Source organism: Leopardus geoffroyi, chromosome C2, assembly GCF_018350155.1.
Source record: "Leopardus geoffroyi isolate Oge1 chromosome C2, O.geoffroyi_Oge1_pat1.0, whole genome shotgun sequence".
Taxonomy (NCBI): domain Eukaryota; kingdom Metazoa; phylum Chordata; class Mammalia; order Carnivora; family Felidae; genus Leopardus; species Leopardus geoffroyi.
The window spans coordinates 97,949,733-98,093,911 of NC_059333.1; the positions used below are offsets into that span (position 1 = coordinate 97,949,733).

Here is a 144,179-nt window from a genome sequence, read left to right on the forward strand (position 1 = left end):
GGGTGGCTCAGTCAGTTAAGCATCCAACTCTTGACTTGGGCCCAGGTCATGATCTCCCAGTTTGTGAGTTCGAGCCCCACATAGGGGTCTGCTCTGACAGCATGGAGCCTGCTTAGGAGCATGTCTCCCTCTCTCTCTGCCCCTCCCCTGCTTGCTCTCTATCTCTCTCTCAAAATAAAAATAAATAACTTAATAAACTTTAAAATTCAAAGCTTATTTCCTGACACTAAGATATCAGTTCTCTGGCAAGCCAATTGCTTTTCAATGAGATGTATCAAAGTCTTGGGGAGTTGTCAGAATGCAAGAAGGATCCCCCCAACTTCAAATAACTTAATAGCAAACATAGGGCTCAGTTTCAGAGAAGGAGGAAAGGAAGAATCAGAGAGTAAAAAGAAAAAGAACAAAAACAAACAACAAAAAGAAAATCTGACATTATTAGGAGCCTTGCATTATCTTAAAAAGGAGGAGAAAGGAAAGAAAAAGAGGTTCAAAACAATCGTTACTGAATCCTTACTATGTGCCGAGCGCTTCAAATAACCCTTCTCCTCTCACATTTCTCAACTGAGAAGTGAGGTTCATGACGCCTTCTGTGGAGAGTATTACGGGATGTTTACAACTCGAATATGCTCGAAGCACTTGGCACATAGTAAGGATTCAGTAGTGATTGTTTTGAACCTCTTTTTTTCTTTTCCTTTTGTTTGTTTTTGCTATTTTTTTTTTCTTTTTACTCCCCGATTCTTCCTTTCCTCCTTCTCTGAAACTGAGCCAGGACCCAGGTTCGACAGAGCTGGGGTGTGGATCTCCTACCAGTGTATGTTCTAGGACTCTCGTTAGTCCTATCTCCCGAGAAAAACTTCTACAGAACCTCCAGGTCTGAGCTTTCTCAAGTTGAAATCAAGTTTAAGGTCATATAATAAATAACAAGCCAGCACAAAGTGAAGTAGTAATGAATATATAAAACAGCTGAAATTGTGCCAGAGACACATTCCAGCTTTTAACAGTTTTCATTGAAAGAGTAAATCCTAGGACGCAAACAAGTTAGTCGGGCTCATTACCGGTCCTGCAAGCGTGATTCCAGCCAGGTGCTGTATGGTATGAGCCGCCCTTCTTTTGTTTTAAGGTATATTTGGAGAAGAATGTCTGCCCTGGTTGGTGACACAGAGTACGAAATTCACCAAAAGCGTGAGTTCTGCCCCTGGCTTCTTCCTGGACTAAAACTGAGGTTGCTTGTGTTGCCAGCACTGCTCTGATTAGTGTAAATTCCATCGGGCCTCTGAGCTCTTGTTAAGTGAAGGACGTTAACCCGGTGGGAGAAATGAATCCAGGGGCTTGAAAGAAGGTTGATTTAATATTCAGGGTTTAGTTTACCTAAACCTAAAGTCCAACCTATTTGCTTACTCATGTATAAGCAAAACAGAATAGAAACCCTGGCCTGTTGGTTTAATCTCTATCGTGTTATGCCACAAGATCCTTTTCATATCCCAATTTATCTACATTCACTGATTACTTACTTTCAATGCTGAACCTAACCTCTTGGTTTGGCTAAAATGAAAAAAGAAATTACCCCTAGTTAAAATTGTTTTTTTAATTTTGGCTTCAGGTGTAGAATTCAGTGTACTGGCTTCAGGTGTACTATTGGCTTCAGGTGTCGAATTCAGTGATTCATCACTTACATAAAACACCCAGTGCTCATCACAAGGGCCTTCCGTAGTAGCCGTCACCCATCTAGCCCATTACCATCCACCTCCCTCCATCAACACTCAGTTTGTTCTCTATCATTAAGAGTCTCTTGTGGTTTGTTTCCCTCTCCTCTTTTTCCCCACCTTCCCGTGTGTTCATCGGTTTTGTTTCTTAAATTCCACATATGAGTAAAATCGTATGGCATTTGTCTTTCTCTGATTGACTTACTTCACTTAGCATAATGCATTCTAGCTCCATCCATGTCATTGCAAATGGCAAGATTTCATTCTTTTTTGATGGCTGGGTAATATTCCATTGTATATAGATATACGGCATCTTTTGGGGCTCTCTCCATAGCTTGCTATTGTTGAACCCCGAGTTAAAATTTTTAGGGAGTTTATTTTTCACACTTAGAAAAGGCCAATGATCTCTTATTCAGTTATAAGCTCCTGTGTTAGAAGAAAGAAGGTCACCAATAATGATACTGTTAAGGGGGATCAAATAACTTGACAATGTTTCATCATTTTAAGTTTTCCTAAACAGAAAACTATTCAACCCTTTTTATTTTACCTCTAGTGCTTTTCATAGAATATATGAATAAAATTAGTTTGTCAGGAATTTTCAAAATGCTGTAAAGATGTACTTGAAATGGAAAGTAACTACAAATTCCAGGTGTTTTTTTTTTTTTTTTAAACACAGCCTAGGGGGGCGCCTGGGTGGCGCAGTCGGTTAAGCGTCCGACTTCAGCCAGGTCACGATCTCGCGGTCCGTGAGTTCGAGCCCCGCGTCGGGCTCTGGGCTGATGGCTCAGAGCCTGGAGCCTGTTCCCGATTCTGTGTCTCCCTCTCTCTCTGCCCCTCCCCCGTTCATGCTCTGTCTCTCTCTGTCCCAAAAATAAATAAACGTTGGAAAAAAAAATTAAAAAAAAAAATAAATAAACACAGCCTAGGAATAAGGTATTCTGATAAAAAGAGGATTTTGTCTACATTGTATATAGATTAAAATTTCAAAGAATTAGAATTTTCTGAACACTGAAGTGACTTGGAAAATATATTCTTTCTTTGATAAATCAGAAGGTATTCTAAAATCTTCTACATTTCCAGGGTCACCATAGCAAACATGAATTAACACAATTTAACTTTTTTTTTTTTTTCAACGTTTATTTATTTTTGGGACAGAGAGAGACAGAGCATGAACGGGGGAGGGGCAGAGAGAGAGGGAGACACAGAATCCGAAGCAGGCTCCAGGCTCTGAGCCATCAGCCCAGAGCCTGACGCGGAGCTCGAACTCACGGACCGCCAGATCGTGACCTGGCTGAAGTCGGACGCTTAACCGACTGCGCCACCCAGGCGCCCCAACACAATTTAACTTATTAATGGCAAAACACAATGTCATTATTAACAGACATGCCAGGGGGCGCCTGGGTGGCTCAGGCAGTTAAGCGTCCAACTTCGGCTCTGGTCGTGATCTCAGTTCATGGGTTCGAGCCCTGTGCTGGGCTCTGTACTAACAGCTCAGAGCCTGGAGCCTGCTTCAGATTCTCTCTCTCTCTCTCTCTCTCTCTCTCTTTCTTTCTCTCTCTCTCCACCCTCCCCCACTCATGGTGTCTCTCTCTCTCAAAAATAAATAAATATTATTTAAATTTTTTTTTTTAAAAAAGAGACATGCCAGGTTAATACAGTGACCAAATAAACCTTTTTTTGACTGTAATATATAATGTTTTGAAATATATTTCCACTGTTTGTATTTTCATTTAAGTCTATTGTTGAAAAATAACTATTTTAGTGGTTATGAACCTCCACATTCTACAGCTACTCAAATCTAAATGCATAGGATTTTTTTTGCCCCTCTATATGGTCATTACAAAAGTGGATTTGGCATGACCAATATTGCCTCATTGAAATCTCAGGTGCCATTAAGAGCCCAAGAAGTGCAGCGGGTTTTTTTGTTGTGTTTTTTTTTTAACGTTTTTTTTTTTTATTTATTTTTTAGACAGAGAGAGACAGAGCGTGAATGGGGGAGGGTCAGAGAGAGAGGGAGACACAGAATCCGAAACAGGCTCCAGGCTCCCAGCTGTCAGCACAGAGCCCGACGTGGGGCTCGAACTCACGGACCGCGAGATCGTGACCTGAGTCGAAGTCGGACGCTTAACCGACTGAGCCATCCAGACGCCCCAGAAGTGCAGCGTTTTAAATACAAAAAGCAAATCTGAGAATTTAATGCTTTCTCATAAATTGATTTTCAATCTAAGTACAGGAAACTTCCCAGTCCATCTAAAATTTGTAAAGAATTAACCAATTGTTCTCTATAAATTGGAATCAAAAAACAGATAAATTTTTAAAACTACTTGAAGTCAGGGCTCCGGGGTGGCTCAGTCAGTTAAGCGTCTGACTCTTGGTTTTGGCTCAGGTCACGAGCTCATGGTTTTGTGGGTTCGGGCCCTTGTCCGGCTCTGCGCTGGCAGTGTAGAACCTGCTTGGGATTGTCTCTCTCCTCGCTCTCTACCTTTCCCCCACTTGTGCTATCCCTGTCTCTCTCAAAATAAATAAATAAACTTTAGGCAACAACAACAAAAAACTATTTGAGGTCATTATGAGTCTTGAGAGAAATGTGTTCTTGCAATATTACAAAAGGAAGCTTAGCTTTCTCATTTAGAGGATTTGGAGGATTTATCAAGTAATTAATATTGATATATTGGCTGTAAAATGCAGCTATTTTGTAAGTGGACTGCATTAATGCAATTGGTAGCATTTCTTAAATGCATGAAACATCCACCAGACTTTAAAGCAGAAATGTTGACTGGAACATGTGCATTCATTATGTTCATAATAAACACGGGCATATTCTCAACATTTCAGTCAGAGAGAGAGCCCTAAAATGTTAAATTCCTTTGTAGTAAAAAAGTAGTTGGATAGGAAACTGATTTGAGGGTGGAGAATAATAAGGACAATACGCACATAAAATGGATCAAAGGGAAATACTCTTTTAAAAAAAACACAGCTTTTGTTTTCAGTCAGTGGAGCCTGAAACTCTTAATCTCAGGGTTCTGAGTTTGAGCCTCACATTTGGGTTTAGAGATTACTTAAACACACACACACACACACACACACACACACACACACACACACACACCTTTTTAATTATAGAACAGTGATGACAAAAATCAGAATTGCTACAGAATCCTGGAAGAACCTCATGAAACGAGTTATCTGGGAAGTAGTTTTATATAACTGTGCTCTCAGCAAGGCTTCGTAATTTAATGTGTACTAATAATAGTTTAATTATCCCCATTGTCATGTAAGCTACATATTTCTACCTTGGCTTCCCGAAGCCCACCTTCAAAATACATTTTTGTTAAAATATGTGTATAATTTCAAAAACATCTCCCAAGAGTATAATAATGTTTATACAGTCAACTTGAAAAGATGTATTAGTTAACCAAAAGTTAAAAACAAAACATATGAATATTACCATTTTTTTCCTTTTTGCTCTTTGTTTTATTTTTGAATAGGTAATTCATTTACATACCATGAAATTCAGAAGCTAATAGTATTTTACAAACTTCTATATATTATTGGGAGACATGACTATGCCCCAAGCACGTCCTAAAAATAGCAAACCTCCATTAGTATCATGTCATGTCTCTTCCACATCCTGTTATAATAATATTTCAGCCCTCTGCATATGTACTTTGGGATTTTGAGGTTATAGCCTTAACCAATATGCAGAATGTCATTACGACACGCGTTACAAACTCTAGCATTTAAATTTATATTTATGGACTTATACATTCTCTCTTCTAATGTACCATCCCTTCTAGGCACCAGAGTGACTACTAAAACAGGTTGTTTCTCGTCTCATATGGAGACCATGAACAAGGGGTGTAATATGAATAGGTAGGTAGTGATTTACTGAGAAAGGTGTGATAATACTGGGGAACATGACCAGTTTTAAAATTCTTATGCTAAAATAAGTATGCCTGTAAAATATTATAACCAAAAACCATACTACGAAGAGACAAATTAAAGGCAAATTTAGAAAGCACTAAATCTAACATATAGTCTAAACCCACCCTGTTACAGATGAGGAGATTTAGGCTCAGACAAATTAAGCAGCTTGCTCTATCTCAGAGAGCTAAATGAATTAAAGATCTGAGATGAGAACCTGGTCTCTGGACTCGGCAATCCTCATCTCATTTTGCTGTCAGAAGTACTTCCTTTCATGCACGTTGCCTTTGAACGGCCTATAAAGATGGTATATGTTCAAATTATGAATGGGGGGTTCCCTTATATCTTTGTGGGAATAAATAAATACATAGGTTTATGAGGGGATTAAATTCATGGATGACATAATAACTTCAAAAAGAAGTTAGAGGTATTTGCAGGCCACCATAAAAATTTCCACCAGTTACCCCCCCCCCACTCTGTTAAAATTGAATTCTCTTGAGTGATATCCACACCTTAGAGTCCACTCAGGGTTGACTGTCCTTCAAGACTGACCAGCCCCAGCCCCTGTCCTCTGTGACACTGCCTTGTCTTGGCCATCTGTTCTGACCCTTTTCTCGATCTCACTCCCTCTCTGCTTCTATTTTTATAGCCCTTCTCTAAAAGGCCCTCTGTAACTCACTGACACTTCCCTTTCATTATGATCTATCCATGTGTACTATATTTTTCTCTGCCAATCCTTCTTAAATTTCCATCTCCTGCTCTTTTGTTGACCTTCACCCTGGTTTATATTTCCAATGGCTCATGGATAATCACCATTTGTGTGTCCTGCACATACCTCAAATCCAACTTGTTTAATAATGAGTTTTTCTCCCCTAAAAAAAAAGATCTCCTGACTTCCTTGTTTCTCCTAATAAATCAGGTTCAAAAGCTTGGAGTCCTCTTTGATTCTTTATCTGTATTTCCAACACACATTTCAATCCTAAACTTTGTAAACCTCCATAAGTTATCTCACAGTCCTCTTTTCTCTCCCACCCCCGTTTCTTATCATCTAATACTACGAATATCATATAAAACTCTGTAGTTTTTCTCTTCCACTTTCTACCCCCCAATCCTGATTAGTAGACCCACTCACGTTACCTCCAGATGAGTCTTTGTGTAGGGTACTTTAAATAGCTTGACATTCTTTTACTCAAACCTTTCAACTTCCCTCACTCTACATGCAAAGTATTTAATGTGGTGTTTAAGGCCATACACAGCCCAGTTGTTTCATCCTCCACGTAACCTTTGAGCTCTAAGGCCTGCCCCACCCCACACATCTAATACCCAAGAGCAGTGAACGTACAAGATACTTAGTCCTAAGCCACTTACTTTATCTGACCCATCCCAGCTGATTTACTCTGGCCTGCTGTGGTGCTTGTAGCACTCGCCCTTGCAATTAAACTTCCCTAGAACTGGTATTCTTTGCCATTCTTCGGTCTTTCAACTCTTCAACCATCTCTCCTCAAGCCTCTCACCTTGGCTCCTACGTTTAGTCACACAAGATAAACATTCTTCTTTATCCTGGAGCAGTAAACTTAGCCACTGTATGGTCACATTCTTTCTCTCCTATCTACTATTGGGTTTTCTCTGTCTACTCACAAACTACATAACAACTGCTTCTGACCATGAGCTCTCACTCCTGGACGTGTAAGCAAGGCAATGTCCCATATGTTGGCTCAAGCATCTCTATTTTTGGTTTTAGTTAACCCACGCTGGGGATGTCTTCCCTAACTTTGTTCATTGAGCACATATTTTTTTCACTACAGTGCTCATCAAACTTACCTGAGCATTACCCATAAAGAAAACTTCCTTTGAAATTCTGTAGCAGTTATCGAGCAGAAATATGATAGCATCACAACTATAAACCACATATGTAATTTAAAAATTATAGTAGCCACATTGTAAAAGTAAAAACAAATGGATGAAATGAATTTTAGATTTTATTTTACTTGACATATCCAAAATATTTTAGAGTTACAGCATATCCCAGTTCAGACTAGCCACATTTCAAATACTCAATAGCAACACGTGACTAGAGGCCACCATAATGAGTAGAAGAGGTTTATCACATTTGTTGATTTGTTCAGTATTTGGCATTTGCTGGTTTGAAAAGTTAATTATCTTTCAAGATTTCATAACTAGATTGTCAGTTCCTAATGTATGGGAATAGCCACTACTCGAAGGGTTGAATACAAGAATAAGTACTCAGGGGCACAAACAATCTGACAGAAAACAAGCATCAGGCACAGAGGTTATTATAATACATCATTATCAGGGTTAAAATAGAAATGGAAGAACAAAGCTGGGTTGGCTCCACAGTTCTCCATACCTCTCCTATATCTCTCAGACCTGCCCCGATTAAGTTGCAACCAAGGAGGAAAGTAAGGTACTAGCCAAATAATTCTAAAGTTATTAATAATTATAAATATGATAAGGAGAAGAGCATAAGAGAACTCATGACTGGGAAACACTCACTTAGCTTGCAAATGAAATTTAAAATGAGAGCTGAAGAGAGGCACCTGGCTGGTTGAGTCAGTAGAGCATGTGATTCTTGATCTCAGGGTTGTAAGTCCGAGCCCTAAATTGGGTATACAGATCATTTAAAAATAAATCTTTAGGGGCGCCTGGGTGGCGCAGTCGGTTAAGCGTCCGACTTCAGCCAGGTCACGATCTCGCGGTCCGGGAGTTCGAGCCCCGCGTCGGGCTCTGGGCTGATGGCTCAGAGCCTGGAGCCTGTTTCCGATTCTGTGTCTCCCTCTCTCTCTGCCCCTCCCCCGTTCATGCTCTGTCTCTCTCTGTCCCCAAAAAAATAAATAAACGTTGAAAAAAAATTTTTTTAAATAAATAAATAAATAAATAAATCTTTAAAAATAAATAAATAAATAAATAAATAAATAAATACCTGAAGGGAATGTAGGACAAGAGGAAAAAGGGGAGAAAAGAGTGTTCTAGGTAAAAAGAACACCTTGTAGAAAGGCCTTCCATCAGAAATAAATTGAGAAGGTACTCGGAGAAGCTCCCTAGGTACCTAAGACCTGAGCGTGTCCCCTGCCCAATACACGGGGCTTCATTTAGAACCTGAAGAAGTAGAAAGCAGTGAAAATGTACTCTGTGTCTATCAGGGAATTCCTGAGAATGACCAAAAAGTTAGGGACTAAGGTTTGACAAAACATACGGGTCCTATCTGAATGAGGTTTCCGGAAGTTTTATATTCTTTCGAATTTCACAATCTTTGGGAGATGACAGAGGTAAAAGCTTCTTCATTCTCTCCCTAAAAATAGGGTTTTATGAGCTGACGTCTGAGGGAGAGTGAGGTCGGTCCCACTTGATTCATGTGTGAGAAGCCAGAGGTGCTATAACATCATCTTCAATCATAAACCATTCTTTGATTAATTATCTTCGTGTTAGGATTAAAAAAAAAAAACAAAAAACCCTGAAGGACAGCTAGTTCTATATCTCAGAAATCCACCTACTCAAAATAAACAGGAAGCCTAAGAATAGAACAAAAGACACATAAAGCAGCTATATCAAAGTCCTAGGTTTTCCAAACTTCTGATTGATTAAACGTGATAGAAGAAGTCATGGCAATATTGCTACAGTTATCTATTTTTAGTCCGTGTCTCCTATGCTCTCCCAAATCAATGGAAAAATCTCTGACAGCTACAGAGTGGGATCACAAGGAAAAGTAGTTTCTAGTTTTTTCCTGCTTCTAATTACGCAGACACACTTTGGAATTTTTTTCTCCACAATTTAAATATTGGTCGTTGCCCTGTTACTTAGCCAACATTGCATGATTTTCATTGAGTGTGGCTGTATTTGGGAGGGAAAGGGCACCAACTTTGTGAAGCAAACATCATACCAGTATGGCTCAAGGCTTGCTAGTTATTTTTCTGGCTGATTGAAGAATTCTACAAATGCTGGAAAGTGAATTGTAATGGAATCAAAGTTCCCAGTAAAATGCTCTGTTTACAGTGCCAAATCAATAGGATGCAGTAAATGAATACTGTTTCCCAAAGCAATGAATCAATGGAATAGTTTGAAGTTATGTATTTAATTCCTTGTTCAGTTGTATTGTGAGTTTATCAAAAGATTGCATAATCACTCAATTAGCCTACTATTCTGGGTCCAGAACTCCTGGGACACTCTCCAACACATTTTTCTCTCCCATCAAGATAGTTTATTACGATTAAGTTATGTAACCTCACAGCTTAAGTAATTACTGAAGCAAATGTCTTCTTCAGGGAATTTTAAATCTAGCAATATTTAACTTAAAAAAAAAAAGCTTTCTTTTTTACAAAGACTATAGTCCAGCAGTGGCCACAAATCCAACAGAGTTAACAATAACAATAGTGGCAAACATGTTGCACGTGATTCAAAACTGCTACTCAAGGGGCGCCTGGGTGGCTCAGTCGGTTAAGCATCGGACTTCGGCTCAGGTCATGATCTCACGGTCTGTGAGTTCGAGCCCCGCGTCAGGCTCTGTGCTGACAGCTCAGAGCCTGGAGGCTGTTTCAGATTCTGTGTCTCCCTCTCTCTCTGCCCCTCCCCTGTTCACACTCTGTCTCTCTCTGTCTCAAAAATAAATAAACGTTAAAAAAAATTAAAACAAAAAAAAAACAAAAAAAAAACTGCTACTCAAAAGCCTTTCTCTCCTTCTTCGTTACCAATAAGATTCTATTTTTTTGTTTTTGTTTGTTTGTTTGTTTGTTTGTTTGTTTGTTTTTGGCTTGAAAATGAGCCTAAACACACACAACTTCTTAGACTCTCTTACATCAGGGGGGTGAGCAGATTGTAGACAATGGAATATAGGCTATTGTTTTCCTTAGTGTTTGAAAGGAAGGAAGGAAGGAAGGAAGGAAGGAAGGAAGGAAGGAAGGAAGGAAGGAAGGAAGAAAGAAAGAAAGAAAGAAAGAAAGAAAGAAAGAAAGAAAGAAAGAAAGAAGGAAAGAAAGAAGGAAAGAAAGAAGGAAAGAAAGACTTTCCATTCTTGTCTGGAGTTCTGAAGCGGCAGCTGGTTGTGAAGCAGCCATTTTGCAACATTGAGATGAAAACTTCCTTTTGCAGAAGGTGGAGCAAGAAACAAGTTAATCTGCATCCTGGATGATTCCTTTTGAGTAACTGCCCATCCTTCTCCCAGATTTCTTATTGTGTGAGAAAAAGAAACCCCTTTGTGTTCAAAGGAGAGTGGTCAAGATTTGTGACGTGACCGAAAGAGATCCTAACTGATGAACCACCCTATGAGTCCAGGGCTGCTGTGCCACACAAGCCCAGGGAGCATCATTTACTTTGTGTCCTGTACAACCGCGTGGCCCAACAGCTGTCAGATGTTAAGGACCCCTGAGGATCCAAAAATTAGTGAAATATGGATTCTGCCTATCAGGAGCTTACAACCTAATGAAACAAATTTGTAAACAGACAGTTACCATGTAACATTATCAGTGAAGTTAGGGTTTCATAAAGGGTGTACCCTAGAATAGCACTTAGAATAGTTAAAAAAAATAGTCTGCTGTCATATATCATATAGGTTTGGAAAACTTACTCTATCCTCAGACGCACTCTGGCATATTAAAGTCTCCAAGGAGCCTTATAACAAGAAGGCTAGTAACACTCTTGACCCATGGTTTCTTAAAACTAATAATTAAACCCTTTCACCCTAGGCAGTACCTCTTAATATCCTTCAGACTAGTGTTCAAAAAACACACTTGAGGAAATGCTGTACTAAATGATTTAGTAAAGTTATAACCTTAGTACTATGGCAGGTATTACCTGTGGAAATAATTCAGCGATAATTAAATTAATTATGTATTAGTCTCCTTTTTAAAAAGCCATCTGTGTGGATTGAATTAGGTCCCCCTAAAAGATACGCTGATGTTCTAATAATAAAATAATTCAGCCATACTTAAATTATTTATGCATTAATCTCTTTTTTAAAAAAACATCTATGTAGATTGAATTAGGTCCCCCTAAAAGATATTTTCATGTCCTAATAATAAAACCCATGTGTGTGCCCTCGTTTGGAAACAGGATCTTTGCAGATATAATTAAGATATAAATTAAGATGAGATCATATTAGGTTAGGGTGAACTCTAAGCCCAGTTACTAGTGTCCTTATAAGAAGAACAAAGGAGGGGCGCCTGGGTGGCTCAGTGGGTTGGGCAACTTTGGCTCAGGTCATGATCTTACAGTTCATGAGTTCGAGCCCCACATCTGCTCACTGCTGTCAGCACAGAACCCACTTCAGATCCTCTGTCCCCCTCTCTCTGAACCTCCTCCACTCATATTCTCTCTCTCTCTCTCTCTCTCTCTCTCTCACTCTCTCAAAAATAAATAAACACTTAAAAAAGAAAAAGAAGCACAAAGGATACATAGAAGCAAAAAGCCATGTGAAGACAGAGGTAGAGACTGGAGGGCCGCAGCTGCAAAGGAAGCAATGCCAAGAATTCCCCGGGGCCCCCAGAAGCTAGGAGAAACCAACCCATAGAGCAGATTCTTCCCTGAGCCTCGGAGAGTCAACCCTGCTGACACGTTGATTTTTGATTTATGGACTCCAGAACTCTGAGAGAAAAAAAATTCTGTTGTTTTAAGCCTAGTTTGTGGTAGTTTATTACCTCAATCCAAGGAAACTAATACACCATCACACTTCCTATTTGGCTTCTGTCAGTTCTCTTTGTACTTGAAATTTTTCTTGGTACTTTGTCCTCAGCCTAGCAGCTGTGGGATGGAAAGGAAGGGTCGAAGTCCAGAAGAACTTAAGCCCTGGCTCAGCCTATTTTTAACCCTTTATTTTAGGCAAGTTACTCAGATGTTCGGAGCCCCAGTTCTCTCAAAAGGATAGAAACTTGTATTCATTCATCAATTCATCTATCCTTTGATGAGGACTGATTGACCAATAACTGTGTGCCAAGCACTGTGCAGGGCACATAGATAGATACTGCATATGCAGTTACTAAATCCCGCGAAGGAAAAGCAAGTGTTAAGAGAGGACACAGCTGACCACACCAGCTACTGCTGGAGGTGGTGGTGACGATTATATGAGAAGTATGTGAATATGCCTTAAGATCTGCACCTCACAATACAAACATTTATTATTATAAATAGGATCAGATGGATTAATGAGAATGAATGACCCTGTTGCCCCTGGTCCAAATGACAAATATTAGGTAAAAATAAATAAATAACATCTGTTAGTGGGGTTTCAGAGGACAGGCAGGAGGAACAGTTAAAGGATCATGGGAGGGAATAGGAGACCACAAGAGATTTATAAATGTATTCAACACTCATTCTGAAGCAGACCTGATCATGCTCCTCACAGAGTTTAGCCAAAACTCACCTATCGTGTATTGTAATTACATGAGATGGCTGATAATTGTTCCTTTTTTTTTTTTCTCCAAAGGCAGTAAAATGGACGTTCTTGCTGCCTCATCAACTGGTTCATTTAAGAAATAATATCCGTATATCAGTAATAGGAAGGTAAAGTAACTATTGGTGTTACATTGACAAAATGTATAATAGAACAAGAGAATGAATTGTCTTCAACATCACTAGAGCCATGCAGCTGAGTAGTTGAAAGTTCAAGCCACTGGTACCTGTATGATGAAGGTGTAAAAAATCCTCCTCAGTAAACCTGTCAGGGGTCATCATCTGATTTCTTCAGAACCACTTAGCCGTTTGAAAGACCCCTTCCTTGACATTCAGAAGATTTAGTTTGTCCAGTCTCATGCAATAAGCAGCTAAGAGTTCTCCATGCAAGGATAAGTAATTTCCCATTGAAACTTTATGAAGTGACATATAGAGCCCTCTTCCCTTCAGAAAGCAATCATGCACTATATATTAAACTACTCTATATTGAAATTCCCAGCACAAAGGTTTATTCCCTGAATAGAATATACTGGAGAGCAGAATCAGAGAGACTCATCTTGGGATGCATGCATCTAGCAACTCAGTCTCCTGGCCCAATTCAGACTTGTCAGTTTCATGAGTCAATAACGCATGCCCTCACTTTTTCTTCCCAAAGTGAAAAAAGAAGACACAGGAATAAATATAGAAATAATTATAATATGTGTTTGTATAAATAAATACACAAAAGCATACAGTCTTGCCTATTTAAAAAAAAAGGTTTTGGGGTTGCTTTCAAAAATATTGTTTATAGGAAAAGAATTCTGTTATTATAGGACTTATATTAAATCTTATAAGTTTTATTAAGTACATTAAATTTTTAATATCACATATTAAAGTTTTAACATCACAACTAACATTTCTCATGATATACATTTTATTACAAAAAAAAAAAACCTTAAATTGGATTTCTTAAGTCCATTCAGATTCAAAGAAAAGTAATTATAGCTCCAAACCTTGCCAGCAGTAATTCAAAATAAACTACCTAATCAGCAAAAGGAGATGTATTTTGTGGACTCTGAGGGAATTCTGGCAAACAAGGTTCATATGTTTAATGAACATCCAAAAATTGTGAGGAATATATACTGGCATGAATAATATTTGAGTTATAATTATGCCTGCCTAGGCCATGTCGGTTATATTCATTAAGTGTCCTAAGATCATCCATACTCTGAAGCTTTTCTGCTGTCCTATCCTGATCTCTAGATCCTTTTCTAGACCTCTCATAGGGTTGACTGGTCCATCTGAAAGTAAAGTGGGTTAATATGGTTTGAATATGGGAAAGATATGATTGAAGAATGAAGGACAACTTGAGGGCCAATACATTCTACTCAGAGATAGAAGGTGTATGTAGGAGAATATGGACATTTAGAGAAATCATGAGGAATTGATCTCAACAGGATCTAGAAAGATCTAGACACACACACACACACACACACCATTCAGCTAAGAAAAGGTGTAAATATAATATCCAATTATTTGTTCCAAACCTTTAATGTCAATGATAAAATGTTGGTGTTGAAAAAGAAGATTATCTACTGCATTTTTTTTCATATTTTACAGTCATCTTAGTCATTTGGGGATGCTATAAAAAAACTGCCAGAAATGGAGTGGCTTAAACAACAAATATATTTTAGTTCTAGAAGCTGGGAAATCCAAGATCAAGGTGCTGGCAGATTCCTTTCTGGTGAGAGCTCACACCTGGTTTGCAGACAGCCACCTTCTGTGTCCTCACATGGCAGAGAGAGAGGGTCTTCGTGTCTCTTCCTCTTTTAAGGGTACCAGTGCTATCAGAGTAGGGCCCCCACTCCTATGACCTCATTTATCCTCCTCACAGGCTCTATCTACACATACAGTCAGGGCTTCAACATATGAAATTTTGTGGACACACACATTCAGTGCATAACAGTAGGTGTGTAACTAAGGACAGGAGAGGCAAAACTGCTTATTCAAGATTATCGAGTGCACAAAGTCTGTTGGAGATGGGCAAACCAAAACCTGAAAAGCCCTTGGTTAGGACAGGAAGCTGGACGCGGGTGAGCTTGGAGACAAAACTGACCTGAGAATACTGGGCTCCCGGAGAAAATCTTCCCCTCCCTTCCTTTCCTCTGCTTGTGGCCCAGGTGCCCATCACCCTGCACATTGCCAGTCACTTCCTTCCACTCCACAGTGCTCTTACTGATCACCCAAGGGTTTGTGTTTGCTTTTTCACTGGAAACCAGCATATCAACTAACAGCAAATCCCAGCAATTCTTCACTCATCTGTGTATATCCAACAATTATGAAGACATGCTCATTTTATTTATTTGGTTACATGATGAGAACAGAGACTTTTCATTTACTTTTTTTCCTCCTCTTGTGTATTAAAATTCCACACTCTTGGGACACCTGGGTGGCTCAGTTGGTAAGCAACCGACTCTTGATTTCAGCTCAGGTCAGGATCTCATGGTTCATGAGATCAAGACCCAAGTTGAGCTCTGTGCTCACAGCTTGGAGTCTGCTTGGGATTCTCCCTCTCTCTCTTTCTCTCTCTCTCTCTCTCTCTCTCTGCCCCTTCCCTGGTCACTCTCTCTCTCTCTCTTTCTCTCTCTCTCTCAAAATAAATAAACTTAAAAGGAAAAATATTGTTAAAATTCCACATTTCTCAAGGGGAAATGTATAATGAACAAACTAAAGTTTTGATTTAAATGCCACCGTGAAGCTTTTTTCTATCCACCACCCATCATTGTTGTTGCTGTCGTTGTTTTTAAGCAAGTAATTTTTGAGCTTAATATCATCAATATAATAAAATAAAGGCACAGGGCTGGCATGTGTTGTGGCTCCCTGGTCTACGAAGTGTCTTATCTTCTTTTTCTCCTGAGGCTCGGGCTTTGAAGAGAACAAAGTAGTTCTGGAGTTTCTCTTCCTTCCCCAGAGTCATTATTATCTGAAGAGCAAAGAAAATAAAGCCGAATGTTGCTTCACCACAGCCCTTCTCAATCTTTCATGCTTGTTTCATCTTGTGGTAGTGGTGGCATTGTTCCAGGCCGTGGGGAAAATAGGCTCTTACACGGAGTGCTTAAGCAAAGAGTAATTTGTTAATACTAACACAGAGGAGTCCATAGGAACTAAAAGAAATAAACAAAAGGAAGAAGCCCTTTAGGCATGCTCGCAACAATAAAGCTACTATATCCCCTGTAAGCGCTGCCCAAAGAAACATTCTCTCACAGGCCCCCTTGTCTATAAAATTTCACACCTTCTACTGCTTTTTCTCACAGTCCCAGTTTATTCCCCAGGTAAACTAGCCTGTCTCTGGTCAGTCACAACAGAAGATGAGAATCAGAAGTATATGATATGTCATTTGCTAACCTGAAATCAAATATAATTACTCCCTGCAGATTATCAAATGTGAAACTGGCTTTGATTTTCAACTTGCCATAAAAATTCAGTATGGAGGGGCGCCTGGGTGGCTCAGTCGGTTGAGCGTCCGACTTCGGCTCAGGTCATGATCTCACAGCTCCCGAGTTTGAGCCCCGCATCAGGCTCTATGCTGAAAGCTCAGAGCCTGGAGCCTGCTTCGGATTCTGTGTCTCCCTCTCTGTCTGCTCCTCCCCTGCTCACACTCCGTCTCTGTCTCTCTCAAAAATAAATAAACATTAAAAAAAAATTATTTAAAAAAATTCAGTGTGGAAATACCTATCTGGCAATCACCTATCTGGTGATTTGTCTCTGGTCACTCACCCAGGAGCTATTTTTTTCCTCAGGTATCAGACTATTACTCTTTTCACCCCAATTTTTTTTATTTTTACACATTGTAAGCGGAAATCTTTCTAAAATGCATCACAAGTTTTCACGCCTCTACCAGTAGGGTAAACAACGCGTAATTTAATTCGTTACGAAGCTCAAGATTTTTAAAGTGCATCCTGGTCTTTGAGATTAGAACATTTCTTTGCCAAAGAGCAACATGGCCTCTCCTGAGTGAGCTTTGGCAAGCCAGGCAGCTGCTAGGTAGAAAGGACGCCTGAGTCAAAGGCCAGTGGTCATCACCCACTTGGCGTCAGGACCTTCATCTGGGACCCTGACGTGACTGTTCTCAGAAGTTCTGGGAAGGAGTCCTACTTAACTCCTCCAGAGCAAAGACTTGGCACGCAAGTGCAGCTACACCCAGAATTACAGATGGGGCGATCTCGTGATTCTGTGGGAAGTTTCCTTCTTTACTTGGCTTGTGCTGCATGGTATGTCATTTTCTGCCCACAACTTGGTGAAAGAGAACTTTTCTGAGCTCCTCTCTAAGCATGTGTGTGCGGTGAAGAGCAAGCCTTTGCACTGTAACTGGATAAAGGACAAAGGAATAAGATTATCTATTCCCCAAAAGTACTTTGAATAATACAACCCAAAGAATGCTCTCTACCTTCAAGTCTATGGCTGTTCAAAGTAAATGGAATCACGGCCACCCTTAAGTCAAGTGGATAATAAAGGCTTCTAAGCATGGTTTAAAGTACTAAAAATAATTCAAACTCATCATAGTAGTGATTGCTCTGTAATTTGGGCAAAGAGTTAATCTTTGAGGAATATGGATACTATAAATAATTAAAATATCTTTAAGAGAGATACTAATTAAATCCTTTCACATACTTGGCTATAATTTGCTAGAAATATGTTTTGTTGATATATGTTGGCAATGGTATTTAAGAAAGCATTATGAACAAAAAGAGATTTACAGAGTTTATAATTCATCCCATCCAACCGTCCTTTCCCAACGTCCTGCATTATAGACTAACTTCACTTTTCCTGTTGGAATACTAGGTGTATTTTCCAATCCTCTGATCCTGTTCAAAATCCTGTCATGGCTCCCCTTCTCCTAATGAAGCTCATATTCATTGCTTTAGCATTTTTAAGTGTATCCACTCTTTGGCCCCAATTTGTCTTTCCAATTAAGTTTCTAATCTTCACTATACAAACCTATACTCTCATATTATTAGACATTTCATCATTCCTTAAGCAAGCCTTGCACTGATCTTGGACCATTTCTAATGTCATCTTCTCTGTGAAGCTTCTGTGATCCCTCCAAATAAGAGACTGGCCCTTTATCTGAACTTCTGTAGTCTTTTGTACTTCCCATGTGGCATCCATCACATACAGCGTTGTATTGTTATCTGTATCTATCTTATCTCTCTGACTGTATTTAAACCACCTTAAAGGCAGAATATGAGTTCTCATAGGACTATCATTCATAATATCGAACATGGTGCATTACATATACAAAATGCAAACTAATCAAGTGATATCACATATGTATGAATCAAGTCTCTTTCAGTGGCAAAATAACGGAAACCTAATTCACACTGGCTTAGTTTCTAAAAGGAGAATGTATTGATTCATATATATGGCCAATCCCAGAATGCAGCTGACTTCAAGTATAAAAGGATTGAGGGGCTCAAAGAATGTCATTACAGTTATCTCTCTTCAACATTCTGCTTTTTCTGTATCTCTTTGTTTTCATTTTTCAAGGAGGTATTTTCCACAAGGCTTTCAAGAAGGCATGTACAACCTCAGGTCACATACCCCAGGGAAGAGAACTATTGGCTTTTCCTTGATTTCAGAAAGTTACACCAGATATAAAATGAAAGCATAGTTTCCTAATGGAACTCAAAGACAAATGATAACAAAGTGTACTGGATGGTAAAAACTACAAAATTAAACTAAAAAGTATAAATCAACTTGCTAAAAATCTTAAAGATTAACATAAGGGTTAGCCTTACCATTTTTAAATTTCAGTGAAAATATCAAATCAACAAGCATATATTATACAACTATGTATTGTGCTCAAGTAATTCAAATGATACAGAAGCCAAACTTTCAACCACTGAGTAAATGTAGTCAAGTTGGTAGTTTAAAAAAAAAAAAATTGATGCATGACAAATAAATGAATATAAGACATGATATTAACTAAGTGTTAAAAACTGTAGCAGAGATGACAACTTTAATAATAACTCAGGAAAGACAGGATGATTGTGGAATAGGGTGATCTATGAAGGTTTTATAGAGGTTGCAAAAACTGTTTTGTTTAATGAAAGATAGATTGTTTTTGAATTGTTGGAAGAAGGTGGGAAGAAATTAGGGTGAAAAGAAAATGAGATGGTCCAGAGGTAGGCTTTCTATTTGTAGACACATAATTGTAGACAACAGCTCACATATAATGAAGAATTCATGTTGAGAATAAGGTGAATGGTCACAGTGAAGTTAACTTAAAGGAGATTTTGAATACTGGGTCTAGGAGTTTGAATTCGATCTGGTTCTAATTTCCCTATATGTAGGTTTGAAGAAGAATTGAGAAGTCATGGTAAGATTGGAGTTTAGACATTGGAATAGTGTTTCTACTGTGAAATAGGGGTCAGCGCTTCCATTTATGTAGGTTGTGAGCTGCACAGCCCTAGTGGGCACCAATCATATTGCAGTCTCATGAGGTTGTGCAGTGCACAACCCTTATAACAATTTATGACTGTTAAAAAGAAACCTGTAGGCCCAAGGTGATTCTTGCCCCCAGGACAGCAAACTGGGACTTATTTGCAATTTCAACACTTCCAGGAATAGAATTTTAAGCCAATTTGGAATTCTCTGGTCAGCACCAATGAGGTAATCTATCATATGGACCCTCTCTGTCCCCCAATGGAAGATGAGGTAGTCCACCTAATAAATCCTTCTGCCCTTCTCTGTAAGTGAAGGTGACCTTGCCTGGAATAATCCTTTCTTTCCCTTTGCTAATGACTTCTTGCCCCACCCTCCTTCCTATAAAAACCTTCCATTTTGTACAATTCCTTGGAGCTCTCCTACTTGCTAGATGGAATGCTGCCTGATTCATGAATCAATTAATAAGGTCAATTAGCTCTTCAAATTTATTCAGTTGATTTTTTTTTTAAAACAGTGGCCCATCTGGATGACTTTCAAGAAACAAAAAACACAGCAATTTGACATTGGTGGAATACAGATAGGTGTTAGGTAGAATTTGAAGAGAAGGTTGAAGAGAAAAGTAGAGACTAGATTATGGAAGGCCTCAAATTCCAGGCTAAGAAATAGGGACTTTATTCTAAAATGGGGGGGGGGGGTGGGGTGGGGAGGGGTGCAGCACCTGGGTGGCACAGTTGGTTAAGCATCTGACTCTAGGTTTCAGTTGAGTTCATGATCTCGCAGTTTGTAAGTTCAAGCCCTGCGTCAGGTTCCACTCTGACAGTGCAGAACCTGCTTGGGATTCTCTCTCTCCCTTTCTCTCTGCCGCTCCCTGCTCATTCTTTCTCTCTCTCTCTCTCTCTCTCTCTCTCTCTCTCTCTCTCAATAAATAAATAAATAAATAAATAAACTTAATAAAAAAAGAAAGAAAGACAGAAAGAGGGATTTTATGAATCTCTTATGAAAGAAATATGTGCCCTGGAACCTATTATGATTATTTAGGTAGAAAATAAAGGACAAAAATTACATTTCTTTTGAATCACTCCCAACAACCTTACTGCTGGCAGTTGCATGGAGTTTTATAGTAATTTCAAATATATGACTCCACTTGGATGTAGATTTTTCTTGAAATAGTGAAACGATGTCCTAAGCTTATATAAAAAAATCACATCTAAAATATAGAAATTACCCATGATAGAGTACAATTTAATACCCATGGTGGAGCCAAACAACAACCGTCTCTATGTTTATTTGTGCCAGAAAAGAATGAATGAGCAGTGTCAAAATCAGACTTGTCATGTGTTCAGGATCCCATTCTTTTCTGGAGGCCATTCTTCTTCAGGAATTCTGTTCTCTATTTGTCCTCTTCCATTACTGAATTTCCCTGCAGCATTTTAGGAAAATATTCTTTAACCGTCCTGGGTCATCTCCTCACTTTCCATCAATCCAAACTGCTAGTAGAGTTAGTATACATTTCATGTCTGTCTCCTTGGCCCTAAGTCACTTCTCAGTCCGTCCCACCTCTGCAGTTTTTCTCCCTGAAGATAACACAAACCTCTTATCTGTTACTTCTATTGGGAAATTTTCAGTATTTATCATATTTGACCTCTCTACAGTGGATGATAGTTTTCCTTTCCTTCATTCTTGAAACTCCTGCTGTGAGTTCCTGGTCTCATTGTGTCCGAAATATTTTGCCTCTGAGCTCTTGACTTGCTCCTGTCTTTTCATGTTAATAATCCTCCAGCGTCCCTTTCCATCCTTCATACTCTACCCTGTCTCATTACACACATTTTCTCTGGGTGATTTAATTCCCTCCTTCTAAAGCTTATATACTGATATCTGTTAGTTCTCTATCTCCAGTCCAGATCCAAAGCCATATATTTACAATTGGATGTTCCCCAGATGATTCACAAAACATGCCCAGCAGTGAATTCTTACCAGGACCTCAAGTCCATTCTTCCTTCCATATTCTCTTCAGAATTTATGGAACCACCATTCATGCAAGGAACTATGCTAGAAAACAGAGAGCTGTCCTTGATTCTTTTCTTCTCCTTCGTCCACCATGTGATAGTTAATTTTATGTGTCAACATGATAGGGCTACAGGGTACACAGATATTTGATTAAACATTATTTCTGGCTGTGTCTGTGAGGGTGTTTCTGGATGAGATTAACATTTAAATTGGTAAGATTAATAAAAGATTTCCCTCCCTGTATCCAATCCATGAAAGCCCTGAATAGAATAAAAGGCTGATCAAGAAAGAATTCTTACCCTTTGCCTTAAGGTCTTCAAGCTAAGAAAGACATCAGTCTTCTGCCTTTGGACTCAAACTCCGGCTGGGACTTACATCAGCTGCTCTCCTGGGGCTCAGGCCTTTGGATTCAGATTGGAAATTTACCATCAGCCCCTCTGGGTCTCCAGTTTGCCAACTGCAGATCTTGAAATTCTCAGCCTCCCTAATCACATGAGACAATTCTTTACAGTACATCTCTTTCTAAAGAAAAATCAACACATATCCTTTTGGTTCTGTTTCTCTGGAGAACCCTGACTAATACAGATCTTGTTAGCAAGAGTGGATCTAGAAGACCACAATTTTAAGGATGACTTTTCTGAATTGGTTCTGTGGTTTCCGGAATTGGCTCTCTAATCTCATTACATTGTAAAATAGGAATGAGTCTATTTCCAGTAGTGAAGAGAGCAGTGAGAGACCATGGCAAGATCTGACAGCAGAGATATGCAAAATACCCTCCTTAGATATTCTAATCAGGCAAGGAGCTTGATGACCACATATATAATGCTTTCGGACATTTTTGGAAATCTAATGAATATAATGAGGTTTTTTGTTTGCTCCTAACGTTGCTGGACAAAGTGGTAAAAGGAAAGGATAAGCTCAGGGATGTGACTTCTCAGTTCAAGTGCCACATAAATGAACTAAACATTTTTGTGTGTGCCCTAAAAGAGACTGTTAGCCTCCTGTAGCCTCAGGGCTGAGATTGTGGAAAATCAAACACAGAATTTCACCCTGTATTTAGCTGAATTACAACACAAGTTGAACTCTTCAGGGTGTCTACTGTTAAAGTGAGGGCATTGATTGGGAAAGAATAGAATCTTGTAATTTGGAATGGGGACCTGCAGGGAGACCCTGATGAGTCTGGGAATGTTGAGCCTCTAAATTCTGATTAGTCTTCTTTCCCAGTTGAAATAGCCTCCTCATTCCCAACGGTATTGGCCTCTCTAATTCCCCCTTACTCCTAATTGGAGAACATTAACTCTGCATTGCCTGAGGAAACTATAATGCTGCGCAATACAAAGCTGATTCTCTTTGTAACCCACCTCTCCTACGCTCTTTGATTCTAGACCTATCACTAGACCCAAATTCCGAAGACCTCTAAGGGTGAGACACAAAATGTGATCTATGAGGAGGTGTGCCACACTCCAAAAGAACGATACGAGTTTTCAAATTTATGCAGACTAAAATCTGGAAAATATGTATGGGAATGGATACTGAGGCTATGAGATAATGATGGAAGAAGGAAAGTTGGATCAGGTCAATATTATTAATATGGGCTTACTGAGCAGAGATTCTCGATTTAACATTGTAGCTCGGGGAGTTGGAAAGGGTTCTCACGGTTTGTTAAGTTGATTGAATGAAACATGGACCAAAGTGTGGCCCACTGTGAGCAAACTAGGAACACTAGATTTGCTTTGCTTTAATGTAGAGGAAGAGATTCAAAGGCTTAGGAAGTTTGGAATGTAGATTTATCAAATTAGTGGATTTGGCAGTTAAGACTTACTCACCCACACTGAGAGCACAGGTGATGCACTGGGAGACGTACCAGAGTCCACAAAACACCTTTCTCCACTACTCTGAGGGAAAAAGAAAAAAAAAAAAAAAGTGAGTAGAGCCCTAGCATCCTCAAAGAGTCTGTAATCACTCCTTTCTGTAGGCCAGTCCCTATAGTGGGGACTACAGTCACTGAATCAGGAAACCTAAATGCAATGAGAATAATTGGATCCTAGGGTAGCAATGGCCACGTGGTAGCACTCAACCACCAATGGCAAGGTGGACATGGCTGCCATAATGGATAGCAGTTAAACTGCAGTCAGAATAGTCTGACTTGCACAAAACTGTGGCATTGGTTGGTTGATCATGGTGTTCCAAAAAATGAGATAGATAGGAAGTCTGATAAATTTTTACTTAATCTATCACAACAGAAGAACTTTAGATCAAGTGGACAAAAGTCTGACCTGAGTCGTAAAAATAGAGTCATGGCTTCTCAACCGATTCCTAGACTTGAATCCATTTTTAGACCCAGAACAACTAGAATTGAGAAGACACTGAGTCCCCTTGAGACAGGGCCCCCATACACTGCCAAAAATTTATACTGTTTATCTTTCTCCAAGCCTTCACCAAAAGGATCTATAACCTTTTACCAGGGTGACTGATCATTGAGGAAAGAATCCCTTTAGTGACTACTAGGCACTGGCTCTGAACTGACACTAATTCTAGAAGACCTGAAATATCACTGTGATCTACCAGTCAGAGGAGGGGCTTATGGAGGTCAGGTAGTTTGGGGATCTTAGCTCAGGTCCTTCTTACAGTGGCTGGTGGGTCCTTGACCCATCCTGTGGCTATTTTCCCAGTTCTGGAATACGTAATTGGAAGAGATACAATCAGCAGCAGGAGGAATCCCCAAATTGGCTCCTTGACCTATGGAATGTGGGCTATTGTGGTGGGAAAGGCCTCGCGGGGGCTTCTAGAACTGCCTCTAACTAGGAAAACTATGTAACCAATGCAATATCGCATTCATGAATGTGCTGCCGAGATTTATGCCAATATCAAGGACTTAAGGATGCAGGGGTGGCCATTCCTATGCCATCCCTATTCAACTCACCTATTTGGCCTGTGCTGAAGATAGATAGATCTTGAAGCGTAGCGGTTGATTTTGTAAGCCTTAACCAGGTGGTGACTAGCTACAGCTGCTCCACCCACTATGGTTTCATCGCTTGAACAAATCAACACGTTCCCTGACATCAGATGTGGCGCTATTGATTTGGCAAATGCTTTTTCTCAATGCCTGTTAGTAAAGACCACCGGAAGCTACCCATCAGGAACAGGATGTTATGTGACCCACCGAGCCAGGAAGGTAACATGCACGGGAGCACTCCACCAACAAATAGACGCGGTATATATGGCTTAAATTTACTGAGACTCATTTATGTCTCAAAATGTGGTCCCTCTTGGTAAATGGTCCACAGGTACTTAAAAAAAATGTGATTCTGTTGTTGAGTGGAATGTTCGATACATGTCAATTAGGTCTTGTTGGTTGATAATGTTGTTCAGGTCTTTTATATCCTTATAGATTTTCTGGCTGCTGCTTTTACCAAGTACTGGGAGAAAAGAGTAGAAGCCTCCAAATGTAGTTGTGGATTTGTCTATTTCTCCTTGTCCTATTAGTTTTTGCTTCATATATTTAGAAGGTCCACTATAGGCACATAATCATTAAGGATTACTAGGTCCTGTGGATAACATGATAACATGACCCCTTTATGAAGTGATTGTCAGTACTCCTGATAATATAATTTTTTTCTCTAAAATCTTCCTCTAAAATTTTTTTGAAAATAAAACAAAATCTACATTCTCTATTATTGATATAGCCACTCCCTCTTTATTTTGATGAGTGTTCTCATGTTCTATTTTTTCCCCTTTTTGGAGTTTTAGTACTTTTTATTTTGAAGTAATTTTAGACTAACAAAACAATTGTAAAAATAGTTCTTGTATACCCTTTACTAACTTCCCCTAACACAAAATGTCTCTTCAGTGTCCCGGGTCATCTTCTGTTAGGAAGATGGCCGCACTCCACCTGGGCTCCTCCTTCCATGTGTGCAACAGCATTCTTGCCAAACAGTAGTTAGAGCAGTCGTTAGGTTTACATCTTTGTTTCCTCGCTCTCTAGGATTACTCTTGCTTGATGTCTTATGTCTGAACCATTGTGTTCTGACAGGTTCTTATGTCTGAACCACATATTTTGTTCAAGTTTTTAGTTATTTCAGGCTATGGTGTAAATCTGGACCCCTTATATACTATTTTGAACCTTGCTTTTTTTGTGTGTATTTTTTTCCTCATTTAGTGTTCATCATATCATGGGGTATTCTTTACAAATACCAGTTTAGCAGATATGTCAGTGCCCCACTCATATTTGCTAGGATATCTTTGCCATTTTCTGGCACCCAGGCTTCTAGTGTGCTGTCACTCCTGTAACCAGCACCTGGGACTCAGGATGCTGTGGCCATTTTGCTGTTTGTACACAGAGGACAGGGAAATTCCTGGTATTTTATGCCCCTCCACCAAACCCTTAATGATTCCATGGAGCAGGAATATAAATAATGCCAGCTCCCTTGCTCCTTATGGGAACAATTCTGAGGTATGATCTATGCTTTTTCCAGAGCTCTTCTGAATGAGCAAAAGTTACTTTGGGACTGCTCATTTGGCATTCTCCCTGCTATATTGATTTTTCACGGGAATTCTGCCTAATAACCTTCTTCCACACAAAAACCTTTTTCAGTGTCCCTTTCTGAGGATCCCAAGCTAAACAACTAGTTTTACTGTCTGGTTAATATTTCTTTCAGGGATTCTGGATCCAATCCCAACATGGGGGTGTGTTCCTCCCCACTCACAACACCAAGCAATTCTTGAACACCAGCAGTGTGTCTGAGAATTCAACTCAATTCTGATCCTATCTACCTGGAGATAACATCAGATTTCATAGGTTGAGGGCTGAGTCCTACAAGACTGCACGCCCCACCCCAACATCTTCAGACAACTAATCTCAAGCCTCAGGTTGTTACCTGTGCTTCTGAACAACGGGTTACAGATTGGAGGTTCCTCCCCAAATTAAATTAATTTGCTAGAGTGGCTCACAGAACTCAGGGAAACACTTACATTTACCAGTTTATTAAAGGATATGATAAAGGATACAAATCAGCAACTAGATGAAAAGGGCAAGGTGGGGAGCTTCTATGCCCTCTCCAGGCATGCCATTGTTCCCAAAGTTCTACCAGTTCACCAACCAGGAAGTTCTGTGATATAAAGGACTAAAAAATTGTCTTCTTAGGTTTTTCTGGAGGCTTCATTACATAGTCATAATTGCCTAAATCATTGCCCATTGGCTGATTCAGCATCCAGCCTCTCCCCCTAAGGTTGGGAGAAGGGACTGAGAGTGTGTGTGTGTGTGTATGTATATATATATATATATATATATATTTTTTTTTTTTTTTTTTTTTTTTTTTTTACGAGAGAGAGTGTGAATGGGGCAGGGGCAGAGAAAAGGGGACAGAGGATCTGAAGTAGGATTTGTTCTGACAGCAGAGAGCCCAACATGGGGCTCAAACTCACAACTGTGAGATTATGACCCAATCCAAAGGCAGACACTTAACCGACTGAGCCACCCAGGCACCATGGGAGGGAGAGTTTCAATCTTTTAATCACATGTTTGGTCCTCCTGGCAACCAGCCCCTAGCCCAGGGTGGGGTCCAAAAGTTACCTTCATTCATAACAGGACACCCATTTCACCTTTAGTGCTCTGAAGCATTTTAGAAACTGTGGATGGAGACTAAATATACCTGAGAAATATATTTTGGTCCTCTGAATGACCAAATGTATATTTCTTATAAATCATTATATTGTAATATTCTATTCTTTATATGCCATTTATATTGTAATTTATTTAACTATTTTCTTTTTTTTTTTTTTTTTTCAACGTTTATTTATTTTTGGGACAGAGAGAGACAGAGTATGAACGGGGGAGGGGCAGAGAGAGAGAGAGACACAGAATCGGAAACAGGCTCCAGGCTCTGAGCCATCAGCCCAGAGCCTGACGCGGGGCTCAAACTCACGGACCGCGAGATCGTGACCTGGCTGAAGTCGGACGCTTAACCGACTGCGCCACCCAGGCGCCCCTATTTAACTATTTTCAATAGTCCAGCATTTAGGTAGGTTGTTTCTACTTTTTTTCTTCACAATTATTAATTTTATGATAATGATCTTTGCATGCAAAAATGTTTTCTTGAGTTTTAGACTACTTCCTATGAATAGATTCCTAGAAGAGAAATTACTGAATCAAAAGACATGAATATTTTATGGTGCCTGATCCAAATTGCCAATTTGCCTTCCAGAAAATGTATGTCAATTCATAGTTCCCTTTGCAGCATATCTTTGCTTAAAATATTTTTGAGCAAATGAAGCCAATCTTAATGTTAACCTTAAAAAATACTTGCTATTTTTAGTAGTTATGAGATTATTAGTATTGTTTTCACTTCTCTGATTACTGAGATTGACTAATTTCTCACATATTTACTGGTTGCCTACCTGTTTATGAACTGCTTAGGAACCACTTATGAACTATTATATGTTTATGAACTTTGCAATTTTTTCTTAGTGTTTTTAACTACATGCATAGTCATATAAAGTTGTTAGATCTGTGTAATTCATGCAATCTATTTAATCTATGCAAATATTCTCTGTATGTGTTTGCTTTCAAATTGTTGTTTGAGATGTGACAATTTTGAGTTTTAAGTAATCTAATGTATTTATTTCTTTTCATTTCTGATTTATTCTAAGACTTCCCTACTTAGAAAGTTGCATTTCAAATTTTGAAAAAAAATTTTAATGTTTCTTTATTTTTGAGAGAGAGAGAAAGAGAGAGAGGGAGTGGAAGAGGGGCAGAGAGAGAGGGAGACACAAAATCTGAAGTGGGATCCAGGCTCTGAGCTGTCAGCACAGAGCCTGATGCGGGGTTCAAACTCATGAGCCATGAGATCATGACCAGAGCCAAAGTCAGACACCCAACGAACTGAGCAATCCAGGTGCCCTGAAAGTTGCATTACATTTAAAATCAGATACATTTTATTTACATTTTCCCCCCAGAATTTTTTCTTCCTTTTCTTTCTCTTTAACTTGTAAATTCCCATTATTTATTTTGATCTTCAGCAGAGAACAAAAGTAGTTTCCATTGTGTGCTAAGTTTATTCACTCACTCACAAATGTATTCAGTATTTACCAAGGTACTAAGTGCAGTGCTAGACATGGTTGGTAAAGGCAAATGTTGAGAGGGACACTGAAGTCACATCTGAAGTTGATGTAGGCTGGCTGGGCCCATGGACCCAGAGGGGTCCCAGAACCCACAGGGGGTCCCACAGCACCAGCCAAGAGGGTCCTTGGTTTCGCACAGTATAGAAATTCAATGTGAGCAGAGAGGAAGTGAGAGCAGAGTTTATTTAAGATACAGAGAATGTGTAGATACTGATAGAGCATCTGGGAGCTTCAGAAAGGAAAGAAGAGCGAGTCTTGTTTTTGCTGGGGATTTGGGGGTTTTATTGAGGATGTGGTCCAGCGCACAGTGTCTTCCTAAGCATCCAGGAACAAAGACCAGTGTTAGGTGCTCCCTATAAGTCACTTATGCCCTGGAACCAAGAATCTTGATGACTTAGTGGTCTTGGAAAACATTCTTGGCAACCCCACCTAATCACTCCTAAGATGTTATCTATTATGTCGGAAGACTCTTAAAAAAATCATTAAATCCTTGACCTTCACATAGAGGACAGACACTGTTTTATAAGGCACATGTAAGGTAGAAGTGTAGGTCCTTGCAAGAATAGAAGCAGGATAAGGAGCAAAAAAAAAAGTAGTTTTCCATGGGGTCTCTTTAGTTTCCCTGTCTCAAAGTCACTCGGTAAGACAGTTCACTTAATTCATTACTGAGAGAGAGGGAGGACATGTGTGAAGTGGCCACCCAGGGCTGGGTATTTTTCCCTCCTTTTTCATTCCTTATAGAAAAACAGATCTTATGATCAGAGATACGTTCAACAATGTTAAAACCAACAAATGCGTGGAAAGCGTCATTATCCTGGAGAATTGATTTTCATCAGTTATTGAAAATATCCACTTTTTTCCCCTCTTCATCTAATGACTTAAAAAGTAGCAATATAAAACATATTATTTTTTTCTATAAGTATTTTAACATGATTGCAATAATATTATCTATACAATTTGACATTCTCTCTTTTGCATTTAATTGATATGAAATGTTTGGATATGCCATAAACTACTTAGTAAACATGTCTACCTGTTATACATAAAAGGTTTTAAACAGGCCAATTACTCTTTTCAAAGCAGAGTTCAGTTTTCTTCTTAAATAAATAGATATTATTTTATAGACTCTCTATTTGGGATATTATCGTACAAACATGCCCATTTTGGGGGGTGTGCACATTTAATCAAAGTGAATTAATATAAGCACATACCACCTCGGGACTTCAAACAAATTTCTTTTTCAATTAGTCAGGCAATCTTTCCAGTTTTCCTCCTCTTAGTAACTCCTAAGATCATTCATTCCATAATTTATTGAGCCTCTAAAATGGAAAATGAACTGTAATAGGGCACTGCTTTAAGAAATAACGTTCCATACATTCCAATGTATTTAATGTAGCCCTTCAAATCTTTAACCTATCCCTCTCTACTAGCTCCTTTCCAGAAATTCCTGTGTATGCTAATCCAACAACAAAAGCCCTCACAGCAAACTTTCTTTCAATCTCATGATTTCCTCAAGCTCCATCCAATCTCTCTTCCTTTGCAGCCAAACTATCAAAAGTAAAGTTCACCCTACCACTCCTCTTCTTACTTATCTTTCACCCATTTATTACCCATCCTACTATAATCTTCCGCTCCACCCGAATCAGTTCCATCTATGGCCTTGTTGTAGGTTTTATCTCAACTTCCTCTCCATAGCTCTATCAACAACACTTAAAGTTCTCAGTAACTTTGGCTTCCATGTTACTTCTCTCATATACGTTTTCTTTTCTTTTCTTTTCTTTTCTTTTCTTTTCTTTTCTTTTCTTTTCTTTTCTTTTCCTTTCTTCTCTTCTCTCTTCTCTTTTCTTTTCTTTTCTTTTCATGTTTATTTATTTTTGAGAGAGACAGAGGACAAGCAGGGGAGGGGCAAAGAGAGAAGGAGACACAGAATCTGAATCAGGCTCTAGGCTCTGAGCTGTCAGCACAGAGCCTGACATGAGGCTCGAACCCCCAGACCGTGAGATCATGAGACCTGAGCCGAAGTCGAAGTGGAACGCTCAACTGACTGAGTCACCCAGGTGCCCCATCTCACATACGTTTTCTTGATTACCAATTTCTCCTTTTACCTCACTAGTCATTTCAATGTATAGTAGAAACCCTGAACTCTACTTAACCAGCTCCCTGGATGAGGGGAGGCCTTCCCCTCTGTCAGTCAGTCTCTCCCTGCACACCTCAGGGCTGAAGACTCCTGACACTTAAACCAGTCTCTACTTGATCTGTGTCTGCCTACTGAACTGAATGCCTCGTAGAGACTAACAGTTTGTTCTAGAAGCTGTTTATGCCATTGCACTTGTTATTTTAATTATGTAATGTAATCAACTATTATGTAAACTAATAAAATATAGAGTGGGGGAAAAAAAGGGGGTTGTTTTTATAAAAATTAAGACGAGTGATTTGGAAAAGCTCCATAATGGCTGGTACCTTGAAGAAAACTTGCAGTCAAGTTAGGTGAAAAACAAAACCAAGAAAAAACTCCTTCCAGTCTAGGCATATTTACATGGAATGACCCTACCATGCAAGTATGTTTAAGGTCTTACACCACACAACAAAGCTGAAACTGGAATCTGAATGATTGTCTACAGCTTAAGAGACTAAGCTGAGCTCCAACCAAAAACAGATACTGTTTTTGCAAAGCAAAGCAGAATGCCTCGCATCAAAAGAGAATGAAAGCAAAGTAACATTTATATGTTTTAAGGTCTCTATGCAACACTTCACTTTTTCCCATCTTGAAGTAACTCTACTGATTAACCTATCCCATTGCCTGGTGTTACAGGCCTCCTTCTCTAGAAATTTCACGATTACATCATGAGGTCTCTTGTTCTCTTTCTCTGCTCTCTCCTTGAGTAATTTAGTTTCCAACCAGAGCTTTAATTTAGCCCTTAGTTTTTAAAAAATGTAAATGTTTATTTATTTATTTTGAGAGAAAGCTTGAGTATGAGCAGGGGAGGGGCAGAGAGAGAGAGAGAGAGAGAGAGAGAGAGAGAGAGAATCCCAAGCATGGTCTGTGCTGTCAGCACAGAGCCCCATGCATCTCAGGAACCATGAGATCATGATCTGAGCTGAAATCAAGAGTTAGACACTTGGGACACCTGAGTGGCTCAGTTGGTTAAGTGTCTGACTCTTAATTTTAGCTCAGGTCATGATCTCACGGCGTGTAAATTTGAGCCCCTGCCTTGCGCTCTGTGCTGACAGCAAGGAGCCTGCTTGGGATTCTCTCTCCCTCTCTTTCTGCCCCTACCCTGCTGGCTCTTTCTCTCTCTCTCAAAATAAATAAATAAACATTAAAAAAAAAAAAAAAAAAGAGTCAAATGCTTAACTGACTGAGCCGTCCAGGTGCCCCTAATTTAGCCTTTAAATAAACAAGTACCATCTGGTGAACATGGGCCCTGCTTTGGGTAAACATGAGCCCCACTTCTCCCTCTCTCTCTCTCCCTCCCTCCTTCCCTCCCTGTGCCCTTCCTGGTAAAACAAACAAACAAACAAGTACCAAATCTGCAAGCCCTTCACAGAAAGAGTCCACATTCTCCACCTTCCACTTCCCTCCCTGTACTGTGCCATGTATGCTATAACTACCTAAGAAAATTGTTGAGATATAAATAAAGCATAATGAAAACATTAGTCCATAAATAATAACCCAAGAATGAGAATCTGGCTTGAATAAGTGTGCAAGGAAATTCCTTTGTTTTAAGGTCATAATTTTCCTCTTAACTATTAAAGGAAAGAAGTTCAATTAATAATTATGATTGAAAATTATCATTTTATTTATTTAAAAAATTAAATGTTTATTTATTTTTGAGACAGACAGCACAAGCAGGGGAGGGGCAGAGAGAGAGGGAGACACAGAATCCGAAGCAGACTCCAGGCTCTGAGCTGTCAGCACAGAGCCTGACTTGGGGCTCAAATTCCCGAACTGTGAGATCCTGATCTGAGCCGAAGTCGCCTGCTTAACCAGCTGAGCCACCCAGGTGCCCTGGAAAATTGTCATTTTAAAGTGGGTAGCTGATGTTATTTATTTATTTTTTTTATCAACTGTAGTTTTCCAGAAATGTACAAATTTAGGTCAACAATGACAAGTAACACTACAACATTCAATTTTATCTAAATGAAAGCCACAGTTTTTCTTCTGTCTTGAATCCTGTGGGCTCATTTTCTCTGAAGCTAGGCAGGGCAGATATGATTGTCCCTTGCATTTTACAGATGAGAGAATTAAGGTCCTAACAGTTACTGACTTACTGTTGATCTCACAGGTAGTTTGTAACCTAAATGGGATTTGTATCCTGGAAGTAGGCATCTTGAGTCACCTTTTGAATGTTCCCAAGTCCCTTTACAATTGGACAGGAGAATCAGGAAATAAGTGGGGAAAAATGAAACTCTTCTGTCCATAATTATGACTCATCTGCTCACCAGCCTAAGATTATGTCATTGGAGTTCAGTCCTTTGTTTAACATATTTTCTCACAAAATTCTTGAGAGGAATAAGAAGTTAATAATTCATCCTTTAACATCTTCCTATTAATCGATATACCCAAGTTGCTTCCCTTTAATTAAGTGGTTACTTGAAGGACAGTGATAGGCATTTTGAGAAAGATTGTTTTAGATTATTGTCCTTTGTCTTCAAGAAGGGAAGGACAATGTATATGCATGTGGGTGGGAGTGAAGGGCATAGTCATAGACAAGGATCTGGGAAATGAAAAGGGATGACTAGGATGTTGGATGCCAGGATTTGAAGAGTTGCACCAGAGAACAGAATGAGAAGGAGCAGAGTGAGGAAAGACATGTGTTTTTATTTCACAGTTTTAATGTGAGAACTTAATGCTGAGGTAACTCAACTCTTAGAATTTTTTTTTTGAAAGTTTGTTCTACTTTATTTCTAAGTAAAACCATTGATAGTCCCTTTGTTTTGACTCAAAGTATTCCCAAAACTAGAGCATAAAAAATATGGACTAGATTATGATTTCCTTTAGGAACGGTTCCGAAATTGTCAAATTTCTGACCCAGGACTTAGCATCGGATACATCATAAATATGATCAGCCACGTCCCATGATAATTAAAAAATACATACCTATCATATAACATTAAAATTTAAATACTGATTCTGTAAGATGGTCATGGATAAACCAAGTATGTCTTTAATATAAAGGAATCCAATAAACTATCCATTTTGGGGGAACATTAAAAATGTCATGTTTCATTGGCCACTGACCTTCCCATGGTCTGTTTGTCTGAAGTCTCTGGGTTACTAAAGACAGACAGCTAGTGAAAAGCTTCTTGAAGAAGCCAATGAAGATTTGGGAAATTTGCTTCACTTGATTCTCACGTATGGTCCTTTTCCGTTTCTTCTAACATTCTATGAAATGAAACTTTTTTTAAAAGTAATATGCTAGCTATAATACACGTTAAGCAACAAATACAAAATAATTTCTTGTGCCACCTTAAAATTTGGAAGAGTTTATGGTATGCTAGATTGTCCTGTTTTAGAGGGATGTTAAAGGCATTTGAAATGATTTTTCTTGTTTCTTTAGTCTAGCTACACACCTTGTGGCAAGGAGGGCCTCCTAAAGAACTTTCTCCATTATCAAAGTAATCCATGTTCGAAAGGCATTTATTATTGGTGCTACAAGTAAGGTTTCTCGTATTGAAAATCATTTTATGGACAAGGGCTGACTTCCCCCTTCACTCTCCTCTAACTCCTTAAATAGTTCAAAGCTACTAAGGTGGCAGCTTAGAGACAGAGCAAAGCAAGGCGCCAAGACCATTGATTAGGGTTCAATTGTTTTATCATGCTTTTAGCTACAGGCTTACTTCATACTCTCTTAATCTGCTAACAATTACCAACAGGTCATTAGCAAAATTTTATGGAAAGGAGTTTCAAAACATCTCTTACAGAATCCTCAAAACAAAACAAAACAAGACAAAACAAAACAGAATAGCTTGAATGTGGCTTCCTTTACCCCTTAAAAAGAAAGTATAGGAAAGACTGTGTCTTAATTAGGTGCTAGCAAAAGGTGAAGTGGCAAAAAGGAAGAGTGCAGTTTCCTATAGATGATAAAGGATAGTTGATTTCAGAAATATTTACATGAAAAGGTTACAGCTGTGATTTATTAACACTGAAACGCCATTTAAAGTTTTGGTTTTTTATGGATATAATTGACATATAACACATTAGTTTCAGGTGTATGAAATAGTGATTCAATGTAAATATTTATTGCAAAATCATCACCAGAATAATTCTGGTTAATATCCATCACCACACATAGTCACAAAATTGTTTAAAAATTTATTTAACATTCATCACCTTTTCTTAGGCATTGATGCCTCTTGCCAATTAAAAAAAAAAAAAAACTATTGAATTCAATTTGTAGTAAAGAGATTTAATCAAAAAATTTCACAGACAATGGAGGCTATTTACTTGGGACTGATCATATAAATTTACAAATTATACACTGGCTGTATCCCTCAACTGTATTTTTCTTGCCTTCCCCTATTTTGAAAATAAACAAATTTTATTAATTTAGTAACACTGGAAAGAATGCTAAGGCTCCCAGATGTTACCTTAGCCTTTCTCAAATGCAAGACTTTGAATCTCTTAAGTTAATTACTTCCTGCCTTAGAAATAAAATATTAAGTTGACAAAATACCTCAGGAGATATAATTTTTAAATTACAAATGTTCAATATATGGCATATAGAAATATCATATAATACTATTTTAAACATGATAAATAAAAATAAAACAGAACTAACAACAGACCTCACAAGACCAGCAAAAATAGCTCATCTATTACAAGTTCTACCCAAAGGCAATGTTATGTAAATTCAATTTATAGGCCCTGGATAGCTTCCCCAATGTTGGCCTCTCAAAAGCTTTATACTGATATTTTTAAGAAACTAGCAGCATACTTCACCTTGGAAAAGTAATTTTATAAAGACACTGCCATTAGTGATTTTATGTACTTCCATATACCCTTTCTGAATTTGAAATAATGGAGAAGTTCAGGTAATAATTTTTGTTCTCTTTCAAATTTTATGACTAAAATATTGAGTTGTGTTTTATGGCCTACATTTATTATATTCTGTAGAGTCTGTCAGCAGCTTTAGGCAAAGAATACCTTTCGAGTCTGGAATCAGATGCAAAAGAATCAGAGGTTGAAAATGAGAAATCATGTATTCCAGAAGCATAAGAATTTTCCAGAGAGTCTGAAATTCAACTAAATACTGCATATTGTGTAATATATGAATAATAATTTTCCAATCCTCTGTCCAATCTTTCTTTCTTTCTTTCTTTCTTTCTTTCTTTCTTTCTTTCTTTCTTTCTTTTCTTTCTTTCTTTCTTTTTCTTAGGATAATTTTCTCTTCAAGAATGGGCCAGGCATTATTGCTATAAAATGTCATTTCCTCCAGAGCAGTTTTGGTAGGTTTTTTGGAGGAAGAGTAAACTCCTGGAATTATCCAGTCTCATTTTCTAAGAGTAAAGCTGAAAGAAATTTAAACAGTGGTAGATTAAATAACAAGTCTGTATTTTACACAACAGAACAAAATTTTGAAACTTCCTTAAATCGTTTTCTTTTTAAACTAGGTTCTCATTTTATTTTATTTTTTTACTTTTTTTTTTTTTTTTCAACTTTTATTTATTTTTGGGACAGAGAGAGACAGAGCATGAACGGGGGAAGGGCAGAGAGAGAGGGAGACACAGAATTCGAAACAGGCTCCAGGCTCTGAGCCATCAGCCCAGAGCCTGACGCAGGGCTCGAACTCATGGACCGCGAGATTGTGACTGGCTGAAGTCGGACGCTTAACCGACTGCGCCACCCAGGCGCCCCTTTTTTTACTTTTTTTTAACGTTTATTTATTTTTGAGACAGAGACAGAGCATGAACAGGGGAGGGTCAGAGAGAGAGGGAGACACAGAATTCGAAACAGGCTCCAGGCTCTGAGCTGTCAGCACAGAGCCCGACGCGGAGCTCGAACTCACGACCGAAATATCATGACCTGAGTGAAGTCGGACGCTTAACCGACTGAGCCACACAGGCCCCCCAAGGTTCTCATTTTAATGGACCAAATACAATCTGTTAATATCACTTGTTTAAAGAGAATGAGACCTGGGGAAACTGGGTGGCTCAGTCTGTTAAGCGTGGGACTCTTGATTTCTGGTCAGTGTAGGGTCATGATCTCATGGTTCCTGGGATTGAGCCTCTCCAGGCTCCGTGCTGACAGTGCGGAGCCTGCTTGGGATTCTCTCTCTCCTTCTGCCCCTCTCCCCATCTTGTGCTCTCTTTCTCTCTCTCAAAATTAATAAATAAACATTAAAAAAAAAAAAAAAAGAATGAGAACTTGACTTCTACAAAAGAAAGTGATAAAAAGAGCAGGATTCTAACCTGGATCTAATTCTGCTGAACTCCTAACTCTCTGCATGTCCTAGGTCCTACAGCCATCTGTCACTTTAGTTTTTAATTTTAAAATTTTATTTAAATATAAATTAGTTAACAGACAGTGTAGTATTGGTTTCAGGAGTAGAACTCAGTGATTCATCACTTACAACACCCAGTGCTCATTCCAACCAATGTCCTTTTTAATGCCCTTCTTAATCCCCCCACCCAACACGCCTCCTCCAGGAACCCTGTTTGTTCTCTATATTTAAGAGTCTCTTAATGGCTTGCTTCCCTCTGTTTTTATCGTATTTTTCCTTCCCTTCCCCTTTGTTCGTCTGTTTTGTTTCTTAAATTCCACATATGAGTGAAATCATATGATACTTCACTTTCTCTGACAGCTCTCAGTCACTTTAATAAACTTTGGTTTCTTCACCAAAATGTGAGGCTAACCCTTAATCTGGGTGTGGTAAGTGAGATAATAAATGAAAGTATTTTTGAAAAACATATTGTTCTATTGTAAGTTATTATTGATTAGGGGAAAACACATGCCAGGCAAACTTAGTTTTCTTGGTAGTAGAAGTGTCATAGGCTAACTAGGTAGTAATTGAGGCTTATTTTATGGTTTTAGCATTCTCTAGTCTCAGAGTCTACCCCAAAATGTTCACCACCAGGGACTGTCTTTACGTTTAATTTGGCCAAGCACAGCTACCTTCATTTTGAGCACTCACTGGCTACTATTGATGGTGATAACTAAAATCTGGTTAGAATATCATAAAAATCATGCAGAACAAAACAAGTTCCATGACACGACTGAGACATTTGAGAAATACTTTACTTTCTTAGAAGTCAGGTCAAGAGCAAAAACAAAATTATCAACCTCAATTTTTTTCCCTCTCAAGTACATAGAAAGAACAAAAGCAGTGTTCTCTTTGAATTAGATTTCTTTTTTGAAGAGGTTTGTGGTTAAGTTTGTTTTACTCTGTTTTGCATAGGGAACCTTTGTTGGCCTTTAAAGTGTAATTTACCGATGTAACTGATGTATTTCTGCCACCGATCAAACAAATACATGTGACGAAACGTCTGCATACTTATTTCAGCCTCTGAGATTTATCTTGAAGTTACTCTGTTTGGAAGCTGGGGGAAAATACGAGGTCACTTCTTTCCCCTCTGCCAAAGGCAAGCTCATTTCCCCAATCCACACGGACAGTTGAGCAGTAAGCAGCGCGTTAGCGTACGTGAGTCCCCCAGACCGTGTCTTGCCATCAGCGGGCACACACGCATTCACCCTAGCCCCCGGGTTGGGGCCAGAGTCCATCCGCAAGGCTTCTCCAGTTCGGCTACGCAGATTATGCTGACGGTGTAGCTATCCCGGGTGTCTGCCGCATCTGCCCACTGGCTAGAGAAAGAAAGAACGGGTATTCGGTCGAGCGTAAGCAGCCGCTTTCACCCACTGCCCCCCTAACATGCACTGTACTCCTCTCCCCACGTGCGTTCCCACACACACACACTCACCTGCACTCACACACGTGCGCACCGTACCTCGCCCAGCCGCAAGCCGGGACACGTCGCCCGCGCACCCCACCTCCCGGGCCCTGGCTCCGCGGCCTCTCCCCATCCACCCGCACTCCACGTGGGCGCACCCCGGCGCCAGGCGGCAGCTCTGCCCACGGAGCCCCTCGCCGGCCCCCGGGGTGGGAGGGAAGGCGCGGCCCCGGGGTCGGACGGACAAAGCGGGCGTCCAATCGAGCCCCGCACTGCCTCCCCGAAGGGAGGGAGCGGAGGCTCGGACGGGCCCAATGAGCGGGGAGCCCGAGTGGGACTTCCTCCCGGAATCCCGTTGGCCAGAATAGCGGGGCCGTGGGTGACACGTAAGTTGGGTGGGAGGTGGCGGCGGCCGAGGTTGGGCAGCCCGGTCAGTGACACCGGCCCGCCGTCCCTCCAAACCCAGAGGGGCCAGCCGGCCCCCGCCCATCCACCGACTCCGGCGGGCCGCGCGCGGAGGCGCCGCCTGGAGCCGCGTCCTTTTGTTGGGCGCGTACCCCCTCCTTTTGGTGGCAACAAAGTCGCGCAGCGGGAGCCGCCGCGAGGGGGCGGGGAGCGGCCGGGGCGGGACTCCGAGCGCCGCCGGGGGCAGCCGAGCCAAAAAGTGGGGAGGAGGAAAAAAGGCAGGCGGCGTCTGGGGACCGGCGCGGGCACGGTCCGCTCGGAAGTATGCGGAGGGCCCCTCGCCGGGCCCGGGCACTCGCGGAGAGCCAGCCTCGCAAAAGTTTGGCGGCCGCTGCCCAGGCGACGTCGATGGCTGCGCGCCCCACGGCGCGCGGGGGCTGAGCGGGCGCCACTTCCCCTCGGGCCCCGCTTTTGTGTCTCGCGTCTCCTCCTCATGCTGCGTCCGGCCACCTCCTGCGGCGGCCGCTGCTGAGACGCTCGCTCCCGCAGAGGGGAGGAAGGGACGGCGGCGGCGGGGGCGGCCGCGGCGCGGGGTCCAGGCGGGACTATGGGAAACGGGATGTGCTCCCGAAAGCAAAAGCGGATTTTCCAGACGCTGCTGCTGCTGACCGTGGTGTTCGGCTTTCTCTACGGCGCGATGCTCTACTACGAGCTGCAGACGCAGCTGCGGAAAGCCGAGGCGGTGGCGCTCAAGTACCAGCAGCACCAGGAGTCCCTTTCTGCCCAGTTGCAAGGTACGGTTAACGGGACGCGCGCGGCCGGTGGCTAACTTCGCCCCGCGCCTCCCGCCCCGGCTGGAAAAGTGGCTTTGGGGAAACGTTGGCCCTGCGGGTGCCACCGCTGACCATCACGGACCTCAGAGTTGAGCCCTGCAGGGCCGCCCGGGTCCTCAAAGTGTCAAGGGAGATGACATCCCCATCCTCCCGCTTCCTCCGGCGGTTACGTTTGAAATTGGTCGCTCAGAGGCTGGTCCCGCTGGGCGTTGGATGGGCCGGCGCACACTGAGCGCTTTACCCCAGTCCTTGTCAGTGGCCCAGCTGGAGTCCGGGCAGACCGACCAATAGCCCTTCCTCCGTGTTTGCCAGCCCATCCCGGAGAGGCACGGTCCTGGTTTGTGGGTATTTGCTTTGCAGTTGCCCTTGTCAGTAGTCTAAGAGATGGAGTTTGGCGGTGATTTCCCAAACCATGTTGTTTTTTTCAAGGGAAATTTAGCCATGACCTAGCAGCCCAAACTAAAGGCCCAGTAGAATGGAACCTGGTGGTTTCTATTAATTTAATAGGGTGACTTTAGAGATGTTGGAGGTATTGGAAAAGTCCACACTGCCGCTGTTCACCATCCCCCAGATACGTTTTGGAGGGAAAAAGTTTGTCTTCCTGCGAAACTTTTAGTTTAATACAGAGATAGGTAGGGGTGTGTGTTGGGGGTGGGGGGGGGGTGGGAGGTGGTACTTTACAGTTAGCCTTGAGAAGTCCAAGGAGAGAAATAGAATTTTTAAGTTTATCAGATACAGTAAACACAACTTGAGCAAGACCTGCAGAAAGATTTAAAGTTTCTACCCTTCTATTTGAGAATCTCCTTTAATGTAAATTTCAGAAACATAAATGATGCATGACTGCAAAGTAAGCGCGATGTGGCCTTAGAGCGTTGTCATCCTGTATATACTTTTTGAAAGCTTTTACTTGTACTTGTGTGTAGTTTTCAATACTTATGTAGTCCTCTCCCCAAGCAGAAAATAATAGTAGAAAGCTGTGAGCAGTGAAATGTTGACAGTCTTTGCTGATGATGCAAATATAGCTAATTTCGTATTACTGGGAAAATATAAGCTGGATGGATGTTTCTGTCAGTGTATGTGTATATAAATATGAAACAGATGCCTTTTCGTGGCTTCAGCTATTTTGAGTGTTTTCTAGTAAAAAAAAAAAAATTAAAACGAGAGAAAAGGACATGCAGCTGATTGCTTGGTCTTATTTTCTCTTCCCAACTTAGAAGAAAAGGAATTATTTTTAGCTTACTGAAGCTGCATAGCCACAGGCAGTGAAAATATGTGAGCTGGGTTTGGCTCAAAAGGAAAACCTGTTTTGGTGCAGACTTGGGCTAAGAAAATTTTTCTTTAAACTTGTTGGTATTTACCCATGACTTATTGTTGGTGTATGAATTCTGGATATTTATGTATTTACTTAGAAGACATCAGTGGCTTCCTGTGAAGTTCAGCGCAGTTAGACAAAGGGGGAAATTTATGATCTAATACTACGAGGGCAGGACTGGATTTTCACACATGTGGCTGGAAGGGGCATGTGTGGTGGATTTCATGAGGTTGTTACCTTGGTCTCTTAGCTTAGGAGACCGATGTGAACATACACTGTCAAGTTAACCAATACCTCTTCAGCACTGCACGGTGCCTGACGCTCATGAGGGGATCAATATATATTTATTCAGTCAACAAAGGAAATTATTCTGAACAGTAGTGAGAAAGTTAATCCCATGCATTTTTGTCTGCCCTCTCTGCCTTCACTTCCCTGTCTCTGCTTTTTGAAACAAAACAAAACAAAGTAACCAAACATTTCGCCCAAGCCCAAGGAGAGCATTTACCTTCGCAGCCAAAGCTGGAACTGATTGACTGAGGCCCTGATTTCTGAGTCATGGCCTGTATTTGCAGTATTTAGTTTTGAAAATCAATCTCAATTTCTTTTCTCCTTTTATTGGCTGCCTTTTGGTGAAAGTTGTGGAGGAGAGTGGTGGTAAGTGGTGATACAAGGCCATTCAAATATACAACATTTGTTTTGCAGTAGGAGATGAAAAAATGTAGCTAGTTTGAGTAGCTTTAAAGTCTATTTCTTAATGTACCCTTTTGCCATTTCCTCTTGAATTGTGGTGCTGGAACAATTACAATATGATCATACCTGAAGCATTATTTCCCAGGCAGGCCACATGATTGACTCCTATAGCGTTTATTTTGGATTTCACATCTGCCGGTCATTTAATGAAGGTTTTCTGATGTTAACATCTTTTGCTTCCCCAATGACAAATGACATTTCACTCAGCAGCGCTCTGTTGTACCACCTGCATAGATTTGTTTTGAGGGCGTTAGGCTCTCCGTTCTCAGAACTTGTTTAGTTAAGTGAGATCTCTTGACCTGGAGTGGATTAAGATCAGAGTTAATTATGAGTGGCCTCTTTAAAAAAAAAAAAAAAAAAATGACTCTTGAAATGTTTAAGTAGTTTGGCCCTATAATCTAAAGGTATACATTTGTTAAGTGAGCATATTTAGGTCATCTTCAGTTTAAGAATGGGTTGTACTCCAGAGATTATTTTGAAAGTAGGTTATGTCTAACTCTAAGTACATTTTGTAGTAGACCAGTTCCTTAAATAGGAGATGGTGAGGGGCGACCTGGGGAAAGTTCCAAGACTAGGCTACCTCCTCTCCGGTAAAAACAAATGTCCAAGTCTGCCGGCCTATGTATCTATTTGCTTATCTATCTCCCACTTACACCACACATCAATTACCTTGAGCAGTGGGGCAGAGGTTACGTATTGGTGGTAGAGGCAGCAGTTAACAACCTTTGACCAGCACAATGTTTACTTAACCTCTTACATTAAAAAAAAAAAACAAAAAACTGCTTTCAGGTGGGCCATGCACCATTCTCCGTGTCCATACACAGCGGTTCTTAGCTCTGACTGCCCATTAGAATCACGTGGGCAGCTCTCAGACCAACTAAACCACAGTCTGTGGGAGTGAAACCCCTATGTCGTTCTCCCCAGGTGATTACAATATGCAGCCAGGGTTGGGAACCACAGCCCTATTATCTTTTTTTTTTTTTTTTTTTTTTAAGTTTATTTATCTTTGAGAGAGAGAGAAAGCATGAGTGCCTGTGAGGCTGAATGGGGGAGAGGCAGAGAGGGAGGGAGAGAGAGAATCCCAAGCAGGCTCTACACTTAACAGTGCAGAGCCCGGTGCAGATACACCGTGAGATCATGACTTGAGCTGAAGTTGGACGCTCAACCGACTGAGCCACCCAGGTGCCCCCATATCCCTATAATCTTAAAACTGAGCTGTATCACACATTACTTTACTTTTCTGGCCATAAAGACACCTGAGGGTTTTGTTGTTGTTGCTTTTACCCAGAGCATGTGATTCAGATACTAGCCCTGCAACTTTCTGTGTGAACATGGCCCTCATTTTTCTTATGCAGTGGAGATTAGAATGACCTACTTCATCGGGATAATGTAAGGATGAAGTAATGAATCCTGTTAAGCTCCTAGGACATACTTGGCACATAGTAGGTACTGCTCATTAAAGATGATCTGTTAGGGGCGCCTGGGTGGTGCAGTCGGTTAAGCGTCCGACTTCAGCCAGGTCACGATCTCGCGGTCCGTGAGTTCGAGCCCCGCGTCGGGCTCTGGGCTGACGGCTCAGAGCCTGGAGCCTGTTTCCGATTCTGTGTCTCCCTCTCTCTCTGCCCCTCCCCCGTTCATGTTCTGTCTCTCTCTGTCCCAAAAATAAATGTTAAAAAAAAAAAAAAAAAAAAAAATTAAAAAAAAAAAAAAAAAAGATGATCTGTTATTATCATCATGGTCCCTGTTTGAGGTAGGATATTTCATTTCTCCTCTCCAGGTTTGTCATGGGTAAAAGTGTTCAAATTGGCAAAATCTGTTTTTATAATTAACTACCTCCTTTTATTGTACCTGACTGGACATCAAAGGAAACCGGTAAAGGAACATAAATCCAAGTACTTTCCTCTGGAGAAGGAACCTTCACTGACAATTTAAACTTAAGAAATTAAAGTAGGGTTACTGATTAACTCCCTTCTGTGTCATATCAGATAAGAAGAAGGTGTAACTCCTAGTGGTAGGCAATAACCTTGTGCAATAGGATCTGGGATAGAGATAGAACTATTTAACTTTTTTTAAAAATAGGGGCAAATAGCCCTCATTCCCGAAACACTGTGTTACATTATTGCAGTGATGGCAGGAAATCATCAAGAAAAGGTTTATATAATGTTTCCTGTTCTCCTGTTCCAGATGAGTATATCACAACTATTTAAAGTAAAAATGTGGTGCTTCTAAGGCTCATATTTTTATTCAAGTTAGTTGTTTCTTGCATTGTGTTCTCTTAACACAGGATGGCTTGCCAGCCTGAGCGTGAACAGATCACATTGGAACTGGTAACTTCTTTGTTTTCAGCCTACCCTGAATCCGCTTAAAAAAGAATAAAAGTCTTCTTCAGCTCAGGCCCAGTATTTATTTATTATTTCATCTCCAGTGCCTGGTGCCTGGCACTCAGAAGATAGTAGGTCTACACCTTTGTGGTATTTCCTGTCTGCTTACAAGTGTGCTTATTATGTGGTGGGCAGTGAAGTCTGGTAGATACAGGTTGAGGAGTCACAGCACTTGGGTTTCAAGTCTTGCTATCTTTTTTTTTTTTTTTTAACCAACAATTATTGAGTGGTTCCCAGAACTCAATAATTTAGACCCACAAGTGTGGGTTGTGTGTAGTTAGGTATACTCATTTTTTTTTTTTAATTTTTTTTTTCAACGTTTATTTATTTTTGGGACAGAGAGAGACAGAGCATGACCAGGGGAGGGGCAGAGAGAGAGGGAGACACAGAATTGGAAACAGGCTCCAGGCTCTGAGCCATCAGCCCAGAGCCTGACGCGGGGCTCGAACTCACGGACCGCGAGATCGTGACCTGGCTGAAGTCGGACGCTTAACCGACTGCGCCACCCAGGCGCCCCAGGTATACTCATTTTTAAGTGCTAAGTTGGGTCTCATAAACATCAATGAGATGCTGTTTATTAAATGAACATTTTCATTAAAAAAAATAGAGCAGAATGAAATACTCTTTAAGGTCAGTAGTTTTTTATGTGTATGTAAAATCCTGCCTTAAAATGCATTCCCTGATGGGGCGCCTAGGTGACTCAGTCGGTTAAACATCCACCTCTTGATTTTGGCTCAGGTCCTGATCTCACAGTTCATGAGTTCGAGCTCAGTGTTGGGCTCTGTGCTGACATTGAGGCGCCTGCTTGGAATTTTCTCTCTCCCTCTCTTTCAGCCCTTCCCCTGCTCACTCTCAAAATAAATAAACATTAAAAAAAAATGCATTCCCTGAATAAAAGATGAAAGCTTTTAGATACTTTTTGAAAATCTATTTCAATTAAGCATTCTGTTATATATGTATATGATTTGCATAAGTTTGTATTGTATGAGTCTACACTTTGTGTCTGCCTTAGTCATCCCTGCAAATTGGAACATGTCCATATTGGTTGACTATATGAGACAATTTCTCATTATTTGTGAGCCTTTAGTTTAAGTCCCATATAGATTGGAAGTCTCCCCTGACTTCTTTATTCTCTCCTGTCATACCAAGGACGGTTACTTCTAGGGCTGGAACACAAGACAGGTTTCAGAGACCTAAGGAATCAGTGACTTGGAGTTGGGGAACCGACGTGCAGTGGGTTTGAGAGAAACTAGAAGAAGGCAGAGAGAAGAAAGGGGAGTGCTATCAGTTTATGACTTTTCAAAGTGTTGAGGAATGTTCTTGCTCGCATGTTTATGTCCTAAAAAGAAAGAAAGAGGGACTAGTGAAGGGCGATTGGTTTTGGCATCAGGTGCTATTTGAATACCACTCTGGTGTTCACAGGTAGAGACCTTGAACAAGCAAGTGACGCCTCTGGACTTCAGTTTCGTCATGTTTAATTGGGAATAACAATGTCTAACTTGCACTCTTGGTGTAGATTATAAATAATACATCTGAAATGACTAGCAGGGATCCTGGAGCACATTACTATTGCATTTATTAGGTGGCCGGGACTACTGTTGCTGGATTAGCATTGAGCTGCTTTTTATTTTGCTCACTGTTTACATCTAGCAGGTAATAGCGTTATTAGTTATGGCCTAAATGTGGCTTTTGTCAGAGCTATTTGCCCAACTTGGCTGAAACTTTTACTTGACTTAAGACAGTCTCACTCTGTATTTTCTACTGTACTTTTTTTTTTTTTTTTTGGCGAGGGGTGGGGAAGAAAAGACCTGAGTATGCTTTACATGGTAACAACTAAGAATTGTTGTTTTTCATTTTGACAAGTAAGTGTTTTTATTTTATCATTGAGGACAGAATGTTTTTTGCTACTTTTGCCAGTCAGTGCTTTGTGACTTTTGTAGCTTTGGAAGTCAAAGTTATATGTAATACAACTTTACTGGAAGAGAAAAGTGGCAAACTGTATCTTCCTTTTGAGCACTGTTATTTAAAGTGAATTTATTTTGGGGCACCTGGATAGCTCAGTCAGTTAAGTGTCATCTGATTCTTGGTTTTAGCTCAGGTTGTGATCTCACAATTTGTGAGTTTGAGCCCTGCATTGAGCTCTGTGCTGACAGCGTGGAGCCTGTCTGGGATTCTCCCTCTCTCCCTCTCTGTGCCCCTCTCCCGCTCGCTTGCTCTCTCTCTCTCTCTCTCAATAAATAAATAAATAAATAAATAAATAAATAAACAAACAAACTTAAAAAAAAACCTTTAAAAATAAAGTGAATTTATTTTGATAGAATTTTGAAAATTTATTTGAAGAAATTAAAATTTTTAAAAATACATAACATTTGTGGAATGTCTACCTGTTCAGGTGCTGTGCTAAGCACGTTACATGCATTTTCTTATTTAACAGTGACATGAGCACTTTAACGTAAGTGAGCAATCTGAGGCTCAAGGGGTTAGTTAACTTGCTAATGTCAAGATCAAATCTAATGAAACTGAGCTTTGAACCCTAACGCAACTTCCCAGCCGTGTTCTTTCCACAGTACTCCATTGCCCTCAAAATTATTTTAGTGTTTCTCATGACAATGTTAATGGTTTTGAGAAAGTAGGTTAGGTGGGTTGTCACATGAAGAGTCAAGATAAAATTTAGAATCAGAAATACCAGTGTGATTATTTGATGCAGCATTTCCAGAGTGTAGGACATTTGCTGCTGTTACAGAAAGGAGTTTTGGTTGATTTGGAGTTGATTTTAGGTAGTATCCAGATGCTGCATTAAATAATGTTGAATCATATAATAAAGACCTCAGATTCTTTTGAATTTGCTTTCAGTGTTTTCTTGACAAGTCAAGTAGAAACTCTCAGTTTCATGCTAGAATCTCTCTCATAGATATAGTTACCCATTTGTTTTTCTCAAAGAGAGCAGACTAGGACTACCAACAGTTTGATAGCTAGAATCTAATAATTGTTTTTTTCATATTATTATGTTTAAATTTTACAGTCACTGTCCATTAATGCCATGTAAATCATATTTTTCATTTACAAGGTAGTAGTGTATTTTTTTTTTTTTTAGTAAGTTTGTTTTAGGGGAAAATGTGAAATTTGTCAACCCAAAGTGCCTATACAGGTTTTGCATACATAAAGTAAGTCATGTTTGAGTACCTGAGTGTCTGTAGTTCAGGACTGCATTAACCGATTGACTCAGATACAGACATTGAATTTTACAGTTAAGAAAACAGTCTTGAAGCAGATGAATCATTTATCATGTATCTCAAGCTAAGCCCACGTGTCCTGTGTTCTGACTTCCAGTACCACATAGCATTCCCCTACCGTGCTCTCCTGTCACTGGAGACCAGCACACTCTTCTCAGTTCCAGCAGAAATGGGCGTTGCTATTTTTAAACAATGCTATGTATTTCTGAATGGCATATTTGTGTTCTTTGTTTTTATTGGCCAGTGGGTGCCTATCCAGAGGACATGCCAGTTATATTGGCTTTTGCTAATAAACCTCACTAATAGCCTGGAGGGATGTGGGCATGAAATAAATTGCTCTTTAAAATAGTATGACATTTTTAAAAATAATGCCTTAACTGTTTTTCATATATAAAATGTCACAATATGATAGACTGTGAATAGAAAAGTAAAAAACAGGCTGTCATTCTGAAGGATAAGGCATTATGGAACATTTGAATGACACTGTTTCTGTTGAGAGTGAGTTGAAGAAAAAATATATAATCATTTTAGGAGAGCTGAACATTTCATTTCCCATTTCACATGCCATTTAAATCCCTTCTTTAAGTGGAACTTTGTTATAAACAACAACAAAAATGTGTAAATCAAGATATTTAAGAGAGCTTTGACATTGTATGGTCTCAACACCAGCTATGATGCTATGAAATAAATATTCTAAACAGATTAAAATTGGATGGCTGTTGCTTCTGTATTTGGTTAGCATTTATTTAGTTTTACATCAGTGAGATTAAATCTATAATCTATTAATCTCTCAATCTATTAACACACATGAATTCTTAACAGGATTTTATATCCTTTTGAAAGGTTTGATGCTATAAAACATGTTAATTTGCACTGATGTCAGGCATCATTTTCATTAAAAGATGAAAAATAAATGGTCTTCACTATATAGGTGAGCATCAGCTCTAAATCCAGAAGTCATCTACGTTTGACCTGGGTGTGAGTGGGGCTCCTCAGGTATAGTTCCTCAAATATAGTTCCTCGTCATCTGTAGATCTGTGAAACTATGGAGTCAGGATATCTGACCTCAACACAACCAACATACAGCAATGATGCAGGCATAAGATACCTGCATGTTCTTGGTCAAAAAAGAATAAGATTTGTGGTAGGTAAGAGTCACTGGTCCATAGCAGTTCTGAAATCCTGCTAAGCAGAAGTTTCTTGATGAAGTTTCCAGAGTTGGGGATAATTCTCCATGGCTCTTCATTCTACTCCTTGGGCTATTGGCTCCCCTCTCTGAGTCGTCTTTCCCTTCTTATGAAAGGTGGCACGTGTTTTGCAGCTGAAGTTTTTGTTTTTAATGTGTATTTTTGAGAGAGACCACAAGTGGGGGAGTGGCTGAGAGAAAGGGGAACAGAGGATCCGAAGTGGGCTCTGAGCTGACAGCAGCGAGCCCGATGTGGGTGTTGAATTCACTAACAAGTGAGATCATGACCTGAGCCGAAATTGGACACTCAACCAGCTGAGCCACCCAGAAGCCTTGCAGTTGTTTTCTCAGCCTGCTTCCTGCCGGTAGGATTTGGGGGATTTATGGCGGTTTTTCATTTAGCACAGTCTGTTCCTTTCATTCTAAAATGGCAGAGTTCCTGCTGATAAAATCCTCTTAAAGCTTTTGTCAGTCCCCTTTGAAACTCGTTAGGGTTTACTCAGACAAAGATCATACCCCCGTATTTCTTAGAGATAAATCTTTCTCTACCTTGGGCTTCTGCTGAGACAAGGGATAGGCAGTGCCCTTTAACTTTCCAAAGGCCTACTGAAAGGATCGCGGAGTCACGGTCTTAAGCTTTTAAGAGACCCTGTGGTACAACTGAAAAGCTCATTAGGAGGCTACATTTCCAAGGTCTTAACAGGAATTTCTGAAGCCACACTCTCTGTCTCATCTTTATTTTATTTTTATTTTTTAAATGTTTATTTTTGAGAGAGAGTGTGAGTAGGGGAGGGGGAGAGAGAGAGGATCTGTCAGAGGCAGAGGATCCGAAGTAGGCTCTGCACTATCAGCACAAAGCTTGATGTGGGGTTTGAACTCACGAACTGCGAGATCATGACCTGAGCTGAAGTCAGATGCTTAACCAACTGAGCCACTCAGGTGCCTCTCTGTCTCATCTTTAGACCATTTTTTTTTCCTGGCAGTTCCTTGGAATTAATCTTTGTGTGGGAGCTGTTTCTTAGTATTGTTTGCTGTCCAGAGATGCTGAGAATTTTCAAAACCATCGAGTGGTTTGAAAACCATCAATTTTCAAAGCCTTCTTTTGGTTTAGTGGTCCTTCCCTCAATTTATCATCCCCCAGTTTACTCTAAGAAGAAACTAGGTAGCATCTCCAGCACTTTGCTGGGAAATCTCCACAGCTAAATTACCCAGTTCGTGCGGCACATTTTTTATTTCTCATACAACTGCAAGTGACCACATACGGGTCATGTAACTATATATAAGTGTGGGTATTGTTACACCTTCCACCACTACATAATTTACAATTTCCAAGAAAATTTTCTCATTTTTATTTACACCCTTCCTAGCAATCTCTTCAAAGTCCAAAATTCTGTGAATAGAATTTTTAAAGCACTTTACATGTTGACTCATGCTCTTAAGTCCCATCACACAGTTCTGAAGCTGTTCCCACCTTTCAGATTTTTGTTATTGCAGCACCCTACCTCCAAAATCCGTATCGGTTATCCTGTTGCATAGCAAATTATCCGCAAACTGAATTGGCTTAGAACAAAAAATGTTATCTCACAGTTACTATAGGAAAGGAATCTGGGCTTAGCTGGATGATTTTTTTAAAGATATCTCATGATGTTGCAGTAAAGCTGCTGACCAGGGTTGTAGTCATCTCAGAAATTAACTGGGGTTGAAGGATCTGCTTCAGAATTCACTAATGTGATCATTGGCAGGCCTCAGAAGATCCGCTTTTAATCTTGCTCATCTGGGCCTTTCCATAGGACTTTCTGCAGTTCCACTGTGGAACTTAAAAAAAAAAAAAAAATGAAAGCTGCTTCCCCCAGGGCAAGAGATCCAAGGGAGAACTAAAGAGTGTGCAAGAACCTAAGATGAAAGTGAAAATATTTTAATAACCTCAACCTTGAAAGCGATAACCCATCACTTCTGCCATGTTCTGTTCATTAGACTTGAATCACTAAGTTCAGTCCATGTGCAAGGGAAGGGGCTTATGAAGGCATGAATAACAGAAAGTGGGGGTCATTAGGGTCCCCTTAAGCAGCTGCCTACCAGGTGAGAATGTCATTGTTGTCATTGTTGGCAGTAAGTATCATTACCAATTCATCATAAACGAAAAGTCACTGAGCACTTGCTATGTAGCAGGCACTGCTCTGAATTACTTTCTTGGATTATCCGACATAATACTTTTGTAAAAATGCATTACTATGTATTTAAATGTGTTTTATTATTTAATTTGAAGTATATTAACAGGAAGTGGCATTTGAAATCATGGCACTGTGGAGAGAAACTCTCGTGTTTAAACCATTTGACCTGGAATTATTGAAATTAAAAGAGTTGCAGGTGACTCTCTGAAATGTAAACCCAGCTAGTAAGCTGCCGAGGGAAATCGCAGAGTGGAAGGCTCATGTCCTTGAGGAGTTTCAAAATCCATTGACAATATGTGTAATGTTTTCACTCCTACAATTGACTGTATTTCTTTGGCAGGTACGTAGGAAGGCAGTGCAGTGTGTTTGTTCATATATTTTTACTTCTGATTGTTCCTTCTGCTTTTATAGACTGCAGTCTTTGACGAAAACCTTGTTATTTGGTAATCAGAAGATAAATTTTTGAGGAGTGAGTTTTATGGTCTTAGAAAGATAAATACGTTTGATTTAAAGAAAGAACATTAACTGCATGATTAGTGATTTCAACTCGTTCGTTGGTCTCTACTTTGGAAGTCAAGTGTAAAGACTGAAATATAAGATTATTCTTCCGTAATATTAAAAAAATAACAATAGACTGTAGCATTTTATGAAAAAGTCATTAAATAATGTTTCCTGAACAGTCATTCCAAAATTCATAGTATGACCTCACCCTTCTTAACATATTTTAGCTATTAGAAATACAAGATAAATATTTCTAGTTTCCATTTGCCTTCCGTTATATTCTCTAAGAGATTGGATTAGGAAGTGAGTAGAGAATGTCTTGTCAAAATATGAAGCCATGTTCCATTCAAGAATCAAGGACAGTTCTTTCTTGCCAGTGAAAAGTTGCTGTTGAATTTCTGTGGAATCCATGACTCTTCCTGCCCCAATGCTATCAATGTGGGTACTAGATTGCTGCCGTGATATCCACTGTCAATTCTGGGTTGCCATGGACTTCTTTTCCTTTGTGATATTCACATGCATACTGTTAAGTCCTCATGATATGTGGTCTTTGTTCTATGTTCCAAAAACCAGAGTGTGAAAAATTCACTACATATTCTACGATGTAGTACTAACATGTGCAGTGTGGTTCTTAGGGTTGCATATTGTTTTGTTTGTTTTTTTTTTTCTCATAGATCTTTTGCTCCGTTGGTTGATTAACATCCATTTAGATTAAGCTAGAGGGTGCACTCTGCTGTGAGGCTGTCCAAGGAAGCAGTAGCTACTAACCTAGTTAGCTAGAATGATGCTTTTGTGTGTGCATGTCAGACTCCTTATTTAAACCCCAAGAAGTCTGCATCGAAGGATCCCATAGTAGCAATACTTGGAGTACAGGCTGAGCCTTTAAAGAAAGACTGTTTTGTTTTATTGTAGGCCTCCAGCTGTTTTCACAACTGCCTCTACCCAGCAACAACTCATTCCTAAGGCCATATTTTTGTGCCTCATCTGTGACCCTCTCTTTAAGGGTGGCATTTGCAATATGGGATCCATGGGGGTCCAGGAACTTTCTGAAAATATATGTCCATTCTGTATATGTGCCTTTTTCTAAGACAGAAGCCATAGCTTTTATCAGATCCTCAAAACATCAGTGACCTAAAAAAGGTTAAGAACCACTGCTTTAGGGCAAATTCCTTGTTCTGAGGTCCTTTCAAGTCCATCTTGGAATTTGAGCTCCCTTGGTCCTACCCGATGAATCCTCTAGAAAATGGCTGAATTTGTAATGGGGTGGTCAGTGCTCACTGCTATTTCCCTAAAGCCCTAACCCACTCCACCCCTCTCAAATTTGAGATTCCTTATTAGGGATTTAAATGGTATTTAATAAATTGCATTCCTAGAATTCACTAGTAATTACTTAGTAAATAATAAAAAATGCCTTGCAATTACATGAGAAATTTATACCTTCCAAATTACTTTATATTCATGATACCATTTGGTCCTGGAGGAACCCAATGATATAGAGAAAAGCAATATTCTATGTTATTACCATTTTAAATGTGAGGAAACAGAAGTCACACAGCATGACGATGACACGCTTGGGGTTAATGCTCAAATTGTTTGAATCCTAATTCAGGGCTCTTAGTTATCCTCGGTTTCCAAGGTTCCCTCACCCTGGAATTGAAATGAGATTCTAACAATATTCACAAAACAGTTTCTGACTTTACCTCTTTAGAGGGAACTCTATCCTTTTTAGATGCTGCCAAAAAGTTCAGAATATTCCCAGATGATGACTCACCTGGACATGAGAACTAGTCTCCTTGGAGTCGACCTACCACCGTAACGGAAGCAATGAGAGTTTGTCCAACTGATGCATGGCAAGCCAGTACAAACTGACACTGGGCTTTTGCAGTGAAGGAAGATAGGCTATTTACTGGTGTGGCATCACTCAGGAGAATGGGGAGCTAATGCCCAGACAGAAGCTTGGAACTCGCAGATTGCTTGTAAGTGAGGGTTTCTAAGGACAAAACTGGGGACAGATCTGAGGAGGTAGACACTGTTGATTGGAGGCCCGTGAGGTCATGTTAGCAGATGTTACTAAATAACTTGTGACGCCACTTCATCTGGCCCCCAGAGGTCTGTTCCATCTCCAGAGACTTGGAATCTGAGAAGTATTTTTGTTCTGTATGCAAGAGCTTTCATTAGTGCTGATTAACTACTTGTCCTACAGGTTCCTCTGAATGAAACGCAACCATTCCTATCCCTTGAGCCTAGGCTTATGTGTTCCTAGATCATCTGGTGCTGCCTGAGGGTGACATGACCTCTAGTGTTCATTGTTAATCTGAACTGACAGGATAAATTCCAGCTTCACCACTCCCCACCTCTCCCCATCTTCTTGTCCACAGAAGGTACTGATAGCTGCTCAAGCTGCTGCTTCCTGCTTCACCCCTGCCGCTTTCTCCATTGTCTTTGGCACGTTACCTTTTTTGTTTTTGGACCTTACATAACCGTGGAGGATCCAAGCAGGCTTCACAGAGACTGAGTCCCACCCAGGGCAATAAGAGTGATAGTCATTGTGATATACTGGTCTTCGTTACCCTTTCTATCTATCTCTGGCACATTGTCATTGATCCAAAATTAGGGTCTTAGGCTGACCCTTACCTTAGGATAATTCTTTTTTAGACTCTTCTGCATCCTGGGGTGTAGACTGAGCTTAAGCTCACACTGGGATTCTGCTTTCACCAGAGGCTGTCACCTCCTGATAGCATCTGTAGCTTCACCTTGACCTCACGGTGGGGGGAAGAGGGTTTGAATCTCACCACTCAAATGACTCTCCAGCTGTGCTTTTTAGCTTCCAGATGTAGAAGTCAAATCACTCCTAAATAAATCATAGATCGGTAGAGCAAGAAAGAATGTTTATAGAACCCAGGTTGCAAAGAGTAGCATGTGGCCGCGTTTTGGTTTGGTCCACACAGTGCTCTGAAAAATTTCACAGTAGTTGTCTACCATGGAAAAAGAAAGATGTTTTTTTGCAAATATCCAGGTTTCTGACTTTGTTTAAGAAGTCCAAAGATCCCTTCACACAGGTCTGCATTCCTGCATGGTGAATGGCCCACATTTTGATTGGGGCATGTGGGCTTCAGCTGGCAAAAATTCCACTGGGAATTCTGTATCTCAAATAATAACTTGTTTAGTTTATCAGCAAAGAAAGTGAGCCTCCGAGACATGGAACGACCTGACAATGGCGCTGTCCAATATGGTAGCCACCGGTTGGTCGTGTGTGGCAGAAGCATTAGAATGCAGCTGCTGTGACTGAGGAAATGAATTTTAAACTTTAATTTAAATTTTAGAAGTTAAGACCAAAGCACGGTGAAATATTTTTCTATAGAACGTGACTTCATTGTTTTGGTGGCACTACATTTCAACGAAGCGCTGTGTACATTAGGTATTATTGGTGTATTTCAGTGCACATATACTTCTTTTTAAAATGTGGCTACTAGAAATTCAAAAATTACAGATGTGATTCACAGTGTGTTTCTGTTGGACAGTGCTGATCTGACAGAGCTCACACAGCTTACTGGTGGGCAGGTCTGGAATTTGTCAGCAGATATCAATGGTTCTAACCATATTTTTTCTCCATTACTAAAGTAGTGTCCAATTTTTCTTCTAATTCTCAAAACTTTTTCTATAATAACATACAATCTCACAAACTCCTATGGGAATTTTCCTAATTTGTACATGGTACACGATACAGAAGTGATTTTATGTAAAAGAAACTTAGCTGTGTATATTATCAACAATTTTATAATAAAGGTAACTTTAAAGATAACAAAATTAATATTCATGATATATAAAGACTTAAAAATTTTTTTTCTCAGTGACACTGACCACTTAATATTCTCTGAATTATTTGTGTAAGAAAATAATTTTTAATACACTGAAAACAACATTGTATTTCATTTAGGCACAGATGTATATTAAAATGTAGTCTAAAATCAGTTACGTATTATAACTCTAAAGTTAGAATTACTTTTAGACTTATTGTATCGAGTTCTTATATTTGACATAGAAAGAAAGACTTTGTAGATAAAATGTTAGCAAATAGCTCAGTGGAATCTAACGCGTCTTTATTTGACATTTTAGTTGTTGAACTGTGAATTGTAACTTACATACATACATAAAAGTTCACAAATTGTAAGTCTCCAGCTTCATGAACTTTCACAAACATGTTTGTGTAGCCAGCAACCGAATCAAAACACATAACAATACCAGCAGCCCAAAGTTGCCCGGAGCCCCTTCAAGTCACTGACTGCCCCTGATCCCCTATGGATAAAAACTGGATTAACTTGCTCTTTATTATTGTATATATAAGGGAAATCAAACAATATATACTCATATATACTCGTGTCCGGCTTATTTTGTTTTTAATATTGTTTTGAGATTCCTCCACGCTGTTACATGTAGTTACAGATTATTCATTTCTGTTAGTATGCCATTCAAATTTATTTATTCTTCTGTTGATGGACATGTGGGTAATATCAATTGTTGCTGCTATGAATGTTCTGGTTCTTTTACCGTTTTTAGGGCTAGCAGCTCCTTGATGTGCTCAATGACTGTTTTGAGTAAGATAATCCCAATTAAGGACTATTTTGAATGCATTTGCAACATCATTATTATTGCCCCTCTACTAATGCTAATTTAATATTCCTATGCATTCTGTCTACAAGCACTGGTTTATTATCAGTAAAAATTTTAAAATAGAACCCAAAGTAAAAAGAACTATATCTTAAAGTTCAGGACACAAGCATTGGTATCATTGTTCAGCCAAGTATAAGCTGCCCATGGGACTGCCTGGATAGGAACTGGCTTATTTGTTCCCATGTTAACCACCATTCATGCTCATTTGATCCATTCTTTTTCCATTTTTTAAGTAATTTATTTTAATTTTTTTTTTCAACGTTTATTTTTGGGACAGAGAGAGACAGAGCATGAACGGGGGAGGGGCAGAGAGAGAGGGAGACACAGAATCGGAAACAGGCTCCAGGCTCTGAACCATCAGCCCAGAGCCCGACGCGGGGCTCGAACTCACAGACTGCGAGATCGTGACCTGGCTGAAGTCGGATGCTTAACGACTGCGCCACCCAGGCGCCCCTTAAGTAATTTATTTTAAAGCAGAAACTACAACAGGCTCAATTACTGCCTTTCACTAAATTAATTTCCTGAAACATATTGGCAATCCTGCTAGTTTGGAAACACCGCCTTGCTCTGGAAAGGTATAAAGTACAACAGCACTTTGGGGAAGTGTTACGGAGTTAACTCAGATAAGTGGTGGGTAGTTGAACTAGTCTTTTTTTTTTTTTTTTTAATTTTTTTTTTCAACGTTTATTCGTTTTTTGGGACAGAGAGACAGAGCATGAACTGGGGAGGGGCAGAGAGAGAGGGAGACACAGAATCGGAAGCAGGCTCCAGGCTCTGAGCCATCAGCCCAGAGCCTGACGCGGGGCTCGAACTCCCGGACCGCGAGATCGTGACCTGGCTGAAGTCGGACGCTTAACCGACTGCGCCACCCAGGCGCCCCCTAGTTGAACTAGTCTTAAGATTCCTTCTGAGCTAAAATTTTGTGATTTTTAAATTCTGAGATGCTAGCTTAAGTGAACAGTAATGAAAATAAGAATCATCTGTAGCAATTCCTACTTATCAACTTATTAATACACTTTTCACAGTACAGCTTTGCTTTAATATATATAAGCGGCAGAAAAGACAATGACATTCATGAAATTGATCCATGAAAATCTCATCAGTATTACTTTTATGACTTGTGATAACTGAACTTGTGTTAGGTTGTACTTTATCTTCATTGAGATTATGACAGAAAAAATTAACTAATAAAATATCTGTAAACATGGGGTACCTGGGTGGCTTGGGCGGTTAAGGTCGGACTCTTGACTTCAGCTCAGGTCATGAGCTCTCAAATCGTGAGTTCAAGCCTTGCATTGGACTCTGCGCTGACAGCTTGGGATTCTGTCTCCTTCTCTCTCTCTGCCCCTCCCCCGCTTGCTCTCTGTCTCTCCCAAATAAAAATAAAATCCATAAACAAAATCTACCCCACTTTTTAAAGCAACAGATTTTTGAATCAGGAACATGAAAAAATATCCTCCTAACCCAAGACATTAACAGGTGATTCCCATCTACTTTCAGACTGACCCTGAAAATACTAGTACTCAAAAGTAATAAAATTGCATGTATTAAAACGTTTTTCGGCACAGAGCCCAACATGGGGCTCGAACTCACAAACTGCAAGTTCATGACCTGAGCTGAAGTTGGATGCCTAACCAACTGCGCCACCCAGGCGCCCTTAAAACCTCTTTCAAGATTGTTGCTAATTCATACTGGCTTCTCCTCTAAACACTGGTTAGTTCACATCTGCGAGTTTTTGATGGGAAGCTATTCGGAAACTTCTCAACAAAGCAAAACAAAACAGAGAAAAAGATTCTAGAGTATATCAGACATTCAGGTGCTTTATGTTTGGTTCACTTGGAGGACTGGTAAATTATAGAAGCATCTGAGGTTACAAAATTATAACTTGGATTTCTTAAAATATAGTTTATTCAGTATATTATAGTTTATTGTAGAAATTACACTTCAGTTACAGAGCAAATGTCTGTTTATGACAACCTTTTTTCTTAAAAAAAATCCTGTATTAAAATGATCTGATTTTTTTTTTTTCCAAAATGGAAGATAGCCATAGCAAATGACGAGTAGTTTAGGGTAAGTAAATCAAGAAGGTGTGGTTTGATGCAGCTAATGTTACATGAGTAGCCATCTAAAGATACAGAGAGTCAATATACTACTTTTTGTTTTGTATCAATTTCAAAATCTCAGTGGCTTACAACAAACATAGTCACGTTCAAGTTCTGCAGTTTGGCTGTGGTTCTGTCATTGCAGACTGGGCTTGGCTGGGCCTGACTTGCCTGAGCCTAGATCTGGGCAACAGGTTTTTGGTGAGTTTCAAGGAGACTCTGAATGCCTCCTTTCCACAACCTGCTGCTAAAAGGATTGCATCTACCTGGAGGTTTCCCTCTCAGTGGATTTACAAGATCACAAGAAGGTAGGTGTTAACATACAGTGCTTCTTAGAGCCTGGGCTTGGAGCTGCCAAGCTGTCATTTTTGTCCACTTCTCATTGGCCAAACAAGTCACATGACTAGTCCCAACTTTAGTAGGTTAGAGTGCAGAAGAATACTCTGCCCTCAGCAGTAAGCAGTACATGCATGGCAAAGTGTGGATATAGTGGGGGAGTAAGGGGTGAGGGATTTAGAATAATGACTCCATCTACCCCATCAGTCAATTTCAAAATTGGTACAATGTGAGATAAAGGAAGAAAGCTGCTTTTGTTTGAAGAATCATTTTGCAGTGATTTGATGTAGACGTTTTAAAAGATTAACATGAAATCACATAATTTTAGTGATATTTTTGTATTTCCTGGAAAAGGGTTTAAGTTTATAACAAATGAGCACTTAGCATAAATCCTAAACAAAATGCAGTAGGTAAATATGTTCTCTTATGCAGCAAACTTTTCCTGAAGCACCTACTGTCCACAGGCTTTCTTGAGGGATATAAATTTGATTATACAGGAGCCGCCTGCCATCAAGAGACAGAATGTAAATGAACTATCCAGTAAAGTTAAAGCCTTTTCTATTGGATTTTTATGATTCTGCTATTTCACTGACATAGAGTAAGTAGAACTTCTCTACGAAAGCATTTCAACATTTAATACAAGGATGTTAGCAGCAAAAAGCAGATATGATAAAACAGAATTACTTTTATATACTAATTTATGTGGGTTAAAAACAATTTAGAACATGGACTCATTAATAGGATTGGGCATTTTAATTTTTTTTGTACACATCTCATGAACATATGTAATACTTACTAGAAAATTTTATTGCATATTCACTGAGATTCTTTGGTAAAAAAATTAAGTGAAAAAGTTATGCAATTAGTATTTATTTAAAGAGAGAGAGAAAGAGAGACTATGAGCGAGGGGAGGGACAGAGAGAAAGAGAGAATTCTAAGCAGGCTCCACACTGTCAGTGCAGAGTCTGACATGGGGCTGGAACCCACGACCCATGAGATCATGACCTGAGCTGAAATTAAGAGTCAGACACTTAACCAGCTGAGCCACCCAGGTACCCCCAATTTGTTTAGATTTTTACTTTCTACAGCTTGATTTTTCATGTCTCAGCTTAAGAATATCAGAATTCTGTACTAAAAAAAGAGGAAGCTGAAGGCTGATCCCTAGGTACACAAATATGGCTTTGATTTTGAAATGGATATTTCCTATGAGTCGTCCTGACATGCTTCTTGTGCACATAATGGAAGAAGTGGTAAGAGGAGGCAGGTTTTTTTTTTTTTTTTTTCCCTGACAAGTTCATTTATGTACTTTTTGTGAACAGTGCCTGCTCAGAAAATTTCAGAGTAGGAACATGTAGATTCTTGTTAAGCCCTAGGTAGTGAACCGCTAAAGCTCTATGAAACCAGAGAATACTCTGCAGGTTACTAGTGTGAGTATTCTCTAACTTAAAAAAATGCTTCTCATTGATTAACTTTGTACCTTTGCAAATACGTTGATGTGGAAGGAAAATCTGGCTTTATTTTCCGTCTTCCTCATCTCTGTTTTGTTACTTAGGTTTTTTTTTCTTTTTCTTTTTCTTTTTAAACTCACTAGTTGATTGCTTAAACAACTTTTTTTTTTTTTTTTAACAGTCTGTTTGGCATCTATCAGAATAGACACTGAAAAGAACATTTCTATTGACTGCTTAGTTATTTTTACAAAGGGAAAAGTCTTTCTTTCCATTCCTCATTGAATTTTAACCAAAAGAGGTTATGGTTTTTAACTACCACATCTAAAATCATTTCTTGAATTTTGAGTTCTGTTTCAGTAGGTCATATCTACTTTCCCCTCTTTCTAGGGCTGTTATGGTTTTATCTGGGTCACTCAAAAATCAGATCCTATTGGCATGGTGTAATCTACATGGATGTTTTTCATATAGTTGTGTTGACTCTAAATATGTATCCTGAATTTTACCAGTCTAGAATATTTCTGACATCCTAGTCTGACCATCATCTCTTGACTTGACTTATTGCAGTAGGCTTCTACCTGGTTTTCTTACCTCCCACATAGGAGTCCATTTAGTTTACAAAGGTTATTATTTGTAAAATATAAATTAGGTAATATTATTTTCCATTTCTCTTTGGAGAAGAATCCACCTTGTCTCTTAACCACTTTATTGCACTTCACCAACAAGATTTCAGCCACACAGGTCTTTTAGCTATTTCAAGTGACCCTGCAAGCTCACACTCTTCTTAAGAGTCTTTCTACTTGCCATTTTCTCTGTCTGCAATATTCTTCCCTGAGATCTGTTCTTCACCAGTTCCTCTTCAGACTTCAACTCCTAGAGAGGTAGCTGTGTTAGTTATCTGTTGCTACATGACTAATTACCCGCACGCTTAGCAGCTTCAAGCAACAAACATGTCATCGTTAACTATGTGACACAGTTCCCTGAGGTCATGAATCTGGGAGCAGCTTAGCTGGATGGCTCTGGCTCAGGGTCTCTTTGGAGCCTGTAAGCAAGCTGTGGACTGGGCTGCAGTCACCTAAGACTCTGCCAGGGGAGGATCTACTTCCCAGCTCATTTGCATGGTGGTTCTTCACTGTGGAACACCCCTCCCTCCATCAGTTAGCCTGAGTGACCTCATGACCTGGCGGCTGGCGTCTCTCAGAGTGAGGGATCTGGGAGAGGAAGCACCCAACATGGAAGCGACAGCCTCTCATAACCTGATCTTGGAAGTGAGATAACGTAGCTCGTGCTGGATGCTGTTAGTCACACAGACCAGCTGACTCCAGTGGCAGAGGGAAGTGCACAAGGGTTTGAGTACCAGGAGGTGGGGATCACAGGGAACCATCTGGGAGGCTGGCAACCTCTGCAGCCCTGCCACCCATTGACATTTCACTGGTTACTTTCGCGAAGTCCGTACCTTTCATTTTTTTTTTTTTTTAACCTCTGAACAATCTATAGAAGTTGCAAGTATATCTCTTCCTTGATAGGAAGTAATATTCCATATAATCAGAAAAATAGTAATGGTTCTTCTACCCAAGTACTCTGTCTCATTATCCTCCTATATTTTCTTACTTGTACAGATAACTGTCTGAAATGTCGTATCTCCATGTTGTCTGTCTACCTCTAGAAGATTACTGGATCTTGAGTTCAGAAAACTGGTTTCACATCCACTGTTGTAATCCTTGAGCTTAGAACAATGTCTACAATGTACTAGTTATTTGATAAATGAAAAATGTTTGCCTTTTCAAGCCCCAGAACTTTTATTCTAACTATTGTATATGGGAATGTTTCTACATGCATCCCTGTATTCTAACATTGAGTATATTGAGCATAAATTTCATTAGTTTAAGTAATATTTGCTGAGTTTACCTCATGTAGAAGGCACTGTGCTAAATACTGTGAGGTTGCAAACACAAATACGACCTGGTCCATGCCCCCACAAGAGTTTCTCTGGTAAGGAAGGGCAGAGTGTGGTGTGGGTCATTTGAGAACAAGTAAACTAGAGGAGAGGGGAAAACTCCAGATCCAGGGGAACAATGGAAATTGGAGAAAACTACACAGTGGAATGCCCACCAGATGTCTCAGGGTCACTGCAGCTATTTTGTGCTGTAATACTGTGTTCTTTTTAGCATGCTCAGAATGTATGAAGGGAAGAGGGGTGCCTGGGTGGCTCAGTCAGTTGAGTGTCGGACTCTTGATTTTGGCTCAGGTCTTGAGCCCAGGGTCCTGGGATTGAGCCCCGAGTCAGGCTCTACACTGAGCATGGGCCCTGCTTAAGATTCTCTCTCTCCCTCTCCCTCCCTCTTTCCCTCTGTCTCCCTCCTTCTGCCCCTCTCCCCCACTCATGCTCCATCTGTCTCTTAAAAAAAAAATCACCTTGCTGAAATGACTAAAAATATATGGAATTGTGTTTCATTACGTGTGACCATATGTAGATGTGGAACAGTTTGCCGGTACATTAAATAGCTGTAGGTCAGTGTATCTTTGGAATTCGTTCTCTGAGTAGTGATTATGTTTTATAGTGTCTTTCTCTGCTGTTAGCTCATTCCTGTAGTCCTTCTCTCTCCCACTTTTTATTAAAGTTGTTTCATGTAATTTCTGTGGACTTGAAAAGCCAGCAACCAAACTTGATAGAATTATGTGTAGTAAGAATAAATAAGGCTCCTACAGTTTTCTTTTCCGGTAATTGAGTTTTCAGGGAGGTTTTACTTATGGTTCAACCGTTTGTGGCTCATTTTTACATCTTTCTGGTACTCAGCTATTTGAGTACAACTTCTCTTGATAGACAGGATGTTATTTTACCTGTTTGTGTTTATTCAATAGGTTTTCTATTGGGCTTTGTGTCTAATGCAGTGTATCAGAGTTGTCAGACTGACTCGTGTTTGCCAAATTTTAGCTTTATATGCTTAAGTAAGTGGTGGATCTGAGTCTCATAAACGGAAAAGAAAAGAAAAAAAGAAGTCGTGTGTTCCTCACAGCGCGAGTGTGAAGAGTAAATGGCTATGACAAGGGCCGAGAATGTTACCTGGCAGTCTGTTTCCTGCTCTCCTCCTTTGCTAGTTATTCCCCACCAGGTAGAATAGGCTTCACAGCCACCGTGCATGTCACTCTGACAGGGATGACCAGTCCTGCGGGCAGCTTTATTTCCTAAGATGGGCAGTGTAACTCGGGGAGTGATCCAAGGTCATGTTTCCCTCCAGAGTGGTTCCAGTGACTTGGCCCCATAGAAAATCCGGTTCGAGACTGGCCATACGAGTAAACATGCTTTTTAAGTCTCCATCGGAGGTTTGATACCCACACACAGGTTTAACTGCTGTGTGGTATTCTCACTCCCTACCTGGGATTTCACAACAGTGGAATTCAGAGGCATGTCAGCGTTTGAGAAGTATAAGACAGTGGTGGGTTTTATGGGAGGATGAATCACTCACTGTGATACTTAAAGTTAACAAAACTTTCAGAGCAAGGAATTTTTTAATTAAAGAAAGTTCTACAACATCCGTGTAATTACTCACATTTTTCTACTCCCTCACATGTTTTCTCAGCTTACCCACCCTTGTGACTCATTCAGTAGCAAAATCAGTGAAATCAGCATTCTCTTCTAGTCATCAAGCAAAAGTGGGTCATCTCCCTGGCCTGCTGGATTGTTTGGTATGCCCTAGAGAATCTCATTTCAGTAGGGCTTCTTCTTGCCTCCATGTTCCCTTGCTTTCCCCCTTGGACAGGCTTCCACTGACCACCCGGAACTTCTCACCACATCCAGCCCCCTCACTCCAGGTTGTTCTTGCCTGAATGCTGCATTTTCTTGTATTCATTTACCTCTGTGCCCTGAGAAAACTACTAAGATTCAGCCTTTTTCTTGTTTTAAATTCAGCTGCAAATCATTGTGTGCCTATTATGTGCCACCCACTGAATTAGACCCCGATACTCACCTTATGGATCAGAAGAATGAGGTTCAGAAAGGTTACATGTCCAGAATGACAAAGGTAATAAATGGTAGAAGGAATTTGAATGCAAATCTGCCAACTCCAAATTCAGTTTTACTTCTCATTTGGCACTCCCCTTTCCTCAAGGCCAAGATGTGGGGAAACACTGATGATGTGAGCTGGAAGGCTTCATTAGGTCATGCTTGAGTTCGTGCCACTGACCGTCACCTCTTTTCCAGCTTGGGTGGCTGCTGTAAGCAGGTATGTGGCAGATGTGCAGGGGCTGCGTGTGTAGAATGGAGAGAAAGATCACTTCGCCATTGATTTAAAAGAAGAAAAATTGGTCTTAAAAGTAGATTTAGCAATTCAGAATAGAAAACCTCCATTCATTAAGAAGAGTAAACTGGGGCGCCTGGGTGGCTCAGTCGGTTAAGTGTCTGACTTCTGCTCAGGTTATGATCTCACCGTTCCTGAGTTCAAGCCCTGCATTGGGCTCTGTGCTGACAGTTCGGAGCCTGGAGCCTACTTCAAATTCTGTGCCTCCCTCTCTCTCTGCCCCTCCCCTGCTCACGCTCGGTCTCAGTCTTTGTCTCAAGAATAAATAAACATTGGGGCGCCTGGGTGGCGCAGTCGGTTAAGCGTCCGACTTCAGCCAGGTCACGATCTCGCGGTCCGCGAGTTCGAGCCCCGCGTCGGGCTCTGGGCTGATGGCTCAGAGCCTGGAGCCTGTTTCCGATTCTGTGTCTCCCTCTCTCTCTGCCCCTCCCCCGTTCATGCTCTGTCTCTCTCTGTCCCAAAAATAAATAAACGTTGAAAAAAAAAATTAAAAAAAAAAAAAAAAAGAATAAACATTAAAAAAAAAAAAAGTAAACTTACTAAATGTGAACAAGTTGGAGGAACTTCTCTGACTTCACTTTATTCAGAATGTGGATTTAATCTTTAATTGGAAGAGTGTTACCTGTTACATTGAGTAAGTGTTTCAAGCCTTATGTATCTGTTTAGACTGGTCACAGAAATTTTTTCTTTCTCCTTTTTGACTTCTTAAAAAAACATTAATGAAAATGAAGGTGGTTTCTGTGAGTTGAAGAATAGGTAGTTATTGAGTAATTGCATTATTGGAGGGCAGTATTAAAGATATTTCATTCTGGGTTTTGTAATGTGATTTTAGAGTTTACCTTAGAATCTGTATTTGATGATAGAAAAGATTACGTCGGAGACTTTAATGAAGCCGCATTGTGAACACCCAACTCAGGAAGATGAGGAAAGTATGCATTTTCCCCAAATTTGGAATGGATGTAGACCTGGGTTCAAATTTGGTCTCTGTAATTAAATACTTGGATGACCTTCGGCAAGTTACCTAGCCACTTAGCCTGTTTCATTGGGTATTCAAATAAGGACTACACTTAACTTTCTTTCTGGAGTTCGGAGTCTGATGAAAGCATCTATTTTGTGCCTGGTAAACGGTAGACATATTGCAAAGTCGACCATTTTAATTACTTGATGACAATTACAATTTCTAGAAAAACAAAGTATTTCCCTCACTTGTGGTGGTTAGTAACTTCATCTTTCTGTGCAAAGTCTTTAGAGTTCAAAATTAGCTACATTATATCAAAGGTTTTATGTAACACTAACTTAGAAAGTGAGAATAGAGATGGCCTAAAGCTCTAATGACACCCTTTTAAGATTCCCATTAAGGAAAGTAAGTTTAACATATTATAAGACATGATGTTTTTAACAGGCATTTCTATTTTTCTCAGGAAGTATATTTTGGAATGATCTTTGAAAGGCTGCCGTTTCAATCCCTAATTCATTTTACTCAGAGACTTTGAACATCAAAGCAGCAAAACTCAATTAAATGAAGCAGTCAGGAAATAGAATATTCTGGTGAATTTAGTTGTCCGTGTTAAACAGAAAACTTATTACCTTCTCCGCCCATATGGTTTCTGATCTCTGTATTTAAATCATTCTATTGAATTTGAGTTTATATTGAAAGTTCTGTGCCAAGTTTTTGTTGTTGTTGTATTTTGTTTTATCTGGAAAAAGGAAGGGAGATCAATTAAAATCCTTTTGGTTTCAAGTTATATAACTGAAAAGCATTCTAAACTATACTGATTGCTTTACTTCATTGGTAAATACCAATTTTCTTCAAGTGCTGGAAATGTAGATTAGATAGGATGAAAAGTCAACTTAAATGGGCATAGCAATGAGCTGACTTATCAATGGTTTTGATCTTTCCCTTCTAGAACTTGAATGAAAAAAATTCTATTCTCAGTTATGTTTAAATGAGCATCAGCATAATCAACTGATAGGATAGAGGCTTGAAAGAGTAGTTTACGTTTGGGTAGAAATTTGGAAAGTGTAGAAAATTTTTAAGAAGCAAAGGGAGAAGTCATTCATAACATCAACAATGAGAGCAATCTTGTAAAACTTTAGTGTTTAGTCTTTATTTCCAGAATCAAAGGCAAATGGATGTGCAATTCTTTTTTTTAACCTGTTTATGTTTTTTTTAACCTGCTTAAGTGGTTTTTCCTTTTTTTGTATTTCTATTTCCATTTTAAGTTTTATAGAAATTATAAGAAAATTGACTGAACAGAGTAGAAATAATAAAGCTTTTCTTTATGCTTAAAAAAAACTGTCCTTAGTTACCATTTTTATATTTTAATGGGTATACAGAAAAAGATTATTATTAAAAGTTTTTGCTCTACAAGAAGTCCATATGTAATTAGTAAATCACATGCCCTTTTCAGAATTTAGGAGAGGAAAAAGCTCTAAAAAATAAGACCATTCAGAAGCCAAATTTTAAGAGATTTTATTTTCTGCCTTATTTTTTTATGTAGAGTGTTGAATGAACAGTTTCATCACAGTAATTTTTGTTGATTTACTTTCAAGTTTTTTTTTAATTTTTTTTTATTAAAAATTTTTTTTAACGTTTTTATTTATTTTTGACAGAGAGAAAGAGAGACAGAGCATGAGCGGGGGAGGAACAGAAAGAGAGGGAGACACAGAATCCAAAGCAGGCTCCAGGCTCTGAGCTGTCAGCACAGAGCCCGATGCGGGGCTCGAACTCACGAATTGTGAGATCATGTCCTGAGTCGAAGTTGGACACTTAACTGACTGAGCCACCCAGGAGCCCCAACAAGTTTTTTTTAATGACAGTAGGAAATGTAAGCCTAACAGAAAAATGCATGCAGGAATTATCAGTATTTATCTTAAGATAGATTCATTCTTTTTTTTTTTTTTAACATTTATTTATTTTTGAGAGAGAAAGACAGAGCATGAGCAGGAGAGGGGCAGAGAGAAAGGGAGACAGAAGCCAAAGCAGGCTCTAGGCTCCGAGCTGTTAGCACAGAGCCTGATGCGGAGCTTGAACTCACAAACTGTAAGATCATGACCCGAGCTGAAGTTGGACGCTTAACCAACTGAACCACCTAGGCGCCCCAAGATAGATTCATTCTTGATCACTGACTTTGTAAGGCAAATTTTGTGAAAGTTGTTTTAATTCCATAATGCAGTTTTATCAGGTATATATTTTCATCATATTGTATAAACTCATTTAAATTTAGAAGGCACCCCATAAAATTATTTTTATATATTCCTGGTGAGACAGCAGGCCAGAAGATATTAATATGCTCTGTTAGATTTCATTCATGTTCTTTTCAGATTCATGAAACTCCTGAAGACAAGATGATGGAAATATTTTCTGTACCTCAGATAAATATCATGTATATTTCCATATTAATAATGTAGAATTGTCCTTTCTGCGTTAAAGGGATTTTTTTTAATGAGTCCTGGCCTTTTTGTTATTTCTCAAATGGCTATGTTGTGCTCTTTGAGGCATTTAGTATAGGGATGATTTACTGAGTTCTGTCAGTATGTTGGCAACATGTTAAAGATCAGAGGTTGTTTTGATTTGGTTTTGGTTTTGCTGTGTCACGTGTGTGTGTGTGTGTGTGTGTATGTGTGTGTGTGTGTGTGTGTGGTAGCCTTGGAAGAAAAGCTAATAAGCATTTAGTTCAATGTTTTTTGTTTGCCTACATATACTGCTAATTCTATATTTATTTAGGTAAGAACTCAATGTGTATTCCTAGGTTTATTGCTTTGGATCAAGAGCTAGAATTCTTAATAAATTTGCAGTGCTAAAGGGATAGGCTACTTGTAAGTACTGTGTTTTTATTCTGCCGCTGAGTAAGTAATAAGGTAGGCACACAATTACCTTCATTAAAAGTAGCTCTCAAAAGTGGGTTATTTAAGATGTTAAACAAAAAAAATTTACCTAGTGTGTTCTCAAGATTCTAACGCAAAGATGAAAGAATGAAGCATGGATATTAACTAAAAATTGTCCTAATTTTTCTGACAATTTGTACTCAGCAGTAATTACAGAATTTTTTTTCTTTTATTTGCATACATCTATTCATGCAGGTTTACGGGGGGGGCGGCTATGTTGTATAAATGATTTTAAGGTAAATTTAAAGATAAGTTTCTTGTCCTTGTCACAGTCTCTTGAGTGACACTCACAAAATTACCATAGTAAGTGCATTCCTTTTCTAATGCAGTAACTCTTAAAAAATTCAGAATAATGGAACAAGACCATACTAAATCACCAATAAGTTTAATGCTTTTTAAGTAAATGCATTTTTGAATACTATAAATGTAAGATGAACTAATGGCTAAAGAAAGGTCACTATATCTTCTAATGAATAGATGGGAGTAATTTCTAATTAGCACCTGTTCCCTCACAAATTACATGTGAATTGGATGTAAAAGCTTTTTGTATATAAACTGTAAAGGACTATAAAAACATAATTTACCATGATTGCTATGAAAGTAGGTTTTAATGGACTTTTTCCCCCCTGGATATATGAGCACTCGTTTACAAATATTTTAACCTCTCTGTGACAGGTTTATCTGCAAGATGATAAAGAATAGAACTGACATCTTTTAGTGAAATAGCTGTTTGCTCTTCCTGAGAAATTCTGATTTGCACTTTGTCAATGGAGAAATAACATGAAATCAGAGGTGCAGTGTCTAGTATGCGAATGAATCCTGTTTTAAGAGCTATGGTTATAATTAGCTTTGTTCTCTGTTACTCGAAGAAACTATGCAGTGTAATAGTAAATGTCAGTTTCTCAAGTCCAAATTACTATAAATATTGAATTGGTTGAATCTGGAACTAGTGAGGTTATTCTGTGCCTGAACTTCCTGTTTTCACCTACCTCCCAATTACTTGCAGCTGTCAAAATAATTTTAATCATTTTCAGATACTTTGCAAAAGAGAAGGGCCTTAAGCCCTTCAGCCAAAAAGGTGTTGCCCCTTCTCTTCTCATCTGCCTTTGTAGCCCTGCTGGGTCCTTCTTTTCTAGTCAGGCCGGCATTCTTTCTGAACATCACCGTTATGCCCTAAGATCTTGAACATTTATCCAGGTCATTCCACAGTTCTGATTCCACACCCTTGCCTGCTAAGCCGCATCAGAGAATCAGAATTTTAGAGCTCGAGGAGGCCTTAGTAATCAGTTGGTAAGCCCTCCTGTTTTGCCAATGATGAAACATATGACATTAAATAAATACTTTCACATTAAAAATTAGATCCAAATGTCTGGACTTCCAGCCTTCAGCCCCTTCCATTGTGACGTGTTGCCTCCAGATACATGCAAGTAGGTGTGGGCAGAGATCCGCGTCCTCCAAAGGAACTGCTAACTCTTGCATTTTCCCACCTCTGTGTCCAGGCTGTTCACCAAATATGCCTGCTGATGTCCCAGTATGAGTAAGAGTTATTACGGGGGTTAAGAAAAAGTTATTATGGGGAGAGCAAATTGAAAACTATAGGAGGCAGGGGAAGAATGAGCGAGCACACTCCTTAGATCCATGTACAATTAGAATAGCAGTTGTATTTTCCGTACTTTGCTGTTTTTGTTAGTCAGTGTCAGAAAAGGATAACGTGCTTGTATTTTTCATGGCCATACCTATAGAATAGGAGAGTCCCACTTTAGGACACCTTAAGTGTGGCACAGGGTCTTAGCTTGTGTGTAAGCTCGTGTATAATAGTTTTCAACTTTTTGACAATCATGGGAGACAGATAAACCTGAGATAGTATTCTTCTGTCAAAAGCCTTTTCCTAAAATCAGAGCCTTTCTCAGCATTCTGCTAAACAGTGTCCTTTGTCTCTTATTTAAATTTAAGATACTGAAACTACACAAAGCCAAGGTGAAATGATTTATGTATTGTTAGTGTCCCTACTCCTCTCCTTTACTGGAAATATGCATAATTAGTTAGAATTTTAGCATTGGAAGCACCTTGGCCCCTCAACTGTCCAACTGCATTTTATTGCTGAGGAAACAGACTTAGAATGGTGAGGTTTCTTCATTGTGAGCACAGCACTGGTTAGTGTCAGGCCACGTGGAACTCGGGAATCTTGGCTCAGGCCAGGACTCTTTTCCCTAAATTATCTGAAAAATCCTCTTTAAGTTATCTCTTGTCTCCATCTGATTCTATTTGTCAGCCTGTCTCTTTTTTTCTTTCAGGAGAATTCACCTTAGTCCTATTTAAGTTATTTTCAGTGGGTTTAATCTGAATTCTAACTGTGGTATGAGGTTGAAAAGGAAAATCGGAAGCCTAACTCTAATTAGGAGGCTGATACCATCAAAGGTTTTTTTTTTTCTTTTTTTCTTTTAGCATCCAGTCATGCTCCTTTCTACAGATCAGGACTGCTTATTGATTTTTCTGTGCTTTCAAAAGTCCCCGTGTACTTTGTTAATTTCAACAATATAGATATATTGTCTCTACCTTTGATAGAGAAACTCTAGAGGTTGCGGGTGAATCCCCATGCTTCTTTTGGTGCAAGTCGGCTGTATCAAATTTAAAGTTTCTTAAAAGGGGACTCTTGGAAATCTGCCTTGGTAGGTAACCACCAAAGCTTTACATACACACATTTTATAAAACAATTGATGTGACGAGTACATTGTTAACATCACCTGCTGCCTTGGATTGGAACATTCGTCTGTCTGCATCAGTTCAGTCACTTAATAATAAACATTGAGCAGGTACCCACTTTGTACCAGACCAAGGCTAGTATGCAGACAGTAAAGAGACCAATGATCTCATAACTAATCTAGAGTGCAGTCTGAGTAGCAAAGCGATATATAAAGTGATAATAAGACTGTGTAGAGCTCTGCCTAGGGCCCTCTGGGAAGCTAGGGGTGGGGTGGGGGTGGGGTTGGGGGGTGGGCATCCACACCTCCTGGGGAGGCCTCCAGGGATCATGGTGAAGACAGATGCTGGAGTATTGGGTGTCATGTTGCCTGTGACCTTATTTACATGACTCAGGCCAGTATAACAGAAGTATCGCAAGGACTAGTCACCAGAATATGCTTTCACGAAACTGTCTGTATCCTTCTTGCATCATATCATCATTAAAAATCTCTCACTGTCACCCTCAAGCCCACCTGCTAAGTAGCGTGGCCTTTCTTAAAGGATGAAGAAAGGGTAGTATTTTTATTTGACCATGGAGGGTCTCACCCAGCCCTCTAGTTTAAGGAATTTTACATCATTTGCAGTGACTAGTGATTAAAACATAACCTCCTGCCCCAACTCAGGCTGTCCCCAAAGTCTCAATGCAGAAGGTATTCCTGTTTAGAGCCATATGTGTTCTTCTTAAGCCATTAGGAAAAGACTCATTTTCTGTAGCAGATTGGAGGAAAGAAAAGAATTATACTTAATTACATTTTTAACCCAAAGGAAAGCTTAAAAATGAATGTCCAAACGTGAAAAGAAAACTCAGGCTATCATCAAGAATTCCAGTGAACCTGAAGAAGTAGCTTGGAGACATCTAGTGCTGACTTGGTTCCCGCAGTCTCTTATTTGTTTAAGTTCCCTCATTCATAACCATAAGTAGGTAAGCAGTTTTTGGTGGTGAGACTGAAACGTGTCAGGAGGAGTAGGAGTGGCCTTGGGGGATATAGGCTGAGGTTTGCCTCAGTGGGGTTCCTTGTGTTGGTTTTAGACCTGTAAGCGATGGTGAAATAGCTCTTCACAGCAACAACTTTGTAGCTGCCAGCAGCATGTGTTTCTTAGATCGCTCTTTACATTTCTCTGTGCTGTCCGGATATCCCTAGCAAAAATTAACCAGGCCCAGGGGTGTCTGTTAAGCATCTGACCCTTGATTTCGGCTCGAGTCATGATCTCACAGTTTGTGAGATTGCGCCCTGCATCTGGCTCCATACTGAGCAGGGAGCCTGCTTGGGATTCTGTCTCTCTCCCTGTCTCTCTCTCGCACTCTCTCTCTGTCTGCCCCTCCTTCCCCGAAAATAAACAATTTTAACAGTTTAAAAATTAAGTCCAACATGGGATGCATGATTTGCCCTGCCCCTGGGCTCCTTGGGTCCTGATCCACCTTTCACACGGTAGCCTAAGTCAGAAATATTTGCATCATCCTTGGATCTACTCTCGTGGGGCACTTTGAATCAGTCACTCAGGCATTTTGATTTGATTTCCTTAAATATATTTTGCTTCTGTGCATTCCTCTCCCTCTGTCAGTGATTATTGCATATGCTTGAATATTATAAGGCAAGATTCCCTTCATCCTGCAAAATTACCCCTCAGAAAAGAGGGAGTCTTGTATTGGAGTCAGCACAAAGCCTCTGCTATTACTGGGTGCTTTCCCAACTGCTTTATTTTAAACAGCAGAGCACTGTGTGAGGAAGACACATTAGCCCAAAATGACCTCGTTTGATATGGTTAGACATTTATGGAAGGCACCTGACCAAATCTTTTTTTTTTTTTTTTTTAAGAATGAAATAGCACTTAAAATAGTGTGAGTATTTATTCCCAGGAATGTGTCCTCCAATTGTAAATGTAAAATGTTTTTATGAACAACTTTTTTTTTTACCACCAGCCCCCCAAAAGCTCCCTCGTACATTTGAGTTAGCAATATAGAAAGCATGAATACGCATGCACCTATGGGGCAGATGAAACCATCAGCTCCTAATTTTATTAAGTATCTGCAGTTTAGGACATTTCTCGCGATAGCATCAGACAGCTTCCACAAATGCTGTATCTCCAGTGAAAATGGGCATGCTTCAGAAAACTCAGAGGACTAAAATTCGGACTTGTGGTGATGTTGACACGGAGGTCAGACACATGTGTGAAGAGTTTGAATCAAAGTGTAGAGATGCGGATGAAAAAAAGAAGTAATTTACCTAAACAGGTTTTGTATTTCACCGTGTCACCAAAATTAGCAAATACCCCCCCCCCCTTATCTAATGTAAACAAGTAGACATTCAGAAAAGTGTATGAATCGTAAGCATAGAGCTCAGTGGTTTTTCACCAAGCAGTGTAGGCAGCACACAGACTGAGAACCAGAACATCACCAGCACCAGAAATGCTCCCTCTTGCTCTCTCCCAGTCACTGCCGGCCCGCCTCCCACTGCCATCTGCACACTGCGAACAGCACCCCATCTCCTCTCACCACGGATTAGCTTTGCTTGTTTTTGAACTGTTTTCATGAGTAGAATTATTCAGCAAGTACCACTTTGCTGCCTGGCTTCTTTCCTCAACGTTATGTTTTGTGAAATTCATCTATGTTCTTACACGTTGTTTGTTCACATTGCTGAGTGATAACTTAATTTTTTTTTTTGAACAACTACAACATATTCATTCTATAATAGATGTTTGTGTTGTTTCCAGTTTGGGACTATTATGAACAGTGCTGCTCTTCAGACTCTCTTATGTGACTTCTGGTTACTAAATTCAAATATTTGGTTGGGTACGTGCCTCGGCATGGGATTTACGGCCCACGAGGTCTGACTTTGTCAGCTCTGGCAGACACTGTCGAGCTGTTTTCTAAAATGGTTATACTGACTCATACATCCGTCAGCCAAGCAGGGGAGCTGTTTCTCCCACAGTCTTGCCAACCCTTGGTATTTTCTGTTTTTTAAAAGTTTAGCCATTTTGATGGGAGAATAGTGGTGTTGCGTTATGATTTTAATTTGATTTCTCTGATGGTTAATTTAGTTTACTACGTTTTCCCACATTTAATCACTGTTAGAATTTCTTCAAGTGTCTGTTGATATTCTTTTTCACTTCCTACTCCTTTTCACTGCTTTAAAATTTTGTAGGTTCCAGTTGGGAAAAAAAAATCAACTTTTTTTTTTTTTTTTAAGTTTACTTAGAAAGAGAGAGGGAGCAGGGGAGGAGCAGAGAGAGAGGGCGAGAGAGTATCTCAAACAGCCTCCATGCTGTCAGCACAGAGCCCCACATGGGGCTCGATCTCCTAACTGTGGGATCATGACCTGAGCTGAAATCAAGAGTCAGACACTTAACTGACTGAGCCACCCAGGCGCCCCAAAATTCGACTTTCTTTTTTATTGGATTGTCTTATTGGCATAACTGGAGATCATCTTATATTTGGGCAATATGGTCAATTGTAATGACTCCTAACTAATCCATCAACCTTTATGCTCTCTTGGATTCTCTCTCTTGTGCACCATCCAGAAACGTATTTTTTGTAGCCATGCAGATCTGATCAAGTCAACTGCAACCCTCTCACTCATTCTCTCCCCACCCTGGTTACCCACCTTCCTATCATCCCTATATGTTTACACAACTACCCCTTTAAGAGCACTTGGGGGAGGAGGTAGAGTGCACTTGCTAAATGTTCAGATTATCAGGCGTCTTCCCTAAGTTTTGAATCAGTAGATTAAAGATGGGCCCCAGGAACCTGTGCTACTAACAGGGTTATTCTTATTTTCAGGAAAGTGTGAGGAATACCATAAGCAGATTTTTTTTTTTTTTTTTTTTTTTTTTGCCTCAGTGCTCTTGCACTGAGTTCTTTTTCACTGTCTGTATTTTTCTGTCTTTTCCTCCATCGTTATCTTCCAACATCCACACAGATGTTACCTGTGGGTGTCTATCTTGACTCCTGAAGGCCGAGTAAATCACTCTGTAGTCAATAAATGCTTATTCCAGATCTTCCACACAAACCTATTCCACTTGTGGCCTTCCCCATCTCAGACGATCACATGCATTGGTATTATCTTCAGTATAAATGCAGAATCTGCCACAGCCTGCACATTGGTCCTCTTCTACTGTTACCTCATTCCTGGATTACTGACGAACTGGTTTCCCTGCTTGCATCTTGACCCCATGTGGTCAGAGTGATCATTATTTTAAGATCTAAGCCATCCCTCTATGTTCTTGCCCAAACCCTCCAAAGCGTCCCCGCTTCTTTTGGAGTAATAGCCAGAGTTTTCACTAGGTCCTAGGAGGCCCATCCCAATCTGTCCCCTTCCCCACCTTCACACTTTGGTCTTCCAGCTCACATTCCTCACCTACAGTGACCTCCCTACTTTTCTTAGAACATCCTGGGTATGCTTGCCCTGTAGGGCTTTCGCATTGCCCATCCCTTATGTCTGGAACATTTCCCCTGGATGTCTGTGGTAGTCCTTCTTGCACTTTTTTCAAGTCTTGGCTCAGATATCTTCTCAGTGAGTCCTCAGATTCAGAAGTATGACCCATCCTCCCCATACCTCCAGTCTCTTTTACCATGCTCTTCTCTCTCCCCCCATGACACTTAGTAGCTCCTAATCACTTACTTATCTGCCAGAACATGAGCTCCCCAGAGGCAAATATTTTTTACTGTTGTGCTCATAACATATTCCCTAATATCAGAACAAATGCCTGGCACATAGTAAGTATTCACTGAATACTTGTTTGATGTGTTGAATGAAGTATTCAGGATGCTATAGATATGCCAGCCTTAAATAGTATCTCTTTATAAACAAGATTTTTATTGAACCCTCTTCCAAGATACATTGCATATTTTCACATCTTGAAGTGAAAACGTGACATTGGGAGTTTGGATGAAGAGGGTGTTGCTTATATACTGCTGTGCTGATTGGAAGGAGAAGCCAGTTGTAGGCTGGTGCATCCTGCCCTCCTTGTGGTTATTCTCTGGGATAAAGGCTAATACAAGATAAGAACCTCTTGGGGTTGATTCTTGAGTGATGGATTTTAGGTTTGTTCCCTCTTTGCTGGAATTAGTGGAAGAGTCCATGGAGGCTGGTTCCCATGAAGAAATCAGATAACTTAGGAAAATGAAATGTCTTTTATGGTTGGTTCAAGCACATGAGTTTTGAAAAGTGTATGTGGGGCGCCTGCGTGGCTCAGTTGGTTGAGCGTCCGACTTCGGCTCAGGTCATGATCTCGCGATTCGTGAGTTCGAGCCCCACGTCGGGCTCTGTGCTGACAGCTCAGAGCCTGGAGCCTGCTTCGGATTCTGTCTGCTTCTCTCTCTGCCCCTTCCCCCCTCATGCTCTGTCTCTCTCTGTCTCTCAAAAATGAATAAATGTTAAAAAAAAATTTTAGAAAAAAGTTTATGTATAACTGCATAGTCCTATTATAAAACCAATGTGCTTTTACATATTTTAGCCCATCTGAAGGGCATTCTTCTACATTGTTACATCAGTTTTGGGTGGCCAGAAGCCTCTGTCTCTCTTTTACTCATTCATTATTTCCTGAAACACTGTGATGCTGTCCTGCTAAAATCTGACTGCTTGGATGAGAAGAATATTACTGTATAGGGTCTATTTTTGTACATCTAAGTTTAGAATAGCTTTTGGTTCTATCACTGTGAGTCCTTAAGTTTGTAATATATATGCATATGTACTTCCACATGTAATTTTTGCTTTGTAGAGTGCAGCAGTTTCATGGGACGGGAGGATATTTTTCCTCTCAGCTTACAAAGAGATTCTGTTTAAAAATCTGCTGGCTAGGGGCGCCTGGGTGGCGCAGTCGGTTAAGCGTCCGACTTCAGCCAGGTCACGATCTCGCGGTCCGTGAGTTCGAGCCCCGTGTCGGGCTCTGGGCTGATGGCTCGGAGCCTGGAGCCTGTTTCCGATTCTGTGTCTCCCTCTCTCTCTGCCCCTCCCCCGTTCATGCTCTGTCTCTCTCTGTCCCAAAAATAAATAAACGTTGAAAAAAAAAAAATTTTTTAAAAATCTGCTGGCTCAGCAGGTCACTATGCCAGCTCGCCTAACCTTTGGTGAGCTCTAATTGTCTCCTTGCTGTTTTACCTGTCCTTGCCTCTCCTCACAGCCCAAATTTATTGATTATAAGCTTTTTATAAGAGTCAGTTCTACACTTTTGTGTTTCCCAAGGTGCCTGGCATACTGCTGGGCTATAATATAGTAGCTCAGAGTAGCTAAGAGAAGTATCCTTTCATGAGGAGTGAATAGATTTCATCTAATAATAAGAATGATTATTAGTAGCTCACTACTTGAAAGAAGACCTGTATGAAGAAATATATCTTAAGTCAGCTACTTATTTGAAAAAGCCAAATCTCAGATAGTATCATAAGGGAAAGCCTGGGTATAGTTATCCAAAATAGAAAAGGCAGTTAAGCACCATTCAAATCATGGTGAAAATTTTCATTTAAACGACTTCATAAACTGTATGCATTAGCAAACTTAAAAATAGACAGTTGTGTGAGCTATTATAGGAACTGTATTGTGCAGTAAAAAAAGATTCTTCAATTGCCATGCAGCAGAAAAATACCTAATCAGACTGTCCTTTTTTCTCTCAGCGCTCTGAAAGTGTCTCTATTCCAGCCTCTATTAGGGCTGTGATTTAACTAATGCTAATCTTATGAGCCTGCACATCAACAGATAAATTTATATTTAATCTCTGTTCTGTTACTTTTCTCTTCTGTGCGATATGCAAGTACTAATGAGCCAACAAATGTGGAAATTTAGTTTAAAAGTGCCAGGACATAAAGGATGGCAGGCAAATGAGCAAAAGTATGAAATATCTTCTAAAGGCACGCATTCATTTAACAACTACTGAATACCACTAGCTATTAGGAACCGGGGTATTGGGACTGAAGTGGTAATGAGAGTTTCAGATATAGAACAGGAGGACTGAGGAGATAGCCAATCCCAGCCTTCAAAGCACATAGAGTTCTTTTTTTGTTCATTTATTCATTCACTCATGCGTGCATTCATTGTCCACTGGATGTTGACAATTCAGTGCACCAGGGGTACAATAGTGGAATAGAGCAAACCAGAAATTCTTGTCCCGACTAAACTTGTATTCTAGTGGGTTAGAAAGGCAATCACTAAGGTAAATAAGTAAAGAAATACTGTAGGGTGTTATGTGCTAAGGAGAAAAATAAAACAGGAATGAAGGCTGGAAGCGTTGAGGGTGGGAAGCAGGTTGCAGTTTTAGATGGGTTGTCCAGGAAAGGACTTGGCGAGAAGGTGTCTTGTTAGTCAAGATCTGCCGGAAAAGCAGGAGTCAGTGGTGCAGAGAAGGAGGAGTGGAGGCAACCAGGAAGAGGCCGTACGAGGTGCTGAGGTGAAAGGGTGTCTGGCCTGTGGGAGGAATGAATGACGGAGTGGAGCGGGAGGAACGATCTGGGCCTTGAGAGGGGGGGTCGAGTTCCACTCCTAGCGTGATGGGAAGCCACTGAAGGTTTTGCCCCCAGGCCTGGAGTGTGAACGTGTAATTTAGTAAAGGGAGCTAGCCATAGGAAAAGGTTAATTAACAGTTGAATTCAGCTATAAATTGTCAGGCCGACCGGAAAGCTTAAATTGTACTGGAAGATGTAAAACTGGGGTGAGTGAGAAGCAAAAGGTAGACTTAACTGTTCAGGAGTTATGTGTGAGAGATCGTAACGGAGTTCCAGAAATGGTGCAGAAGTCGGGGAGACTTTGCCGAAAGAGCCAGGCTGAGACACTGAACGCAGCCACAGGCCTTAGGGGCGGCCTTGCCTACTCCAGGGGGCTGGAGGGAGGATCCAGTGAGATCTTCAAAATGCCACCTTCTTTGTTCTTTTACTTAGTTGTTTTATGTGGGTTGTTTTCTAAGGGGAGCCCCTCTGTTCTTTCTCGGACTCCTTATGAGGTAAAATTCTGAGAGAAGGAAGGACAGATCATTGGAAAACTGTATCTGAAATGTTGTCTTCACGTTAATTACCAAGTCATTGTTCTCCAGAAGAGAGGGTGGCAAGTGGCTGGCCTCCGCCCCACATCTGGTGAGTTAGAACCACAACCGAAAACTGTTCTTAAAGGCTGTGATAAACATCTGCTATTTTAGGCCTAAAAACAAAGACAAAACAAATCTCCGAAAGGACTATGTTCTGGGAACTATGGTGATTTCAGTTCACCTTCCTTTTTGTCTCCTCTTGCTATCCTACTTAAAAATCTTCAGCCACAATTCTCAAAGGCACAGGTTTGTTCATTTTCATTTTTATCATCTGCAAAATGAAAAAGGTACTTTCAATTCTTAATGGTTTCACAGGTTGAGTTCTATGACTTTCTTACAGAGCCTCAAGTGTTTTTTTGTTGTTTTGTTGTTTTTTTTTTTTTTCAACGTTTATTTATTTTTTTGGGGACAGAGAGAGACAGAGCATGAACGGGGGAGGGGCAGAGAGAGAGGGAGACACAGAATCGGAAACAGGCTCCAGGCTCTGAGCCATCAGCCCAGAGCCCGACGTGGGGCTCGAACTCCCGGACCGCGAGATCGTGACCTGGCTGAAGTCGGACGCTTAACCGACTGCGCCACCCAGGCGCCCCTGTTGTTTTTTTTAATAAAGACAAAACCTTATGTTACGGGCAAGACTGAAAGCAAAATTCTATGGGCTGTTGCTTCTGCCAAAGAAACATTGCCCTCTCTTGGCTTACGGTGCTAAAAGACTCAGCGATGCTTTCTAATTTTGGAGTGTTGCCTTTTGATTCTGAATTGGCGCCGTTTGCCCTGAAATGTCATAGATAGGTATTTTGCCCACAAGTGGATGTGCAACAGCTAATTTCTCTTGTGACTTTCAGAGGAAGTCAGAGTTAAAATGGAAAATTGCTGCAGGAAGCTGGCATGATTATAAACTCTTGAGTGCTTGAAAGAGGAATAAAACCTCTTTCCATTCTCAACTGCATGGAAAATATTAAACTCCTTTTCAGGAAGCAGGGGAGATGATGAGTATTATGCGTTTTCATCCTTTCCTCATGGGTTCTTGTGATTCAAATCCTATCCCGGTTGTAGTGCTGCTCTGCCTTAAAAATCTTGAATGCCAAGATTGAATCATTATTTTTATCCTTATTTTTCCTTAAATTTGTCTGGTGCTTTGAGAATACTCATTATGCACCTTTTTTTTGTTGTGGAGGTTCTGGCAGTATTAGTTCATCTTGACTGATGCCCTTGACTTCAGAGTATCAATAGGAAAATAGAGATAGGTGACAAGGATTGATTAGTGATCCTCCTTCTAAGTGAAACAGTAAACCCATCTAGATAAATCACTAGCTCCAAAGCCTGGAGAATGCATGTTAAAAGAATTAAGGGTAGTGTGGGGTGTATGTGTGTGTCTGTTTAGTTGATGGGGAAGTTTTCTAGAGAGCTACAAGGACACAAATATTCTGTTTTACTTTTTGGTTTTTATTTAAAAAAAAAAGTCTTCTGAGCTTTGGAGCTGTTGGACTGATTACTTACTTTCTGTTTTTTTTAAGGGAAAAAATTTTTTAAGTAAAAGGGAACTGAGATTAATATTTTATTGCTTTTTCGAGTCCCCCCCCACCGCTGTTTCCGTGTGTGTGTGTGTGTGTGTGTGTGTGTGTGTGTGTGTGTGTAAGTACTTCACATTACTAGACTTTAATTGTAGGGTTGAAAGGGCTCAGGGAATCATCTGATTCTTTGGCAATTTTAAGCCATCACAGATAGGTGAAAAAATACTTTAAAATTTTCTAGCTTTTACTCTGTGCCGGGCAGTGTTCTAAGCACTTGACACAATTTAAGCACTTGACACAATTTAACTTCTTTAACCCTGACATTCACCCAAAAGAGATAGGTGATATCATTATTCCCATACACCGTGTGAGGGTAACTGAAGTACAAAGTTCAGCCACTTGCCCCATAAGGAATAGATCTGGGATTTGAATCTAGACACCGGAGTCTGTGCTCTCAACCATTACATTACCGTCTGCTTCTTTCCCTCTCCCTTTCTTTCTAGAATTTGCAGTTTCAAGGGTTAATTTTCACTCTCATTTTCCCTTACATAATGTGGTTTCCTCAGCATACAGTTTAGGACTCCTTTTGGCTTTGTTTTCCTTTTTCTTTGAACTTGATTAAGAAACAGCACTTCTCCAGCCCCTATCAGTCACTGCCACTCCCTTCTCTCACCTCCTCCTTTTTGATATTCTCCAACGCTTAAACCATTTCTGCATTCTTAAGTTATTTTACGTCAGGACCAGAAACTGGTGCTATAATAATGGCTTGATCAGTTCTGAATAAGATAATATTAATAGTACAATTACCTCATGGTTCGTACATATATTCTCTATCCTTATTTACCACATCTTTTTTTTTTTTTTTTTTTTTTACTGCATTTGCAAAACCACATTCTTTATGCCTTGGATCTTGCTAATAGTGATGCCATTTTATTCATTCATGTACATGTCAGATTTCTGAAGACCTTTGACTTTTGATTGGAATCCACAAACATGTTGGGCTCTTTGTAGACATTTCGTAGCATCTGTTGAGGTTATTTATGAAAGTTTATAACTGTGTATCCTCAGATTTTCTGGCTCTTGAGACAACATTGCTATTAATATGTTGAACGTGTAAATTCCCATTGAGCGTAAAACTGTCAAAGACAGTTGTGTGATTCAGTATGATAAATGGGTACTTCGGACTGGCTGTTGGCACGTTATCTTCCTGATTGCATTGCAGAGAAGAGACTAAAGAATGGAGCATTGTCTCCCACCCTCTCATCCCATCCCCTACACTCCCTGTCTACTTGGTATAATGTAGTGGACCCTCCACTCTTACTGAAGATGAAATAATGCTGATGAGTTTTCTGCTTCCCAGTGCAAAGACAATCATTACCCAATTACCAAGTCCCATCCATATAAGACTGAGTTTGCAAGAGTAAGTTTATGGTGATTGCTGCTATATATGAAGTAAAGAATTTCACAGGATTATAAGTTGTAAATGCAGCTTCCTCCTCTATCATTACCCTTCCATAATAATGTTTAGTATATGAAGTCTGAGAGCCGGAGATAGGTGGTGAGCAGCCCTCTCCTGTGTGTCTTGTTTACTGTGCTGCTCTGTCTCTTAAGATCATGGGTGTTTCTAGGCTGGAATTTTTCGCCTCTACTAGTCCCGACCTCCTCAGGAGCCCCCTATACCCAGGACCTCCCACTCACCCCTGCTGCCACTTAAGTTTCACTGGAACAAGATCTTGACTGCTTTTCCTGTTCCTTTCTTTGAAAGTGACACACATACTTGCTGAAATCATCTATAATATGTCCAGTTTGTACACCAAAATTCCATTTTAACTGGCATGTGTATGTTCCTGTGACTCTCTCTACCCAGGACCTGGGAACTTTGGCTGGTGGGTTAGAGGAAAAGAGTGCACTTCCTTCCAGCCAGGGAGCTTAGGTGTTCCTGTGGCATCCTGTTTTTGCCTCTGGGATATCGTGATAGCATTGTAATGTACCTGCGTCCCTGTAAGTTTTTCCCACCTGACTGAGCATGCAGTTTATTTAGGGCTTGGCTTAGTGAGGTCCTATAGTGCTAACCTTTTTTTTACCCTGCCTTGTTCTAAAGATCATTCCACATGATACTGTTGGTACCAATCCAAGAAACTTCTTGGTTTTAATAGGCTTTTTAGAAGCTGGCAGAGGGACTTATATACCATACAGATTTGTTTGAAAAAAAAAAATGTAATTTCTCAACAGTGGACTTGTAGCCAAGCTTTTTTTTTTTTTTTTTAAGATTATTTATTTTGAGAGAGAGAGAGAAAACAGGGGAGGGGCAGAGAGAGAGAGAGAGGGAGAGAGAGAATCTCAAGCAGTCTCCACACTATCAGCACAGAGCCCAGTGCGGGGCTCGAACTCACGAACCGTGTGTGAGATTGTGACCTGAGCTGAAATCAGTAGTCAGATGGTTAACTGACTGAGCCACCCAGGTGTCCCAAGATTTTTTTTAAGTTATTTTTATTTATCTTTGAGAGAGAGAGAGAGAGAGAGAGAGAGTATGTGTGCATGCAAATGGGGGAGGGGCAGAGAGGGGTAGAGAAGGACTCTCAAGTAGGTTCCATGCTTTCAGTGCAGAGCCTGATGTGGGGCTCAGTCTCACAAACCCTGAGATTGTGACCTGGTCCAAGGTCAAGAGTGAGACGTTTAACTGACCGAGCTACCCAGGTGTCCTGCAACCAAGCTTTTTGGAGTACCGCTTCCTTTACCCCAAGTTCATGCCCCTGTGCTTTTGTCCCTGTGATGTCTTACAGAAGTGCCTTTCTCCCTCGGGGTCCTTTTCTGTCAAACTGCTCTTCATTCTCAAAGCCAGCCAAGAGATCACCTCTTCTCGCCTCTGAGAAGTCTTCTCTTACCTTTCTCGCATCCAGAGCTCATCCTTGTCTTTCCTTGGGCTTCAATATATTTTTCTTGCGCTAAATGTATTTAGCTCCGTTTTTTAATTTTTTTTTTTTTTGTTTATTTTTGAGCGAGCAAAAAAGAGTGTGAGCAGGGGAAGGGGCAGAGAGAGAGGGAGACACAGAATCCGAAGCAGGCTCCAGGCTCCAAGCTGTCAGCACAGAGCCTGAGGCAGGGCTCGAACTCACGAACCACGAGATCATGACCTGTAGCTCTAATATTTAAAAATTACCTAACCTGTCTACTGTGTTAGACTTGAGCTGCTTGTAGCCAGGCCTATGTCTATCTATTCATTTTTCATTTTTACTCATGATGTGGTTCCAGTTACATGGTAGGGGCTCAATGGATGCAGAGCTGTATTGGATTCCTTTATAAGAATAGCACTGGAGTGGGCGAGGAAGGGTCATCTGGCAGGGAATAGAACTCCAGGCAGAGGAAAAGACTGGAGCAGGAATAGTTGCTATGACTTGTGTGAGGCTGAGGCTGAGGGGCAAGTTGAGATTGGGGCATACACGCTGCCAGGGCATGACGTGATGCCAGTTTGGATGGTGGCAGGAATTCTAGGAGCAGTGCACAGAGATGGCAGCAGACGTGTGAGGAGAGGTCGGGGCTGTGGTAGTTGCAGAGGGAGAGAAACTTCCTTGGAAGTGGAAGGTTTATATGGGATGACAAGATGAGAGATGCAGTGTGGGGAGGCGGTGGGGGACCCAGGAGGCGATGGGCAAGTTGGAGGGAGGACAGCAGGAGCTGCCAACTGGCAGCCATGACACTGGGGAAAGGGCGGGAGGGACAGGGCATTCACTTCAAGCGCAAGGGGTTATTATGTCAGGTGTGGGGGAGGGGAGTTGCTGTGACCGCGGCCCTTTTGGATGTGTCCAATAGTGTCGGGCAGTTGTATGCACTGTACATGGTGAGTCTGTGATTGATGGTGAAATTGTATCTTAGGCAGCCAAGGGAAGCGAGGGACTGGCACGGGAACCAAATAACAGGTTTGGCTTTCCTTGGCAAGGAATGAGATCACATGGGACCATAATGCTGCACAAATAGGATGCAAAGTGTATGTCAGAAATTCAGGTTTTGCCCTTTCCCCCCTTCTTTGCCTGTACAAACCACTCTGCGAGGCTGGGCTTTCTGTCCCAGAAGGAAATCTTAACACAAACTTGGATACTTCTCAACTTCTCTCAGATTAAAAGAGAAAAAAAAAAATTTTTTTTTTTAGTAACTTTTATCCGGAAACACAGTCTTGGTCTACTAAGTGTTATGTCTGGTCTAGTCCATCTGCATACGTTTTATTGTATAAATAAAATACCGACTTTATCATCTTATTCATTCAAAGGTAAAGCTCCTCCCATTCTTCCCGTTTGATGTAGAAGTGAAGCCTCAGGTGGGAAAGAGAGAGTCCTGATGGGCCTCTCCTCCCTCTTTTCCCCTACCACATCTGTTCTTCCTCTCTACTCACCAGGGAATGCTGGCTGCTTCAGAGAAGACTGGGTAGGTAGGGATAATCAAGCACAGGAAAGTCTTACAGCATGGCATCAGTTTGCCATTGGCTTCTCCCCATGGCAGATGTAAACCTGACGTTTATAGGTTCTGTTTAGAGTCCCTGCCCCCTTCATTTCTATGACTCTCCCCTGTGTTTTCCTTGCTGTGGGGGAAAACGCCTTCTCTTTTAGGCCAGTGGGGTGCTGAGGTTTCCTTACTGGTTTGGACAGCCTTAGCTCACATTCAGATCACATGGACTTGCCAGTATTTATGGGATATGTAGGTGGAGAAACCTGAAGTCTTTGGAAGATGCTGTGCTAATACCTGAGAGAGAGGCAGGAGCTAGAAATATACATGTGGGGCTAACAGCTGTGCAAATGGTGGTGAAAGTCAGGAGAGTGGACATCTCTGCCCTGCAAGAGACATGGAACCTCAGAGATTCTCGTATTTGAGAAGCAGGAGAAGGAGCTGGCAAAGAAGGTGGATAGAAGCCTCTCTCAGAGTATTGTTTCTATAAAAGGGCAGGCTGTGCAGAAGTCAGCTCAGAATTATGTGTATTATTGTGTCTGTTTTTTACCCAGAATGTGGAACTGATAAATGCAGTCATTTTATGTTAATTGTGAAGACCTTAAATTGTTTCCTGCCCCCCCATTTTGAAAATTGATGTTAATTTTACTTTAGAAGTTCTAATTCTTTGCAGATAAATTTTAACTTTTTTTTTTTCAGTTGTGTATGAACACAGATCAAGATTAGAGAAATCCTTGCAAAAGGAAAGACTTGAACATAAGAAAGCAAAGGAAGGTAAATATAAAATGCAATTTCTGTTCTGTATTTTTATCAAACTCCTCGTTGACATATCATGTACTTGCTTTACTATCTTTTTGCTAAGAAATTTCTCAGCTAAACCCTAAGTCAGTTTTATGGGTAGACTGAGAAAGTCAAGCAATATGTAATGCATTGTGCAGTTCAATAATTTCTGCTTAAGATTAGGTTCAGAATCTTTCATTCAGTTTATGCCACCTTGAGGTAGTTCATATTATTAGTTACACATACATCAGAAATAAACAGCTTTTCATGTGAATATTACACACATATGTTACTTATACCAGAAACTCCTGTCCATAGATGTACAAGGAGTAACAGCTTGTGTTGTCCAGAATATGACAAATTTTATACATTCGTATACACATACATGCATACATTTAGACATATACATACATTTATAACATAATAAATTGATCTCATTGCATGATGTCTCTTTTTTGTGTGTGGTGTCTTCTATGTTATGCACATATTTTAGGCTTTTTAAAAATTTTTTTTTTTCAACGTTTATTTATTTTTGGGACAGAGAGAGACAGAGCATGAACGGGGGAGGGGCAGAGAGAGAGGGAGACACAGAATTGGAAACAGGCTCCAGGCTCTGAGCCATCAGCCCAGAGCCTGACGTGGGGCTCGAACTCACGGACCGCGAGATGGTGACCTGGCTGAAGTCGGACGCTTAACCGACTGCGCCACCCAGGCGCCCCTATTTTAGGCTTTTCTTGGCACAGCTGATGGGTTCAATTTGAGAAATTAGCATTTAGGATAGGCATTAGGCAATGCTATTGATTTTTATCAGAATTTTTCTAGAAAACATAGGCTTTATACAGCTTGTGGTTTGAATTTATCCCCATTCTTCTTTTTATTTGTTTCCTTATGTTTTGTGAAATCTTATGAGGAAATATAAGTTAGGTATTCTGTCTGATTATGTTGGTATGGAGTAGAGGGAGGGCAAATGGGAGGGCAGTATGGGGTAGGATGGTTTACTGACCCTTGGATTAAGCCTGTTGGAAGAATACAAGTTTAACATCATTAAACTGCTTTGATAGGATTTGGATTCTCCTTGTCTTTAAATGCAGAGTGATTTTATAGAGCCATCTAGTGGATAATAAAGCTTTAAGAGCATAAAAGGTGGTTTCCAAGGCTTGATTTCTTTTTTCAAGTCCTGAATGGTTTTAGCATGCCATCTAGTGGATAGCAATAAATCATCTCTTGTCTTTAGGTGTGCCTCATTTTTTTCTTTCTTCTTAATTTCAAGGAGAGTTCATCGCAGAATGCACAATCTAAGATCACTTCTAATTAATTGGTTATCATGTATATTTTGTTTATTCAAGATATATAGCGTTAAAATAAAGATGAAAATTATATGATAGTTATTTTCAATTCTCTCTAAAGCATTAAGAGGCAAAATAAACTGCGTTACTAAGCATGATTGTTTTTAAACCTAAAATATTTTTCACAAGTCTGAGTAAAGTTTGCCTTTGTTTAAAAATTCCATAATGAATTAACTTACACCCTATTTTCTCCATTTTTTATTTTCTAGATTTTCTTGTTTATAAATTAGAAGCACAAGAAACACTAAATAAAGGAAGGGTATGTTTTGGGTTTTTTTCTTAATTATTTTATGAAACTTAAGGAGAGGGAAATATAGCAACAAAATCTTTTACAGTGTTGATCATTAGGACAGTAAGGCTGAAATATATATTTACGTATATATATACGTAATATATGCGAATATACATATATACGTAGATATATATACAAAATATATATCTATGTATATATATATATGTATAGTATATATAAATATATAAATATAATTATATAAACATATAAATATATTTTTGATAAAGTGGGAGTAGCCTTAATGTTCAACAGTAAATAAAAGATTATTCATTCATTTGTTCATTTGTAGTCCTTTTCTAAGAGAATATATATGTGATGTATATTTTGCTTTGCCTTTGTACAGTGTTACTGTAACTTGCACAGATGTTACTGTGTAACATCTGGCCTAGGGTCAGCATTCAAATACATTTGTGGAAGGAAGGAAGGAATGATAGTGGCATTTAAAATTTTTTTTTTAGTACAAATTCACTGGAGAAAAGCAAGCTTTTCTCTTACTCTAAGAAAAACATATAACATTAGTTGAATGAAACATCAGCATTCTGGGGTACTAAAACTGAGAAGAGTCAGGAGGCTGTCAGCTTTCAACAGGCCTTTTAAAAGGCCCAGCTAAGATTGCGTACTTTCTGTTATGCATTTCAAAAGAGTTACTCTTACTTTACAAAGAAAGTTCGTTATGAAATAAAGCAATAGAGTAAACTTTAACTTTACAAAGAAAGTACGTTATGAAATGAAGCAATAAAATAAAGCAATAAAGTTTACTCTTTGACTTTACAAAGAAACTGCGTTACGAAATAAAGCAATAAAGTGAAGTGATAGAGGAAAAATGCAGTTCATTTTGGAAATTGTAAAAAAAAAAAAAAAAAAAAAAAACCCAGAAATGGTTGGGAGTGTACTTGTGCCGGAGATGGGGTGCAGCACATCAGATAGAACAGCACGGAGAGGGAGAATTGTCAGGCATCTTGTGCCCTGACTGCTTGTGGCTGTCCAGGACTGTGGAAATGTGTGAGGCCCGTGTGTAAAGATGTTCCCCTGGGACACAAATTGTACACTGCTGCAACATGGCTTGGGCTCAGGTTTCAGTCCTGGCTCTGCTACTAAACAAGTGTTTGCCCTCAGCTTGGAGTCCTTATCCTTTCTCGGTTTCTCACTTGTGAAATGGGTAAAGTGACACATGGAGAATTCCTTACCCGCGGAAGCCCAGGGAAGGAAAGCACCTTTTCTCTTCCCTTTCTTAAGCCTTGCAGAGACTCTGAGGCCTGGTGCAAGTTGGTTCATCCCGCCATCCCCTCAGAGCACCTGGCGTAGTGTATCAGCCACGCGCCACGCACAGTGACTGTGTCTCAGGGCAAGGACCTTGTGCGTCTGAGCCTCGGTTCTTCTCAACTGGAGAGGGGAAGGGAAGTAAATCATTTCCAGGGGCCCTGCCAGGGTGCTGTTTTATGACTTCATGTCTTACTGTTTCTTTACTAAAATGTAGCAAACTTTGAGGAACATTGAAACTTCTTCCTGCCATTAAATAAAGAGATGGCCCCAGAGAAATCCTGGCTAGAGCATAGAATTCATTGTGGCTTATATAAGTGAAATAGATGGAATTGTTCTGCTAAGTGCTTTAAGCCATGTTTAGCAAGAGAGCCAGATTCGTTATCTCTGTGTTAACCATTTTCTTTTCAATTTACAGCAAGATTCCAATAGTAGATACAGTGCGTTGAATGTGCAACATCAGATGTTGAAAGTGAGTAATTTAAAGTTGTTCTTCATGCGTGGATGAAAGAACTCAGTAACTTACAAGATCAAGGAAAGCTTATGGAAGGTTGATTTGTGTGGTAATACAGCACATTGTCATTTTTCACAAAAAATGATGTAGAATTGTAATGTCCCCTCATCTTATCACTCAATTATAAACACACACACACACACACACACACACACACACACAACCATTCAGCTTATTACACATTTTTTTTTTGGTGAAACAGTGTCTGGTCACCTGATTTTTAATTCTGTTCTTCTCTTTATCCTTTAAGGCTTTTTGTTTGTTTAATTTCTCACAGTGGTCTACCTTAGACATTTGCTTTCATCTTAGGCACGTTGGAGGCAGTAGAATTAAATGCCTCATTCATGTTACTAATATTTAATGTGTCCTTTTACTTGCTACAGGAACACAATTTATATTTAAAGCTTTCCTTGGTTCTTGGGTAAAACTATTGTGGGTCAAGACGACTTAAGAAAGAGAGAGAGAGAGAAAGAGAGGGGGGGTGGGGCGGGGGGAAGATTCATTATTTCTGTGAAGCTAGAAAGAAGACTGGCTCTCATGAAGGCTTCTGCACAGCAGGAAAACCACGTCAGGGTCTCCACTCCTCCCTCCCTCCCTCCCTGCCTGGCTTTTTATTTGGTATTGTCTTTCCTCCTGTGTCAGTAGAGTGAGTGCTTTTCATCGAAACCAGAACCTTTCCTGGATCAAGAAAGCAGTGCGTGGATTAAAGCAGACCATCCTTTCATTAAGCATATGGAGATTGTAGCATTTACCTAGATTATGATTACAGTGTAGTATTATAACTAGGAGTAAGGTAAATAAGATTTATTACTTCCCCCAAAGGGAAAAATATCACTTTTTTCCCCTTTTTCTTTAAACTGAGTTGCCAGGAAGGCTGAAAAGTAAGGAAGGGAAATAAAAAATGTTGCTGAGAAAACATTAGATTGAAAGAGAAAGTCTGGAATATCTGTGGAGGGATAATTTTTCCATTATCTTTACCGTCTCCGCAGCAATTTGAACCCCTGGGAATTTCCCCAAATCCTTCCCCGCCCCCCTTTCCATCTCCCATTGCTGACTTCTGACTTCTTGTTGTTTTACCAATGTTAAAAATTAAAGAGAAAATTATGTTTGGCCATGATCCCAAGCCACTGATCTGAAATGTGAGGGAAATGGAGGGGAACTGCCCAAATTAAAAGCAACCTGAGGAAGACAGAACCTGCTACTTCACCTGTTCTTTCTCCAGAGAGAAAGGCTATAGACTCTGGGATAATTTAGGGAATACACATCTCTGCTCAAGTTCTCATCTTTGCAGAGTCAACACGAGGAGCTGAAGAAACAGCACAGCGACTTGGAGGAGGAGCATCGCAAGCAAGGAGAAGACTTCAGTAGGACGTTTAATGACCATAAGCAGAAATACCTGCAGCTGCAGCAAGAGAAAGAGCAAGAACTTTCTAAGCTAAAAGGTATTTGAAAGTCTAATTAGCCGGTTTATGTGGACATAACTGCTCATATTAATGTTTCTGTAAAACAATAGAATTTTGTTTGTTGTTTTACATGGCGATTGATTCTCACTTACCTGTGGTTACTTCTTTTTTTTTTTTTTTTTTTTACATTTATTTATTTTGAGAGAAAGAGAAAGAGTGTGAGCCGGGGAGGGGCAGAGAGAGAGGGAGAGAGGATCCCAGGCAGGCTCTGTGCTATCAGTGCAGAGCCTGAAGCAGGGCTCAGTCTCCTGAACTGTGACATCGTAACCTGGGCCGGGATCAAGAGTTGGACACTGAGCCACCCAGGCGCCCCCACATGTGGTTACTTCTTCGTAACGTTTCACATTTATCTTTATCTCTTTGTGTTTGTTTAGGGAAACAGAATAAAATAGTGATTCTTAATTGTTTTTTTAACGTTTATTTATTTTTGAGAGACAGAGAGAGACAGAGTGTGAGCGGGGGAGGGGCAGAGAGAGAGAGAGACAGAATCCGAAGCAGGCTCCAGGCTCTGGGCTCTCAGCACAGAGCCCGATGCGGGACTCAAACTCATGAGCTGTGAGATCATGACCTGAGTTGAAGTTGGACGCTCAACCGACTGAGCCACCCCGGCACCCTAGAATACTTAGTGGTTCTTGGTGGGGCACGTTGGTCTCATTGGGTAAGACAGTTCTCTTTGTATGTGTATTGCAAGATATTTAGCATCTCTGACCCCTATCCACAAAATGCCAGCAATGCTGCATGGTCATTGTGATGATCAGAATTGCCCCGTGCATTTCCTAGTCTCCAAGGGGCCAAAAAGATTACCTGTTGATTGCTAGCAGTAGCTCTGAAAAGCTCAGGCCCCAGAGTAAGAGTGCCCTGGTGAATTTTGGCCTCTTCAGTTACTAGTTACATGACCATGGGCAGGCTGTATAATCACCACACACCTCATTGCCGTTGTCCGTAGAACTGGGGTATTCATAACAAGTTATCAACCTCCTAGGGTTCGTGTGAGGATTAAATGATTTATGTACAACACCTAGAACAGTTACTGACACACAATCAGCATCAGCATGAGGCATTTTCACACTAATATGAAGCAATATGTATCACTTCTCTGAGTACATGTAAATTCTTAAAAGGGGAAATATTCTACAATCAGCTCTTCAGATGCTAAATAAGTTTGGAGTGCGAGAGTTGGTGTAAAAAGGCACATAATGCTTGAAAAACAATGGTGAAATCTAAGGAAGGCCTGTGGCCCAGTTAATTATACTGTACCAAACAATATTTTGATTTTATATAAGATATCATCATAGAGGGAAGCTGAGTGATGGGTACTTTGGACCTCTGTGTACTTTTTTTGCAATGTTTTGTCTGTAAGTGCTTCAAAATAATAAGTTACAGCGAAAAGGCACATGGGAATTAGGTAGCCATAGAAGCCGTTTACAAGGAGTTCAGGTGGTCTTGAGAGAGGGGCCAGGTGTCAGCAGATGATACCCAAAAGGTGTAGACTGGCAGGGGCGTTGGCTTGTTGGTGATATGGCAGATGGTGGGGGTCATTAAGATAACAGAGAAAAAGTCTTCACAGAGGTAATATGAATCATGTTTTCTTGTGTCTACTCTGTATTCCTTTCTTTGAAATAAAGCTCATGTAGAGTAGAGTTTTAACAAATTAAATACAGAAGTGATAAATCAGAACCATGGCAAAGAGAAGGACACATGTATGTGAATTCTGTGTACTAAGATAACGCAAGCCTTGTAACCTGGTCTCAACTTGCTGGCAGCCAGGACAGAAAAGGAAATGCAGTTAGTGATAGGGTTCTCATCATCAGAAAGAGAGAATATACCTACACTGTGTGTTGAGCAAGGGAGGGAGAAGCAGAGAGTAAGAGAAGGAGGTGAGAGAGAATGGTACGTATTTCTGGTATCAATTAATTTTTGAAAGAAATTTCACAGAGGCCTTAAACAGTCGGGTGTGAAGATGCCTTTGATGACACTTTATGAACAGTTTTTACATCAGCGCTTTTGTGTGATTATGATTCCTGGATAAAAGCTTTAGATAGTAAGTTAAAGCATACTGTGATAGATGCAGATTAGTGGCAACTAAGGTGAATAATCCAGGCAGTCTGTGGTAGTTTAATGTGATACCAGAAGGGAATTTAGAATCCTGGGGATTATATGCTGGTAGCATATAAGTTTAAGTAAGTATTCTTTTTGTTGTTGTTATTGTTATTGTTAAAATAATAGCTGGCACTCAGCAAATGTTTACCATGTGCCGGTACCAGGTGAAACTCTTCATGCGATTATTTTTATTTAATTCTCATAACAACCTGTAAGTTAGGCATTGTGTTTAGCCTAATTTAACAAATGAAGGCACTGAGGCTTAATAAAATTAAATAACTCAAGTCAATACAGTTAAAGTACAGAAGCAACTGCCTTAAGTTTATAATCCAAAACTCCTTTATATGCTAGTGGGTTGGGTGTTGTGTGTGTGCATGCATGTAGGCGTGTATATGCACGTTTGCATGTGTATGTGTGTATGCGTGTGTGTCTACTGAAGCCCCCATCCAGCCAACGACACATTTAGGGTGTCCTTGGATTGCCAGTGGTGTCCTGTTTTGACCTTTGAGTCGAAATCCTTCCCACCCTGTTCTTGATCTCTCCCCTAAACCCAATCACCAGTCCAAAGCTCGGGGTTAGGCAGGGACTATATAGGAGTAAAAGTGGACAGAAAATATGGTGAGAAGTGGTGATGGGCAGTTTCTTCAACGCTGGGTGCCACGCTGCAGAGTTAGGGTTCTGTCTGCCACTCGGGTGGTTTGCCCAGCACTGTGCAGACTTAACAGCTGCTGTCTCAGCGTTGTTATTAACAGCATCCCCTTTCACTTTCAAAGGTACCTCCCATTGAAAAATGAATTATATTGTCATCCTGCCACCATTCAACTTCTGCTGAGCATTGTCACATGAGATTTAGCCTCGTGTTGCCAAATATTCGTACACCCAGATTCTTGATTTTTAAGTGGTGACAACTGTTCAAATGTGGAACACTCTGCATAGGTCAACACTGTAGGGGCCAAAAAAAAAAAAAAAAAAAGAAAAAAAAGAAAAAAGAAAAAACTCATGTGAGTTAGATTCAGCCCTGGAGCTAATAGTTCATAGCATCTAATGCCCAGGTATAGTGAATGTGAGAAAATCACCAGGAGGGTAAGAGAGCTGGGCCTGGAATCTTTAAGTCACTGAAGCTGTTCCCTGAACAGTAGGCTTGAGATTGGAGAGATTATAGGACTTTACTTGGACAGCCACGGTCTCACATTATAGCCCTGGAAAAAACTGTCCTTTCATTATTGGTGGGAGAATTTGCATCAGTCAAGAACTCAATGGTAGGGGAAAGAAAATATATGTAGAATTTTTCAACAGGTAAGTGGGATTTTTCTCTGTCTCTTATTTCTTGAGTTGCCTTTGTAATTGAAATACCCTTTGGGGTCTGTGGAAATTATTCATGCTATAGAAGGAGGATTTGTACTTTTTGATAACTTTCTTTTTAATTTGTGGAGAGACTCAAATCTTATACCGTTTCTGCCCATTACATTTTATTCCTAAGGACTTGCCTATTAACAGAAATACGTCATTTTAACTACTGAATAATTACAACTCCTTAACTTCTACACTGGGTAGCTTCTTTAAAAGTATTTAAACTATCAAACCAGATTGTTTTGGATTGTCCGGCTGAACCCATGCCACATCCCCAAATGATGTAATTTTGGTTGATTTGGCCTATTATGCTATCAAAGTTAAAAACAAATCCTAAAAATAGTTATGTGAAGTTTCAGATATGAAACTAATGGAATCAAAAGCCAGAAAATCTCAAGGCTTTAGGCACTATTTTCTTTTTCAAAAATAGAAACCGTGTACAATTTGAGAGAAGAGAATAGACAACTAAGGAAAGCGCACCAAGACATGCACACACAGCTTCAAGACGTCAAGGTAAAACAGAACTGAGCATTTGACTGTTTACTATTGGCCTGCTTTACTTTGCAGAATGTCTTTAGATGTTATTCCCTAATTGACCTGCATTACAAATCCACATTGTTGTTTTGGGCTTTGCGTAAACTGGAGCGTGCCCAGTACTTTTACCACTTCTGCATCGTGAGCTAAAGGATGGTCTGAAAATGCATTTTCGTTCGTACTGAAATGATTCTTTTGCTAGATGGTTGCATTTTAATAAGCTTTGTGTTTACCACGTTTTATTAATAATGAGATGTTCCTTTGATTTTGATTTCATCGTGATTATGATATTGATACTACACTTGATCTTAGCCAAAAGGCCAGAAGCGATTAGTGATTATGACGTTGAGGTAGCACATTGTCGGTTTCAGAATACTACATTCATAGAATCTTCTCTCTACGATGATTTTTGAACTTAGCAAATGCTATGAGAACAACAAACAGCCAGGCAGGCAAGGTGCGTGTGGGTGCCCATTCCGCTGTCAGCCAAAGCAGAAGTTGTCTTAGAATGTTAAATGTCAACATGTAAAATTCTTTTTTGTGTAGCAACAGCATAAGAATTTACTCTCCGAGCACGAACAACTTGTAGTGACTTTGGAAGACCACAAGAGTGCACTAGCTGCTGCGCAGGTTAGCAGGGTAGCAGCCTCTATTGGTTCTTGTTACAGTCTGCTTAACCTTTCCAAATTCCTTATGCATGTAGTCTCTCACAAGCCAATCTTCAGTAAGTTCCTTAGGACAGAGCTCTCCTGATCCTGAGGATCCTGCATGCTTTCAAAATTCAATCAAGAGAATATTAAATAAGCCTTTGATGATGATGATGATGATGATGATGATGATGATGATGATGATTTTTTGCACTGGTAGTATGGTACCTATGACTGTCTCTACTCTCCAGCAGCCCCTACATGCAGTGGTCTAATACTTGTTTAAACTACAGAAATCATCCCTTGTATCTGGTCTTCTGCCGCTCTCCGCCCTTTTGATGACTCTTCCTGTAGGATCTATAGGATTTTATGATGCTAGCTACCTAAATAAATAATTGTCAGACTTTTTCTTCCATCCTTCCCTCCCTCACTTCTGCTTTCCAGCCTACAGACACTCCTTTTAGGACTAGGCTTATGAATTGTTGGTCAAATTAACAGGAAATAAGAGATCTCATGTCAGTGGAGAAGGAAAAACAAGAGTCGAAAGGTCCATTTGTTCAAAGCCTCGAACAGTCCCTGGCACAAAGTGGGCCTGTAGTGGATATTTCCTGAATGAACAAACGAACAAATACAAGTGTCAGAGAGCTTTTTAAGGCAGTACCATACTGTGATTTACAGCTTTCTAGTAGAAGCAAACCAGTAGAAATGGCTAGCTTAATCACTGGGTCTGCACATTTTTTTCTGTTGGAAGAATTAAGAGGAACACCAACTATCTGCCCAATTCAGGAGACTATGCGTTACTTCTTGTCTTTATAAAATTATAAGAAAGGTAATATGCTGGGCCCTGGCCCGTCTTAGAGACTATAGCATCTGCATTTGTGGGACTCCTTTTCAAGGTAGTCATTGAGTATCGCCCTCTGAAACTGTAGCTGTGTGGTAACTTTTCACATGTGTACAAATCAAATTGACTTTGGGAGATTATTTCATTCAAAACCTTCTCTATAAAATTTTTACCAGGAATTTATTTGAGGCTGTTTTTCATGCTGAAAAACATGACAAACCAATTTGAGTATTCTGTGTGCTATCATGGCCACAGACATTAGGCTAAGCAACAATTTGAAAATCCAGAGAAATGTAAGTAAAAAATGCATTTTACAAATGACCAAAACCAAATTGCGTAGTAAGCTTGCTGGGAGTGTTATGGACAAGATTTTGTAGTAGAAAAAAATATTTTTATGTAACTTACGTATCATATTCTATTTCTTTCAAAATCTTTTCTGCTCCTTTGATGGGGGGCTGAAGTTCTCCTGCCCACCTGCCCCACCCCCACCCCCTAAATCATTATGCCAGAACTAGGTGCAGCACTTAGAGTCCCCCCTCTGATCCCCATAGTAGTACTTTCCCTGGCTCTCCTTAGAAAGTAAATACTGCTGTAGGCACCTACATTTCTTACGTAAATTATCTTACCAGACTGGGTCTTGACAACCTGATTTTTAAATGTAGTTGAGTGGAGAGAAAGCAAGAATAGAATAGAATTTGAGTTTACAGTTTGCCAGGGATCTTCATAAGAACTTTTATACAGGATTTTATTTAATATTTACAGTCTCCTGAGTTATTACATTGTGTCCTTTTTATAGCTAAATAAAGTGAGGTCAAAGAGAAATGAAATAGCTGGCCCAAGATCAGTGACCAGACCAGATCTGAGCTTCAAGTTTAGGGCCTGCGGACGTCACGGTCACGTGTAACTTGTAAGCAGGCATTTTTGGAGACTTTCCCTCTTCACAGTTCCATGGGCCTTGCCCCACACCCCGTCGAGTCATAATTTCTAGACTGGGGGCTCAGGAGACTGCATTTTTAACATGACCCTTCCATTATTCTCAGTGCACACTAATATTTGACAGCTGCAGCATTACTGCTTTCAAATATGTATCTAGGAGGAGGAGAAAGGAGAAATATTTATTAAAAGTATCACTATGTGGATGTCTTTTTTTTTTTTTTTTCCTTTGACCTCCAAAGTTGGTTTGCAAATGTTTTGATAGATTTCTGGGATAAGGGCCATCATTAGCCATATGGCATACCTTTGTACAAATTATAAGGAAGCGCTCCCCTGAGATAGATTTAGTGAGAAAACTTCTTCACCTTTGTGTGAATTGGAAAAAAAAAAAAACTCAAAAGGCCCCTCTTCGTTGGGGTGAAAGAGCACTACGCCAGGGTGCACGGCTGGGGCAGTGGGGTGCCATCTGGACTCCCACCTCCACTCACCTGCTCTATTGTGCACACTGGCTGGGAAACTTGTTCAGAAAAGATTGCTGTGTTCTCTGTGTTTACGTGGGTGTGTGTTTACACACACAGCATCTCTGTTTTGGGATAACAGTGCTGGTGTATGTGATGAGCTAAGTATGAGCAGTGTCTCTTGATTTTCTTAGTTAAGGTATTTGATTTTTCTTCTGCCTTTCTAGTTCCTTGTGTTAAAAATATTGCACATGCACACACACATACAGACCACCACCACATATACACAGACACAGCTATAAGAGTATATTGTAGTTTAATACTTACAGTAGTGCCTTTATCACCTTAGAAGAAAGGTTCACAGCTGAGGAATAAAAATCTAGGCTCATTTCATGCCTATGCTATTCCTTTTCTAAATCTTCAGAGCACAATACCGTAAGCATTCTGGAAAGTAAGGGACCGTATTTGAGCACAGGCTGATGGGCAGAAGGGTGTGGTCTGAGCGATTTTATATATATATATATATATATATACATATATATGCTAATGTTTTTATATGTATATCTATATAGTTGCTTATTTTAAGCTTATGATTCCTTTCCACTGAAAAACATTACTTAGACCATATTGGTAAAAGATATCTGCACTTGTATTTATATAATTATGTGAATTTTTAAACAGATTTTTTAATGCTTGTAAAACTGATTGCAAACTGTCTTTTAATAATGATATTTATACTAGGAAGTTATTTATAAAAATTCTGACTGTTTAACATAGCATGAGAAACTAACATCTGTCTTAGATATTTTTTCTCTGCTCCCTTTATGTCTAATTCTCATTTGCATGTGCTTAAAAATGGTTAAGCTTGTCCAAGTAAGAATAGCTAATGCATGGAAATAATCTGCATATTTTTCCCAATTTGTACTTCGGTATAATATTTTAGTCTAGTCTTCCAGTGAACCCTAATGTCCATCCATGAACAATGTATCTCTTTCCCTCCTCAAATTGTACAATTTGCATCCAATTGTGCAATTTATACACAGACACAAGTTGCTGAGTATAAACAATTGAAAGATACTTTGAATCGGATCCCAAGCCTTCGCAAACCAGAACAAACAGAGCAGCAGAATGTTACCCAGGTGACACATTCTCCACACAGGGACAGCACAGCGAGGGAGAAGGCAGCTGGAGAGCCGCGGGAGGTAAGAGGCGTGAACTGGTATTCTGTGGTGGGGTCACTTTCCCCATCAAGCTGTCATCAGGTGAACTGCTCGAAATATTGCCGACCCTTCCTTCAGAACAGTGGTTCTCAAATTTTAGCATAGATCAGAGTCCCCGGCAGGGCTGTTAAAACACAAATAGTTGGGCCCCAGCCCAGAATTTCCAGTTCAGTTATTTTGGGATGAGGCCTGCATTTCTAACTGATTCAGCTGGTCTGGGGAGTACACTTTGAGAACTGCTGTAATATTTTCTGGGAAAGACTCTACCAACTTTGTTTATTCATGTGGGTTTATTTTTTTTAAGGAGCTGTTGTGCTGAGTTTTTTACTTATTTATTTTTTCTGTTCATGTCATTTGGGTCGTTAGGGGGCAGAGTGAGAAGATTAAATGATCATAAGGATATTATGTGATAGCCCACTCAAGTATTCGGGTTGATAGTATAGTTCTGGGTCCACAGAGAACAAGCCAAAAATTGTATTTAAGAGGTCTCTATACAACTACCAAATGTATGAGTGCTAGTTTCTTAATCCACTTTTTTTTTTTGTGTTCCTGTTCTTCATAAAAGTTGAGCCTTGCTTAAAAAATATCTCCTAAGTGAGACATCAAAAGTAGGGTTACCCTTATCCTTAACTCTTACAAAGTTGTTTTAATTACATGCATAATAAATACAGCACATATGACTATCTTTCTTCCTGAAAAAGTTGATTTTAACAGCAAATGTTCAAGAAGATGTGCCCTGAGTTACCATCTTGATGGGAATATTTAAGTTGCTAGGAGCAGACTTCATGGAAATCTTCAGTCATGCAGAGCATTCCTGTATAGACAGGACCCTCTGTATCTTCTGTGGTTACTTTTAACATAAGAAAACATGACCAGATCTCTGGCCTGGGGATCGGTTCTATTCTTTATCCTAGTCTGACTACCAGTTTCCTGGGTTAATCTTGTAATGACTTACACCTTTAGTTTTCTCATCTGTGAGGTGGAGAGAGTAGTTATCTGCTGGAAGCTTTCTCACAGAAGTGCTATGGAGATAAATGGCACACGTTTGAAAGCACTTTAAAGAAATACTTCATGTAAAGCTAGGGGCAGTATTATGTCAAACACGCCAGGTACGTGAGGACATTGGTAAGACATACATCTCCAAAAGTTGTCTTCAGATGTCTGAGAGACGACTTTCTTCCTCCTTTTGTTTATTTATTTTATTCTTTTTTCAGATTTTTCTTTAAATTCTAGTTGGTTAACATACAGAACATATAGTGCAGTATTGGTTATAGGAGTAGAATTTAGTGATTCATCACTTACATACAACACTGAGGGCTCATTCCAACAAGTGCCCTCCTCAATGCCCAGCACTATCTAGCCCATTCCCCATCCATTTCCCTCCATCAACCCTCAGTTTGTTCTCTATCATTAAGAGTCTCTTATGGTCTGCTTCCTTCTGTCTTTTTTTTTTCCCCTTTCCATATGTTCATCTGTTTTATTTCTTAAATTCCACATGAGTGAAATCATGTGGTATTTGTCTTTGACTTACTTTGCTTAGCGTAATACACTCTAGCTTCATTTACATGATTGCAAGGCAAGATTTCATTCTTTTTGATAGCTGAGTAATATTCCATTACACACACACACACACACACACACACACATATACACACCACATCCCCTTTATCCATTCATCAGTTGGTGGACATTTGGGTCCTTTGCATAGTTTGGATGTTGCTGATAATGCTGCTGTAAACATCGGGGTGCATGTACCCCTTCAAAACTGTATTTTTGTATCCTTTGGGTATACGTAGTAGTGCAATTGTGGGTCATAGGGTAGTTCTGTTTTTAATTCTGAGGAACCTCCATGCTGTTGTCCACTTTCCACCAACAGTGTGAGAAGGTTCCCCTTTCTCCACATCCTCACCGACATCTGTTGTTTCCTGTGTTGTTAATTTCAGCCATTCTGACAGGTGTGAAGTGATCTCTCCTCATGGTTTTGATTTGCATTTCCCTGATTATGTGTGATGTGGAGCATCTCTTCGTGCGTCTGTTAGCCATCTGGATGTCTTCTTTGGAAAAGTGTCTATTCTTGTCTTCCCATTCTTCACTGGAATATTTGTTTTTTTGGGTGTTAAGTATGATAAATTCTTTTTTTTTTTTAATTTTTATTTTCTAAATGCTTTTATTTATTTTTGAGAGAAAAAGAGAGAACACACGTGTAAGAGGGGGAGGGGTAAAGAGAGGGGGAGGACAGAGGATCCCAAACAGGCTCTGCACTGACAGCAGAGAGCCTGATGTGGGTCTTGAACTCATGAACCGTGACATCGTGACCCGAGCCAAAGTCAAACACTTAACCTACTGAGCCACCCAGCCACCCCCAGTTTGATAAATTCTGTATAGATTTAGGATACTAACTCCTTATAAGATATCTCATATGTAAATACTTTATTCCATTCCATAGGCTGCCTTTTAGTTTTGTTGATTGTTTCCTTCACTGTGCAGAAATATTTATTTATTTATACAGTCCAGTTTCTCAGTTCTACCAATTTAAGAAGATGGCTTCACATTTATTTCAGTTTGGAAGAACAATCTGACCAAAGTAGTCATTTTTTCTGATAAAGAAGGTGGGAAGGGGGAAAGGAGTGATTCGTTTTCTTAACGGTATTTTATCATTTCTTTTTTGCCCCTCCTTTCTAAGTAATGAAGATCGAATGGAAATCTCTGAAACTTTCAATCTGGGAAAACCAATTTATTTATTTATTTTTTTAAATTTTTTTTTTCAACGTTTATTTATTTTTGGGACAGAGAGAGACAGAGCATGAACGGGGGAGGGGCAGAGAGAGAGGGAGACACAGAATCGGAAACAGGCTCCAGGCTCTGAGCCATCAGCCCAGAGCCTGACGCGGGGCTCGAACTCACGGACCATGAGATCGTGACCTGGCTGAAGTCGGACGCTTAACCGACTGCGCCACCCAGGCGCCCCCTGGGAAAACCAATTTAAATCAACCAATTTTTGAAGAGGAATTTTCTGTAAAAAAAAAAAAAAAAAACAAACAAACCACAAAACATGTCTTTTTTGTTGTTGTTCAGAGTTTTCTATATTAACACTACAAAATATTTACAAAATATTTCCTCGGATTTATGAGGAGATGCTACTTTAATATGTTAAAAATGTTTTATTGTATGGTTTAATGGGCACTATTTTTAGTTAACATGGATGTCTATTAGTAATGGCATTCTTTTTTTTATTAGTTAATAAAAATAAACCCAACTCATCCTCAATATCATCTTATCCTTCTCTTTTCTTAAATTAAAAAAAAAAATTGATGTTTATTTTTAAGAGAGAAAGAGACAGAGCACTAGTGGGGGCGGGGGCGAGTGGCAAAGAGAGAGGGAGACACAGACTCTGAAGGAGGCTCCAGACCACAAGCTGTCCGCATAGACCTGATGCGGGGCTCAAACTCACGGATCTCAAGATCATGACCTGAGCTAAAGTTGGATACTTAACTGACTGAGCCACCCAGAAGCCCCTGTCCTTCTCTTTTCAAATCATTATTATTTTTTTTTAAGATTTATTTAAGTAATCTCTACACCCCACATGGGGCTTGAACTCATGACCCTGAGATCAAAAGTTGCATGCTCTTCGTACTGAGCCACTTAGGCACCCCACTTTTCAAATATTATTGAAAACAAAGTTTACATTGAAGAAAATCATGTAAGCACTTCATCACTTGAAGTTTGAGAGTTTTTTTTTTTTTTTCCTTGTTCTAAAGGAAAACAGGAGTTAGACTGCTTTTGAGGGAAGTTAGATTGCAATGTGGTCATGTATAGGCTTTACTCTTAGGTTACTATTTGTATGCTTCCTACGATGAGATTTTACTGATGTTATCTCTATTTTATAGGTGAGATGACACAGTGAGAAGAGTTAAGTGACTCCATTGCAGCCATACTTTTCAGTCAGGACTGTATTTCTAGATTCCCAAGATTTTGCTTATGTTGTAACCCCATAGACATGGTAATAAACAGGTTGTATCACTGCTTTCAAAGTAGAAGAGGGTCATTTCCAGTGATGTGCTTGGCCTAGGTGTCTCGGAATAATGATGTGTGGCAGACACATGAAGCTGTTCCTAGAAGAACAGAAGAAACAAAACTTTACCCTCCCACCCAGAAAGAGGCAGAATTTCAGGCTCCAGCAGAGCTGAACCAGCAGGACACGGAACCCAGAGAGCCGGAGGAGCGTCAGGTGGAAGAGGAGCACAGGAAGGCCCTGGAAGAGGAGGCCATGGAACAGGTCGGGCAGGCTGAACATCTGGAGGAGGAACATGACCCATCGCCAGAGGAACAGGATCGGGAATGGAAGGAACAGCGTGACCCGAGGGAAGAAGCCAACCTTCTGGGAGGGCACGCTCACGCAGAGGTACGAGGTCCTTCACCTCCACTGGGATTCTGTTTCGACAGCCAGGATAGGGAGCATGGCTTTGTTTTTAAACATTGAAAAAGCCTCCCCATATACAACAATCTCTAAAATAAAATTCGAGCGATTTCACTAAATGTTACATGCACGTATGTTTTTTAGATGCACATGTTTAAATTTTTTCGTGTAAGGTTAATAGCATAGCTGCTCCCATCCCTCAGAAAGCTGACCCGAAGGAAACAGAAAGCTGTTGGTGTATCTTCTTTGTCAGTAGTGCGTAACAAGGCAGCCTCATGCTCACTCAGGTCCCTTGAGCAGAAGGAGGACAGATAAGCGCCTGATGGGGCACCTCTGGGGAATGTGTTCAAGTTCCAAGGGCAACTTGAGGCCCAGAAAGGTCTCATTTTCTATGACCAAAAGTCTCCTTCTCCCTGTTCATTTACTATCAAATGGTAGGTTGGCTTCTGCACATTCATCTTCAAGGTGGTTATTAAGTTGTCAAAAGGCTGATCTTATCACTTAAGGATGCCCACTGGGTGAGTATGTTTAACCAATCTCTGCTCAGTCTCCCCCTACCGGAGCACTCCCCTCTCACATAAATAAGGCTTTTTCTCTTTGAAAAATCCATTATTATTAGAAAACCGAATTTAAAAGAACTTGAAGCAACACTGAGTGCAGAGAGATATCTTTCTTCCTCTGTCTCTAAGCTGATCCTTAACACTGGGCTACCTGCCTTTACATATATGCCAGTCACTTTGTATTTATGCCTCTGAGGTTTTGTTCGGCTTCGAGCTTTCTAAGACTTCAAGCTGCCTGAGGCTTTAGGCTGAGTAGATGTAACAGCCTCTGTTGTTGGACTCCTTGTTGCAAACTTAGCATGGAGAAGTTTCTCCCAGTCTTGTGTCCCTCATACGGCCTTTTTCAAAAGTAATTCCCCTTTGGGTTTAATTCCCCTTAACCCTGCACCTTCTTTTCTTTGGTGAATATTGGGTGTGCTTGGGTTGGTTGGGAGAGGGGGTGATGATGGAGGAGTGAGTGGTGGGTAGCTCAGTGGGAAGCAGAGTTTAAGAATTCCTGGATCAGTTTTTCCTTTCGTCAGAAGGTACTGCCTTCTCACCCATTCTCTTTTTCCTTGAAGGAATTTGTTCTCTGCCCCTCTGCCCTTACCTGAAATTTGGCTTTTTTGGCTGTGGTCAGCCTGAGATTGGTTCCGCATTCCTAGAATTAATTGACATCGCTGGATCTTACACTCTTACAGCTTCAGCTTACAAATTGCTACAATTAATGTGAGGTTACTACGTGCCCACTTAGAGCAGCACCTTTTGAACATCCGTTCAGTTAGGGTTCAGAAGGGATTTGCCCTTCTGTTTTGCCCTCTCCCGTGTGAGAGGGAGCACGTTGAAAATCTGCCAAAATGCCAGCAAATCGGGAAGATGGGTTGCTAAAAGAAGCCAAGGCTGACTCAGAGAGTTGGGAAAGAGGGGTTCCGGCTCAGGGTGACCTTGGACCTGAGGTGTAATCCCAGTTCACCTGACAGATGGGTGGGTGTTAATTAAGTAAACCAGGCCTGCCGCCAGAGTGTGTCAGGGGAAACCAAGGAAGGGGTGACCAGAGGTGCGGCCTGTCCCCGCTCAGCAGCGCCACCTTTCCCCCCAGGTGTATCCCTCCGCCGGGCCGGCCACCAAATTGCGATCGCCCTACGAGGAGCAGCTGGAGCAGCAGCGGCTGGCGGCGAGGCGGGATGAGGAGGCGCAGAGGCTGAGAGAGCAGCAGGACGCCCTGCACCAGCAGCGGCTGCAGGGACACTTGCTGAGGCAGCGGCAGCAGCTCCTCGCCAGAGAGGTGGCCCGGCAGAGGCAGGCCGGCCCCGAGGAGGGGCGGCCGCAGCCCCCGGAGCAGCTACGGTAGCCTTCTCCGGATGGTGCACGCAGCCCTCCTCTCGTTCTTCTTTCTGAGCAGGGCACACAGCTCGGGGTGCCTGTTCCCTGTGAGCTTGGGGGGAGGGGGGCCTCCTGTAGCCGGAGCGGAACAACGACTGGAGACCTGAATTGCCAAATATTTCATTCTAAAGCAATCAACTTTTTTTTTTTCTAATTAAAAACGTTAGATCTTCAAGCTTACTTTATTTAAAAAAAAATTTTTTTTAATGTTTATTTATTCTTGAGACAGAGAGAGACATAGCATGAACGGGGGAGGGTCAGAGAGAGAGGAGACCCAGAATCCAAAACAGGCTCCAGGCTCCGAGCTGTCGGCACAGAGCCCATGTGGGGCTCGAACTCACAGACCGTGAGATCATGACCTGAGCCGAAGTCGGATGTTGAACCGACTGAGCCACCCAGGCGCTCCTCCAAGCTTACTTTATTTATTTTTTTTTTTTAATTTTTTTTTTCAACGTTTATTTATTTTTGGGACAGAGAGAGACAGAGCATGAACGGGGGAGGGGCAGAGAGAGAGGGAGACACAGAATCGGAAACAGGCTCCAGGCTCTGAGCCATCAGCCCAGAGCCCGACGCGGGGCTCGAACTCCCGGACCGCGAGATCGTGACCTGGCTGAAGTCGGACGCTTAACCGACTGGGCCACCCAGGCGCCCCTCCAAGCTTACTTTAGAGAGAGAGAACCTAGCAGGTTCTGTGCTAACTTTATCTTACTTTACCACGTGAAAGGTGTTTTATGTTTTTTAAGGTATGCTTTGAAATTGTAGCTGGAATCTTTATTAAACCCAATAGCATAAGTTTAAAAAAAAAAAAAAAGAAAAAGAAAAAAGAACCTCTAGATGACTTTTTAAAAACTGTTGAAAAATTCGTTTATTACTACCTTTAAATTTAAATGACTTCTGTGAAATTGTGCCGCCGAATTTGTCACTGAATTGTTAACATTTGTGTCTCTTGCAGGCAGCAAGGTCATTATGACACTGTGGATCACGATATTGTTCAGGGAGCAGAGGACCAGGGCGTCCAAGAAGAGGAAGGAGGTGGTGAGACTTCTCATATTGTCAATACGTTAATGAAATTACTTGGTCACATGGAACATCGACTCAGAGTTGCGTGCACATCTGAGTACATACAAGCGAGACTTGTGTACCACATGCCTTTTGTCGCTGCTGCTGTTATGTCGCTGGTAATCCTTCCAAGCAGTGCACATTGGTGGCCACACCTGCCCAAGATCATCTGTTTCCTTCCTAATATTTTTTCCTACAGTTTAAGCTTTTTTGTGTACTGAATTGTTCTTTATGACACATTATCATAGGACTGTTATACTCTGGGAAATGGCTACCTTTTCTCCTTACCTTGGAAACCTTTGGATCATTGCCTTGAAAGTTTTTCAGATTAAGGCACTAGTAGCTTTCACTTGTGGCAGGCGACTCGTATGCGATTTATCAAATATCCCTTCCTGTATAATAGAACTACAAAGTAACAGTTTCTCTGGCAACTCTAACACTCAGATATGTATCCTCTTTAAAAGAGGCTAAAAGAAGGTGATTACCCAAACTCCCTCTATAGCCTGTTCTGATATTTTATAGCCCTCATAGTCAAGAAATTGTTTTCCTTATGTCCCCCTGTGCAGCACTTTCAGCTTTTTTTGTTCCATTATCAGTAAGACTAGAGAACAGTTTGTTCTCTTATTTATTTAATGAATCCCTTGGTGCACTTGAAACCTGATGGTAAGTTACCTTGCATCTCTATTTTTTATAAGCTAAATACTCTCCATATACTTAACCTTTTCTCTTATATCTTACTTAAAAAGTTGTTTGTTCTTCTCTTTGTATGCTCTTACCTAAATTTCCTTTATGGAATTTTATTTTTCTGAAAGCAGCAAATATCTATGTGAGTTGAACTGTGAGATGTATCTTTGTGGTGGCATCCCTCATCACTGCTGTGTGATGAGGTGTTCTTTTTTCCATTTCCTGAGACGTTACCAGTTCTTCTTTTGGTACCTTGCTATTTCCTTTGATATTACCAAAAATTAGCTGACAATTTTATCAGTGTCCAGTTGACTGGGCATGCTTTTGTTGAGAAAGTTTTATTATTGTTTTTCATATAGCAAGGGGGAGAATGAAGCTCTTATAAACATTTGCTTTAGAAGATTAGCATGTGTCAATCACCCATGCTATCTCCTTAGACACATGGTCTAGGAAAAGGACCTAGTTTTATTCAGAAGAGCTGAGGTGTATGCCTTCTGTTGAATTAACCTCTTTCTCTTTGGAGGAGAGATTGGGTGAAATAGTCTGTAGGAAAGCCCACTGGTGGCTTTTCTTTGAGTGAAAGGGTAGAGTCCTGTCTGGTTCATCTGTACTGATATTAGTTCCTTTGATCTGCTAGCCTATGAGAGAGATAACCAGCACCAGGATGAGGCAGAAGATGACCCAGAGAACGGACATGAGCCTCAAGATCAGGGTCCCCACGAAGCTGATCCAGACTCCGAGGCAGATGTAAGTGTCCTCTCTTTCGGTCATGACACTTAGAAACTCACAACGTGGAAAGGAAACTTGAAGGTTTACCTGACACCACGCCTTTGGCTCTAGATATGTCTGTTATTTCATCAGTGCAGAAGGAAGGTGGCTTGCGTAATTATATAAGCAATGTTGTTAACTGTAAACTGAGGGTGTGTTGGGGGAGACTGGCTCAGAAGCTGCTCTAGAAAAACATAGGAGTTTCCCTCTGACAACTTCTAGATCAGGAAAAGCAATGCTGAGAACCACTGAAATATGCAGTAATTCTGAAAAATGAAAAAAAAAAAGTGTGGGAGTTAGAGAAGCAGAGAAAAGAAACGAGCCATTCTGGAGCATGTTGAATAGTCTGCTAGGGTGTTATGTAGGTCGTGTGACTGTCATCTCCCAGCAGTAAGCAACCATTTTAATCAGTACATGAAGTAAGGATGTGGGGCTTGAGAAATGGGGAAAAAAACTGCTCAGGTACCATAATGCTGTAGAAAATTTAGAATATGAATCGGTAGAGACCTGATAACCAAGAATGTCCTTTGTGTTTACCAAGAAAGGACCTAGATCCCAGTTCACCTGTGTAGCCGGGGGGCCTGAGGCGAGCAAGCGTCAAGTGAGTGCGTTCTCGCGCTCGTGTGTAGATGAATTTTACAACTTGCTTTAGCTTTCCTGTCATCTTTTGCTAGTAAAACCACTGCTACGTTTATCTAGTCTATGCTACCTTATGGGTCTTGTTTATATTGAAAGGAAGATCCATATATCTTTCCTTGATACTCATTGAGAAAGTCTCCCTCATGGTAGCTGCTTAAAGCCCCCTGGATGGAAACAGCTTTAAAATTTTTTTTAATTTCTTTTTAATTTTTTTACTTTTTTTTTTTTTTTTATGTGTGGAAATGGCTTTTGTACTTAACTTGAGCGGAGCTGTAACAAAGCACTTTTGCCTGTGACTCCTGGGTTAGCACTTGTGCAAGTGCGCTCAGGAAAGGGTGGGAGCTCTGGAGAGTAGGGGAGTAGAGCTGGTGACTGTGGAGGGACAAGGGAGTATCTTACGAGAGCAGCGAGAAAGTGGATGTGCCTGAGAGGATGCAGGGCCGGTGAGAGGGTGCCTGTCCCAGTCTCCGCCCTCTGGGAGGTGCTGCGTGCTTTGAGGGTGACCATCTAACCCTCACTCTCCAGTCAGCACTCCACTTGGTCTGGAGGACACTGCTCTCTTCCTCCCATTCCTTCTTTTAATTAGAAATCATTACCAGCTTGTCTCTCTTTGTCTCATCTAATTTTTTTTAATTAAAGAAATTTTTTCCAGTTTTATTGAGGTATGTTTGATCATTTGTTTTTTCAATTTTTTTTTAACGTTTATTTATTTTTGAGACAGAGAGAGACAGAGCATGAACGGGGGAGGGTCAGAGAGAGAGAGGGAGACACAGAATCTGAAACAGGCTCCAGGCTCTGAGCTGTCAGCACAGAGCCCGACGCGGGGCTCGAACTCACGGACTGTGAGATCATGACCTGAGCCAAAGTCGGACGCTGAACCGACTGAGCCACCCAGGCGCCCCTATCATCTGTTTATTTGAAGGTAACAACTGTGCCTGTTACACTTCACCTATTACTTGCGTCGTGTTGGACCCTGTGTGTACATTTCTGTGGGCTTTTGCAAAAGCCCTTTGGTACTTTGTTTTTGAAGAGAATGTGTTATATTTTTCCTGTGTTTCCACACGTATTATTGATAATGCCCAGAAAGAAATCTATATATAGAGATTGTGGAGTAATTGGCGTCTGGAGTAAAGGTGATGACTTGTCACTCTGTATTCCCAAGAAAAGTGTCATCTGCTCTTAAGTGTGTAGTCGGGGATGTGCAAGTAATAAGTCAGCTGAGACCGGTGAGCTCTTGACTATGTTCAAGGCTCCAAAGTGAATTGAAGTGGAATCTTGTTGCCTGGAGAACACTGATACAGATCAAATCTTGCTCTGAGGCCTCAACTCTGGGAGGCATTTGCTGCTTCAGCTAAGTGTCCTGTTGGTGACCCTGGAGTGATCGGGAAGCTCCTGCAAGCATTATCATCCCTGCCCAGCTCAGGCTTTAAAATCTGAATCTTTATGAGGACATGTATTATTGTGAAAGGTGCTTTGGGAGTTTAAGTGGAAAATGGAGATAATTGTCAAGTCGATCATGTGAAGGGCATTTGTTGAACACCATAACTGAGAGCTGCTGGAGGGAGGGTTGGGGGAGAGATTTTTCAAGATTTGTTGCCAAAGACTGGGTTCGCTCAGTTCTTTTTCTCTTGTCCTTTGCCAGTGCAACATTTCTCTTTCGTGGTAGTGATCGTTCTATAGAAATTGGTTCCATGCTAGATACCAACTGTTTACTTTTGGATTAGCCCCTTCAAGCACACCCTTTCTTGAGTCCTTTCTGAGACTTCTCGCTCTTCAATGGCTGCTCACCCCCTTAATGTGTAAAAAATTGCTCGCAGAGGAAAGCTTGTCTGTATGAAAATCAGCATACTCAGGAAAGATGTTCCTCCTTGCCTATCTAAATCCCCCATTTTAGTGATTTCTTTTACATGTTCTGTTAGCGTTGATGAACTATTTTTCTGGTCTGTTTAGTTCCACTCCCATTTCTTGTGCTACAGTTTGGAGGACTGTCTTGGAATCGCTTGCCGAAAACAAGTGCTGTCTGTACTTCACTCTGATCCATCAGCCGCTGACAAATAAAGCAGGAGTTTTGTCTTTTGACAGTGGGATGTGTACTTGTGGGTCTTGGCAAGGATAGAGTCGAGCAGTCTGGTGAAGGACGATTTCATTTTCTGCCAGTGTGTGGCCTTTCCAATGAAATTAAGTTTGATCCTGGATTTTGAGGTAGTGGTTGCTTTTTATTAAAATTTCGCAGAGGGCGGCTGTAGAGGATATAAACCCAGCAGATGACCCCAATAATCAAGGCGAAGATGAATTTGAAGAAGCCGAGCAAGTGAGAGAAGAAAATTTGCCAGATGAAAATGAGGAGCCAAAACAAAGTAATCCAAAGCAAGAGAATGCAGAAATGGAAGAACATTTGGTGGTAAGCAGACGCTACTACAGAGGGTGGTTTTTTTGTTTTGTTTTTTTTTTTTAATTTTTTTTTTTTTAACGTTTATTTATTTTTGAGACAGAGAGAGACAGAGCATGAACGGGGGAGGGTCAGAGAGAGGGAGACACAGAATCTGAAACAGGCTCCAGGCTCTGAGCCGTCAGCACAGAGCCCGACGCGGGGCTCGAACTCACGGACCGCGAGATGGTGACCTGAGCCGAAGTCGGCCGCCCAACCGACTGAGCCACCCAGGCACCCCCAGAGGGTGGTTTTAACCCGGGCATCTTAATAACTGCCTGATTAATGCAGAAGGTTAGTCCTAAGGCACACTGACAGAAGGTTTGCCTCTTTGGTTGGTTTGTAGGCCACGATGTGAAATGATACGGCCACACTCAGAGAGAGCGAGAGCGAGAGAAACACACATCCTAGGTTTTGTGTTGGGAAGGATTATTCATCATTTCCTGGCCATCGATGCACTGAAAGTACATGTGTCATGGCTGCAAGCTTGCTCTTTGTCCCAGAGAACTGTAAAATGCATCTCCCGCCTTCAGTAACCCAAGCCTCCCCTTTTGTTTCAACAGATGGCAGGAAACCCAGACCAGCAGGAAGATAATGTTGATGAGCAGTACCAGGAAGAGGGAGAAGAAGAGGTAGGGAGGTGGGGTGCAGGAAACTGGTCAAACTGCTTGGTGCGTCACACTAACCTTAAGGGGCAGCGTGGGCTTTGACGTGCCTTCCATAGACACGTTCAGAAAGACATAGTCGGGATGAGAAAGGGTGGTTCAAGAGGAAATGGACTGTGGAAAAAGGTGACATGTGGTTAGAAAGTAATAAAAAACAGGGTAGTAGAATCCTTCTTTCTGGGTCTCACTAGAAATTTTGAACTAAAAGAAGTCATCCAGCCCTCCCGGAATGGTGGACTTAGGGCTATGTGATATTTGTAAGAGTATTTTCTCTCGTTTCTTCCCCTCATAAGAGAGGGAAGAACAAAGCTTTGCATGGCAGGTCTGGGGGTCGGGATGAACCCTGTAACTTGCTCTGCAGACGTTGCCATAGTGCTGCCTCGCGGGTGCCTCAAGTGTCCACTGGAAAACACTTAACACCCTCCAAAAACATTTTTAGGGTCTCTACTTTTTGCCTTTTCTCTCCTGAGAATTTAGTGTGATAATGAGATTTAATGATAAAGAAAAGGAAAAATACATGAGGAGGTCAGTTGAATAAAATGCATTTAGGTGGAATTTCGTAAATTTCATTTTAGTCTCCTTGTTATTGTAAACTTCTAACAGATTATCGCTAACTAGCTTTGAGGAGCAGCCCTGTCCTGGCGGCACATCATGTAAGTGCTGGGTGAATGCCATTGTTCGTAGCTGGTTAGTCTCCGCTCCCCACCGAACGGACCACTGAAGCCCCGAGCCTGGGGAAATGATACGAAGGAGGCCAAGGCCCCGTGTTTGGTCTCTCTCTGGCCCAGGAAATGGTCTGCTAAATCAAAGCTCTGGTGCAGAAGTTTGATTTCCTCAGCCAGGTTTCTTGCCCATGTGGGCTTCAGCCCTAACGGGAACCGCGTGAATGGATGGACAGATGGCAGCCTGAGCCGACGCCCCCACCACTGGGGATCCTGCTCAGAATACGCGAGCTACCCCTTTGGCCAGTGCAGTTCCCTCGACGAGCCCTGCTTTCTCATTGTTGTTGCATTTGTTGTCCACTTCTCAGAGCTCATGTGAAAGGGTGTGCTTATACCGGGAAAACAGAAAGGGATGTTGCTGTTTACAGCCACTGGCCACATACATCTCTAGTCACATGTACATTTACTGGCTTGATCTTTTTATCCTTTCCTTTTCTCATCCTGCCGTTCATCCTGGTCGAGATCCTGAGCTCTGTTATCACAAGAGAACATTAGAAGAACTAGCAGCCTTGAATATTAAGATATTTGGCAAGAAAAAGATACTCATCTGGACTTCTCTTGTAACAGGATGTCTGAACGAATATTACTCTGTCTCATTATGTCAGATGCCAGGAATCTTTGAGGGATTAAAGGAGAAGAGATTCACCTTGGCTTCTTTTTAAAAATGCAGAAGGGTAAACATAAAATTTTAATCAGTATTTACTGATTATTTTTCACCTTTATATTATGTCAGTCAAGGTGGAGAGAGCAGTCCTGTGATCCAAGACGGATCAAGGATAGGAAAAAGAGAAAGAAACAGGAGGGGAAGAGAGGGGTGGCGGGCAGAGGTGAGGGCTGCAGGCGGGCTGAACTGACCAGAGCCCTGTTCTGTCCCTGCAGCGGGCCCCCAGTCCTGCTTCTCTTTCTCTGGTTCCCTGCTCTGAAGTCCTGTCTGGTGCCTCTGCCCCACGTTTTGACCCTGTCTTGTGTAGGTTGCACAGCCTCCCATGTGGGACTGCTCTCAGCGTGCCTTTCTCTCTCTCCTGGTGACTTCCGTCTCTGCCCCCCAGCGTCCCTTGCACAGGCTGTGTTGCATTCCTTGGGCAGTTCCTGAGATGGTTAGTTATGGGACCTTTCCACCTTCTTCCACTGTTCCAGTCCTTCCCTTGAGGAGGGAGAAGACTGGTCCCCAAATACAATTTAAGGACTAGTAATAGAGACGAAGTTCTCAGCAGACTGAAGCAAAATGAGAAAAGGAGGTCTACAGTATGTGAGAACGCATAGCGCGTTGTTTGTAGATGCTGTGTGTGAGACATCTGTGGAATGGTCTGGAAACCATGCAGGGCCCTGTAATGTGCATTGTTCTTATCTGCACCGAGCCCCAGGGTCGTCCAGCTGTCCCCACTGACCACAGGGATGTATGGCTCATTGCTGCCATTGGTTCCCCTCCCTTCTATCCCAGGTCACCTGACTTCTGTCAGAGCTGTCCCTGCTCAGAGCTACAGCCCATCAGACTTGTGACTTGAGGGGCATCTGGGTGACTCAGTTGGCTAAGCGTCCAACTCTTAATTTTGGCTCTGGTCATGATCTCATGGCTCATGAGACCGAGCCTGGCGTCAGGCTCTGTGCTGACAGAGCAGAGCCTGCTTGAGATTCTCTCCCTCTCTTTCTCTCACCTCCCCTGCCAAATAAATAAATTAAAAAAAAAGAGAAAAAAAAAAGACTTGTGACTTGAGCTCAGAGAGTAGGACCCAAAATAAGTGCGCTTTTTGGAAATTTGCACCATCCCTGCCTTCTTTTATCTTAGTGTAATAGCATTACCCTTCTAAGGCATAAAAGTGATGGTTATGAACAAGTGTTCATGGCTTATTGTTTGGGACATTCATGTGGGGATCCCATCCTTATGTCGCTTACTGTCCAGATTTTTTTATCTACTTATGAGCAAACGAGACAAATTATGGCTTTGCCAAAAAGTGCTGTGTGTGCCTAAAAATTATTTAAATGTTCAGAAAAACCCCAGAAATTAAATGACTGAAAAATCTGAGTGCTCATTTTCTCCAGTGTAACTGAAAACAGATTGATCTGAACGCTCGTGGGAGAGTGCGCACAGGGATATTTGGTCAGCTTTAGTGGCACTGCCAGCCTGTGAGTCGCCTTGTGCAGGCGGCACAGCCTCCCCTGCGAAACATCACCCAGCAAATGGTGGTGTCCGTCAGTGTGGCTGATGTTGCTGAAGCCTCTCCTGTGTCACATGCCATCCACCTCTTTGCATCCTAGCCTATTGTACTGCGTAAGGCTCGGCCTTCCGGCTCCTGTCTCATCCCGTGACGTCCTTGATGTGTGAAGCCAAAGCCCGTTTTAGACCCAGTAGATCTGTCTTATTTTGGCTATTAAACTTTGCTACATCACATAGGGACTGTTTCTAAAAGTGGCTAAAACGTTAGATTTCAATGAGTAAAAATGAGTAAAGAGGAGCAGCGTTGGGAAGTTTTTGACAAAATGTTCGCGTCAGCTTCAGCAGGTTACTGAAGAGGGTTGAACGTGGAAGACGTGGTTGGTGTGTCTCCATATAAAGGAGAAACATCAGTCTAAACATGTGTGAAAATTAGAAACTTCCGCATCATTTGTTCCTTTTCAGTAATGCCTTTTAAGATGAGTTTGAATTGTTTTTGTTCCCAATACAAAGAATATACTACCAGAATAATAGTGTATACATATATATATTTGAAAATTATAAAATTTTTATTTGTGGGTTCCCTAAATTAATTTACCTCAGATTTGACAACTGATAAATAACCCGAATTTTCCACAATAGGTCTCCAGAGAAGAAAGACCTCACGCAAGTGTGTTTCTCTCTCTGGCCAGAGACATTCTTAACCCAGCACTCCCCGTCATTCAAACTAGTGGCTCTGAGTCTTTGCTGTGGCTAAGACTCACCTTGGAGAGTGTGTGAAAAGTACAAATTTCTGGATTGGACTTCACCCTTGGAGGTTTTGATCTTACCTGTGCTGGAGCCTAGTAATCAGAGTTCCAGGAACACGCTGTTTGGAGAAGCATGCCTAGGACAGGTGGCCACGGGCGGATTTGGGGAAGTCTGAACCTCCTGAACCTTCTGTGTAAAGTGACATGTATCTGTGTCTCTTTGCATACATTTGCATTTCTTCTCAAAGTTGTAAAAGGGTTCATGACTCCCCCTGACACACAAACACACAGAAAATTTTTAAATCACTGATTTTTATCAAGCCCTTTTATTTTACAGATGAGAAATTTGAGCTTCAGAGAGGTCAGCTAAGTTTTTGAAGGTCACACAGCTTGTTATTGTTGGACCCATGATTAGACCCCAGCCAGGTCTGATTTTAGAGGCTACGGTAATTAAGGCTGTAGCAAGTATGGTAACTAAACAGTGGATAGGAACGAGTTCTTCTTTATAGAAGTTAGTGAATGCAGAGGGAATGGTGGAATTAGAGAGTCGCCATTTTTGTAACCTCTAATTAAACGGGTGACTTAAGAGCAAGTCATCAATGGGTGATCTTGCTACATGAGTGGAGGTCAGGGAGTTGTATCACGGAGGGGTCAGGCTTCTGAGCTCCTTGACCAACTTGAGCCTCATTAAAAGTACCAGGGACACGTTTTATATGCCTCCTGATGCGGTGAAGATATAAAATATGCAGTATTACCTTTGAAAAACTCTTGCTTTGTAAATCGAATCCATTTAAGTCTTAAACTTCCTTTTATAAGAAATGTGGGGGCCAAAGGAAATAAGTGATACCTTAAAGAAGCAAACAAATGCAGCATGTGGGTCATTCTACAGGAAAATGAGTTAATAGCATTAAGGAAAAATGAGGGGAGCAGAACGGATGTTAGGTGTGGCCTTTGTTTGGATTATTAGACCAAACCTACTGTAAATAGACGTTTTGAAGATAATCAGGAAAATGTGAAGCATGAAGTAGACATTAGATGATACTGTGGGATTACTTATCAGATGTGATAATGGCTCTATGGTTATGTAAGAAAAATCCACTGTTTTTAGAGATAACATACTGAGATGGATAGGGGCGAAATTACAGTGATTTAAAATGTGATAAAATTATGATGAATAATGATGTCTAGAAATCTTAAGAACCCTTCATCAACAAAAATAAAGAACAGCGATAGGTGATTGCAAGGGCAGCAACGTTGAGGTAACTTTTGGACCTTGGTGATGGCGGTAAGGAGTTCTTTGAATTATGTTTTATTTGTGTGTGCTTGCGAATTTTCATAGTAAAAACAAGCGACCTTATTTTTATGCAGCCAGCACTTTGGAGCCGGTTTTAATGAAGGTTTTAATCCAGGTCTGTCTGACTCCGCAGCCTATGTTAGGGTTTGGCAAACTACAGGCCTCAGTCTGTTTCATAAGTCAAGTCTTACTGGAACACGTCCATTCCTTTTTGTTCGCGTACTGTGCAAGGCTGCTTCGGCACCACAGGGGTGGAGTTGAGGAGCCGCTCCAGAGACTTTACGGCCGAGAAAGCCTGAATATGTATCTGGCCCTTTACAAAAAAAAAAAGTGTGTCGACCTTGATTTATATGTTCTTTCCACCATGTTGCAGTTTCAAGGCAGTTCCTTCTCAATCCCAGCTAAACCAAATTTAGTGTTCACTAGTATGTTTTCCTTGATAATGCTCTAAAAGACATGTCTTTGTTTCCTGAAATTGATCGGGACACTTTGGCAGTTTAATGATGTTTCAATGAGTGAGACCGTAGTATATGTAGTGTCAAATAAGTGGTTCGGTGTTTTCATCCCAGCACCCTGGGGAATGTCATTACGGGACTCTGTGACTAAGGGCAGAGGAGAGGTCATGGACCACTGGTAGAGCTTGCAGGTGAACTAGGGTGTTTTCTCTTTAGCTCGCGCCACCGGAACGTGTGAATACAAAAACCCTGCTCTATGCCTCTGTGTCCAGAATGTACTTATTTGGTGCCATCGTACTTTAGGGCCTGTGAGTCTGGCTGATGTTGGGCTGATTAGAAGAGATTCACGAAAGCTGGGCTCTGTCTCAGGCATCTTTGAAGGGTCATGTTTGTAGGCTCTTAAGCCAGGTTCCCTTCAAAGCTTGTGGGGTGGGTTGTGACTCATCCCTGTCATACCTCAGATGGACACTTAAGAGGCAGCCCTTAATTTGTTCCTCTTTAATTGTAACGCCTGCATACTTGCCCTCCTTTGCGCATTTGTGGGATTTTTAACTCCCCCAGCCCCCAAAACCTGGTAATTCTGTGTGTGATTCCGGAAGACTTAACTCTTATACCACTGTCCTAGGACAAGGCAGGTTTGCTTTTCGTCCCAGTACATGATACTTAACTGATGGTCAGCAATTTTTTGATACTCAGCTGACTTAAATCTTTTGGCATACATAAGGTTGTCAAAATACTTAAGTTAGAAAATGTTTTACCTTGCATTTTTTGTGCAATGTAATCATTAAATGGAGATTATTTAGCAAAAATGTTTGGATACTTTCTTTGATTTGCATTTTGAAAAAAATAATTGGGATCCATGACACATACTAGGAATAGTGCACATGACAGAAAACTACTTAAAACAGACATGTGATGTTAGAACATTGAAGAGATGGAGGGATTTGAGGCAGTTTAGTAACTATTTCATGAAGAAATGGAAATGATTGTGTTCTGAGCTCTAGATATTTTAGCCAGAGAACTTTTTCTTAATTAAGAATTGTACATACACATTTTCTCTGTTTTCTACTACATTGTATACAGGTAATGGTGTCTCTTCTCTGTGCCTTTACAGAGCAGGCATTTGCTGCTTTGATTCTCTTATTCATTGACTCATTCATTCACCAGTATTTATTAAGCAATTGCTGTGTGCCAGGTATATATCTTGGTATTGAAGACAGTTGAGTAAGACATGGTGTCTGTCTTCATAGAGGTTACATTCCATCAGAGCCTTCAGACTTCTGCAGTTCTCCCATTTGGAAAAGGGGAACTTTTAATTTCATAAGCTGAATTTCTTCAAGTGTTAATCTTGGAAGTTTAATGCTTATTCAGAGAAACTGGAAATTCACACACAAAAGTCCTAGGCTCTGAATTAATCGCGTTGATTTCTTTGTAGGACGTGTGTTGTACATCTCTTCATAGCTAATAGACAAGTCAAGCCTTTGGCTTCTGTCCTTTTTCAAATTCATCTTTAGCTTGATTTTGTTTCTACTACTTTAAATGAACTTTTTGGAAATCAAACTATTGAAATTATAAAAAGTGTCACCTGGTGTCTCTGGTTTCTCTCAGGTTCAGGAAGATTTGACTGAAGAGAAAAAGAGGGATTTAGAGCATAACGCTGAAGAGACCTATGGTGAAAACGATGAAAACGTGAGTGTGGGACATACATTTCGGCCGCGTGCATGTGCGTGTACGTAGGAGATGTGAATAGCTGCTTGTGTAGATACCACTGTGTACGCCTGAAAGTCTGTGATGGTATGAGGATTAGGGAAGACCGCACTGTTGCCTGTTGGACCATTTTTATTCACTCTTTTCTCTCAAAGTGAATAACTTCATGCCTTTTTTTTCTTTAAAGAGGGAATTATTTATATCACTAACTCTATGCCCTCTTACTTTTCCCTTCCTCTTTTACCTTTAAGGCCGATGAAAAAAACAATGATGGTGAAGAGCAAGAAGTTCGAGACGACAACCACCCCAAAGGCCGAGAGGAACCCTATGAGGAGGAGGAAGAAGAGGAAGAGGACGGGGCTGCTGTTGCAGAGAAATCCCGGCGAAGAGCTGAAATGTAATGGTGCCCGACCTCACCGACAGTGCTCAGCCAACGGATTCTTTTCAAGCTGCTCAGACATAAATCTGCCTACTGAACTCTAGGATATTTAATTACAAAAATTAAGAAGTTAGACTTTTTTTTAACTTTTGTATTAGAAATGCTCATACATTTATATGAATATATTTTGATAACCTAGGTTAGAGCTTCTTTTATATTCAAGCTAAACATGGGCAAGAAGAGAAAGAATAAAGCAAACCTTGGCCTTTGAATCTCATTTTTCATAAATTAGGTGATGTTGGAAAGGGCACCGATTTTGTATATTTCAGCTTGTTACTTTTCTGTCTTCTAGTTTCCAGCTGTTCTGTTGTTTGCCTTTAATAAAATACAGGATTTCAAATAGGCAATACTGCAGAAGGCTGCAGATCCTTTAAGGAGAATGGTCAGTTTATTAACTGCTGCCTTTCTGAGGTTCTTGTGAGGTATAGTTCTGATGGAATTTTTACCCATCTGTCTGTCTCTGCAAGAAGATCCATGTACAGAGTGACATACGATTGGAAAGGCATTTTGGCTATAAAGACATTGTTTTTCAGAATTTTTGTATCTGTTAGAAAAATGTTTGGCTTTACTTAAAATCACAGCTCTTCTTGAAAGGAATTAGGTTTTTACATGAGATGGTACTAAAACCCACACGACAGTATTCTGGACTTTGACACTCCAGTATTCAAACAAGGTAGGGCACATCAGTGCATTAACCTTCCTGAAGGACTGACACCTTGTTTACTAACTAGTGTGTGTGGCTGGTGTTTTCTATGTGAGCACCCATTCAGTTCTTTTTTTCTGAAGTCACCTAGTGATATCCTTGTTTCAATATCCAGTTCTCTACAGTACTATGTATTTCCCCTGTAAGCTCTGTTTCTCAGTATGTAATCACTTTGATAACAGGAATGAACATGAAGGCATTCCAAATTATACAGTTGAATTAGGGTTATTCTTCGAAAAGTATTCAGTGAAATACACGTGGTAATATGATAGACCCTCATGATTTTTCCATTTGCTGGGATTGGGCAATGAATTACAAAAGTCCTTAAAATAAAAAGTTAAAAATCAAAAATATCTTTCGGGGTAGAGACATATTTGTCTCTCTATATAAAGATTTTTTAAATACATAGAATTAGGTTATATAACCCATATGTGTGTGGTTTTATAATAATACTCTCAAATTAATAAAGGCAAATTTCAATTTCTACCATTGTTGTATGAATGCAATGTTATTTTTTAATAACCGCACTCATGTATGGTTCTGATTATCCCAGCGGAGTGATTGTGTATGTATGCATAGGAATGTTTTGTTCAAATGTATTTTGGATTTTCAATAATCATAGATCAAATTTTACTTTTATGTATAAAAACCCTTTATGTAATGTAAAATGTATAATATTGTACATAATATTCAGAATACAATTATTTTGGTAAATTAGTTTGTATTTTTAATGTCCCAGTTGCAGTATTTAATTATTTGAACCATATTGAAACTTGGTAATAGTCAATAAAGCTATGAAAAGCAAGTGGTAAATCTTTTAAAAGTCTGTGATTTCTTATTAGTTTCTGATCTTATTCTTCAGCTCCTTTTTGTAAAAGGAAAAATTTTAGGAGGTTGCCAGTATATATTAATGAATTCTAAAATGCCTTTCCAACCTTTACCTACTTTTTTTATCTCTTTCTCTAATTGGATTGGTACTTGATTTTTTTTTCCCCCTTTTCTAAAGAAAGAGCTAAGAATTGTTACTTTATTTGAGCCAGTTTTGGTGAAGAAAAAATAAATAGGTACAGAAACATAAGATGTTGTCATGTGAGCACACACAAAACAAAAAACCTATTAAATCTTCCCTCCCCCCCCCACCCCAGAAGCAACCATCACAAACCATTCTCCTCCATATGGCACCAAGTTATAGATAGTCATTTTAACTAGTGTTTGGAAGAGAACTAATCAGCCAGAATTGATCTACATTAATGAGATGAACAGAAATACAGGGTCACTTGTATTTATCTTGCCAATTATTCTGTGACTTTTGGCACAACCAAAAAATCAAAGGATTTGGTCTCAGTGACATAATCAGAAGGGTGGGGGAAGGCACCTTTATTAGGGACAAGTACAGTGGAACACAAAAAAGCTGCATTAGTACAAGTGTAATGACTACATACTTGCAAGAATGATTTTAAAAGATCCTGGAATAAGAGTATAATGTGAACCACAGGTAGGTCACAGTGACTCACTTTCATAAAGGAAAATTATTGACATTTATTGAATGCCTTCATAATACAGGAAGTATGTGAATAGGTTCCACTTTATCCCCACAGTGATCCTTTAAGTTTCATGGAATCCCCTTCTCACAACTGAGGAACTTTGTCCTCCTGGAGCATTTGACACTGTTTAATTGAGTTCTCCGTTATAAACCTTCCTGAAGGACTTCCTCATAACCTTCCTGAAGAACTGACCCCTTGTTTACTAGTGTGTGTGTGGCTGGTGTTTTCTATGTGAGCACCCATTCAGTTCTTTTTTTCTGAAGTCACCTAGTGATATCCTTGTTTCAATATCTAGTTCTCTACAGTACTATATATTTCCCCTGTAAGCTCTGTTTCTCAGTATGTAATCACTTTGATAACTGAGTTCTCCGTTCTCTTATTACATTGTGGTACATCCATACTATGGCGTGTAAAAAATTTAAAACAAGTCATTTTCTATTCTTGAATCCTCTTTTGTCTTCTGTTGTACTATCTCTTCCTAGTTTTTTTTTTTTTTTTTTTTCTTACCATCCTGGCTACTTTTTCTCAATCTTTGCAGGATTCTCTTCTCATCCTGCCTTTAAATATTAGTGTTCTTCAGCTTTTGTCCTGGAGGTCTTTCCTCTATAGCCCTCTCTTTGTCCATGCCTTAGACACGTGTCTCCTGATCCATTTCTTCAGCCTCACTTTCTATGACCTGTTCTACCTCAAATTTATCATTTTCAAAGCTAAATTTGTCTTTTTCTCTCCCCTCCTAACACCTACTTTTAGTTTCAATATCTCCACTAAGCTTCTCAAAACAGAAACAAAGTTTGTCCTTGATTCTTTCTGTCTTCACTCCCTACAGAGGCTACCAAAATATCTTTAAATTTGCCCATTTTTTTTCCCCATTCCTACTATCCTGGTTCGGGCCACTGTTACCTTTTACCTGGACTATTACAACAGTCCTTTAACTTCTCTCATTTGCTCTCCCCCACCAATCCCTAAAATCTGTGACAGTGTGATCTTTCAAAAGATAACATTAACACTCCCCCACTATAAAATTATTCAACAAATTGCTATTCCACACAGAGAAAATTCCAAACTCTTAAGTATAACCTACATCATCATAATCTGGCCCCATCTTACCTCTCCAACTTTATAATTTACATTCTAATACTGAATCATAATAAATGTGGCTCCTCTTTGTCAAGCACATTCCTCTCCTAATGTCTTAGTAACCCCTCAACCAATGCCAAAGCTACTGTGTCCTTAATTCAGGATAGCTGGTGTCCGTTTTCTCAGTTGTACGGAGAGAATAGTCTGCAGAAGTAGAGAACAAACATAACCCACAAAAGTAAGCAAACAGCTTCTGCACAGGTGGAAGTGAAGAGAGTTGTGGCAATTTTGCAGTCCTTAAATCTTGCCATTCCTGATGCCAGCCAAGTCTACCCAGGGATTGATTAATGAGCAAATAAATCTTACTTTTTTCATTTGAGCTAGTTGAAAATGGATTTCTGTCACTTGTCATCTGAATATTCTTGACTAATACTTCATATTCAGTTCCTTTAAATCATCATGCTCTCTTGCATCATGGTACATTTACTACCTACTCTCCCCAGAACCACTGTCCAATCCCTCTTTACTCTCTTCTCCTTTGCCTGGCTCATTGATTTAGGTATCCCCTTAGATACCAATTCCCCTGGGAAGGGTCTACCTCCCACTCACCGCCTGCCCTGCTAGATCGTATACCTTTCCATGTCCTTCTATAACATCCTGCATTCCATATCCGAGTATTTAACACAGCCTATGGAAACAGACATGGGAATAAGCTTGCCTATACTCTTCTTGGCATAAATGTTCTATGAGGGTGGAGACCTTATTTTTCTTGTTTATTGCCACAACCCAAACACTGATACTTCCAGTAAATATTTACTAGATGAATATCTTCTAGTCCTCATCTGAGAATATTGACTACTTCAAGATCATACAACGAATAGGTGGCAGAACTAGGAATCCTTCCCAGATGAATCTGATTCCAATGTTAATTGCAAATACAGCCAGAGTTGGATGGATTACTATCCAGTGCCACATTCCGGGTTTCACATATTAAGAAGGTGTGTTTTAAATTTTGCAAAAACAATTCTGGTGGGAGTCAAAATTTTTTTTAAATGACCAAAGCTTCAGCCATAGGGTCTTGAGGAGGAACCAAGAGGTTAGAATTATTTGACCAGGGAAAGACATAAGGTCAAAGGAAGATGTAATGTTTTATGTCTATCTTCTTAGAAGCATCAACTGTAGCATAAGGAATAAAGAATTTCTTAAGAAATGGGTTGGTGGAGTTATGACATCTAGAGAGGTTTTTAAGTCAGAATACACTAATCAGTTATGATTTATAAGAGCCCTACCTAAGTCAAAGAAAAATGCAGTATTATCTTAGAATGTCCTTGGGTCTCGTGACTGACTGCTGGGGGAGGGCCAGTCGGTGTGGTGCAGTGGACCATGTGTTTGTCCACTGGTTATCCTTTTGTCTGCACACCATTTCTCTTCTGCCCTTCATTTGTAGAAAGGCCTAATCCTGTAACCACAGAATTGGGCCCCAAACCAACCATTGTGCTCCATCTTCTGGGACTTCTGTATGAGGCCAGATCAGAGAACTGCTCTCTGGCTGCTCTGAAGTGTACATCTGGAGCTTCCAGGGGTCATACTCCCTGTGACGTGGAGAATACCCAGTTGCAGCAGAGAGAAATGAAGCCAATACAGAAAGAGGGACAGAACTGGGAATATAAGAGAGGAAGAAGAAAAGTGAGGAAGGAAGAGAGATAGATACAGAATGATAAAGAGAATGGTGTTCAAATTCCCAGGTTCTGACTTCCTTTGATTTCCCTCCCACCCCACCCCCCCTTTTTTTTTTTACTTCAGCAGGTTTGAGGTTCTTTTCAATCACAACCTAAAGAATACTGACTTAAGCATTATATTTTTTTTTATGAGGAAGAACAAGATTAGGATGAGAGGAGATACTTGGCATTCACTTTTAGTCACATTGCCCTAAGGTGGCAAGTTTTAATAAATAATGACACGCTTTTTGCCAATCTCTTGATCGTCCTGTTTTCTCTTGGGTCTGTCTTTAAGGCCCAGAGAATCTGTGTTGAAAGCTTTGGGATTATTTTAATGAAGTTGAGAATAGTCATATATCCTCTTTCTTTAGTCTATACCAAAGATCGGCAAAAGGGCCAGACAGTAAATCTTTTAGTCCTTGTGGGCCATAGAGCCTCTTTTGAAACTATTCACCTCTGCCATTGTGCTACAAAAGTAGCCAGAGACAATACATAAAGGAATGACTATAGCTGTGTTCCAATAAAACTTTATTTACATAAACAGAAAGCATGCCAGAATTGGCCTGCAAATTGTAGACACCTGTTATATATGATCTGAAGGCCTGCTGTAAAAACAATGATTTCAACCGAAAATAGAGCATTTTGAGATCTTCGGGTATCACAAGGCTTTCTATTTCTTTCCTATAATCCCTTCTATTTGAAGTTGGCAAGCACTCAACATTATCTCAGCTGCTTCATTTGTGCACTATTTTAAGTAATTGGAAATGAAATACTTTTGTCCTTGACTATCTTGGCTGACCTTGTTCTTACCATTCCCTATATGCTACTAATGGAGCTTGAAATTAAATGTCATTTCTGTTTGTCTGTTAACACATACACAGAATTCCCTATAAGGTACATGCCTTTTAAAGAACTGAGCCGTTGGAAAACATGGGTTTGAGCAAGATGAGATGACTTCTTTTGGTCTGGTGTGTTCTTTCTCCTTTGAAGACCTAAGGAATTAAAACCAATTACCATTAATACATTAATGGCAATCAAATTTGTGATCTCAACTCCAAGAGTTTTAGGGGGTTCTGCAGGTGTTCTGATTCCTGTTAAGTTTGTGCATCCTAGTGGAATTAGACTTTTTTTCCACAAAGTCAATTCAAGCACATTTTATATTCCCATAGCCCTGGCCAATTACCTCCTGTGGTGGTTTTAAAACTTATCCACAAAATCTTTAATCCATTTAAGAGGTGGAATCTAGTCCCCCTTCCCTTGAGCATGGGCTAGACATAGTCACCGGCTTCTAACAAATAAAATTGAAGTGAAATGATAGCGTGCGACACAGAGATTAGGTCACAAAGACAATGCAGCACCCTCCATATTCTCTCTTGGAAGCCAGCTACCATGTCATGAGGATGTCGAAACAGCCTAATGTTGAGACCTACATCTGTATGGCAAGAAATTGAGGCTTCTAGCCAGCCAGCAGCCAATGAGTAAGTGAGGCCTCCTGCCCCCAGCTACTGGAGGGAGTTTGGAAGAGACCCTCCAGCCCCATTCTGGCCATCAGACTACAAGTTGATTGTAACCTCATTAGAAACCCTGAACCAGAACCACCCAGACAAGTCACTCCCCGATCCCTGGCCCACACAAACTTGAGATAATAAATGTTTACTTACTTTTAGATTTTGTTGCACAATGGTAGATAACTAATGCATCTTCCAAGGAGTGTTTATGACTCAAAGTGGGGAGGCCAATGGTGAAGATGATGCGCAGCTGCATGGTGAGACTGGGCATCTAGCCAGTTGCTTTGCTGGAAGCCAAGTCTAGATGCATTGGTGACAGAAGAGAAAGATCTACTTAATGAGTAAAATAAATTTAACTCAATTAATTTGTTCAAATTATTAGGCTCTTTTTGGCAGATATTAGTAGCCTCTAACATAGTATTACTCAACTTGGATTCATACCTGAAGAATTTCTTTTTTTTTTCTTTTTTTAATTTATTGTAAAGTTAGCTAATATACAGCATAGTCTTGGCTTCAGGGTTAGATTCCCGTGATTCATCACTTACGTAAACACCTAGTACTCTCATCCCAACAAGTGCCCTTCTCAATGCCCATCACCCACTTTTACCACCTCCCAACCCCCACTTCCATCAACCCTTGGTTTGTTCTCTGCATTTAAGAGTCTCTTATAGTTTACCTCCCTATTTGTATCTTATTTTTCCTTCCCTTTCCCTATGGTCATTTGTTAAGTTTCTCAAATTCCACATATGAGTGAAATAATATAATATCTGTCTTTCTCTGACTTATTTTTCTTAGCATAATACCCTCCAGTTCCATCCATGTTTTTGCGAATGGCAAGATTTCATTCTTTTTCATTGCCAAGTAGTATTCCATTATGTATATATATACCACATCTTCTATATCCACTCATCAGTTGATGGACATTTGGGCTCTTTCCATAATTTGGCTATTGTTGAAAGCCCTGCTATAAACATTGGGAAGAATTTCTAAAGTAGTGATACCTGGGCTCCATTTCCAGTGATTCTGAAATACCTGCACCAGGTTGGAGTCTGGGCACCAGGATTTTAAAATTCCCTGGTGTTTAAATTTCCAGGTGTTTCTAAAGTGTAGCTAAGATTAAGATTAAGCTAAAAGTAGGAAAGAGTAATGCTCCTTCCCCAACATCTCCCTACCAGATGATAAATTACAACACAACAAGTCTCAGAGCAAATCTGCAAAGCAAATATTTATGGGCAAGCAGAAAGAGACATTAAGCTTTCCTGAAGTCTCCATAAAGACACAGATCCCTATCCTTTAAGGCATTCTAGACAGGCATAGGGCGTGAAAGATTTGCTCAGGACAGATCCTATAATTTCAGAGGCACAGAATTCAGCTAAGTTTCCAACCAGATCCTGTACCTGACAGTTTTCCCTTAAGAGTCCCATGTCTTCCTGCATGTCTTTGGGCGGCAGGAGGGTCAGTACCTGTACAAGACTTCCCCCAGCTCACCCACCTGTTCTGAATAGCATTCATTCGCTTCTAGAATGAAAAAAAAAATGTGTTTAATACCCACAGTACTATCTAACATAACAGTGTTGGTTTGAGTGAAGAGAGTAAAAGATCGTGTGGCAGCGGCCTCTGGAGTGTAGGCCCTAATGAGATCACCTATTTCTCAGCCCTGGATGCATATTAGAGCCACCAAAGAAACTTAAAAAAAAAAGAGTCCCACCCTGACCTCAGTCTAATGAAACCAGAAACTCTGAGGGCAGAGCCTGGGCATTGGTCTTTTCAAAAACTTCTTAACAAGCCCGGATTATCAGGGGATAGGTTGGCCGGGAGATACAACCCTAAAAGGGTAGTCTGGGTGGTGAAACTCTTCTATATTCTGACTGTGAGAGTGTTATGCAAATCTGCACAGGTAAGAATATTGTGCAAACGAAAAGATCAATCTTACTGTTTAATGTTAAAAATAAGGGGCGCCTGGGTGGCTCAGTCAGTTAAGCGTCCAACTTTGGCTCAGGTCATGATCTCGCGGTTTGTGAGTTCAAGCCCCGCGTCGGGCTCTGTGCTGACAGCTCGGAGCCTGGAGCCTACTTCGGATTCTGTGTCTCCTTCTCTCTCTGCCCCTCCCCAACTTGTGCTCTGTCTCTCTCTGTCTCTCAAAAATGAATAAATGCAAAAAAAAAATTTTTTTTTACATCCATATCATAACTATTACATTCTTTTTAAAAGCCTCAGATGGGGGTGCTTGGGTGGCTCAGTTGGTTGGTTAAGCATCCGACTCTTGATTTCAGCTCAGGTCATGATCTCACGGTTACGATATCGATATCTGTGCTAGGCATGGAGCCTGCTTAGGATTCTCTCTCTCCCTTTCCCTCTGCCCTTCCCCCAGTTGTGCTCGCTCTCTCTCTCTCTCTCTCAAATAAATGAATAAATAAATAAATAAATAAATAAACGCCTAAGATGATTCTAATGTACAGCCAGCCTTGGAAGTCACTGGATTAGATTCCCTCAAGGGATGGTCTACCAACTTTGGGACATGTATTCACTGTTAGGCCACCGCCAGTGTGAACTTCCTACATTAACCAGCCTCCCTTACCCCCCGTATGCACATATCCACTTATATGAGCACACCACATTGTCTATGCTGAAGTATTTTAAAGTAAATTAAAAATACTATAATAGTGAGATATAGCTGTCTTTCCAAGATTCACACTGGGGAATTTCAGAACATTGCAGTAGGGGAACTGCATGAGTCAATAGTTCTATTAATCTCTGCTCTTGGAGAAAAAATTCATAATGCAATTGCTTTGTCTCAAAACCCTGTGTCTCAAACCCATAAACTGTGGTTTTTATGGAATAACAAAGAATCCCAAAAGGAGAGTAGTTTGGCAGTTTAATTAGTTTCATTTCTGAGTAGGATCATAGGAAGAAATAAATACATTTTATATCACAAAACAGTGTGCATGGATATGTGTGTTATATCAATGAAATAAAAGTTTCAAGAAACAGCTCATGCCTTTTCTATCTTATGCTATTTCATGGCAGTGTTAGTCACGACTCAGTGTCTTGCTGGCATGATGCATTAACGGTGAGAAAATCGCAGCTAAAATACTCTGGGAAAATATAACCATGTGTCTGCGCTTCTGCCTGCCATGTGGGAGGGAAGCAGATGGGAATGTGACCCTTGGCTGCACCACTCTCTGGCTTTCTGAAGTCAGGCAGGTTTCTTGACCTTCGTGCACCTCCACTTGCCCACTTGTAAAATGGGAAGAATTGCAGCCTTCAGGTTGAGGTTGGGACCACTAATCCTCATCTGCGCACCCGATTGCTAAGTTTCTCCTCCCTTCCTTTACATTTAAGACTCACTGGGAAAGAGACTGGGCATGGAAGCCCTGACCTATTTCTTAGCTTGGAGGCCAGAAGACTAAACCTAAATTTATGGTCGTTGTTTTATATTGAAAATCAATTTTTTTTGTCTTGCGTTTTAAATTCTTTTTTATTATTTTTACTTCAATTCCACTATAGTTAACATAGTGCTATATTGGCTTCAGGTGTACAATATGGTGATTCCACCATTCCCTACATTACTCAGTGCTCGTCATGATAAGTGTCCTCTCTAGTCCCCATCACCTGAACCACCCATCTCCCACCTCCCTCCCTCTGGTAGAGGGAACAAACCATCCGCGTGTTCTCTATAATTAAGAGTCTCTTTTTTGGTTTGGTTCTTTTTTTCTTCGTTCATTTATTTAGTTTACTTCTACACATAAGTGAAAACAGGGGCTCCTGGGTGGCTCAGTTGGTTAAGCATCTGACTTCGGCTCAGGTCATGGTCTCACTGTTCACGAGTTGAAGCCCCGCATTGGGCTCTGTACTCATAGCTCAAGCCTGCTTCAGATCCTCTGTCTCCCTCTCTCTTTGCCCTTCTCTCTCTCTCTCAAAAATAAAAAGAGAACATTAAAAAAATTAGAAGTGTTGAGATATGATTTGTTTAAAAAAAAAAAGGGGGCGCCTGGGTGGCGCAGTCGGTTAAGCGTCCGACTTCAGCCAGGTCACGATCTCGCGGTCCGTGAGTTCGAGCCCCGCGTCGGGCTCTGGGCTGATGGCTCAGAGCCTGGAGCCTGTTTCCGATTCTGTGTCTCCCTCTCTCTCTGCCCCTCCCCTGTTCATGCTCTGTCTCTCTCTGTCCCAAAAATAAATAAACGTTGAAAAAAAAAATTAAAAAAAAAAAAAAAGTGAAGTCCTGTGGTATTTGTCTTTATCTGACCGTGTTGTTGTTTTTCTTTAATCGTGATATGTGGTAACTAGGACTTATCAGAGCTTTCAATATATAAAATATTCAAAAATCTTAAAAACAGTATACATTCTTTAATCTCCAATGATTCAGGACACTCTGGCTGGAAGCAGAAAACTAAGTTAAGTTAACCAGTTGTTCTGGCCAGAGAGGATTGAGTAGTTAATACGAACTGATCTGCCCTGTCCATATCCTTACTTTAAAGTAACCAGGAAATGGGACACCTGGGTGGCTTAGTCAGTTAAGCATCTGACTTCAGCTCAGGTCATGATCTTGCCATTCATGAGTTCAAGCCCCACATCAGGCTCTCTGCTGTCAGCACAGAGCCCATTTCGGATTCTCTGTCTCCAGCCAGCCCCCCTTTTCATCTCCCCCTCATTCTCTCTCTCTCTCAAAATAAATAAACTAAAATAACCAGGAATGAGGTGCTTGGGTATCTCAGTTGGTTAAACATCCCACTCTTGGTCTCAGCTCAGGTCATTATCTCAAGGTTCATGGGTTTGAGCCCCTCATCGTGCTCCTTGCACGTGCTGCAAGACGTGCTGTCTCCCCCTTTCTCTGCCTTTCCCCCATTTGTGCTCTCTCTCTCTCAAAAATAAATAAACATTTAAAAAAATAATGAAAATAGATAAAAATAAGACAACCAGGAACGTCTCACTTTTATGGATTTGCCTTCTGGAAAACTAGTAGTATATGAGGGAAAATGAGATGATTATCCTAGCTAAGGCAAAAGTTGTGCAGAGTCTCAGTAGAAGGGAATGGCCAAACAGCCTAGTTGAATTCCTCACCATCAACTCGCTTCCAAGGCACCCCAGGGCATTTGAGGACCCAGGAAACTAAGCAAAGTGTATTCAAATATTACGGCACTTGCTAAAACTTTAGAGATTGGAAACATACACCATATGTACAGACATAGAAATCGTGCAAAATGCAAGTACCAGGAAGTAAATCAAAGGCAAAGAAGCTCCTTGGTTCAGCCTCTGGTTTCTGCTATTTGGGGCAGGGGGCAGGGAAGGGGTGTTGTGTCATAGAAGCCAGCCCTGCTATTTGTTCACAATGTGGACAGCTGTTCTAATTTATGAGTGTGTGCTGTTTAGCCCAGGGTCTATTCAAGCCAAGACCAGAAACTTTTCTACGACATGGAGGAAAACATAATGACCTTGCAAACTTCATGGTACAGTTAGGGTAGTTCAGTATATTTAAAAAATCTCCAACCTGGCTTTTAGATTGCAAAAGCTATTGAAAAGCCTGCTGATCCTGAGAGAAAATCAGGTGTTGGTTGGCAACCTTGGGAGTTCCCCCAGAGAAATTTGAAACTGGCCCCCTTATGGGGAGGGCTGGGAGAGATGGAAGAAAGGGGCAGGCCATGTTGGCAGGTGGCAGGTTTGATAAGCATGGGAACTTACACAGGAGGCTTGTCTTAGGCGCTGCCGGGAGGAGAAAGCCTCCACACCTAACCGCCAAGTTTAAAAGGTGTTTGTAGAAGCCTTAACTGGGCTCAGTGATTCACACCATCCAGGTGTGCTCAACAACACATCACTATCTCCATGCGGCGTTCTTGCAAACGGTTCCGGCTGTGGGAACCGTGGGCGGAGGGAACATTCCGAGGGCAGGAGCAGGGTGAGGAGCCTCTGACTGCCTGGGTCCAGCTGGAGGGTCAACTGTGGTCACAGCCTCTCGATGACTGCCTCCAACAGCAGGTGAAATATGGTATTTGAAGTGCAACAAAATGACTAAGGTGGCTAAAGAGAACAATACGTGTTAATAAGAATGAAACTGGATGGCGAGGAAAATCAGCCATGACATACACTTGGAAAGGGAAGAAACATCAGTGTGGAACCTGAAAATGATAGACTTAATCTGCTTGGAGGCGCGCAGGAGGGAACAGCAAAGTGAAACCTTGGCTTCTCACTTTGAAAACGCATTTGAATTCAACGTGTACCTACACAGTAAAGTTGTGACTTTTGCCTACTACCATCCGGTTCCACCACAGGACAGCCTCGGGCAGGGGCATCTCTAGGTGAACGTCCTGGGAACAAACCTCTTCCTGACCTCCCTGAGTCTTACCTGTACAACATCTCACAGGGGTGCCATAATTTCAGTGAGCCACACCAGGTACTCCTTCGTTGTTCTTCTTCCTTCTTATTGTGGCTTTCTCCTTTTTGTGCTAACCAGCTTACTAATACTTGAAATGCCTTAACACCAGGACTTGAAGACTTAGGAGTTCTCAAAGAGAAATGAATGGTTTGGCAGAGGATTCTGGATGAAGAAGCTTATCCACCTGCACAGAATCTCAGGTAACTAAAATGTGCATCACTGAATCCTGGGGGTTTGGGGTTTTGGGATGCTGCTGGATGATGAATCAGATGTTCAGAGGATGTTGGCAGCCTTGAGACTGGGGGAAGAGAGCACCGTTCGCCAAGAGCCTGCCCACCTTGTTTGTCTTCAGCTGTGAGTAAAGTAATGAAAATATTTTGCATTACAGTTCAAAGATTATGACCCTTTGCAAACTCTAGGAGTAGTTACTTTCATCCCGGTGGATTGCTAACTCTGACTTCTTAAATGGTTTAGTGATTCTATTCTGTACCTCTGCTTTGGAATGAGTTTTAAGAGCCCCTGGGAGCCTCTTCTGTCTTCCGTCTTCATAGCGTCTTGGCTTCCATTTTCTCAGAGCTATAGGAGGGCACACAGGTACGATCAAGGCTAATGGGGTGGAGACCATGATTCCAATTCTTTTTCTCCGCTTTTCCCTCTTTCGGCTCCACATCTATAAATACTCTTGGTTTTTGAGGGCTGACAGCTGAATTAATAAATACTGTGCCTATGCATAGAGCACTACAGAGACATATGTGGGCTTTAATCCTTTTGGCATTTCCCTGTGGTCTGTTCTCAGCTCTTGCATCCATGTGTGCTCCCTGTAAAAGGGGGAACACACCATCCACCATATATTCTTCTTTCACTAGCAGTGTGATAAAGCCAAGGTTTTGTGAGTCAAGATTCACTGCAAAGGACCAGCTGGCCCCTGGCCCACATCCCCATGGTTTTCTGGCCTACTTTTTTCTTTGGTTTTATTTTAATTTTATATCCTAAGAGTAACAAACAAGACAGTTTACACTACGCCGGGAACTGGCTTCTAGAAGGAGTCTTAATATTATACCTTTTCTTTTTAGATAGCTTAGGAAAGCAATGGCTAGATATCAGTATGGATTTTTATATACTGTGTATGTTCTATAGAGTGTCTTCATTTAATATAAAACACTCAGCCACTTCAGATAGCCAGTTCAGATAGACAGTAATTATAATTAAATATATTTTATGAAAGCCTCAAAATACAGCATTAATTTTATGTGTATCGGAGAGCCCAATATAAGCATCCAATTTGTTTTAATGAAGAGGTAACTCAGGACCCTCATCCACGTGTGGAACTGATGAACTAAGAGGGAATACAACATTGTATGTGCTACCCAGCCCACAATTTGAGGGGGGATCATTCGATTATTAAACGGCCTCTCCAATACTTTTTTCCACTTAGAAATTATAATCATGCCTTTGCCTTCATATGAAAAATTAATGAAGTGTCATTTATATTTCGATGGCTAGAATAAAGAACTAAGTCAGCCCTTCGACTCACACTCTTCTCTTGTATCTTTCTGTTATTTCTCCCAGGATATAGTTCCACTATAGCTTTAAATCTACAGGTGATACCAACGGCAAGTAAGCCTTCCAGTGGTGCAAACACACTTAAGCCCCAAATGTAAAAGTTGAAAAAAAAAATTCCAACTGTAAATATGACTTTTGTGCCAGTTGAAAATGGTATATTTCTCTCTGTTGCTTGGAAATGCACTTAGCCTCCAAAATGGTATTTCTTAGAAAGCGAGGACATTGATTTAAAAAAAAAAATTAGTTGTTCTAGGTTCCCATCAATGTTGTCATTGTTTTTAAGTATATTTGAGTTGTGTTTTCGAGTATTTTAATATACTTGCCAAGTGATATCAGAAGTGAAATCTAAATATATAGTTTTTCTTCATCCCTCTTATTTCAAACTGAAAATATTCTTGGGGTAAAAAGGGAGGGATGTATGTGAGCAAATAAAACAAATGGTTCGAGTGTTTTTGTATAATTATGAATGGCTTCATAGAATTAGAACTGACTTCAGCAATTTTTTTCTTTTGCCAACTTAATAAAATAATTGCCAAATTTATTCAATAATTTAACATTTAATTAATGTGTAGATTAATGGTAGCTTTTGAAATTATTTTCAAAGCGATTGTATTTTTTTATGAACAACCAAGAAGGAAAGGTCATCATTTCAAAAAGACCATGGGAGAAGGTCTGACTTGTCTTTCACTAAACGTTCTATCAAATTAATTGTACCATATGAGAAGCCTAATACATTATCTGTGTGGTCTATTGTTACCGTAAATGGAGAAAATAGAGTATTGGTTTCACTTCTCCATATAGCAACAAATAATTAACTGGCTGAGGTTAAGTTTATTCAGAAACATATATTTACATATTGCTTTGAAAATTGATCATTTTATAAACTAAGACCATGTATGTTTACAACAGAAAAGAGTGGTATTATAGAAATAGTTTTTCTTGCTAATGTCAAAAGAATTGAGGCATCGGCAAATTTCTGCCTACCAGGGAACCACGACCAAAATTTGACATTAGTGTCTAGATTCCTAGAGCTGCATCACAAATCACCACAAACTGGGTGGCTTAACACAGTAGAAGTGTATCCTCTTGCGCTTGTGGAGACTAGAAGTCCAAAATCAAGATATGGCAGGGTTGGCTCTTTTATGCTGAGGGACATTTTGAGGGACGGTCCGTTCCAGGCCTTTCTCCTGGCTTGTGGCGGTTTCCAGCAATCCTTGGTGATTCTTAGTCTGTGGCTGCTCGCCTTCACGTCTATCTCTGTCATCTCTTGGTGTTTTCCCTGTACGTCTCTGCCTCTGTGTTTTCACGTCGCCTTCTTATAAAGACATGTGCTGTTGGATTTAAGACCCAGTGTAATCTAGTACAACTTTGTCTTAACTAATTACTCCTGCAAAGAACTTCTTTCCAAATAAGGTCATGTTCTGAGCATCTGAGTGGACGGCAAGTTTGGAGAGAACACTGTTCAACCGAATAGTGTGCCTTACCCATTGCAAGGAAAAAATGAATAGTTTAAAAAAGTGGCTCAGACTATGTTTTTGGTATTCACGTGCTTAACCTGACAGTTAAACAATTTTACTTGGGAAGTATGTTGTTAAATTTTCGTTGAGTTTTATCAGAGCAAAGAATTAGGAAATAATTTAATAATACTATTTGTAGGAAATGTTGGTTTCATGTTCACACACTGTATCGGAAAGAATCGATAAATATTTACTGAACATTTACTATGTCCCCAGCACCTCTTCATAGCATATTGGTCTTTCGTTTATCTGAAACATAACTACTATTGACTAAAATAGTTATCATATCTACTCTTGATTACTTGCAATACATGAAGTAGGGAATGGCTTGTTGGAAAAAAGAAAACAAGAAAGACATAGTACTTTTCCTTAAAAGCTTTCAAATAAGGACATACTCTACTGTAAAGAAAGGTGCAGTTTGGAAATGAGGGCATGATAGACTGCTGCCTACTAGCGACGTAATCACGGGTAGGGCAGTAAACTTCTTTGCATCACACTTTCTTTATCTGTAAATGGAGGCAGTAATATTTATATCTGTTAGGAGGATTAAATGAGTAGATCCCTGAAAAGTGTTCAGAACCATGCACAGACACCGGAAGCTTTGTAGGGGTGTTAGCTACTATTAGAAAAACAAAGAAAAACAAAACTGGTGCCTATAAACATTTAAGAATGATGTGAGACAATATTGTAAAGCCTTTTGGGGACCTAAATACTCGTCAGAAAATGGTTTCCAGAGAACACTGGATAACTTGGATAGTTATAAACAATTTATTTGAGATGGCAGTTGATTTTCTTATTCAGCAGGAGTCATTTGTCTGTTTTAATGTAATGAGTGGATTTTCCTGGGATAGCGTAATCATTCTGGAGCTGAACTTGCCGTTGAAAGTGAATCAGGTGGAAAACTTAAACTACTTGAACAATCTGAATTCTATTGGTGTGTTTTTGATATATGTGGATTTGAATGTTTCCTGCTGAGATGTCCTGGGACAATGGTTGTGACAGAAGTCTGTACTTGCCCTCTTTCATCCCACAAAAAGAAACATTGGTCCAAGCAAAACAGTACAGTCACCTTGAGCACATCTAGGTCGTGGGTTCCTATCTCCAAAGAGGAATCTTCTGCTGCCATTCATCTCTCAGACCAAATACACTTCCTGGGATATGTACTGCCACAGACAGAAATATACCACACTAGAACAGTTAAATTACCCTGCTTCTGATGTTTTCTTTCCCCAGCCTAGCTAAGACTAGTAGGCATGGGGACGAATGGAGACTGGGTGACCACAAATCTTGTGTGAGTGCAATTCTACCATTGACTATTTGGCAGTGTTTTTTGTTTTTGTTTTTGTTTCTGTTTTTTGTTTGTTTTTGTTTTGTTTTTTGCATTGACCAGTGTTATTCAAGGGAGTTTACAGATGGTAAGTGGTAGGAGGAAGTGAATTTAGGTGATTAAGATAGGGGTATACAAAATCTATAGGTTGCTGCTGTAATCTACCCATTGTACTTGTTAAGGTGCAACTGAGTTGAGAAATCTGTGATAGACCTGGTTCCACGATCCACTGGAGCCTGGTAGACCAGATGTCCCATTTTGCAATGTCCATAACCTGGAAAAGAAGTTGCACGTTGCATCCTTCTCCTGTATGTTTAAATGCGTCTTCAGTTTCTTCTATCATGCCTACTTCCTGCGAATGATTTGTTTTTAAGTTTTTATCCATTTTTGAGAGAGCACAAGCAGGGGAGGGGCAGAGAGAAAGGGACAGAGGATCTGAAGTGGACTCTGCACTGACAGCAGGGAACCTGATGTGGGGTTTGAACTCACGAGCCGCAAGAATCATGACCTGAGCTGAAGTTGGACGCTCAACCGACTGAGCCACCCAGGTGCCCCGTGCAAATGATTTTTATGGTTCCTATGAAAAGACGGTAAGAGCACATTTTTACAAAATTAAACTAATGTCAGATACTGTCGTAAGTATTAATTAGGAAAACTGTAAAATATCATTTCCTAGGAGATTGACAAATGTTAAACAGCTTCCATGGTAAAGTTAGTTTGTGAAACAGGTTAAACTGTTTTAAACTAAAATTGTTAGGGTACCCATATAATTTATTGTCCAAACTAAGACACTTCTGAGAGAGAAAGGGAGCGCTGTTGACATGTATGTCAGAACAAAGGCTTAAACCAGGATTTTCCCAGGCAAAAATTGATGTATGACCACCCAACTTATTGTACATCATTTCGGAACCTTTAGAGTAGTAGTAAACGTTTGCTTAGGAAGAAACTAATATAGGGGACTTCCAAAAAACACGTATGGAACATGTTGAGGGTCTGGGTAGAACAATGTTTTCGAAATGTCAGTTTTAAATGGGTACTTGGAGGGGCGCCTGGGTGGCTCAGTGGGTTGAGCATCCGACTTCAGCTCAGGTCATGATCTTATGGCTCGTGAGTTCAAGCCCCACGTTGGGCTCTGTGCTGACAGCTCCGGGCCTGGAGCCTGCTTCAGATTCTGTGCCTCCCTCTCTCTCTGCCCCTAACCCACTCACATCCTGTCTCTGTCTCTCTCAAAAATAAGTAAATATTAAATGTGTACTTGGAAATCATGGATTCTACATCCCCATCCTCATTTCAAGTTTAAAAAGAAACTATGTAAAAACCAAAGGAGGGAATTACCATTTCTATATAAATTTAAATGTCTATGGATGATGTTAAATTCTTTAATGAGGACTTTAATTGTGTAATATAAATCCTTGGGATTAAAGGTTTCTAAGGATGGCTGATATCCTATTAACTTTTTAATAATGTTATAATACCCCAGGAGGAAATTAGGTCTGTCCCTAAAGAGCATTAGAACAGTCTGCCTATTTCGCCTACATTTTTATCCTGGTGACTTTTGATTCTAAGAGTCTTTTACAGTTGTTTCAGGAAAATGTTTTATTGTAAGTCCCATTCATTTATGGGCATAAGGTCATTTAAGTGCAGATTTCCTTGTTGCTGGAACTATCCCTCTTATAATTCTAGCAAATGTTTCCAACTTTATAAAATGATAACGAGAGTTTAATGGTTTTCTTCACCCTCCAGGAAAAATGGTTTCTAGCACATTAAAGACATAGGACTTTGCTTTGTCTGGAAAGACAAAAAACAAAATTGACCCCAGTTCTCAAGTTTTAATTCTCCAATGGTTAATTGGATATTATTCTTAGCATGTTTCAATCTGTTTTCCAGTGGCCCCAAACTCACTGATTAAAAACTAGCAAGCGGAAGGAAAGAGCAGAGAAATCATGGCCTGAAGCATGAAGAAAGTAGGACATTGTAGTTCAAAAGAAAATTAACAGTCTTTCAAACAATGGAACAGCGTGAATAGACTTGTGCTGTTGACTACACCTAGAGCAATGGCTTGAACCAAAGAAGGCAAAGGGAGGCCACCAAGGTGGTGTGAGACAGGAACATGAGAAAAGTTACAGGTTGCCGGGGCAGAGTAGAAGTTACAGGGAAAACTCAGCCTGCTTTAGATTAACAGCTAGAGCACTGCAGGCACTCAACAAACTTGTCAATATTCAGTATTTGTTGAATGAACGAACAGCTAACAGTAATCAGATCTCCCCTCAGTGTTTTGCTAATGTTAACACATTGATTAGGAAATGCTGTTTGAAGACAGAGATAAAATGATAGTTTAGAACTGTTATTCTGATTTTCTTAAGATCATAAAACAGAGAAGATAAAATGTGTATGCCCTTCTTTTTCCCTTGAACAAATGATTGAGAACCAGATTCTTCTCAATTTTAGAAATGATCATATTTGCTGTATCTTCCTCACCTGTTTGTTTGAGGATCAAATGAGACAGTTGTAACGATGTATTATGAAAGCATATTGGATCTGTACTTTGAGGGAATATCAATGATTTCCTTTAAAAAACATTTTCTCATCCAGCAAGTGATCAGATCTTTGCTACAGAGAAGATGGCAATGCAGAGACATGTGGTCGCTCTATGTGTATAGGCTGCATTAATGGAGCAGCGTGAATCAGTGATTCTGAACTTTTCAGCATGCATTAGATTCACCTGGACAGCTTTTACAGGATACTGTGTTTGTGTCTTGCTCCAAGTAATTCTGATCTAATTAGTCTGAATAGGACCCAGGAACTGGTCTGTTTCTAAAGCTCCCTAGATAATTCTGTATGTAAGTAGAGTTGAGAACTGCTGTTTTACACCAAAGTTGGGCATGGAGAGAGACAGAAAGGTGAGAGAAATAGAACCTATTGTTTTTTCCTGTATTAATTGAGCAAGAATTTGCTGAATATTTATTATGTGCCAGACATTATTCTAGGCACTGGGCATATATTGATGATTAACGTAGACAAAATCCCTGCCTTCCTCTTGAGTTTATATTCTGGTTGGAAAAGACAGACAAGAAATACATATTTCATTGATTTTAAGACACATCTGTTTTCCATAATTTAATATCTCAAATTATTATGCAGTTTAAAGCAAATGTGATAAGAAAGCATTGCAACATGAAGTTATTAGACAATTTTTTTCTTAGTGGCACATCTTATGATTTTTGAGATGTTAGGTTCAGTGGAATATAATGATATAGCACAATTTCAGGTATAGTCAAGGAAATGAGCCTCTCTATAATCAATAAAACATTGTCATATAATTGAAAAGTTTAAAATCTTAATTAACATACATAAATAATCTTCATTAACAGAGCAGTCATTAGCAAACTACCTAAAAAAAAAACAAAAAACTGTGATCCCTTCAACAAGGGTTCACTTCGCTGGATAAGCACTATAACGCTTTTATAAATCTTACGTATTTTACTGAACAAATATTGTGAACTTTTTCAATGTATATTATCAGTTTGGGGACACAATTATCCATGAGTTTCTCATGTTTCTGCACATCTCGAGAAGTTAAGCACTGACTGCCTCTTGTTGCAACTATCTTTTAAAGAATGTTTGTACTGGGACCCTGGATGGCTCAGTCGATGGAGCATCTGACTTCAGCTCAGGTCATGATCTCACGGTTCATGAGTTTGAGCCCCACGCCAGGCTCTGTGCTGACAGCTCAGAGCCTGGAGCCTGCTTCAGATTCTGTGTCTTCCTCTCTTTCTGCCCCTCTCCTGCTCACACTCTGTCTCTGTCTCTATCAAAAAAAAAAAAAAAGAAAAGAATAAATGTTAAAAATTAAAAAAAAAAAAAAGAATGTATAGCAAACAGCCTTAAAAGATAAAAGGAGTGGTCCTCTCCAAAGCAAAGGGCAGGATGCTTACTGTGTAGTGTAATAAAGATAATGTCTCTCTCTAAAACAAAGAATAATTATTTTCTTTTCCATTGTAAAATATTCAAGTTCCCCAAGCTCAGAGTTCATCTCCTACAGCACACCCTGCTGCATGTTCAGACTTCATCTTACCCCCTTTGCATTCCATTTGGGGACATGGGGCTTAGGGAACCAGCACAAAAGATGCTTATACTCTGGCTACTACTACTATTGCTATGAATAGTAAACCATTCGGTGTCTCTGACCAAGATGTCTTACATCTTCAATAGACATTCATGAAATTGTGGTTGGCTGACTTGTTAGCATGCAAGGAAGGTAAAATCGCAGACTTTTCCTAGTTCTTGTCAATTCATATCCCTTTCAAATAGCCTTTTTGAATTTTGTTAATGTAGGATGTGGAGATGATTAATAGAATATGGTATCCTCAGGGGCAAGACAGAAGCAGCCAACATACATATTGCTAAATGTACGTAGTCAAAAGAAATCAAAGATAGGAGCCTGAGGTCAGTTTCCCTAATAAAAATTCACAATCTCTTGTCCAGTTTCCACAAAATGAACCAGTTTTCAAACCCAGAACCCACTTAGTGAACTGGAGATTGAGTTCCCAGGAGAAAGGGTACTGAAAGACACATGGTAACAGTTCCCCAGTATTTCCCCAAAGGGACCCACGAAGGAGCAACATACAATTTCCCTGTTACAGTTGGGTCATTGGGAGTCAGACAATAAATGGAATCTTGGCCCAGGTCTTATTCATAATAGTCCATAGAACCACTAGTGGTCATTTTCCCATTCCTAAATGAATAATTATAATAGGCATACTCTGCTGTTGGAAGAGCCTCCATATTGATTGCTTGGTCTGTGGAATAAGAGTTGTCACAAGGGAGAAGGCCAACTGGAACACCCCTATACTCTACCAGAATAGAAAATCACAGTTATTTTAAGTTTCATGGGGAAGGGCAGAGATTATTGCTGTCTTTAAACTAAAGAATGCAGCATTGATGGTCCCTATCATATTCTATTTAAACCAGAAAAATCCTGAAGGATGAGAGTAAACTGTGCCATATGGGTGGGATATTTTGCCAAAGCAGAATAACTGGCCTAAGGTACATAATGTTCAGCCTTTGGTATGATGAGTTCATCTTTTTCCAATCCTATTAGGAGCAGGATCAGAAATAGTTTGCATTCACTTGGGGTGGATAAGAGTGTAAGTTTATGATCTTGTTCCAGAGTATATTAAAATTCCTCTTCTGTCATAATATAGTCAAAAGGACCTGGGCTTTTGAGATGATCTGCAGAACATCACATTAGTTCATTATATCAATTGTACGTTATTGTGACCAGATAAGCAAGAATTGGCGAATACATTAAAAGCCAGGAAGGGGGGGGGGGAAGCCCTTCACAGATTTGTCCTCATCAGTGCAGGTTATAAAACTCCCACGTGCTGGGACATGGTGGGATATCCTCTCAGAAGTAAAGAACAGGGACGCGTGGGTGGCTCAGTCGGTCGAGCGTCTGGCTTTGGCTCAGGTCATGATCTCGCGGTTTGTGAGTTCGAGCCCCATGTCAGGCTCTGTGCTGACAGCCTAGAGCCTGGAGCCTGTTTCGGATTCTGTGTCTCCCTCTCTCTGCTCCTCCCCCACTCATGCTCTGTCTCTCTCTCTCTCTCTCTCTCTCTCTCTCTCTCTCTCAGTCTCTCTCTCTCAAAAATAAATAAACATTAAAAAAAGTTTTTAAAAAGGAAGTAAAGAACAGATTGTTGTACCTCCTACCATTTAGAAAGAATCACAGTGCCTGGTAAGCCATTTTAGATCTAGAGACAGTATATTCCAGGGTATGAAAATGAGTCTAACTTAGCTACCAAGTGACATCAAAGCTGGGACAATTAAGGCTGGCCGAAAGGAAGGGAAGAAAGGGAAAGGAGGGGACAGAAGGAAGGGAAGGAAAGAGGAGGAGATGGGAGGTAGGGAGGAAGAGAAAGACCCAGAGGAGGAGAGAATCTTACATTTAGACATTTCCCACAATGTATTTGTTTCTCTCAAAGAGTCCAAGCACTCTCCCCCTCACCATGACTTTGCCAAGGCTATCCTTTTACAAATTAAAACTCACAAGATCAGTCAAATACGGACACATGACAACATTTCCAGAGAGGCAAGCTTCTTGGCCCTCAGACATAAATAGTATGTCTGATTTAAATATGGTTGAGAGTAGGAAAGAAGTGTTACTGTGGTTTTATTAAATAGCCTTTTATGAGATGCATTACAGAGTCATTTCTCACAATATTATTTTTATTATAAAAAATTAAAAATAGCTTAAATGCCAAGGAAAGGAGAATGGCTAAGCAGATTGCTGCATATCCAGACTTTGGGATACTATGTAGTAATTAACAGTAGTATTTAAGAAAAATGCTTACATTATAATAAATCTCTCTCCATATATATATATATATGTATATATATATGCATATATATATATGTACATATATATATGCACATGTGTATAGCATGCCATGTATACAGAATATACATAATAAATCATCAACAGCATCAACATATCAAAACAGCAAAAATACCAACCATTTATTTATTCTAAAAATAGTTTATCAAGAGCACGAATTGTCAATAAAATATCCATGTAAGCAGGGATTTTTCTTTTTTACTTCCATAATCCCAAAACCTAGAATAGTCCCTGGTACATCTTTAGGTGCTCAATAAATATTTGTTAAGTGATTTTGTTGAAAATTTATGACGGTATATGACAGTGTTAAGTGTTCATAATCCCTTTAAAATACTTTGCCATGGACAACGGGGTATAAATGAGTATGTATCAGTCTTTATTTATAACCCACAGACATTTGGCCAATAATTTGAGTATTCTAATACACATTCCAGAGGCAATTGGTAGTATTTGAAAGACATTGACCCACACGCCAGGAATATCTACACTAGCATTGCAGATGTCACTGTGTGACTTTTTTTTTTTATTATTAGAGTTCATTATTTAACATAAGGGATGCTAGAGGTACTTTCTCATTGGTGGAATGAGTGATGTTCCAACTATGTTGATCAAATAGAAATACTTGATGGACATATGCAAATTTGGCCGAATGGTGCATTGGATTTTTAGAGCCCTGCAGCCTAACGCCGCTGGAGGAGGGCTTTAAACTTCATCATCTATCTTAACTAGAAAGATGGCTGCTCCTCACCTCAGAATAGGGTGAATATCTCTACCTTAGAGTGACACTACCAAAAGGACTGTTATGAGGTTTCCTCGAGATGGAGAACTGGTGCTCCTGACAGGAACTCTTTGCACGTCTGGCAGAAATCACGGAGCCTTGCTCTCATCGTTACATATCCCCTGACAGCAAGGAAGCCTGAGAGGAGTTCTGATTATTGTAGATAGAGTTCACCAGTTTTCACCAAAAAGGACCTGGCAATTGTGAGAACACACATTTGCTTGGGTTAGATCACAACAGGCAAACATCAGCACTAGCCCCATTTTATAGATGAGGAAGCTAAGGCTTAGAGAAATAAGTGATTTGTCAAGGTGACGGTAGCTTGTCAGAGGGAGAGGTAGGATGGGAATTTGAGTACTATTCTAATATCCCTTTCGTTGTACTAGAAGCTGGTGGAAAAAAAGATACCATATTTTTCTTACCGTGGGAGAAAAATTACACCAACCCAAAACGTATGCATTAAAAACAAAACCAAAAAACAGGAAAACAAAACAAACAAAAAACCTAAAAGAGGGGGTGCCTGGGTGGCTCAATCAGTTAAGCATTCGACTCTGGATTTCGGCTGAGGTCATGATCTCATGGTTCGTGAGTTCGACCCCACACCAGGCTCCATCTGACAATGCGGAGCCTGTTTGGGATTTTTTCTCTTCCCCTCTCTCTACCCATCCCCAGCTCAATCCCGTGCTGTCTCTCAAAATGAATAAACATGAAAAGAAATTTTTTAAAGAGAAATTATAACAAAAATGTTTCTAATAGTGGGAGAATGGGCAATTGTTTTTCCTTCTGCTTTTCTATATTATATGAAATTTCTGCAGCATTTTTACATTTATAAGGAGAAAGAAAACCTAAACTTTATTTGATTTCATTTGAAGACATTTTTGGCTGATGCAAACTGTTCTATCAATGCTCCTCAAAATAGAATATGTAGAGATAAAAATATATTTATAGGCCAAATAAAGTTCTTGTGTCATAGCCCTAAAATATATTTATGCTGTTGACAGAATTTTTGAAATACACAGAATTCCAGCCAATGTATTACTTTTTCTATTAGTAGAGTGTTTTTTAATTTTCTATAATTCATTTCTTAAAAGCAGAATATTGGTTTTATTGACTAAAATATAGTGTTACTCATTATTTTAGAGCCACATCACATGAAATGTTGAAA

General features: G+C 40.3%; 2 protein-coding genes and 1 long non-coding RNA gene across 6 annotated transcripts; 2 read left to right on the forward strand and 1 right to left on the reverse strand.

Moving 5' to 3' along the window:
* Positions 1-37,799: 37,799 nt before the first annotated feature.
* On the reverse strand, positions 37,800-39,365 carry LOC123610369 (caskin-1-like). The gene is made up of 3 exons (XM_045500993.1): positions 39,213-39,365; positions 38,496-39,159; positions 37,800-38,379 (listed from the first exon to the last, which is right to left on the reverse strand). Exons 1-3 carry the CDS (start codon positions 39,363-39,365, stop codon positions 38,330-38,332), a joined length of 867 nt encoding a protein of 288 aa, XP_045356949.1. The 3' UTR covers positions 37,800-38,329.
* Positions 38,799-120,028, forward strand: GOLIM4 (golgi integral membrane protein 4). 4 transcript variants are annotated; one of them, XM_045503043.1, is made up of 16 exons: positions 38,799-39,664; positions 85,374-85,448; positions 87,010-87,059; positions 88,771-88,824; positions 90,158-90,308; positions 94,210-94,292; positions 94,860-94,943; positions 98,236-98,394; positions 102,482-102,814; positions 104,468-104,715; positions 105,704-105,786; positions 107,132-107,241; positions 110,135-110,302; positions 110,893-110,961; positions 117,975-118,055; positions 118,325-120,028. In XM_045503043.1, the coding sequence occupies exons 1-16, from the start codon at positions 39,478-39,480 to the stop codon at positions 118,472-118,474; spliced, it is 2,085 nt and encodes a 694-aa protein (XP_045358999.1). In that variant the 5' UTR covers positions 38,799-39,477; the 3' UTR covers positions 118,475-120,028. The 4 variants fall into 4 exon arrangements, with proteins under 4 accessions (XP_045358999.1, XP_045359000.1, XP_045359001.1 ...); XM_045503044.1 differs by having other exon boundaries at positions 38,828-39,664; positions 105,704-105,783; XM_045503045.1 differs by lacking the exon at positions 94,860-94,943 and having other exon boundaries at positions 38,828-39,664.
* LOC123611283 lies at positions 43,487-50,418 on the forward strand. Its single transcript, XR_006718537.1, has 2 exons — positions 43,487-44,427; positions 44,666-50,418. It is a non-coding gene; the product is annotated as an uncharacterized LOC123611283 (long non-coding RNA).
* Positions 120,029-144,179: the final 24,151 nt, after the last annotated feature.

What these genes read in the sequence shown, in the direction of transcription:
- LOC123610369 (XM_045500993.1), bottom strand. Translation starts at nt 39,365, where the DNA reads ATGAGGAGGAGACGCGAGACACAAAAGCGGGGCCCGAGGGGAAGTGGC. An exon ending in TCCGCGAGTGCCCGGGCCCG is followed by an intron (nt 39,160 to 39,212) that starts GCGAGGGGCCCT and finishes GCCGGTCCCCAG; the next exon opens with ACGCCGCCTGCCTTTTTTCC. An exon ending in GCGCACGTGTGTGAGTGCAG is followed by an intron (nt 38,380 to 38,495) that starts GTGAGTGTGTGT and finishes TTCTTTCTCTAG; the next exon opens with CCAGTGGGCAGATGCGGCAG.
- GOLIM4 (XM_045503043.1), top strand. Translation starts at nt 39,478, where the DNA reads ATGGGAAACGGGATGTGCTCCCGAAAGCAAAAGCGGATTTTCCAGACG. An exon ending in CACAGCTTCAAGACGTCAAG is followed by an intron (nt 94,293 to 94,859) that starts GTAAAACAGAAC and finishes TTTTTTGTGTAG; the next exon opens with CAACAGCATAAGAATTTACT. An exon ending in CAGCCCCCGGAGCAGCTACG is followed by an intron (nt 104,716 to 105,703) that starts GTAGCCTTCTCC and finishes TGTCTCTTGCAG; the next exon opens with GCAGCAAGGTCATTATGACA.